At 39.4% G+C, this 144,179-nt stretch overlaps 5 protein-coding genes across 6 annotated transcripts; 2 read left to right on the top strand and 3 right to left on the bottom strand.

Annotated features, from left to right (window-relative positions):
* Positions 1 to 19,107: 19,107 nt before the first annotated feature.
* Positions 19,108 to 25,166, bottom strand: opn8c (opsin 8, group member c). The gene is made up of 4 exons (XM_062437710.1): positions 25,064 to 25,166; positions 22,139 to 22,432; positions 21,180 to 21,511; positions 19,108 to 19,608 (listed from the first exon to the last, which is right to left on the bottom strand). The coding sequence occupies exons 1-4, from the start codon at positions 25,164 to 25,166 to the stop codon at positions 19,108 to 19,110; spliced, it is 1,230 nt and encodes a 409-aa protein (XP_062293694.1).
* A 3,703-nt stretch (positions 25,167 to 28,869) lies between these two features.
* On the bottom strand, positions 28,870 to 72,911 carry ppp2r5a (protein phosphatase 2, regulatory subunit B', alpha isoform). The gene is made up of 13 exons (XM_062436903.1): positions 71,841 to 72,911; positions 52,935 to 53,131; positions 44,035 to 44,136; positions 43,838 to 43,930; positions 38,355 to 38,485; positions 36,816 to 36,875; positions 36,212 to 36,320; positions 35,736 to 35,789; positions 35,510 to 35,560; positions 35,302 to 35,421; positions 34,492 to 34,619; positions 33,025 to 33,126; positions 28,870 to 31,550 (listed from the first exon to the last, which is right to left on the bottom strand). Exons 1-13 carry the CDS (start codon positions 71,986 to 71,988, stop codon positions 31,298 to 31,300), a joined length of 1,548 nt encoding a protein of 515 aa, XP_062292887.1. The 5' UTR covers positions 71,989 to 72,911; the 3' UTR covers positions 28,870 to 31,297.
* A 1,821-nt stretch (positions 72,912 to 74,732) lies between these two features.
* dtl (denticleless E3 ubiquitin protein ligase homolog (Drosophila)) lies at positions 74,733 to 80,585 on the bottom strand. Its single transcript, XM_062437709.1, has 15 exons — positions 80,458 to 80,585; positions 78,968 to 79,105; positions 78,783 to 78,875; positions 78,630 to 78,691; positions 78,341 to 78,461; positions 78,027 to 78,092; positions 77,772 to 77,887; positions 77,582 to 77,655; positions 77,367 to 77,470; positions 77,146 to 77,250; positions 76,666 to 76,778; positions 76,469 to 76,558; positions 76,109 to 76,232; positions 75,259 to 75,908; positions 74,733 to 74,798 (listed from the first exon to the last, which is right to left on the bottom strand). The coding sequence occupies exons 1-15, from the start codon at positions 80,507 to 80,509 to the stop codon at positions 74,733 to 74,735; spliced, it is 1,974 nt and encodes a 657-aa protein (XP_062293693.1). The 5' UTR covers positions 80,510 to 80,585.
* Positions 80,586 to 82,637: 2,052 nt separating this feature from the next.
* ints7 (integrator complex subunit 7) lies at positions 82,638 to 91,488 on the top strand. The gene is made up of 20 exons (XM_062437057.1): positions 82,638 to 82,812; positions 82,974 to 83,103; positions 83,489 to 83,635; positions 83,790 to 83,927; positions 84,045 to 84,091; positions 84,191 to 84,390; positions 84,520 to 84,642; positions 84,734 to 84,851; positions 84,972 to 85,106; positions 85,250 to 85,347; positions 85,925 to 86,164; positions 86,393 to 86,530; positions 86,883 to 87,089; positions 87,351 to 87,545; positions 87,825 to 87,928; positions 88,034 to 88,102; positions 88,552 to 88,684; positions 89,059 to 89,157; positions 89,605 to 89,790; positions 91,079 to 91,488. Exons 1-20 carry the CDS (start codon positions 82,719 to 82,721, stop codon positions 91,358 to 91,360), a joined length of 2,883 nt encoding a protein of 960 aa, XP_062293041.1. The 5' UTR covers positions 82,638 to 82,718; the 3' UTR covers positions 91,361 to 91,488.
* Positions 91,489 to 93,628: 2,140 nt separating this feature from the next.
* On the top strand, positions 93,629 to 137,824 carry lpgat1 (lysophosphatidylglycerol acyltransferase 1). 2 transcript variants are annotated; one of them, XM_062437059.1, is made up of 8 exons: positions 93,629 to 94,206; positions 95,665 to 95,917; positions 109,089 to 109,207; positions 110,808 to 110,903; positions 114,420 to 114,699; positions 121,235 to 121,361; positions 132,963 to 133,069; positions 134,881 to 137,824. In XM_062437059.1, exons 2-8 carry the CDS (start codon positions 95,680 to 95,682, stop codon positions 135,030 to 135,032), a joined length of 1,119 nt encoding a protein of 372 aa, XP_062293043.1. In that variant the 5' UTR covers positions 93,629 to 94,206; positions 95,665 to 95,679; the 3' UTR covers positions 135,033 to 137,824. The 2 variants fall into 2 exon arrangements, with proteins under 2 accessions (XP_062293043.1, XP_062293042.1); XM_062437058.1 differs by lacking the exon at positions 93,629 to 94,206 and having other exon boundaries at positions 95,583 to 95,917.
* The last annotated feature ends 6,355 nt before the right edge of the window (positions 137,825 to 144,179 follow it).

The raw sequence follows: 144,179 nt of genomic DNA, 5'->3' as shown, positions 1-144,179 counted from the left end.
TAAAGCAATGTCCTGGATTGCAACCCCTCATTACAGCTGTCAGAAAATGTATGATTTGCAGGTGTTTACCTCTAAAACTTCCAAGATTGTATCATTTGAATATATAGTCAAGACCTAAAGAGGTAGAAGAAGCTGCTATATCACAAAAGAAGCAGAGGTTGGGAATAAAAATTCAGAATAAATTCAAAATACTTTTATTTAGTTGTATTTAGTGACCATTAGAAGTGTCCCTGTACACTAATGTATCAACTAACAGTACAATAATATCTGCACTTAGCTTTGAATTGTCCAGTTTCTTTCATTTCCTCCATGTGTCATATTGGAAAGTACCGAACATCAACTACATCACACACACAATAATGGGCAACAACTCAAAAGGCAAGTAAGGTGATACTGCTGTTGTGTTTTTGTGGTTGAATTCAGGTTCTAGTGACCTGAAAAAACCAAGCAGCTGCTTTGTAAAATAAACGCATTCACTAGCTTTAATCAATAGCCTCCAACACAGTGATCCATCACCAAATATCACGGAGAGCGTGGAATAATGTTTGGATTTGCAGAAAAATGTGAGTGAAGTCATCACCTACCTCACCAGATCAATATCGTATTGATATATCATGTCTGCTTTCATTACTGGGAGGAAACAGGGTCTTCTTGGATCTAAGTTTGCTTTAATGTCTATTTTTGTATTCTTTCTTATTCCTGTGACATCTTTGACTTCCATATTTCCACACAACCCAAAAGTCAAACAAGATTATCTTGAATAAGAAAACAGCAGCTTTATTGAAAGGATTACCTCTGATCTCACATGATATTTCACAAGACTTAACAGACTAAATGAGTCTCATAATAATAAAATAATCTGTATTTCTTTAGAAAATGATTCAAACTGTTAATGTCGCTGCTACCTCGCCGGGTCTCCACAAAAATCTACCACATAACTCAACATGCAGACAAGAAGTAAGAGTTGTTTGTTCTAAATGGTTATGAAACCAGTTTTTGGTCACTTCTCTTCCCACTGACTCTATACTCAGGGCAGAAATTTAAATTGTACAAGCAGAGGTAATTTCCCTGTTGACTAAAGGTGACACATATAATACCGGCAATAAATCAGTGGGGAAGCAAAGTGGTGAGGTTCAAAAAGTTTTTAAACAAACATCAGAAATCAACCAAAATATGTAATTGGAGGACTTATGAGAGCTTTCAAATCACTATTAAACTGGACATTTTTGACTAAAAGAAGTTGAGAAATACATTTGAAATACAAAACAATTCATGCTGAGAGTTAAATGATTTTAAACGTTATATACCAATTAAACAAACATGATTTAACGTGGCTTATTAAGGAATTGTATTGTGTTGTTGTTCTGGCAGGTGGATTTGTATACCTTTAGATTGAGCCAGACTTGTGTTTTCCAGTCTTTATGCTAAGCCAAGCTAACTGGTTGTAGCTTCATATTTAGCATACAGAGATGTTGTGATCTAACTCATGGGAAGAAAATGGATATGTCAAAATGTTAAACTATTCCTTTAAAAATGGAATTAGTAGTCTGATTCTATTATGGTTGTAAACAATAATTTTCTTTGTTGTTGTTGATATGAATAATCTAAATGTTATATAGCGATCATTTTACTATCTTCAACCAACTATGCCCTTTTATTATCGAAATGTATTTTTTATGGTGACCCATTTTACGTCAGTGACTTATAGTCCCACTACAATGAAACTTGCACTCAGGAAGTTTCCCCCACAAGGAAATTCTGTGTTTGTGTGCGTGCATGTGTGTGTGTGTGTGTGTGTGTGTGTGTGTGTGTGTGTGTGTGTGTGTGTGTGTGTGTGTGTGTGTGTGTGTGTGTGTGTGTGTGTGTGTGTGTGTGTTTGAGCTCTGAATGGGTGGAGGTGTGAGAGTAGGATGTGTCTGACATTTGTCGTTTAGCTTTGATAGACTCGCCCACTTAGTGCTCTGGTGGTCTTAAGTCAGACTAGTGTGACAGCACTTCTAAAAGTTAAAGAGTTACTGTCAGACATATTGGAGGAGGTGTTGGTCAACCTACACATTAAGACATATAACACACTGTAGGTGTGTTATGACGTGACAGAGCCAAACACAAAGTAAAAAATTGACTGTTGGCAACTGCCTGGCAATGAACTTTGTTTTCCTGTCCAGCAACATTGTTTTTGAGAATTAGCTCTTGCCAGAATTAGGTCTGTAAAGAGTGATTAGTTTCATTATCCTTTAATCTGCTGATTATTTTCTCGATTACTTAACCGTTTTGACTGTAAAATGTCAGAAAACTGTGAAAAAGTCCCCTTAACATGTCTTAAAGAGCAAGGTGATGTCTTTAAATGTCTTGTTTTGTTTCATCAACAGTCCATAATCCACAAATATTCAGATAACTATCTATGATACAGACAATCCTCACATTTACAAAGCAATTATTTGGAATATTATAATTTCAAGCAAGTGTTGGTGCCATAGCCAGAGTTATTACTGAATCTTATTACTCAAAGAAGTTAAATTTAAACATTTGAATTAAAAAAAAATCAGCAAAAGTGTTTTAAATGAATTCAAATGTGTACAATTTATAACCCTCAGGTTTCTAAATTCCCAGAGGACCTCATAGCATCAAAGTTCTTTCAGTATGAACTAATATTGTTGAGTAGTATGATACAAAAGGGTTATTTTAAGATTTGTATAAATATTTTGAGACTTATGTGACTCAGTAGCTTCAGTAAATGGCTCAGATTATTATTTTTTTTTTTTTTAAAGATTTTTTTAATGCGTAGACACCTTTATTTGATAGTTGCCAGACAGGAAACATGGGGGGAGACAGAGGGTGTGACATGCAGTAGAGGTCTGCCGGCCGGGGTCCACTGCTCTCTAACCACTCGACCACTTTCTGTAAGGTATAACCACCTACCTCACAATATAATAAACTAAAATGGTACAATTGTAACTCTGATGATTGTTTATGTGTTAAGTTTTTGTTACTGAATGTTGACATGGGTTTAAATGTGGTTCTTTGTGCTGTGCTCTTTATTCCTGTCATCATTATAATACTGAGGGAGCTGTTAGTGGGTGTCTGTATAAAAGACCAACAAGAAAACCAGCAATATTTTTTAAACAGCCAATTAAAGTCAGTCTGAGTCTGAAAAGGTCACATTCGACATTCTCAGGGCAGAGGACTGAACATGATAACCAGTTCCAATGCTAACAATTTGAAATGGAGGACAGATCAATATCACTTAAACAGCGTGGCCCTCAGAGCTGCCATGGTTGTAAGCGCGGTTTAAGAGTTTGTGTAACGTACAGGTTGCAAAACATCACCCCGTAAATTCCCCTCAGGGACATCTGTGTTTGTGGCCTGAGCAAAGTGGGCTATGTTGCTTGTGAGCCACCAAGCCCACATGGAGGTGATATCGAGGTGACATCATGACGTTCATGACGTCAAATACGTGGGGGGATCAGGGGGGGATGCAGTATGCACATTCTCTTCTATGATGACAACAGACAATGTGAAATTGTATTCCTATGTATGCTGCCACCTGAAGGCTGGAGGCTGCAGTGAAGAGAAATGTGTGACTTTATAAACAAACAACCTGAATTCTTGATGAACAGTATCCTACAGTCCCATTGGGCCATAGTTAGAATTTTAATGAGGGCTGCAACTAAAAATTATTTTTATTGTCAATTATTTTGGGAAATTCTTTCTTGATAAATTGTTTGATGATTAAAATGGCAGTAAATTGTGAAAAGTGCCCATTACAAAGTCCTTGTACTCAAAAATATGTATTTCTTCTTTTTACTTGAGTTGGATGTTTGCAGTGCCGGTCCTGGCCTCCCTGGGGCCCTAAGCAAAATTCTGCTAAGGGGCCCTGACCCATGAGCCAGCTGCCATGTAAACCATTTATTCTCCGGAGCACAGATGTTGCTTGATGCAGCCTGAGTTTTACTTCTATTCAAGGTGCAAGCGTGCTGGTGGATGCACACAAATGCACCTTTCTTTCCAAGCTGCAATTCAGGAACAAACACAGTTGCTTGTTCACGTTCATCAAATACATACAGTGTATCCCCAAGCAGTTTTGGCCATTTTTTGCTCTCCTCACATTTGTACTCACTGTGGGTTCATTTTTCACTGCACATGCGTGTCCTGCACCTCTACATGTAACTCAGGTGCGGACTTGGCGGTGGGTGGGGCCTTTCGGACGCGCGGGGCCCTACGCAGCCTGTGTAGTCTGCGTATAGGCAGGACTGGCTCTGGATGTTTGAGCTTCACTGTGCAGAAGGATTTATGTAAAGAATTTGACACTCAAATACTGTTTTCACTTTAAAGGGTCATTTCGCCGCTGTAAATATGATGATTTCTTGAAACTACGTCACGTGTTTTGCATCACCTGGCGGTCTATAACAGCTGGATTAGGAGGGACGTTTTATTACAGGGAAGAATGACTGAAGTTTAAAGTCATTCGTATATAATTCTACCCACATTTAAACCATAGGAATCGACTTGAAGATTAGTGAAGTCGTCCTTTAATCTGCTGAAAGTGGAGAGTTTCTCTGTACTCACCTTAAAACATGAACCTGAAAACATGATTTGTGACATCAGAACTTTTGGAAACAATCATGGTCTACTATACAACCTACAAAAGTGTGATGTGGAAACTAGAAGCCTCCAGTGCGCAACCACTGAGAATGAACTTTTCAGGAAAGTAAGAGACATCTTTTGTCCAGAAGTTAAACTTTTGAAATGAAAATATTCCATATGGATTGTGGATTTTCTAAAAAAGGGAGAAGATGTAAGTTTAAGAGTATTGTGTATGTCTTATACATGTATGGAGGGGATCTTTAAGCAAATTCAATTTACTGTCACATAAGAGACAGGAAACACAGAAAGGCCACAGATACTCACAATTTAAAAGTTATTTTTGTTTTTAAAAATGTTTAAAATGATTATCAAATTGTTGATTATACATCTTCTGCTTCTGATTTAGTGGCTTATTATGAGTTGTCCTGCTTTGAATTATCTTCTGAAATGACTGCCAGCTGTGTCACTTAAGACTCTTGACTTTACTCTTGTTACATCTTTTACCATAACACTTACAAAGTTCCTTCATAAAAACAACAGGAAGGAACTATAATTATAGTAATAGATATATTATTAATTAATCATACATTACATAACTATTGAAACAATGACAGTCAAATATAACTCTATAACAATCATCCCAAAAAATCATAATAAAACTTCAGGTTACACATGAAAATAACAACATGTAGTTTACATTGGGCCAGACATCCACATTTGGAGGAACTGACAAGGGTTTCCGTTCTTTTCATCTGAGCCAAGCTGTTATTCAACTAACAGACATCCAGTAAGTGTACTATAAGGGAGTTTATTTTACAGAAAATATACGTTTTATGAAAAAAAAAAACCTTATCAAAGGAAATACCTCATCAAATAAAACATAAATAAGCACATCGGTCTGTTAGTTTGAATATCCAGGCCTTTTCTTCAGCCATCTAAACACAGGGTTTTGCAAGATTTAAATAATGCAAACATTATTTCATATGATTTATTTTAAAAAGTATGTAAGTTTTAATGGTGAACGAATCTGAGCTGCTCTCTGTTAGGGTTAGGGTTACCACCTCCAAAAAAAATGTAACACTGACCAATTATATCCCCCAAAACACGTTACTACAGAGACGTGTGAACACCTGCTTTGTGTCTGAAGACCCACATTCACTATCTGAGTCAACACCCGCTGCAGCTTAAAAGTGTGGGTACAAGTGCAAACAGAAGGTGAAACAATCAGCAACAGTGGAGGACATTTGTTGTTTATGTTGTGAAACTTCTTCCTTATCTGTGTGTGTATGACTTAGGTTTGACCTTTTTGACAATTTCCCGGCAAATCAAATGTATTTTCAGCTTCAAAATGGACTTGACTGAAAAATGTGGCATTTTCAAAATGAAATGTTATAACTTGCCTGTTTGCTACCTTCTCTTTAACTCATCCCTGATTGATTGTGCTAATTTTAACTCTGCTTTCCCTGAAAATTGGATCTTGTCTTTCAACACGATCATAACGATTAATTTACAGTTGAATAAAGTAACGAGAAGCATTGCCTTTAAATCAGGTTTCAAAGATTCATCAGCATCCATGTGCTCAAATCACTGAGAACAATACACAGCTTATTGAGGCAGATGCCAATTACACTATATCACTCTGAATCTCAGGACCGGTTGAGAAAATATGATGTAAACCCCCCCCCCAAAAAAACCCTCCCCCCCGATGAGATGCACAATGGCTCCCGCTTAACTGCTCAGTGACCAAAGGCAAAACATTGTGATTATGCTTCCAGCTCTCCATTGGGAGTGTATGAATAAGGGAAGAAAATGATCTACACACCTGATTGGAGACCATGGCATCCCCAATGCCTTCCCAAACACTAGGGATGGAGCAGAACGCCGTCTCTGAGCCAAGTGTCTGAGGTGCTGCAAGAAAGTGAAACATTATGTAATCATGTTAATTAATAATGACAGGGTATTCATTTTTATGTGATGATAATGGGTTAATGGGCTTTTCATTTCAATCACACAGTACATTACCGTACTTACACCACCGACAGTACGTGACCTACTACACCCACACTTTCACACTTGCTGCAAATCAGCAGCTGTGAGGTGTTAGTCAACACTTTTGCATCTCAATAACATAAGTGAAACATTCAAACACTCACAGATGAGAGTGGAAGTTAAGGACAGAATAGTAAACGGGAAAAGAAAAAGTAAATGGAAAAGAATAGTATCATGCTTTATAAACCTCACACAGCCAGACCACAAGCTACAGGCTCCGTTTTCACGGTGAGATTTAAATCTGAAGACAATATCAGCTGGGTCAGATACATACGTCACTGCTGAATGAATAACATAACTCATCCACCCTCTGCAGTCCAAAATATATAATTGAACAACTATTGATGACTGATTACACTTGGTGTTGTAGTACAGTCTCTCTAAATCTTGTCACACTTTTAAACTAAATCTTAATGCACCTTGTTTTAACACTTCTTTCTCCAAATCCTATTGATCCTTGTTTTATCATAAATGTTATGATTCTTTATTTTCATGTTAAGCACTTTGTGTTGCATTTTGCTATGGAAATAAAGTTTAATTCTTATTATTACAGTATAAAATGGTACATGACACTGCACATGACTGACCTGCAGCTGAACTTATTTCCAAAACCACATTTGGTGGATAGTTTTGGAGCAACTGTCATTTTTAATATTCAGAATGAAAAGAACAGGAAAAAAAACAGACTGGGAGATGGCTTTGAACACTGTCAATCATCTACTTTAAACAACATCTGCACTATCATTTCAAGGTTGTATTAATTAATTGCAACATTTTTTAGCAGTCAAGCATGATTCATGTTCACAGGCAGATCTGGAAGAAATCTTAGCTTTAAGTTTGACTCAGACTGTCGCTGAATTACTTGATGAACATGTAGGAACTGGTAATAATGGACTAACTATGGAGCACCATATGTTGGGTTGTTGTCTTGCTGCAAAGCAGCTATTCATGTAAAAGTAGAAGGAATGCATTTGGTTATTAATAATGACTAATAATTATCATAAATAATCATTAATGATTATCAATAAATGAAAGAATAATCAATTCTAATGATTAATTCGGGGCGCCACCAGGCAAACCGGAAATAATCAAACTATCTGACTCCGAGCACTGACTACTTTGATCAGCCACTTATCACAATAACATGTGCGCAATGATCACAAAAATGCTTCTCTTTAAAACTAAAATTATTTATCAACAAAGTATTAACAAGTTAATAAATTAATAGTTGTAAATTGTTAGCCTGGGTATACCCATGCTCTCATACCAGCGATATTCTACTTGCTTGCTTTGAATGTGAGCATGGCCACCAAGACAAAATCTTCGCCTGAGATAGGGAACCAATCACAGAACGGGGAGGCGGGCTCAAGACAATGACGACCGTAGAGCGACTCTGTTTACATCCAGCATGGCGGCCACGGAGGTGCCGCAACCGTTCGAAGCAGCAGTAGATTGTGTGCTTAAAAAATTGGAAGGCAAGTTCACTTTGAAAATAGAACAAAAACTTAAAAAAGCGCTACATGATTTCCTTCATAAAAAAGATGTGTTCGCGCTGCTCCGTACCGGCTTTGGCAAAAGCGTTATATACCAGTTATATAAGCTCTGAATACATCATTGTGTATTGTTGATATGATTGGCTGTAAGTTTTTACCAGTAGCGTACAGAATCATTTGATCGACATTCGTTGATCCCACCTCAAATACGAGGAAATGAACGGCTCCTCCGCAGACCCAACTCAATCTCACATTTGATTGAGACGCGGTCTGGCGTTAGCCAGGCTAGTAAATTATACTACCACTATAACTAATAGACAAACAACAGATGTGTATGACTGTACAAATAGACAGGTGTGTCTGTGTAGGAGAGAAGAGGGGTGTGTGTCTATGTGTGTGTGGGCACAGGGAGAGAAAGGGTGCATGTGTGCGTGTGAGTGGGGTGTTAAGGAGCGTGGGGGTTCAATGTGACAGACTCACGTCTCGTCACAAAAGAACAGGATGCGGACATGGGCCGTTTCAGCTGGGTAAAATGGCGCCAACTCGTGGTCAAAGCTCCAAAACACACCGGCTCAGCAGCAACACGTGGCAGATGAATGAGGCTAGGATGTAGCTTAGCTTGTATCTAGGGATGCCCAATATTTACTTAAAAATTTAATATCGGGAACGGGAACAGGAAGTATCCGTATCGGGTTTTTATAACCGATGTTTGTTCTGTAGGCTTCAGCATTTCCGAGCCTGCATGAACGCAGCATGGGACGTTTACCGACGCGCGCTTGATGACGTATAACAACAACAACACACTGGACTCGTGGATCGCTAACCGTGGCTAAAAAGTTCATAGCGTCCACCGCCATGTAAACGAACACACAAACCAGAAACAAGGTTTACCTCCTCGTTGTCATTTTCTCTATTATGCTTTCAGCGAGTCGCCTCTGTGACGTCACCGTCTGCATACTTGCCTACTACACGTACTAACTCTGACGTCATTTGAAGTATGTAGTGTGTTTCAAATGCGTAGTATGCGATTTAGAGTATGCGAGAAGTTCCCAGATGGTATACTGGATTCGCCAGAAATGCAGAGTATGCATCAAGACCTGACTACTCACACTCAAATTACCCAGGATGCAACGTAAATTCTGAAAAAAAAAAACAAAATACAAACGTCACAGATCACCACCTCAGTGGTTTCAAGTTAGCTACAGCGAGGGTATGTTCGCTTCCTCTTTTCAAAAATCTTAATAATAAAAGGCAACGGGTGTTGACTGGAAGTGCGTTACTCGCTACGGCTAACTTGAGTGGCTCTTAATTCGCAGGAACAAAACTTTAAACAGGTGTTATTTGGAAAAATTAGCGTCACTCTAAAGGGCTACTTTCTCGCCTAAAAAGGTTAGAAATGTCGATAAAGTGGTATATTTACAAAGTTAGAGCTAAAATGAAATCAGCTTCAGCCAGCTGATTTCAGCTCGGGTAGGAACGAAATGCATAGTGGATTATCGTGTAGTTTACTACAGTGTAAACGGTCTGCTTACTCTCTGGTCGTTTAGTGTGTAGTGTGTAGGATGGAAGTATGTAGTATAGAAGTATATGGGCCTGATTTACTAAAGGTCTGCGTGTTTAAAAACTTGTGCAAACTTGACATAACCCGCAAAAAATGTGCAAGCTGATCTACTAACGCAGTGCACTGAGGTTTGCGTCTTACAACTGTGCAAGATAATACGTGCTGTCCATTTAGTACGTTTGCCATAATGAATATGTAATATGCAGCGTTTTAACCCCAGTGCGCAAAATACAGGGAGGAGAAAATGCAAATATGTTATTAAGCATGCGGCAGCATTAATGTTTCCAGTAAGCCGCTGTTCATTGTGGTCTGAGGTAGCGGAATGTGTTACCTGCAGTACACCACTGCAGAGCATGAAAAGCAATACCTTGCCCTCCTTATGCGGAAGCTCCTGATCCCAAATGGAAAAGATGGCAGCAAGCAAAATTTGCACTTCTGGTCCTCAAACCGAGCCAATGGCAAACCAATGGGTGATGTGACACCCTGCTACATCCACCTTAGAGCTTAGCATTGTTGCATGCAGATGGATGAAGAAGGACAAAAACATATATAATCTTGAACAATCAGAGCTGAAGGCTTTGCTGATTTGGTTCCCCAGTCCTTGCAATCCCGATTTAACAGTACTGGCATTACAATTGTATGAGAGCCAGCATTCATTGATTTATTCATTGTTTTTATCATTGTGTGAAGTCGATGACAGGGCCTCTTCATCCCCCACACTATAATGGGGTGTGCATGTTTTTCCTCTTCAATGGACAAATTATGCATCCATACATACTGTATACAGGATTTTCTTTGTTTTACTTTTCTGACTGATGTGGGCAGCAAAACAAGAAGGAACAACAATCATCAGAGGTATTACCATGATGAAGCCACATCTGTTTGGATTAATTTGCAGGTTTGATGAGGCCAATAAAAGCTAAATCTCCTGTCAAACTGCCACCACATCAACACCACTAACACCAGAGTGGCTTCAGATGAGATTCAATGAAATTACTTGAAGAAAGCCACTCTGACAGTTTAAATCAAACCAACCTCAGCTTGAGTAAATCTGGAGAGGAACAAGTTCAACAACACTCTTCCTTTTTTAACTGTCTAAGATACATGTTTGTATTGCACTTCTTTAATGAATGTCAGCAGACACACAGATGACTCTTGTGAAAAAATGGCCTCCCTGTTCACATTTGTTTCTTTTATGTTGTGTGTATGTGTCTTAAAACATATTTTCACTTCAAAAACATCAAGGAGGCACAATGAGAATCCAGCTGTAGTTTAGTGCACTGGAAACTAAAGGCAATGTGAATGGTGGACAAACAACCATAATTGCACATAGTGAAGTTTTATGACTCATAAAAAGAGATCCGAGCCCCAGCTCACTTCATCCATCAAAACAGATTGGTTCAGAAATGGTTCCTGTTCTGACAGATGAAGATGTTTGTATCTTACCAATAGCCACGAGTAGCCATCCATCCATGAGAATGAGCTATGGAGTCCTGGCAGCATATCATTTTCATTGCTCATACTGTTGTTGATGCTTTATGTATTACCTCCCCACCACACGTGATTAACTGCTGATAACGTGTTGCCAAGCAACAGCAAGGTGCTTCACATTGCAAAAAAGTGTTGGATTAATTAGAGCAGAGCTTTGAGTCTAGTCATATATCAAATTGTAAATAAAACAATAAAAAACATGAAACAAAGGCTTCTATCAACTTAAACATTTACTTTATTGCCATCTGAAATTATTAGTATGTAAAATATGTCTTATAGAGGTTATATCATTTGAAACAGATCAGTGTATCTGTGTTTAAAAAAAAAGAAGTTCGAATTAACTCAACTCTTAATGTGCATTTAATCCTTTTAATGCTATTCATCAGATTTTTATTTTAAAATAATTATTTATTTATTCATTTATTAAAATGATAATAAGTTCTTTCTTACCATGTAAAGAAATAAATAAGAAGTAAACATAAAATATCTTATAAACATTTCCTAATTATGACTTCTTATTGTCTAAGTTTCAACGTAGTAAAAGTTACAAGATAGTAAATAAAGTATTATTATTTTGAGATCCCAGCTTATAATTGTGACTTAATGTGTCATAATAATGAAATGAGTGTTAGACTGTGTATGTGTAATAATAACTATGATACATTTTGGCTGTAATTATTTCTAATCTTTAATTTCACTATTTATTTTCCCACCAGGAAAGGAGGCCATCCAACACTCTTTTGCTAGTTTAGGTGAAAGAAAACAAACAGATTTTATATCTTGTTGTGGCTGCTCTTTTGCACTAATTTCTAGACAAACTGAGATAAATTGGGTTAAGTGGAATTGCAGACAAAGAGAAAAAAAATGGCAAAGCAAAACAAACAAAGGCAGGAACGTTTGACAAAGATAATATCTCTGGCCTCTGTCTCAGCGGCTAGAGCCAGGTTGGCACACAAAGTCCACTGACTTGTGATGGACCAGCATCAGGACCTATACAGCCGCTACAATGCAAGGTACATGAGTAGGTTGCAGTTATCCTAAAGAAGCATTTATATGTACATTTTTTGGAAATGACTCAGCTGTAGATGAGATATTGAGATTGTAGGTTCTTTAGGACCCAAACACTTCTTTGTTTTGTGTTGCATCTTAATGTATTAGGATGTGCAGTCAGAACTTGATTACCCACAATAAACATGATTCAGATTCAAAATCCCTATAACTCAACAAGTTAGACCCATTAATATGCCAAAATGAAAAAAATAGGTTGCTGTGTTACAAAATGATGAATATGAGAATCTTTTGATCTGGCGCCCCCACTGGCAGCACATAACATTCGTCAGTGCCTTTCAAAATCCATATGACCAAACTAATCTGTCAATAATAATTTAACATCTGTGCATGTTCAAGTCCCGAATCCAATCCAAAATATACAATTGGACAATGTGAACAACCTATGGAACAACCTTTGTAGTAATCTTATCTGACGTCATCACTGGCCCTTTTTGCAGCCCATCAGTTCAGCTTCTGTCTCTAAACAGGTCGTCTTTGCTCCTGTCTCTTTAAGGCCCCTCTGTTCTGATAGGCCATCTTTATAGAGGCTGCTGGGGGGGGGGGGGGGGGGGGGGGGGCAGCACATATTAGAGCCGTGTTAAGTTAACGCTGATGCACACAACCAGAAACAGCAACAGTGATGATGATGTTTGATTCAGAGTTGCAGACAACCAGCACACCTCCACATACATATGTTTACCTCATTATTTGACACCTGGGCCACTTTTAACATGAACATCCGACACTGTTAGATTATATAAATAACTGAAAAACATATTAGGTTCCCGAAGAGAGAAGACCGTTATCATTGGCACGACACAGCAACACAGAGAGGTCACTTCTCAGGTGTTTGAAATAACGAAAAGTGGTGTTGCTTTTCTGGTGATTACATTCTACAATTAGCCACCAGAAAATAGATACAATAGATACAGACCACTGACACTCAACTGAGTTTTACCAAATGTTTCTACTGCTATTTTATAATTATACTTTATAAAGTGCATGGAATATAACTTAACTTATTTGGTGTTAATATACAGTACATAACTTATGTATATTACATTTTGTTAATAATCATTTTGACAGGTCACACATTTGTTGCAGATACTTAAAAGGACCTCTACTCAAGAGTCTAATTGCTATCTAACCATTGACCTTTAGTTTTCTTTTCATTTTTATTTGGAGTAACTGAACTGAAAGTGGTCAGACCCCAACCGTACTTCCTTCACCTATAATAAACATGAGGGAGTGGTTTCCATTATCAATTTTCTAATTCTGACTTGAATGTCCTTTCCTCACACTTCTTATGTAACACATCTCTCCCATATATGTATATATAGAAACAGATGAATATAATGCTCCAATATGTTGACATAGGTGTCACATTCAATTACAAAACAGAATATCACACTGGGTCACACTCAGTGGTCATTACCAACAGGATCTTTTTAACCTTTGCCAGTGTATGGCAGATCAATACTCACAGGACGCAGGGGAGCCGCAGCAGCATCATCATAGCTTCCTCTCCTCATCACTGCAATTCCATACTCTGGAGTGTCCATGCTGGTGTCTCCAAGTGAGCCCTCAACCCCCCTGCTCTCTTGTGCTGTACTGTGCTGGATTTTAGTTAAGGCAGTTTTAGTTCTGCAAGTACAGGAAAGGCAGTATGAGGACCCTGCTGCAGACTAGCCAGGAAGCGGGTGCAGAATGACGCCTTCTGTCCTGTAAAAAACGTTTCCTCTCACTAATGAGGATTAGAACAATGGAGGCCTGGCCGGCACACAAAAGAGGAGAGGGGGTTTTTTGTGCCTGACCTGGACCTACAATGCCGCTCCACCTCCCCAAAACCCTCTCCTCTCCTCTCTATCCATCCATCCCTCCATCCATCCCACCCTCCCTTCATCTCTCCATCCCAGCCTGTCCTGTTCCGCTCCAATGGGGCAGCTTCATCCCATAATGAGATCGCCGTGCGTCCCACCTCGTCCCCATTTTCAGGCTAACGAGGTTGCGATGCCGTGACAGCCAGTGCCAAACAGGGTCTCAGAGATTGTTCCCCCCTTATTTTCCCCATATACATCCTGTAGATACATGATTATATGCATACAACACATACTTTTGTGACCTTCCCTTTAATTACAAGACTAATATTTCAGAGCTTTGAGTGTTTGACAGTAACAAGCAGGAGTGAGTTTGAAATGCATTGTCCTGTGTTTAAATTCCTCTCTTAAAGGTCACCTCTGTGGTGCAATTGAAATCCAACTTCCTATTTTCATTTAGTAAGCATGTGTGTGTGTGTGTCTGTGTGTGTCTGTGTGTGTGTGTGTGTGTGTGTGTGTGTGTGTTTGTGTGTGTGTGTGTGTGTGTACCCAATCACAGCCGTCTTATAGACACACCCATTGCCCCTCTTCTAACAGTATGCACACAAGTAGACACAGCAGAGATAATCTGATACAGAGAATATTTGTAGTGGTAGTGTAATATTCTTAACGTATTCATAGATAAATCCACTCAGAATCACTCATTTCACTCATTTTACCAGTGGCCCAGAACATAACATGTATGCCATACATCTGTTTTTTAGCCTCACTCTGTATGTGCTGCGGACACCACATCCCTCCCCTTCTTGGTTGCTAAATAATATCAACACTTGATGTCATGGATATGTTATAGTAATACCAGTGTAACATTAATGTCTGTCACTACTAAAATATACTCTTTAAAAGCTTGTGTGAACCATTCTACTTTATCAGAAACTGATAAAATATCTAACAAAATTAAACTTATGCCTTTTACAGAGTCGACAGAGGCATCAGGAGTGATAGTGTAGCCACATATGTGTACTTTAATCTGATCGCTGATACTGAGCCTTTACATTTTTAATGTATTTTTGTAAAGGTATCAGAATAAGTACATATCTATTGCAAACATTTGTTGACCTCCCTCTGCACCTGCTGGATCCTTTAACCTGTATGTTTTCTGTTTTAAATTCTATTAATTCTATTGTCTTATTATTAGATATGTGCTGTTTTTTGTCTGTCATATTTTATATCTTTTAATTATCTTGTAGTGAATTTTCTGTTAAATGTTTTGTCTGATTGTGCTTGGATGTATTATCATCATTTAGGACCCCCTCGAAAACAAGATGGTCTCATCTCAAGAGGTAATTCCGAATATAGAATTTCCAATACAACACCTGGCTTAACTTGTTGACCTTTTTTCTTGCACCATCTTCACATATACAAAAAAGCTTTATCACTAGATCATCTCAGTGTAATCACTTTCATTTTCACATGATAAATCCTTTTGAAGTAGTTCATCTCTGTCACTGCTATATACTCTGTCTTGTTTTGCCATGCAGTCTTGTTGTTTTTCATTTGAATCTCACTTTTATTTTCTAATCATGATGAATTTGCTTCCCCCATCAATTACCCTTCAATTGGATTTGTATTAAATAACCAAACTCATTTATTTGAACATTTGAAGCTGCTCTCCTTACCCACAAATGCATAATAAACACAATGCAATACGCCCAGGCATTATTTCAAAAGCATACTGAAGCCTCTCATGTTTATATAGTGTCAAACATAGACTTTATATTCAAGCATATGAAGAATTCAGAGTTTTTGTTTCACCTACCCATTTTGGACCAAACATGATAACTTATCAGCGGGGGGGGGGGGGGGGGGGGGGTTTCAAATAAACAAACAGCGCTTTTGCCCTTTTGTTATCAGTGATTCAACTTGGCTCTGGTCCTGATGGACTCAATTTTGTCTTGTTTAGGAAACGTAATGGTTTATATCCAGTTGTCAAAAGCTCAGCATGAAGCCAATCCTGAGTAGGTCTCTGTATTGGTGACTGGTTTGGTGGAGTTTCAGTGGCGGGCTACAGTTATTGTTACACTGGAATTTATGTATTTATGTATTTCACAAATGTCGTTTTTGATAGACAGGTCTCCATTTTCTAGTGGTATCTGTTTGATTGACGGCTGCCTTTTATTTAAGCTTTCCCATGCAGAGACATACTGTTTTCATTACAGCATTGAATGTTTGAACACAGTAACCAGACTTCACGCTTCAATGGCTTTGTTGAGTGTATGTCAACATGGTAAAAATCCTGATCAGACCCTGTGACGAGTTCATACAGGGGAATGCAATTAAGTCTTGTGGCTGATTTGGAGCACGAAGGAGACTCTGTGTTGCTTTTCAGCTTTGCTCATCAATGCAGCCTATGTCTGTAGAGGTTACATAATCAGTAGCACATACACAAAAGCCTCTCACCACTCATCTGTTAAGACCTTTCACTGAAATAGTGTAACTCAGAATTTATAACCAAGACTTTGATCTGGTTCTTTGGTCTCCTGAAATTGAAATGTCACTCTCTTTGTGATATTTGCATCGATTCAGATCATTGCTTTTGCCTCTGCAGAAGAGTTTGTGCGACTTCCTCAGTTATGGATGATTTGTGGATGCAACTGTAATGCCTGGTAAATCCTCTGGAGGCCTGCACATGTCAGATGATACTCCTGGTGTATGGAAGCAAATTAAGGCCATAAGAAGTTTTACAAGCAACCAAAATCCTAATTGTGAAACCTAACCAAAACTGAATTCTTAATGTTAAGATTTAAATATCCTTAAATTCATGACATTTTACCATCTCTATTTATCTTTTTGAAATTTTCAAAGGGTTATCTGTGTGCAAAAAACTGAAATTTGAACCCTCCAAATACATTTTTTTTAAATGGCTAAAACCTCAAATGACCTTCTCAATTTCAAATATGGGAATTCAAACCAAATGAATTCAGATAAATGGTATACCATGACAGAAATTTAAACTTTAAGCATTCAGTAGTTTTAAAATTTCACAATTCTGCACTGATAAAAGTGTTATAATTACGGCCTTTCTTTGCTTCCATACACAGAAATCCTGATAAATGGGCTGAACTGAACATATTGATAATATGTGACCATCTTATCAAGAGTAGAGGTTAACACTACTCAGATAACACAGTCCTGTACTGACACAGCTGTAGACATTTTTCCCTCCATACTTAGAAACACTCTGTAAATTTCTGATTGACACAATGAGCACAAAGCGTTCCATGGTTAGGTGAAAGCTTTTCATTAACATGCATGAAGCTTTTAAAGCACTTCAAGAAATAAGATGAAGCTGATTCAGTGCTGTGTGAGAATTTTCTTTCTTTCCATTTATTCAGCTGTTGAAGCACCAGAGAATAAGACTGTACTGAATATATATGATAATATTTAAGCATAAAATGTTGAGAATGAATTATAATATATCAATTTAGCACTTTATTATTCTCATTTGAAATTGATGCATATGATTGCCCGGTTGCATTGTTAGAAAAATAGATATTTTCAGGCTGCTTCATTTGAACAGAGGACAGGAAATAAATCACTACAATGACAAATTCAGAATTAGTGGTTAAATAAATAAATGAATGTTAGAAAATGTATCAACCTGGACTGACAAGTATAATTGTCTTTGCACATAACATCACACAATTTCAAGTATGAAAGCATTAAACAGAATATTACTGTATATGTCTACATCAACAACATCAACAAGTAGAAATGGAGTAACAAAAGAACCGTAAAGTGTACAAAATATTATAAACATAATATAGTCAAGGAATTCAAGTGATGCAAACAGTTCACAAACATGTATAAATACCCACACTGAACCAGCGTAATTGCAGTGGAGTAAATGATATAATAGCTTTGAGCTGGGTTTGTCTAGAAAGGCGTATTGTAAATTGTAACAACAAAGAAGCAAAGAAACATAAATCCACGTATACATGATAATTACAGTGTTGTGCTACACGTGAGTCTGCCAGACTCTTTCAATGTTAGAGCTACTAGAGTGTATTAAAGCAAAAAGAAAAAAAACATTCCATCCTTCAAAAAACAGAAATGAATTTGTTAATAAAATAATTAATCTCAATAATCATACTGTGCCCTTGTTGATAACCAAAACATTTAATGACAGTAAATACTTGAAAAACTGCACAAATATTACACATTACACATTACCTGGCATTAATATTACAAAAGGCCTCTACCTAGGCAGACCTTTTGACTTCCACTGAGCTAAATGCTAACATTATTATGTAATGCTCCCAATGACAATGCTAAATGTTTATCAGGTGTAATGTTTATGAGTTTGTTAGTGTGTTAGCATGCTAATATTTGCTAAGCATACAGTACAGCTAAGTACAGCTGATGGGAGTTTTACTATGTGTTTTGTTATTTAAGTGGTACAGCTGAAAAATTGTGTCTAACCCCAACCCTAACCCTTCAGTTTTACTCTCCACTCCTTTCCAAACACGAGTTGAGTGCTTGTGCCCAAACACCTTACTAACTACGCTGCTAACATGATGCAAAATGTGCTCCTCATAGTAATTTACAACAAGCTTAGTAAATATCCGTCAAAGTCTCCACACAACAAACACACAACGTAACACCGAACATGTAACATGTAATTACAGTCAGCCCTCTTAGTTTTCATGTCAGCAGTGCGTAAAATGATGCACAACTGTATGTTTACAGTAACACTGACATTGAGTTTTGCAGTGTTATGACAACGAAGGACAGGCTTTGCTATTCAGCTACTACTCATAAAGACTATAAATAATCAAAGGATTTGACAGGATGCATGCTGAGAGCTGGAGTTTGTTGCTGCTTAATCTCTCAGAAATGCATCCAGATAGAAATTCATTCATTTACAAAATCAGCAACACAGACCCTGATTCATTTCTGAGCCACCAATGAAACAACACAAAAACATTATTTTTGGTTGATGGCTGTCCACAGTTTAGCTACACGACTTGCCTCTCCCTGCATGAACACTGTTTAGCTACGTTCATAATGAGACAGGCAGGGACTCTCTAGTTGGTTTACTGTCCAAGATGATGGGACTGTTCTTAGGTGAGGACGCCCAGCAGGTGTAAACCGGCTTACTGAAGCGGTTGCTGCTGCTGTGCATGCCTTTGCCTTTGCTCTTGCTCTTCTTGTCAATTCTTTCCTGAGACATACCAAATGGTTTTTGGACACAGCTTCTTTCTTGGAGCTGGATGTGGATGGGATATGGGGCTTGGTTGCCTGTGGCAGTGACGCCTACTCGATTCCCCCCCAGCTTTGGACAGAAGGAGAGAACAAGGCAGCCCAGCTCCCGCTGGAAAGTCTTGTTGAAGTAAAAGTAGATGAACGGATTGTAGATGTGGGAGCTTTTGGCAAAGAGGGCCGGGAAAACAAAACCCTCGGGAGCCATGTACCTGTTCTCCTTATGGAAAATGAACAGGAAGGACACAACAGCGTACGGGGCCCAAGCAATCACAAATCCCAGGCTGATGCAGAAGAACATCTAGAAGAGGAAGTTATAAAAAAAGACTACTTTTAAAAAAAAAAGACTAAAAAAAAAAAAAACTAAAAATTACTACACAGGAAATAATGCAGCCCTGTAAAAAGCATACGCTTGATGAGAGGAATGAATCATTTTGTCTTAGTAACAGAGGAATGCAGTTGCTAAAAGCATGTTTCCTGGGAGACTATCCTGTTCAGAAAAACAAAAGCAACAGTCATGCAGTCAAGCAGCCTCATAATAAAATCAGTGTTAACTGTTTTTTGGGAAAATAATCTCTGACAGTCATGTGAATAATGACAATCATTTCCAGACCAATGACAGCACTGATCACATGAAAGAGTTCAAATCATGTGTATGCTTATTTTCAGTAGCAGAGCACGAAGTATCGTGACTGCTGATACCTCTGACGCATTAACGTCTTAAGCAGAAACTCGAGTACAGTCATTGCTGTACAGAAGTCTGACCTTGACCCTGACATTTATTTTGTATTATGTTACTAGTGTAATCTTTATTTTTTTCACCCAGAGAATGAGTAGAATGGGTAGTTTAGAGAGAGAGACTAGAGAGAAAACGAGTCTGTCTTGTAGGAAAAAATAAAATGCCAGGATGATCATACTTGGGCATGAGACAGGAACAACCCATGTCAAATGTATAAGGAGAGAATCAGGTACTTTTCCACAAGAACCACAGACCTCAGCAGGTTTTTTTGGAGACCTCAGCAGTTTTTTGGGTATAAAAAGGAGAAACCTACTTTGTATGTTAGATCATTTTATCATAAACCTTGTTTGTGTGTGATCTCGAGTTTTGCTGCCAGCTATAAAACTCTACTGAGAATATTTTTCAAGACTGACCAATTTGACCCCACACTAGCTCTGATGGACACATTCAAATAACTACAAATATGTGCCTGAAAAGTATCTTACACAGTAAGTATGCACACATTGTCACATTGCTTTAAAGGACAGAGCATCTATTCAAAAATAACAGAGGGAAATTACCTTCTTGTTCTCGTTCGCATCAAAACGAAGAATGATTTAAAAATCTATTTTAGAGGACAAGGACATCTAAATAACTGGTATGGTAGCTTTTTCAAAGTTCTCAAATAAGAAATAGATGTTGAGAATGAAGCTGGAGACAACCATCAACTATCCTAAAAGGAAGTTACTTAAGAAGAAACCATATTGGAGTAAGGAGTTAAAAGAAGTCTCTGCATACATATGTTTCTCAGTTGTTCAAGTAATCATATGGAAAGGAAGAAATTCTTAGGCTTTGGGAAACAGTGATCAATATTTTCATCATTTTCTGACAGTTTATAGACCAAACAATGAATAGATTATTCAAAAAAAAAAAAGATTAATTGATAATGAAAATATTCGTCAATAAGAGTCCTGATCTGAATTTAAAAAATGAGATATTCACGTTTTTGTTTTCAGGTCTCAAGTCAAGTGTTTAGGGAGTGAAGTCTTGAGTCTTCAGTTTTGTGTACGAGTCTAAATCTCTGGCTGACATACTGTAACAGAAACAGGAAGGACACTACAGATATCTGACTTTTTTCTCATCATCAAGCTCACCATAGATAGTCGTTTCTCAGTGTTGCGCAGGTTGTTGCGGATGCCTCTTGCTGACAGCGAGTATGAGAAGCGGGACACCTTGTAGAGGATCTGACACTGGGACACCACGATGAACATGACAGGCACTAGGGTGAAGCAGGCGAAGGAGCAGATAACGTAGAAGGCGTCCTTCGCTGACGTATGATAACCCCTCCAGGCGATGGTGCAGGACAGTCCGTAGGGCTCAGGGACATACTCGCCCCAGCCGAACAGAGGGAAGCTGGACCACACAGCTGCCACGAGCCAGATGGCACAGCATGCTAAGTGGAGGTTGGCTCCTTCCAGCCACACAGCTGTAACAAGCAACAAAAACATGTTAGTGATCTGACACCTTTAGTCCTGAAATTCAGAAGAAGAATAGATGAATGGCTCGACATATTGGCAATTACACTGATTCACTTTTTTAAGGAGAGGTAGATGAGAAGATGGATAACTTATGTTTGTACAATAAATATGAAGCTCCAGTCAGCACTCGCATGTGGGAGCAGTATAGATCATTTCATCTAATTCTCACCAAGAAATCGAATAAGTGCAATTCCCACAATGTTGAACTATTTCTTTGAAAAGCTTTTTGAAACCAGTTGTTCTGCTTTCATCCTTGACTACTGTTCTTCCTAAACTATTACATAACTGTTTGTTGGTTTTAAAGTAAATCCCCACAGTGGAGAAAATAATTTCCCTATCTAACGATTATTTCCAACGGCCAACTAGCCTAGACTAGCCTCTGATCTACTCGTCAAACATGTTGTACCGGGCATTATTTAGAACCTTTAAGAAAAGCCTTCGATGAGGATTATTTGCTGTAAAACTAATAATAAAACTGGATTCAGCGGTCCTTGAGAACAAAAGCCTTTTATCTACCCTCTCTTTCTACCTCCGTCATTTCAAACAAAGTCCTTGAGCCAATAAACATATCCCACCATAAACCAAGCTGTAGCATGTCTTCAGGTAACGGATGATACTGATGGCGGTGATGGTGAACATGCCGCACAGGCCGAAGATGTAGCAGCCGAGGCCGTAGTAAACACATGTGATGTTTTCTCCCAGCCATGCATGGCGGAAGGACGACAAGATGGAGAGTGGGTAGAAGCAGATGCAGCACAGGAAGTCGACCACGGCCAGGTTGACGCACAGCAGCTCAGAGCCTACCATCTTCTTCCTCCTGCGGTAACAGATCACCAGAACCAGCCCATTGCCCAGAATAGAGAGCAGAACTAGACAGAAGACCGAAGAAAAACAACAACTCTTTTTTTCTCATTTACAGCTGCATACAATTGAAGTTGTGTTTCTGTTGACCTGATGAACACAAGTCCAATATTCCATTTTCTTTTCACTCTGTTTGGGTCTCCACCAACTCTTGGAAGAAATAACTAACTCTCTGGCTGCTCAGTGCCCTACTATGCTCACAGGTTGCTAACTTTGTTGATGAAAAAGTAGGAATGAACCAGAACAGTAAAGTTGTGAGTCTGAAAACCAAAATGACAAGTGGAAAGACATTAAAACTGAGAGTCTGCAGAGTCAGGTTATAATTCTCTGAGTTTGTCAATATGAGTGACCTTGTTCACATCAAACACAGTCATTTGATCCATTGTTACTATAAAACAATTGTGATAAAATATTCTGGTGTTGAACAAAATCCCCAATTCTAGTATTATTTGTATCCTAAGCTACATTTTACTTAAAGGAAACAAGCCTCCATATTTGACACACAATCAATGATGCATGATGGATGAAAGACTGTCTTTATCTTGGTAAAGAATGAGAATGCAAAATGAATAATATATCAATAAAGACTGCAGTGACAAATTTCTGATTCTTATTGGTGAGCAGGATAGGCTAATAAACTCCTGTAGACTTTCTCACCGCATGTAACAGAACCAGGGAACAGGGATGCAAGGAGAAAATGATCAAATTATCAGAGCTGATACAGCCACACATCACACGTGAAATAACTTGAATAATGAGACAAGAAAAAAAAAACAACAATTTAGGACATTCAGTCATGAAGAACAACACTGTGTCTAAGATTTTATGTATGAATTACACTTTTGTTATATTGAAGATGATTTTTCTGAGACAATTTAAAGTCTATTAATGTTTTTCATCTTTGGATGAAAGATGTCTGAATGAATTATGGGAATTCTGACATATTGTCTACTGGATGTTTTTTAATTAGGTTGTTGGCACAAAACAACTGTGCATATATATTTTTTGCAATAAAACTAAAGTCCCCTTCCAATCAAAAATCAGTCTTGCTTATTGCTACTTCACTTTGATTTTCACTGTGCAGTAGGATGTATGTGCAGAGTTTGACACTAGAAACCTGTTTTCACATTCATCTGTTTAAACAAAAAAAAAACCTTCTCTGGGATCACTGAAAGTCGGAGTTTAACATGTATATCTACAAGCATGATTTGTGACATCACAAGTTGTTTGGAGCCAATCATGGTCCAGTGTTCATCTTGTGGAAAATGGAAACTTGAAGCATCCAGTGTGCATTCATTGGAAATGAACAGCAATGATCAGCAGTTAAACTTGAAATAAAAAAACATTTGCATATTCATAGATTTTATATTTGGACATTCAGACATTTCTGGAGTGGATCTTTCTTAATTGAGATGTACTATATGTTGTTATGTTAGTGTATTAAATATGTTTTGCTTTGTTTTTATTAATATTGGGTGATGATACTTGCATTTTTCTCATGTCACAACAATTATAGTGTAGAAATAATAAGTAAGGACCAATAGAACTCGTTGCACCATCCCTGTCCTTCGTCTCTGTGTATGAAAGGACCACCTGATGTGGGGAGGCGATGACCAAGGACAACTGTTCAATGGACTGGATTATCTGCAATTATTGACTGTTCACAGAAAATCTCAGAACTACGGTCTGTGAATGTGATAATGTGATGATGGATTAGCACTGTGTCTTCAAGCAACCTGGGCTTATTTGTGTTATCCTTGTATGTGACCTGAGGTCCTTGCACTCAGTGTGCTAAATAAATTACACTAAACTAAACATGTGCCACTAACTTGAAGTTCCATGATAATACACAGCACTGCTGATGTTGATAATTCTGGTTTTCATGCAGTTTTGTCAGATGTTATTTTCAAGCCTTTTGTTCAGGGGCAAAATTTAATGTTTTGAAAAAAACGTAATTTCAATTTGATTATATTTAAATTACATCACATTTTCACACTTACATTTGCCCAATTATCACTGTAACAAATATGGTCAGATTATTTAGGGAAAGGCATTTTCCCTGAGCAGTGTGGTAGTTAATGGTGGAGGAATGAAAGGGAGAGTGAAAGGATAAGACTAGTGGTCTTTTACATTTTCCTCATGTCATCATATCTTTTGAGAATACCAGCCTTCACAGCCTGTCTGTATATCCCAGCTCCAAACAGGGGTCACAAATTAATACTGTCATTTAGGGCTGCAACTAACGACTTTTTTCTTTATCTGCTTTAATTTACAATTTTTTAATTCACTGATTTCTAGTCTAACCTGCATTGAGTCTAAATCCTTCTTTTCTTATTACAAAAAAAGTAGTAACATTTGCAAATAGGCTGATTTCCAGAAATTCCAAGGCAAATCTACTTGTTTAGGTATTGCAGTAAAAGTAAAAAAAAAGAAGTAATTTATCAAAAGAATAATTTTGGTTGCTTCAATATGTATTTTAAATAGTCTTTTACACCCAGAGGAAATGTATTTCTTAGTGAAGGAAAAAAAAAAAAAAACACACTTGTCAAGGACAGTCTTTAAATTCTGATTTCTTTTACACACACACACACACACACATACATACACACACGTTAGAGCAGATAAAGCCATGAACATACCGACAGAGAGGATGGCCAGTCCCACACATATGTCAGCAGCAGGGGTCAGTTTGGAGGTAAACACAGAGCCGGTCCGGTTGTCATTAGAGGAGTTCAGATGCATTGGTTGTTCCTGTTTCTGATGTTACTGCCGCCGGTTAAATCCGTACTGTGTTCTCACACTGTGGTAGATGTGTGCACGGTGGCTGACTTTTATGCTGGTGGGTGTATCACCATGGTAACTCAACACACTGGTAAGCCATAGAGTTATCTGAACCAGAAGGATTAACTCAGGTCTCAGGAGGAAGTGTTCAGAAGACACAGGAGGTATGGAGTCCCAGAGATGACAAGTCACTGAAGGGGCTGTGAGTGAAAAGATAACATTGAGTGCAAATATGCAAGTTAAACCATTAAAATCAATCATATGTAAATTAAAAAAAACAAAAACCCCAAACATTTTCAAAAACATATACAAATCCTCCACACCAGACTGTACAACTCAAAAAACATACATAAACATTCACTAATTACAACCAACAAATGCAGCAGCACAGGAATAAATCAATATTGCCTTTACCTTTGTGAATACAAAGTTTCAATTACAGTAGCTGAGAGAGAGTGGTGGAAAGCTTTCTCTGGAATAGAAAGCTAGTAAATGAGATGTCATTGTCAAAATCAATGGTCTGCAGTGTGTTTATGTGTATCAACTCAGTTAAAGGAATTTCTTTTTTTTTTTTTTAAATGGCGTGTTCATAAAAGAGAAAAGTAGACAGAACAGACTCCAAAGCTACTTCTCATGAGCAGCTCAAAACTAGCATGTCTCACTCAAAATGATCCGAGCGACTGAGAATAAACAATCTAAGAGCCCAATATGATCAATCCATTTTATTTTTACGATGAACATTTTTTCAAAAGCTCTCTGTATATCATAATATATGGTTTTATCTCCTCAAGACTGGACTACTAGAGAGCGCTCTTCACAGGGATCTGTGACAGGATTATCCAGAAACACTCGTAAATTGAGAACAGTGCTGCCAAGATACTGATTACAATTCGAAAACACTAACATATAAAAGCAGTTCTATATGCATACTGGCACCCTGTCTCCTGCATGATTCACTACAAAGTCCTGCTACTCGCATACATACAACAACAGTGAGTTGAGACAACATAAGCATAAAAACACAAAATATCTGTCTCAAAAATACATCACAATATCAAGGTGAAAACCATGAATGGAACAGCGTTGTCATAAAAAATATTGCATCCTGAAGACAATGTAAGATTCCTTAAAATAACCCAATATCTAGATACAATAGGGTGGGTGGAGTGTGTTGATTGGAGGAAAACACACTTTGCCGTTTGTCACTTTTGAGACTGTCATGCTGCTTCCCTTTCCTTATACGGACAATAAATAATTGATCACAAAAACAAAAGATTCTACTAATTAGTGTACTCAATATACTCAACAAATAGCCTACTTATGTTCGTTTCCCTCAGTAAGCTGTGCCATTATATTAATAGTCTGATTTAATACCTCACAACTGTGCCGTCAAATTACCCATAATGACACTCTGTCACAGGCTCAATGATGCCAAAAGAAATTCCAAAAAGAGGATTTCACAATAGGCCTTTTTCACAGAAAGCAATTAGACGTCATTATCACAGTAAGAAAAGCTCAGGTGGTTCAGTGTAATGACATCTGAGACATTTATTAACCTTTACTTGAAAGACCATTGAGGAGGAATCCTCATTTACAATGGTGTCAAGAAACATTAACAGCAACACAACAAAACAAAAGAAATAAAAGAACATATTAGGAAAAATAAAACAATGAATAAATACAGTTATGCAGTCAAGATACGGTGAAGTTAAAAACATTTACATGAAGATTAAACAAGGTCTGAGATAAGGCTTTTGAACAGCTGTATTGATGGTAAAAATTCTAATTTTAAGGCCTTTTGCAGATTGTTCCATGTGTAAGGTGCATTATAAGAGAAAGACATTTTCATACATTTGAATAAAAACAAGTCATTGTTAATTGTTAATTGTTAATTTGTCTTTTTTAAAGTATTGAAAGTAAGCAAAAGAAAAACCAAAAAAGGTGTGAATGTGGTCAGGTCGTTCATGTGAAAGAGAGACTGCCTCTCAGTAAAGCTTCTCTGAATAAAGGTATAAAAAAAAAAAAGGCTGTTAGGTTGTGTTAAAAGGTTTGTAAACCATGATGTTCTTGAGCCTATACTGATAACTAGAAACTATATGTTACATTCAGGTCAATATGTCCATTTTTTGTTTCATGTTGGGCTTGAGATTGTCATGTTATGCTTTCAGCATATATTTTAAGCATGCAGTACAGTATTTCATTGTTCTGGATTGTTTCAATAATAATAAACATATTGCATGAAGCAAGCATTTAGAACAAACAAAAAATGTGCGAAGCAGTAATGTGATGAAGCCTACATGATTAAAGAATAAAATGCTATTTTCCTGTTAAAATCTGTAATAAACTTGTTAAAGCTGCATGTCCTCCAGGGCTATTAAGCAGTGTATGTTGGTGCTTTTGTAATTAAATGAGCTGAAATGGCCATCCTAACTTTTAGATTATCTTCTATTTTAATAACAGCTCTTGGCTGCTTTTTCTAGTGAGCACTGATTCTATTCTTTTAGAAACGGTTGTTTCCAGACTGCAGGACACAAGAGTTCTGCATTGTGTCTAGAAAACAAATGCAGCTCTCTATGTGTGTCTGTTCTGTTAAAACCTTCATGATTTCTTGCCAAAAATGTGGAAATATAAGAAAAATCTGTGAAATATTTTTGTAGAGATTTTAGCATGCTTTCTTTGATCTAATGTTATAAAATGAATGAGAAAAGGAAAAATAGCAGCTAACGAAGGTTAAAAAAGTGAATTAAGCACATTACAAAAGGCTGGAACCTACCCAAGTTTGAGTCAAGCCAATCTTTTAAAGGGTGGTATGAGTAAACAGTATATGTTATACTTTATACAGTTTTTTTTGCTTACATATCTGTCACTAAGTTCAGCTGTTGTTTATTTGGAAAATACTAGGAGGATTTGGTGAAAGGGTGTTTTCATGTGGACATTTTAGATTTTAAGTGAAATCAAGTAAATTAATTTACCTGATGCCTCAGTCAAGCGGCTGTAGCTTATCGGTAGATTGTCTCTGAGAACAGCTAACCAGAGTCTTTAACCCTAAACTTTGGAATAATTAACCTCATGTCAGATGTGGAGCAAATGAGACCAGACTGTAGCCTTGGTAGTGGTCTAGCTAGGAGTCACCACATTACCTGGACCCTCCCTGATAACTTCTGGCCAGTTGAACCATTGTGGGCAGAAAGGGAGGAGTCAGAACATTATCAGATCATCCAGCTCAACTGAGACTTTAAAATAAACTTCTCAAAATCCATGCATATATATATATATTTTTTTTAAGTTTTGGTAATATTAGTTCAGTTTTACACATCTCTTTGTTACCATCATGTTTGTTTGATGCGATTTATGTGATGCACTTTGTAACTTCTGTTTTGAAAAGTGCTACAGTACATAAATAAATCTTTCTTTACATGAAACCAAATTCAGCATTGTTGATTTACATCTGCGCTACTGTAATCATTTTTAATATAAATAAATCGGTCATATAAAGTGATCAAAAGTGAAAACAATTCTTTACAGTGGCCATCAGCTCGATGCTGATGACAGATGAAAGATTAGAGATAACTTGCACCATCTGTTGACTTTCATGAAGTACTACAATTCAGCTCACTGGTGGGAGAGAAAAAAAGAGACTGCCTGTTACACCTTTGAGTAGAAAGATAGACTTTATTTGATGGTGAAACCTACATAAGATCTGCGATTACAAAACAGGTTCCCCACGCAGTTTTTAACGTCACAGAGATTGGAATGCTGTACTGACAGAAAAGGCATCAGATAGACTCAACCTAAAATATTAACATAAAAGTACACGGCAGACACTCGGGGTTCAGCGGGAACACCATTCAATTTAAAAACTCTCAGAAGTCGTTCCCATGATCTATGGCAGTCTAATGGAGTTCATGAACACAGGCTTATCAACTCTCAACATCACAAACTGGAAAACAAAAGCGCATATGAGGTTATCGAGTCTGGAGAAAGAGCGTGATCAGGCATGGATGGTAAAGTTTACTTGTAAAAACAATCTTGTGGGATCTTCTGGTGTGAAGCGTCCATTTTCTTGATATCACTACTTCATAATAAGCTTTGTTTGGATATAAAAACTCAATAAGGTTACGGATACACAAAATCAGCTGTGTGGAAAAGTCTTTTCAATTCATGTTCCTAAGCACTGACTGCACTTTCCTAGACCACAGAAATAATATACTGTACATAAAATCTTAAATTGAGTGGCATTTCCCTTTAAGTAGCCTCCAAACTATCATATACACATATATGCACTCAACAAATATACACTCAAGCGCATCCTGCATCCCATCAGATTCCATCAGCAAAATGAAACATTCAAAAATATTTTCCTCATCAATACTCTGGAAAAATATAGTACTGTAGGTCTCATGGTTTCACTTGTTTTAGCTACTACTTTAAAAAGGAACAGTTTAACATTTTGGAAAATATGCTTATTTGCAGAGAGTCAGAAGAGAAGATCAACACCATTCTCGTATCTGTACGGTCAACAGCCTACAACCAGCAGCTTAGCTTAGCATTAAGAGTCAAGCAGCCAGCCAGACAACAAAATCTGCCAACCTTCACCTTGAATTAACGCGTTATAGAGCTTTAGTTCATCTGTACAAAAAACTGTGTAAAAACAATGATGTTCTGTTAGGGGTGGGTAAACGGAGAAGGTACAGCTGAAATTACTGTAATCATTTATCATTTAGTTCATTGACAGAAAATCAGAAATTATCTTGATAATTAAATGAGCAAAAATGTCCAAAATTGCCATTTTCAGCTTCTCAAATGTGATTAAGTTTATTTTTCATGTGATGATAAATTGAACACAAAACAACTTCTGATTGGGAAATTACAACAGGAATTTCCACTGTTTTTCTGACATTTTATAGACAAAACAATTAATTAAAGGAGAAAATAATTGTCTGATTAATTGATAATCAAAATGATTGTTAATTGCAGGCCCAAAAACAAGATATAGAAGTGTTAATTAGTGAGCTTTAGAGGTGCTGGTAGGCCTTTGGGCAGAGCTATGCTAGCTGTGTGCTAAGTTAAGCTAAGCAGCTAATGGTGGTAGCTTCAAACTTTACATACAATTCTAAGAGTTGTATCAATCTTCTCATCTAACTCGGCAGGAAAACCGATAGACAAACAATATTTCCCAAAAATGCTCAACTATTCCTTTAATTCTAACATTTCATTCTTTGAAAGCCCCGTCTCAATACTTTAGTGTAAATAATCTTATAAAAGCAAGTGTTGTGTTACAAGTATTAGCTTTATGTTTTCACCCAGATAAAAAAATATTTACCAACACCTGAAACACAAAAATAATCTCACAAATATGACATTTACCATAATTGTGAACAAGTTTTAACTCCACAGTCCCAACTAGAGTCATTCATAGAGATATCAAACAATATCCAAGGTTATTACTCTATAGGATTTTTCTTTTGGCCGTGCACCTACCATTCATCTCTAACAGCAGGTGACCGTCTTTCACTGTCCTAGTAACAGCCCTTTTCTATACAAACATTTCTGGAAACTACATGTCTAAATTATGGGTCTGGTCCCGTCTGCCTCAATACTCCCAAAAGTCTGCAGTTCCCTTCTTCCTTAAGGTTTGCACCCAAGTGTTGGCAGCAACGAGAAAAAAGCACATTAAAAAATAGACATCTTTAAATAGCTATTCAGCTTGTCTAAGTGCAGCACAATCAGAAACATTGAATTCAAGTCATTATTATTTTCTCCCCTCCCGTGTATCATACAATGAATATAACAAAAAAAAAATCATTTTCAGTTAAGAAACTAAATGCGAAAGGATAAATCTTTGATCAGACAAATACACAATATACTGCAGCCACACTGTAACATCCAAAAATAGTCTTAAGTTGAAATATCTTTTTTTTTTTTTTTTTTTTTTTTGTGTTTGGACAAAGAAATGCTGGCATTCTAAGTCACTCTAAGATTTAATATACTGCTGAGGTGTAATTTGTGTTTTTCCATCTCCGTTAATCCCCCCCTGACAGTCCTGAACACGGTGTCAAACCGTTAGGGAATAAAAAATCTGACGTCCGCTGTCATTTGGCACATGGGGTGCTCTTACTGGCTGCCGCGGTGACGTCAGGATCTTTGTCGTCTGTGGTGGTGACGGCGGCTGTGTCAGTGGCCTTGTCCTGGTTGTCATTATTATTATTACTATTGTTGTTGTTGTTGTTGTTTTGGATACTCTGGAGCCCGTGGCTGTTGTTCTGTACTAGAGTGGCATTGCTCAGCCTCAGCTCGTCCAGCTTCTTCCACAGCTCGTCACGCTCCTGCTCCTTCTTCTTCTCTCTGGGAGGACAGAGCAGAATAGAACAAACTCAAATCGTAAAGCAAAGTTTTGCCACTTGAGTGTTTCTGGTAGAGAGGAGGCTGTGTGGCTCAGGTCCTACCTGTTTGAGAGGGACCTGGATACATATTCTTCATATTTAGTTGCAGTCTATTTACTATTTAATATTGTCATTCTGTTTCTCCAAAGTGTAATTTGACCAGTTACTTCTGTCCACTCTATACGTATAGCATTTACGGCATATCTATCTGTCTTGAAGGAGGGATCCCCCCTCTGTTGCTGTTTTTGAGATTTCTTCCTCTTTTGCTTTCTATTTTTTAAGGGATGTTTTTTGCAATTGTTTTCCTAATCTAAATGGAAGTGTCATAAATTGTACAGATTTTAAAGCTTCTGGAGGCAAATTTTGTGACTCACATGCCTCGACTTAAATAGTAGATCACACAAACTCTGTATGACACTCATCATGTTTCCCATCAGAGAGCCACAGCAGTATTTTGAGTATTAAAACTCCTCCTTGACATTTCTAAACCCCACCCCACTAATCTATCAACATCACACAGACTGTAAAACATAAAACCAGGCTGTGTGCATTCATAACCAACCACATGGCCAAATGTCATAAACACATAGTGAGGACATAAAATACTTAAAATAGAATATAGTCCTGTGTCTGAAAACTCAGGCAAAATTTAACTTACATTTTCAACAATAACACAGTAACAACATGAAAACATGAAGGTCATGTTACTTCAACTAAAGTCAAGATGACTTGTTTTGTTTAATATGTTTTGCCAATTGTTATTAACTGTTGAGTATTATATATCAGTTTACTTTGGGATGAGTGAGTCCTTTTGACCTCTAAAAGACAACAGCTTACTCCGATCCACCTCCAAAACAATCTGCCTGTTGCTCTCATTTAAAACAATATCTGGTATCAGCAGCAGTGTTTAAACTTTTTTTAATTTTTTTTTTTAATCACAGTTGATGATGAATATGACATCAACAGTTTGGATATTTATTTTTATATTAAGTCATGTGTATAGGTATAAAACTATAGGGATGCAAATTTGATTGAGATAACATGGCGTAAATGTTGTCATCCCCCCGTGTCTGCACACACCCTGTGGATGTCTGTGCATACCCCAAAACTGCAACTATAGGCAGCCACTGCCCACTTCACACAGCTCTTTTTTTTTTTTTACAACTCTGACAGGGCAACAAACACATCAGTGGTTTCAGCCCTGCTGTTTAAGAAACAGTTTGTATTTCATCTCCTCAGCATCAATGGGTAAAAAAATAGCTGCAATTCAAAACCATTAAATGAACGGAAAATGCTTCATGGTGATGGTTTTACACTTCTACATCACAAAATTGCAGCAACACTTTAAACCCTTTTTAGACTGGTTCAGCAGGTGAACGCCACTGTGAGTGTTCAATCTATTTCACTCCACAAATCTACAAATGTCTGGTACTCACCGTTGTCGGTCTGCTTTATAGGAGGCGGTCAACTCATCAAACAGCGTGCAGTTCATCTCCATCAATGTCTTCAGCACATTGTACACCAGAGCTACAATTGTCCTGCAACATAAGAGAGATGCACCTGCTCAGTAATACGACCGTGAAACATAAAACACAGACGCTGTTAACTGAGGACATCAAGGTTTGACTCACAGTTTAATTGGAGAATGTTTTATTGGTCAATTCACAAAACCAAAACTATTTCTGATGAATAGTTCCACTGAAAATAATCCAGAGCAACAGATACACTGATGCTGGGTGAAGAATTTTGCTTTTGAATTTTTAAAATATCAATTATAAAAGCAAGTGTAATTTCCTTTCACCTCCAAGGTATTACAGTGGCAAAAAACCTACCAAATAAATAAAATGCAAAACTATCTGCATGACTAGATACAATATAGATTAAGTGAGAAGCTGATTATGTCATTTGTTTGAATACATTCATAAAATACAATTTGTGCCACCACAGACAATGTGAACCTCTCTACTGGCCAAACGAATATCATAACATTTGAGCAACTGTAAGAGTTACCAGCAAATGTTTTTACATAACAATGCAGTACTCGTGTTCAAATGATACATTAAGAGACATTTATTATCTCCTCACAATAAATAAATATCAGGGTTGCTGCAAACTCTTTGAAGTCAAATTTATGCTCTTCGAGATCTTTTTAAGACCCTGACAGAGAACATATTATATCGTTTATGAAGCAAAATGAATGCACATAAAGGCCGAGCTTTATGTTTGAAATCAACTTTTTTTTATATCTCCATATAACAATCATGTAAAATCACATAGGAGTAACCAAATGAATGGCAAATGTAATGATTGTTGTCTCACTGTTATGCTTTATATTAGATTAAACTCTTCATGTTAAAAAAACAAAACACCCCCCCCCCAAACTTATTACCCATCATATTTCAAAATAAGACTTTTTACATTATGAAAATGTTATTTAGGACTTTTTAAGGGTTTGCAGGGAGTAATATTACTTTCATGACCGAGCACTGTGGCACATAATGTGTTAAACATCAAGCCATCAGGGTGGCGTCTATATGGCTGCCTGTAATGTGTACGTGTAAACACAATCTTTAGAAGCACATGACAGCAACTTAATACAGACACAGCAGGTTTCTCTACACGGACGTTTATTCTTGACCTTTGGAAAAAATTCTCTATTTGAGCAGAATCTAACATCAAAAGGTCCAGTGGCTAATGAGTAGGAGGTGCGGCTGAAAGCTCTGAATGATTAGTAAGTGGACCTTTGATCTCAGATTCTCTTTGTAAAACATGGATTTTTCTTTATACAGCAGAGGATCTAAATACCTCATGATGAGTTACTGGGATAATTTTAGTTTGGCATGTTTTACTGCATGTGAATGATGTTGAAGTCAGGCATACAGCTTTGGATTGAGAGTACGTACGGATTCCAGTGCTCTTTGGAGATTCTGTACAGGCTACCGAACATGATGGGGAGGACCTTGTCGATGTTCTCCTCTATGAGGCTGAGGATGTACTCATTATTCCAGTAGTACAGCGCTCGCTCTGCTACCTGTCAGCACAGAGAGAGGGGGGAGAGAGAGAGAGTGAAAAACTTACACTTTCCATCAGGCAGACTAAGTGAGACTCTACTGGTTAATGAGACAAGTCTGTTTGATTCATATCTTCTGTTCCCACATCAATCATGAAAGACGAGGTTATAGATTAAACAGAGATTTAAAAAATCCCCTTTCAGACACACACCAGTAGAAACTAGCTGAAATATCACGAAAATTTTAAAAAAAGTTTCTATGATTGGCTGAGAAGTTGGTGTATTAATAAAACAGAAACAGACTTAGCAGTTTCATCATAACGTACGTGACTGTTACGTTACTCAACTTACAACTTCCTCTCCACTGAAACAATGAAAGATAAAAAATGCCTCTCATATGAGTGCATTAACAAACAGTAATGCCATATTTCCATCATGTTTTCCGTCGTTTGAGGTTTGACTGGCATTCTTTAAGTTCCATCACCTCATTGCACCCTATAGTAAGAGAATGGAAATATGTATTCATTCATATGTTCTTATGCCCATTTTCTAGAGATGGAAACATCTGAATGACAACAAGCCATCACTTTAACAGCTTATTGGAATCAGCAAGATCACATTTCAATGTCTGAAAAAGGCTTTAGGTAAAGAAAAAAAAGACAGATTTTATGGAACAATTTTAAGCCTTGAAACAAAAACCAACCTGGAAGTGGGGATTGGCCACACATCTAGAAATCTGTTTGAAGAGTGGCTCCTGGATTTTTTTGAACTGTGTAGGCTCAATGACATCCAGAATCTCCTCGACTTCACCCAGGTACATGACCTAATTGGATGAGATGTGCAGAGCATGAAGTGACATAAAGAGCAGGTTGACAGCTGTCATAAATATACTGTATTTATAGAAATGATACCTCTTTCTGGCTGCAGGTTTTAGGCCAAAACTTCAGCATCCCGCGGATCACCTGGACACATAACAGAGAATTTCTTAAGAATTTCTCTCGGAAAAAAAACACATTCAACAGTCTGTTTGAGTGGGTGGTTAGCAGCACCTACTACAGATCTCTCTGCAGTGTAGACTAATTTTGTACTCTGGGCTTTTTTGTGCTTTGAGTGGGAGGAAAGATTTTTAAAAAGTACCGGTTCAGTGAGTGTAGGATCCTTCTCCAGGAACTGTACCACACAGTAGGCCAGCTGAGAGACACAAAATAAGTACAGTGAATTAAAATAAGCACAATCTGCACCCACAACTGCAGACAGACCACATAAACTCACATCAAAGATTTAGATGTTGTGTTTGGGGGTTCAAAATATGATTAATTTATTCTAATGAATTCCCACTATGGCAATGCTGAGAATTTAAAAATACTTTACAGCAACAGCAATAATCAACCAGGTCATTTTCATTTCAAAACCACTAGAAGGTGCTGTAGCGCAAGAATTAGATCATGACAAAGCTGAATCCTGCTGAGACAGCTTACCGACAGCTGTGTAGTTTAGTTACACTTTATTTCAAAACATTCGTGTGAAGTTTTGAATCATTTAAGTCATCTTCTTTTGGAAGGATGTGTAGCCAGACTAATTACAGACAGGATGGTTTGGAGGAGTTTTCCCACCTGTGCATGGAAAAGTGCCAGTCCTTTAGCTGTATGTAACGGGATGAGCACCTTCATCAGGAACTGTTTGTGCTCTGCCTTCAAAGGCAATGCAAAGCCATTGATGATGCTGTAGGCAGAGACACAACAGCACAGCGTTAGATTGATCACACAGACAGACAAAACTGAAGCATTAACCTATCACTGAAAGATCGAGGCATGGCAGAGTTGTGAATAATCTGTTCCTGAGGCAGAGGAGGAATAGGCAGAGAATTTGCTGCAATTATAGAACCCAAAATGACAGCAGATAGGAGGCCTGAGGGGCTTTTTAGTTGGGGAGAGAAAGTTAAAAAAAAAAAAGCACAAGTCCTCCACAGCATGAGATATGAGTACAACTCTGCACAAGCCTTAAACCTTTGAATCTCTGCAGCAAAGCTATGACAGAATGCCACATTTTCATTTCTCTAAGCCACTTTTTTTTGCTTAATATTTTAAAACTTCCTTAACCACAACTGAATCAACAATATTATGAATAAATCTTTTCTTGAAAAGTTTTGTTTACAAACACAAACAAATTAAATGTAATAAATGCGTGTCTTCATGTCACTTGTAAATCATCACTCACCTCCCCAGGATTTCTAGAAGCTCAGCAACTCCATTAAAGTGATCAGTTTCATAGATGAACCTACGACAGCAACAAACAAATTGATGACATAAATAATGAAACAATTTTTACCTAAACTAACTAACTCACAACTCTAAAAACAGATCACAGCAATTGATTCAGGCTGCCCCCAATACAGCTTAGGTTCCATTCTAATGCTGTCAGTCATGAAGTTGAGTCTTATATGTGAGTATTCATATTAATGTCCCACCACTCTGAATGGTCATGGTTTGTCTTGGGCCGAATAAGTGAAATCTGCAAATCATTTCAGCTCCGCTCGTGTAACATAATGACGCATACAGATATCATTCATCTTTTTGGTTTGATAACCCATTTCCATCTAGCTGTGCACCCGTGGTATGTACAGACAGTGCCTGACAACTGTGGCACTATTTTTAACCTTAGTGGCAGATGGTCAAAGTGGGTGCATGCATTTTGCCACCTTGCCTGTTGGAAACGACATCGAGTGTCCCATGTTTCAATCATCTAAATCCCATTGTCACTGAGCAACAGGAGCGCTAAAGAATCAACACGCTGTTGACAGGAATATCCGGTGCATCCATTTGCACTTTTCTCTTCTTCTTATCAGTCTTTGAGGGGTGAAGGACTCTGTTTAAACAATCTTAAAGTAAAGATTGGTTGAAACTAATTTTATTTTTTTATAAAGCTGAAACATCACATTAGAGCCCAACATTTGCATAATGGACTCAATGAAAAACCAATCCCAGAAACACACCACAGCTATCTGTTAATTGAGTTGATGGAACATATTTTTCAACTGGATCCATTATAGCAGAACTGTCTATTTGGGATGATGGCAATGAAGACCATTATGATCTGTTTAGGTCTTCAGTAATACCCCTTTACGACCAAATAGTTCCCATAACTATGTCACTATGGAAGCAAGAACCAAAAAGTCTGATGACAGATTTTAAGAGAAAGGCTGCAATTAAAACACAATCTTACATAATGAAACAATAACAGATATGTAGTTTGCCATTGTAAATTTCTTGAATTAATGTAAAGAAGATGAGCAGAGGTGGAAAAAGAAACTTAAAACGTCTGAATATTGGGCTAAGAATTAAATGATGGTTATTTCTGCTTCAGTACATAATAATAGATAATAGTTAATCGCAGTGCTCATAACGCAGGTAAAGCTCCTGCATTCCCCAAAAGGTTCTTGGTCCTCTGGCTAAGTTGTTGCTTGTTTTGTTCCTGTGTTCTTAAATGATTTATTTACAGACATGTTCATGCTTCAGTAAACTTGTGTGTTCTTGTAAACTGTTGGCTCCTCGCCTAAAAACTTGAATAACTTGAATTTCAGTCTCCCATTTGAACTGGTTGACGACTGAGCTGAGTTTGGGCGGGTAAAAAAAAGGAAGCAGGCAACTGAGTTTTGTCATAATTTTGACACCCATTGATTAATGATTAGTTTTGTACTGTCTGATGTTTGTGGCATTTCCTACTCCATTTTTGTCTCAACTATACATTTTCACTCACCGCAAGAAAATGTTGTTGATCTGCTTTCTGATGAAGGCCCGCAACCCCAGGAACTTTCCATAGATCCGGTGCAAGATGGTCTTGAGGAAGTCCCTCTCCCTCGGGTCCTCGCTGTCAAACAGCTCCAGGAGCTGCGAGGACAGACAGAGACAAAGACAAACATGAGCCACTTCAGTCCTGACTGATCTGAAAAGTGTTTTTAGTGAATCAATGATACATTATCGTCTTTTAATCATGTCTCTACAATGTATAGTTTGTTGCATTAACACTTGATCCTTATATTCTTAAATCATGACTTACTAGCTACAGATGTACAGTATGTGAGCCTGAGTACTGGGCATTGTAAATAGATTGGAAACCCTTGGCATATAAAAGCTATTTGCAGCAACATATGATGAGTCAGTATTACGATACTGTTGAGGGCAGCCAAAGCCGACCAGCCACAGAGTTCAAAAGGAATTTTTTCTGACTCAGATCAGCTTCGGAGTACAGTACTTATCTTCCCGTTAACGTGCCATCATCACCCCGGTGACGAGGCTGACTGTCTATTTTTAAAACCTGCGTGGATCCAGGAAAGGGTTTCATCACACACATGTTCTTCTTCAGCACAGGTCTAACTCACAATCACTCAGATACATATAGTAAAGCCCCCCGGGGGTTAAATGGTGCAACCAGTCTTACTGTGTTAAAAGAGCAGCTCAATGAGATGTCTCAAGGGCATCATGCTGACAGTTTAAAGGACGGGGAGATGCTGCTTCTTCCCATTTTCATAATTATTTTCACAGATCCTCTGAGAACCATAAGCCCTCTAGTTGAACTGTAACTCTCGCCATTACGTTAATAGATTATTGCCTGAACTAAAAATATAAATGTTGCATCCAAAACTGGAACACTTGTTGTTTCTAAGTATAAGTCCTGACTAAATGTGTCAGTGTTACCAATAAAAGCTGAAATGAACAGAAAACTAGTCTGCAACTATTTTGATAATCAATCACAGATTAAACATTTATCAAGAAAAAATGTCATTATCACTGGTTTAAGCTTCTCAAACTGTTTTCCCCTGTTTTATGTCATTATAAATGGAGTATCTTCAGATTTTTGACTGCAGTGTCAAAACTTTCCCTCTGACAAAAATTTTGATTGCCATTTTTCATTGTTTTCTAACATTTACAGACTTAACGATTAATCGGTTTATGAAGAGAACATCTGCAAATGAAACAATATTGAAACTAGAGACAATAAACGTATTGACTCATGATAAGAGAGCTGGAATCTGCAGCAGTGTGTTCCTAAGACTTTACCCACATCCTCAGTGACCTGCAGGAGAGGTGAGATCTTGATCTATGGATGGAGCTGAAGTTGATCAACGAGGACAGAATGGATACGGACATTGGAGCAGACTTTATCATGAAACAAAAGCTGCCAGAGTAATTGTGACTGGCAGCGTGTGCCTGAGGTAATGTCAATAATTCAATCACAATAGGTCACATTAGGATTTGAGTTCTCTCCTGATCCTGTGAGCTTCACCGATAACTCACACGGTAACCTCGACTCCTGAAAAAACAAATATTATTTCTAGGCCAAATGTATATATCAATTTGTATTTAGACATAAGGCTCAAGCATATAAGCATGTGCTAATAAATTGTCCAGAGCAGTATTCAAGAAAAAGACAATAACAAAACAACAAAAATCAGTACTGATCCTATTGGACATAACATGTCGATTTCTGTTAATTTAATAGTGATGACGAAATATGATCCATTTGGAAGAAGAAAAAAAAACGTCATTAAAGAAATTAAATCACTCATTTAATGATTAAAAGCCTGTTTTTCTAAATTTGGTACTTTAACTATGTGAGAACAACAAAAAAGCTTATAAGTGAGACTTCCTAACTATATAGTGTTTTTACACCTTTACAGTAGCAGGTTTCTATTTATAAAAGCTCCCACTGACACTGCCTGGACAATGTCATGTTGAACACTAGAGTTAATCTGTACTGCATCAAGCCTGTAACCAAGTCAACTGTAACAAGCACTTGTGCTAGCAGATGAAATTAAAATGTTGTGTGACTAATAAATTGAGAAACTGACCTTAATACGATTTCATTTTGTTTTTTGATTAAATTTCTCTACCAGTTGTGTGTGAGCATCAGCAGAGCTCTCAGGTGCCGCTGAAAGGCTGCCGAGCTCACACTTAGCACAAACGTGTGTGTCTTGGGTTATATGATCGTGAGTGGTGTGAAAGCAACTTAAAACACACGGAGGACACACAAGAATCAGCTTAAATATTCAGTGTAGTTGTGAAGCAAAGGTGTGTTGGCTTTGGAAAAACTAAATTATTTTCTTTTATCTCAAACCATTAACTGAGAAAAACCGATCCCTCAGGCCACCACACACTTTTTCACACACACACACACACACACACACACACACACACACACACACACACACACACACACACACACACACACACACACACACACACACACACACACACACACACACACACACACACACACACACACACACACACACACACACACACACACACACACACACACACACACACACACACAGCTCCTAGCTCCTAGCTCCACATATGGTTGTTTTCCCATGTTGAAGGCTGTTTTCTGAGCAGCTACAGCAGCTGTTGATCCAGAGTTGGTGATAGTTTTTAAGCTCAGTATTTAAGGATGGAAACACGCCATTAATTAAGTGTAAGGGTAGAAAAACAGAGGACACCTGAGTCACGAGGACTATTTAAATTTGTACACCCCAGAGAGTGTACTGTTTAATGGCTCTTACCATTTCAGGGTCATCATTGGACTCTTCACTAATACTAATTCTCCTTTGTTTAATTTATAATATCTTAGAATGACACCGCTGGATTATATCTGTAACACACGTAACAAGTACACAGTTTCACAAAATTCTGATTAAATCAATGTTGACATTGAAAACATTTTTTTTACACTGAGCTGCTCTGCTTCATTTTTCTATTACTCCACACCCATTTCTAAAAGGGACACCTGCAGGAGAATGATGCAATAACAGAAACACCTTCATACTGTACAGAGTACAAATGTGAAATAGCTAAAGAGTTAAAAAAAAGAAAAAACAACACAAAATAGTGTGAAAATGTATATAAGTAGCACGATAGATCAATAAATAAACTTCATTCATCCCTAAAGGCAAACCACAATAGTCACCACATGGCAACATATAAGACAAGAGAAAAAAAAAAAGATAAAACATTTACAATCAAAGCCAGGATACAACAATGAAAACAGTGTGAAAGTCAGCACCACACACATGGATAAGTGTGTAACAATAAACAAAAACCCTTTAAAATACCAACACAGAGCAAATGAGATTACAAAACCTAACAGCTAACAGTAACAAATAATCATGAATGCCACTTTATACTCTAGCACGGCATTGAAAAGCTTCACCGCTGCAGGCACAGAGGACTTTCTCAATCTTCCTGTTGAGCATCAGGACATGAGCAGCCGTGCACTAAAAGAGCTGTTCAATCCACCAAAGACACTATAGAGGGGGTTTTCTTCAGATTTTTATTTTTATGGCTTCATGCAGATGTACCAATTCTTAATGATGACGGCATTTCAAACATTTCAAAATGTCCTCAAACAAGCTGCTGGACCTCTACTATCTGTAAGGATGCTTCCTCTTGGCTGCCCTGGTGCTTTGACCTCTGCAGTGAATATGGATGTGAACATCTTAAAAGGGATATTTAAAGGCACGTTCATGATATGTGTATTATGATGGCTTACCCAAACATGGGCCTTTTTTCCCCCCTGCCTTAATTGCCACCCAAACCTCCACTTCTTTTCCTTTTTGCTCCAACCGCAGTCCTCTTCTCTCCTCCTGAAGAGTAAACAACGGGCGGCTATTTAAAGCTCCCCCACGACACACTCACATCATGGAAAGTCAGTCCAGGCACCTCGGATGTGGCCCAGCCAACATTCCAGGCCCTGTGGTCCTCGTTAGCTGCTGCTGCTGCTCTGTGGCTCCACAAAAGAAATGAAGCATTCCTGCAGTAGGTGGGGACTGAGCCAGGACAGATGTAGCCAAGCTACACTGTATTAATGGTTTGACTCATCAAACCAAGCATAACCAAAACATGTCACAATGTGTTGGGAATTATTGTTATATTCAACTCATCGTTTCAGCCCTGCAGTAACAAAAAGATTTAAATATCAACTAATTGAACTTCTATGTTGATTAACAACCTGTAACAACCAACAGGAGCCGTCACAACACCCCCGACACAACAGTCATTTACTAGTGTCCTCTACCACCGGGGTTCCCTACCTTTTTCCTTAAGACTACTAGACTCTATTAGACTAAAGAACCCCCCCCCCCCCTTTTTTTAATTTTAAAGGAAAAATAGGTAACATAACAAGCATTTAAAATGAGTATTACAGTACAAATTCAAATTATTGGAGAGAGTGGTCTCCCCCCGATCTCCTCCTCCCCAGACTCAAAACTCACACAGGTTTTTAGGTCGGGTTGAATCTATCCCAGTTGATCCAGTTTGTTTGTTTGCTTCCATGGCTGCAGCACACTGTGTCTGTGTGCTAATGTTTCATATCTGGCAAACTGGGGTGTCGAAATGGAATGTCAACATGATCTCACAGAAATACGTGAAATGACCATGACCTCTTAAAACTGCATTACATGGTGGTTGTGGCACGTAATGTGTTAAAATTATGTGGCAGCACCACGTTCAGGTTGAATGGGCAGTGGGCCAAATCACACAGGCCAAAAACAAAAAGAGACACTGCGCACCGAAATGGAAATTTCAAAGGAGAACATACCAACTACATTATTGTAGTCACATACGCCAGTATTTTAACTTAATCTCTGATAACATATCATGGTCGTTTTATGAGTTAGTTCAGAAAATCTATTGCATACTGGTCCTTTAACTATCATGCATAGTTCATAGGCTTCTATTAGACACATTCAGCATTCTCATCTCTCCGATGCCATTTTTCCCCTTTTTATTTATTTTATAATTAAATGAAGGTTTAAACTCTAAAAATATAAATTGAATATAGATGTTTTCTCCACAGAAATGTATTCAATGCTGAGGTATATAGGCAAAACATTTTTTTTTTTACACGGATTAAACTCAAAAAAGCCTTGCAACCTCCTGAGAAGCTCTGGTGACAGCATGGGAAACAGTTCTCTAACACACAATTAGCATACTAATTACCTAAATGACAAAACCAGTCTTTAGGTTACATATTATCTGTTTAAAAATGCATGTGGGTGAGGTCCAGTGTCTGCTGCTACTGTCTTCTTAAAGTTGCGAAAGAAGTAAAAAAAGTTTAAAAAAAATTGTCTACTAGGTGGAACATTTTATTGACACTTGGCCAGTTGTGCTGTTATACAAACTACTGGTGACTACATTATTATGACACACTTGACTCATGGTAAATGAGAAGAAGAAGCTTACCTGCAGAACAAACTTCTGATCGATGTAGCGCTTCGCAATGCTGGGCTGGAAGTCTGGATTCTCAAGAAAGCGCAGCAGAAACTCGTAGACAAGCTGGAGAAGAGAAATAAAAGGGAACAAAATGAAATAACACACAATGAGGAGACGTAAGAAGCAATATAGAGAAGCACAAAGAGAATCAAATGTCAGATTCATACTTGCATGTGAGGCCATGAAGCCTCTAGAGTGGGTTCATCCTCCTCTGGGTCAAAATCTGGGTTTTCACTTGGTGCAAGAGTCCGGAATATGTTGGTGCAGATCTGTGGAGAATGGGAGAACTGTTAATTACAGACAGACAAAGGGTTAACATCTCAGGAGAGCAGGGGAGGAGATACAGCAGGGAAATGAACTGTTACTTACAGATAATTAAATGAGCCTTTACTTAGACTGAGAGAGAGACAGACAGATGATAGAAGACTCAAACTCAAACCACAAACAATAATTACAATATATACAAATATCATTGGTGACTTGAGGTATTTGGTTTCCAGCACTCCACACCCAGCTCTAACAAAACAAGCTAATTGAATCATTCTCCTAAATTGCCAGGCACTGTTGACCGACACCCTCCTTTATTTATTCATCTTTTTACCACAAACAGCATGTAGTGCAGTATGAGTGAGTAAGAGAATGTGTTATACTGCAGGGTGACAAACACTGTGATGCATTTGGTTAGTTAATTTACCTACATGCCAAACAACTCAGACACACTTACATCACCTGAGGTACCAACTCAGTATCAAATAGCAGCTTCCCCAGCTGTTTAGAGAGCTTTTTGTTGGTAATAAGCAGGTGTTAATATTCACCAAGGAGTAAATAAAGAGGGACTGGAAAGCACAATTTAATTACAAACAGTTACAAGTAATGAAAATGAATTTTGAGACTTCATTAATTCAGTTTTCGGAATTCTCCAGAACTGGCAGTACAGCAAAGAAGAATCTAAGAATAAACATACAAGTGGAAAGAAATTTCTTTTTCTGAAGCAATTTTAACTTAAAATGATGTTTAATGACATCAACCAACAGAGTGGCTTACAGTAGATAAAACCATTACTGATTCTGCATGTGCCACAACCAACTATTTAAATGATGTACTGAAGACAATCACTGTAGCCACCCACCTCTCTCTCCCCCTTGTTATTTTTAGCGAGGGTAAACTTGTGTATGACACACACAACAGAGAGGAGCCAGAAAAGCTGGCATTATGTGATTGGATGGGCATACTCTCAAGCTGTAGTGGTAAAGACAAAATCATATTTTTTATTAGCAGCCGGAAAACCTAAATGACACTAATGGCAGCGAAGGAACACACACATAAACATAGTTAAAAAAAGGAACTAATAGAATATCAACTAAGAAATTAGTAAATGATGTCCTATTAAAACATACAGAGCAGTTTCACACCAAACACACAAGAGTTTGTTCAAAATTAGGAGTAAGTAGCACATAATCATTGAAAGCAGCCAACTAGAGAGCTGCGGTAAATAATCAAACACTAACTTTCTAGCCTGGTATCCTCATTCTTTTTGATATTTTCTGCCATTTTTTGAGACTTTTTTTACTGAGTCCCAGAGGGAGTGGTGAGTACAGTTACAGCTGGGGTTCCCAAACATTTTTTTCCCAGTGTGTGATCACTTTAACAAAGCTACATCTTCTTGAAATGTCTCCTCACAGGTTCCTTCTCAGATTGTTTTATCTGAATGCTTTAAGGAACCTGGAGGATTCAAATTACACAGTAATTCTAATAAATAATAGATGAGAAGAAAGTCTGGGAAAAATGTATTTTGTGGAGCAGAAAAGGATTTTCTCATGTTGGAAAACACGCAGCTACGGTGATTCTGGGAATCCAGAGATGCACAAAACGTTTCCGCTGTTCTGCTTTACAGTAAAAATATCTTTGTCATAACTCCCATCAATGTCAAATCCAATAGGACATGCATTGTGGAGGTCAGCCATTTGGGGTCAATGTTAAATTTAGTATAACTCTGGCTGTAAAACTTGCCCCAGAGAGTGCACCCGCTCTCCCTGGTGGAAAAAAAATGTAGCCTTGCTCTCTGCAATGTCAACCTTGCCCTTTTGTTGTGAGAAGTCCTGTAAGGAACCATTTCTGAATAACATCATAATGAATACATCTTATATGCACTCAGCGGGCACTTCATTAAGTAACACCTCACAGTTCCCTCTTTTGCTTTCCAAGTAGCCTGAATTGACCAAAGTCATTGTTGTGATCCCAGAACCACCCACAGATGACGAGAATAAAAAAAGAGGCAGTTCTTATTTTTGTTCGGCAACAATGCAATGATGCTGTGATATTCAGATGACCCAGTTTAAAATGTTCACATTTCCATTGCAGGCCTAATCTGCTTGTTATTAGCTGAAAGAGGAGTGGTACCCAGTGTGGTCTCATGCTGCTGTAGCCCCCTCCCCTTCAAGGTTGAATGAGCTGTGCGTTCACAGATGCCCTTCAGCTCACCACTGCTGTACTGAGCTGTTATTTGCCTGCTTGGGGCCTTCCTGTTCTTTTAGAGAAGTCTGACACTGTAGAGCAGCTAAAAATGCCATCTGGCGATCATAATTGTACTGTACAAAGTTCAAGGTCACTTAAACCATTCATCTCATCTATTCTTTAGCCATACAATAACAGGACCTGTTGACTGCCGGCACTGATTTAAAACCACACTAACCCAAAAAGTAGAGATAACTATACAATAAAGTTGCATATATGAGCTTTCACCACACGCACATAATCTGAAAGTTACCCCTCATATATCACTCAACTATTGCTCATTTACTCTGAAACAGTCATCAGGATTAAATACAGTGGAAGGTGTCGGTAAACAGCATCACATAAATACCAGGTGTGTCAGCTCTACTGTATCAACTGTGTGGTTGATGTCACAAGACTAATCAACCGTTAGATAATGGCAAACACTTCTTTTAGAGGAATCTGACATTATTGAATATAGCTCTTGAAAAGTGCTCAAAAGGTTTCTAAGGAACCAAAATTGCTTATTTAAAAGTTGAGAGCACTTAGTGTTGATGTTCAAGCAGTTTACGCCCGAGACATCCTTAACTTAATTGATGAAGCTGAGCAATAGTCCATTATGACATGTCACAGTGGGAAAAGCACAGGCATAAATGATAAAAAAAAATTACTGGATGAGTGATTTCCATTTAGCTGCTTCAGTTTCAGGGTCCTGGTGTTATGCATGCAGGCTGACTGTCATGGTATATTGGCACATTTGAACAGAACAAAGCCATTGTTAATGTTATTTAGCAACACCTGTGCTTTTTCTCTTATAAAAAGTCAAAGTGAGGAAAAAGGCCAATCAGCTGGCACACCTGGCATTTATTTATTAGCTCGTTTCCAGACACCTCTACATGCTCCTGATGATGTAAGTGTGAAACTGCAACCAAACTTTGATTCTTCTCATTGAGTCATTGTTGGTTTTGAAATAAAAGGAAAACAAGCAGGAAAAATGTTCATACAGTTCATATATATTACAATACAGATACACAGTATTACAGCAACAATTTTCACTTCATAAGCCTCCCAAACTACAGTAACGACATTACATCTGCATCTGTTAATAATGACGCAAACTCGGCCTCTGTGAGCTCTCTGTGGCGTATCACTTAGCTGTCCCCGGAGTGAGGGCACATCATAGGCTGAGCTGGAATCAGATGACTCAGATGACAGGGTGGGTTGCCAGGCGGTAAATTGTACCTCAGTGTGATGCCCATTTAGCCGGCGGAGTGCTCTGAGGCAGAGTGCTTACAAAGTCAAGATAATGAGCAGGGGTTGATGGTGCTGGGGGCACACGAACCGACATTAAAATAAAAAAAATGAAGCACTGAAGGTGCAGCTATTGTTTAACAAGGATCATAAGAATTGTAGTTTAACGTCACAGAAATGCCAAGGTGACTCGTCTACATTGAGGGTATTAATCATAACGCAACATAATGGGTTACGTAAGTCACCACACAAGCATCAGGCGAGCTTATATCAATTCCTCTATTCACTTCACAGCGTTTAAAAATAACTATGCTTGGACAAAACAAGAGAAAATATTGTGGGTGGAAAGTAAACAGGATAAAGCGTGTGAAAATTCTTATGGAGGATAAAAAGGAAGCGGTTATTTCTGTGTGTGTGTGAGTGAAAGTACGCTTCATAAAAGGTCTGTTTTCTAAGTGACAGCACTGGAAGTGAAACCAGTGTGTGTTAGTTGATAATGAGGGAGGCTGTGGCTCTGTGTGGGGTCAGTTTGTGGGAGACGCGAGTAGCAACCGACACCTAGCAACGCACAAGATAAGAGGAGGAGGAAGAGGCGGGGGGTAAGGGGGGTGAGATGAAGAGGACGTGCAAACATAGAGGGCAACGTTAGCAATACAGTGTGAAAAAAAGTGCGAATTAAAGCAAATAAAAAGGTAAATCGTAGCTCTTTTAAAACTAAACCCTTCTTCCTTACTTGGAAAGGGAAGAATTAAATCAAAACGGTTTAAGAGAAGTTGTTTTTATACTATACTAGTAACACTAATTATAGAGTGGGCACAAGAGCAAAAACCTCCTTTTACACAGATGAGAAACTGAGCTGTTTGTACTCCTAACAATCTCAGTGATCAAAGCAGTCCTCGCTGCAGCAGAATAATGGGCTTGCACTTTAAACGCTCACCTCTTCATTATCATGTGATGCCAAGCATGGAGTATCTGGGAGAGCTATTATCAAGCCAGCTTTCTGAAAGTGCAGCTGTTATTTGTCTAACCTCATTCTGAACCATGTCTGTAATATGGACACTTGGCCCTGAGATGGGCTCTTCTCTTGAGCTGGACCCGTGTCCCTCTGTTCTCCCACTGCATGGGTAAGTGAGATAATGAAGACGGACCCCTGACAATACCTGTGGACCAGCCGGAGTTATGTGTTCCCTCTGATCTACCCAACACGTTACTAATGAATTGCTCAAGAGCTCTGAGAGAATGATGTTGACAAGTCGAACCAAGTTATTGAATATTAGTCATTCAGTGTATGTATGACCTGCTGATTTATCACCGATAATAAGATTCAATAGCCTAATCTTCAATAATCTAGACCTGTAGCTGTGATGAAAAAGCTTTTCTTTTTTTTTTCCACTTATTCACATGCCCAAACAAAATTTACTTGCTTTAAATCAAAAGCTCACTATTTCACTCAAACACATAGTGAAAATAGCTTACTCGTGTTTTCATAACTAACAGCAAAATAACCTGCTGGAGGAGTCTAATCATTCGCATATGCTCACACTCTTTGACATGTGAACTGGAGGATCCGGGGATTGAACCGCCAATTTTCAGATTCCGCTTTACCTCCTGAGCCACAGCCCGCCGTATTAGCACGAGTATACTTTTATTGCTTTGGATTACTGACATAAGATGAATTGCCGCTATGTTTACTGCCCGTGTTCGAACATTAAACAATTCATCATTCAATGTAGCAGAGAAAGCACAAAATATCCATCTTGTATTTGCTATTATGAGGTTGATTACAACTGTCTTACAGTACAATGTATTTATTAAGGGGAAATCTTCTATGCTGCTTCACAGATGTGAAAATTATGACATTCTTAACACCTCAAATTGACATGATGGTAAAAAAAAGGGGGAAACTCAGACCAATCTGGTGTTTCTTTTGTTTATATATATATATTGGATAGTTTTAATTTCAGTGTGTCAAGATATCATACAGTTAAACTTAATCCATGTTGCCACTTGTGCTGTTTGCAGAGCTTTACAGCTTTACCAACCCTAACAAAGTGAAGGTGGAGAGATGGTATTTATTTAAAGTCTGGTGTCATTACGAGCTGTAACTGAAAGCCGTCATAACCTTCTTCACTGAAACTAAATGATGTCCTTGCTGAGTTTTTGGTTGCTTTAAGGGTGGGACTGTTACAATAACAGGGTACAGTACATTACTAATACATAATGTACTTTAAACACTGATGTTGGATCAGTTTAAACACTGACTAAGTGTAAGCTGGTTCACATTGTTGGCTGTCAACTCCTTATTTACTCTCCTATTCCTGTTTACACTGCCTTCCTGCTCATAGCTGCCAAACCATGGCAGGAGTACCGAGGACTAGCTTTCACTTTCACTGCCGGTCAAAACTTTAAACAGTTAACTTTTTTAAACACATAATTGTGATTGTTTTGTTACTTTTACATTTTTTTTAAATAAACTGTTGCTCTATTTGGAAATGAATTATTTTTTGATCACTGTAATTAGACACCTGTTGAAAATGCACTGCTATTAACACAACTGCACAAAAGTGCTGTTTGCTAAATGTAAACGTTACTTTTGACTGCAAATAACAATCTGCTGATTACATTCTCAATTAGTTGATCAATCTTTTAGTCTATGAAATGTTGAAAAATAATGAAAAATATGTAATTTACAAGTTCTCAAATGCTATGATGAAGACTTCAATTTGCTGGCTTTGTCAGATGAACAGTCAAGGAAAAAAACCTTCTCAATTTGAGAAGCTGGAACCATCAAATTTGGGCATTTTTGCTCAAATATTTCTTTTGATGGCTGACTAACGACTGTAGAATCACAGCTGCTTTCCTCATTAGAGACAAATCAATGAAAAAAGCTTTTGATTTTATGTTAATGTCCAAAACTTTCTATCCTCTTTCTGTTCATGTTTTTCATCCATCCATCTCAGTTTCCCATCAACTGCAGAACTATTACTTTAACAAAGTAATGTAAAACAGCTGAGTGATGGCAGTCTAAACTGAGTCCTAAATCAATGGCTGTAATGTATGACATGGATTACTGCCTGCAGTGCATCAGTAATTTTGAAGACTCGGTGGTAGATTTGTATCCATCATGATAATCTGCAGTGTGGAGTGAATCACTGCAGCATCGAATACAGTACAGACTGTTGTGTTCTAAATGTTGTACATGAGTCATTATTGTACTGTAGTAGGAAACTAGGCGGCTCAAGGCACCTGCTACATGAACACAGATCTACGACACGTCGGCCAAAGATACTCTGCAGGATGGATTGAGTGTTAAACAGACAAGTCTGGTAACAAGATTCCTCCAACAGCCAATCACTAGACACTGACCTTCACCTGAGCTCTGACCTCTTGGGTGAGTGTACTCATTGACGATCAGTGTATCTCCTGCTAATATGCTTATGAAATCATCAGCTTTGATGACTTCACTGTGCATAAGTATGAACTTCTTTGTCAGTTTTTCTTTGATCCTTCAACTGCTGACATTAATACTAACTTAAATGGACACACTGACTTTAAAATGTATTTTATCCTTGTTTGAAATAAATGACTGCATCAGAGTTATGACTGTGTAACTTTTCCATTCTTTCTTTGATGACTGCCTGCGAGGCAGTGCCTCACTAGAATAAGTGTGTTTTCGTCAGTTTTTCTTCTGTCAAAATGGACGAGCATAGAAAAATATTTCTGTGTGCTGGAGGGTATTATGTGACCTGAAGTTCAAACTGTGACTATTAGGACAAAATAGCACAACAGAACAGTGCATTGTCTGGGGATCTGACAAAAAACTAAAACAAGAGGGCAAATGTATAACATTTTCGGCAAAGACAAGTGTGCTTGGCTGTGGTAAAATAGCCACAAGAAGTTTTGAATAGGAGTGCAACAGAACACAAAACTCATGGTTTGGATTTTGAGTCATGGATCAGATAATTTTTTGGATCAGGGCAAGAGACATAGAACTTTATTTTCCATTTATTCTGTAAAACACCTAAGCAACTATTGTATATGGTCTTAAATGAAAACAAGACTCAAGATGTCCAATATTTAAATACAATCTTAAATTATATAAAATATTCGATACTCAATTGTTATATTAAAGTGCAATATGAGGTATGATACCTTCTTCCTTTAAACATGCTAGGGAAAAATCATCAAAACTTGATAACTTACAAACATGAACACACATCTTGTCCTGCGCCTTAGCTAGTTGAACGAGCCACGAGACAAACATACACTGGGGACAAGTGCAGTTAGCAGCTAGACAGCCAATTAGCTGTTCAGCTGCAGCACATTCAATAGAACGTCAACATTCCTACAGATGTCAAGAGCCCGTTAGACCCGTTAGATGCTGGCCTAGATCCTCCTTCACATTAAAAATCCCTGTTAGCGACACTGTCTATCCATGGCTCGTAGCTTCAGCTGTGTGTTTACTTTGCAATGAGACATCAAATTTTGCAATTAATCGGCGTGCATGCCATTGGGGGGCGATCTTTACACATCACGGATAAACTCCTGATACACCACTAGCCTTGAGTGCTAGTCACTGCCATTAGTGTAGGTTAGTCAGATGTTACCTGGGGTTAGAAATTGTTGTAAGTCTTAAATCTGTGGATTAGTTTCACACAGTGGGTTTGGTGATGAGTCTGAGTGGGGATTTTTGCCTCTCTGCCTTTATCTCCTCTACTCTCTGTGTAGGTGCAGCTGCCACTAACAGACAACATCAGAAAAGGTAAAAGATGGCACATATTACTCTAAAAATCTAGTTTTGGAGAGAACATTGAGAAAAATGCTAAAAAATAGTGATGGACAAACATTCAGTCTGTATAGTTTTAAATCTTAGATGACGTGTGTAATATGGAGACAACACAATAAAGTGATAGGAATGAGAGTATGAGAGAGGAGAGAAACAGACCAAATCAACTCAGCCTTCTGTATTTAAACTGTGGACTTGAAAGCTTGAATGGAACCAGTACAGTGAGGGGTTTTGGGTTAACAAGGTAACATGTGCCTCACGTGCTGCTGACATGACACACCCTGTCTAGACACACGATCAGCCTCCATTTTTAATCCTGCTCAAGTGCACAGGACATTACACAGAGCCTCAGAGAGGAGCGCTCACTGCTTTTTTGATAATTATGTTAAAAGAACAAAACTTTTGAAATAACAAAAAATGAAAATGAAATAACGGAACATTAATAGATAAAAAAAAGCTCAGGTTGAAAACTCTTGTTGATGTGGGCTTTTCACACAGATTCTTTTCTGAGTAAGCACTGCAAGGATGTATCCTCACCATGTTGGTGATCTCTGGGTACGCAGTTTCCACCAGCACCCCTCGATTGGTGGAGACATAGTCCACTAGCTCGTTAAGTGTGGCCCTCTTGATCTCCTTGCTCTTCAGGTCAATCACTGAGTCCAGGAAGTCAAAAAGCATGCAGCACTGCTGGAGTTTCTGGGTGAACAGTTCCTGCTGCTCTGTGGAGGGGGCATCTGAAATCACACAAAGCAAAGAAGGGAAGACATTGAGCCATTGCTGATCTATACCAGAGAGTATAATATAATTCTCTATGGAAACAGATTAGGAGGGACTTGTTGGTGCAGAAAAAAATAGTGTGGCATGCAAGTTGTTTTTTTTAATATGCATTGATTTTTGTTTTTTGACAGTCCCGGATATTGAAATCAATGACTAAAAAAACTCGAAACACCTAATTGATTGCATAATGTTACATTTCTAACTAAACTACTGTACAAACAGGCGGACAGACAATACATTGTTTCATTTTGCCACACAGAGGCAGCGCAGTCATACTCGGCTTTGATTGTAAAGCCTTTTATGGATTAGACGGTGAGTGCGTTCAGGGTTATTAGGGCTGTCAAACTTGACCCCAGCTAAGCTATAAACGGCATCTGGCAGCCGTCCAGATATGCAGTGACACACTGTACAGTGCTGTTCTGTTCCAGCACGGCAGCGGCTCATCGCTGTGGACACACGACTCTCTGTAATGGTAGCAGGAACACACGGCTAAGTGCACCAACACTGCAGGCCTGATTTACAACACCTCAAGAACCAGATACCCCAAAGGTTGTGGGGTTACGCAAATATAGACGCTATCCACACCACTTGTTGACAGTACAGTGATACTACAACTACAGTTACATGCAGTTACATCAAGTTTTTGCCCTTATTCTGAAAAAGACAATATTCCTACTAAGTTGTTTACGTGGCTAATATTCCACTGATATTCCCATTTACAGAGGGTTTTCAGGGTTTTCCTCTGCTCCAGTGTGAGCGGGAATCACAAAATCTCCACGGGAAGTGAAGTAAACCAGCGAGATGAAAAACATTAGTGAGCAGATGCCTGATATGTATTGATTATAAATTTATAGTTACAGGCACATCCAGTACCTAGGTTGTCCCATGATGTTTACTACACTGCTGAGTGTTCTCGGTGCATCACACTGAGTTGTCACCGTCAGTCCGTGGCTGCATGCCAGGATAATAACCAATCCCCTCCATCCTCGTCGTGGAGAAGGCACGCTCTGTTTTTCCAGCCCACCCTGAACAGCTCTCCGATCTCCTCTCATTCCTCTGTCTGCAGTCCTGCTCCAACATATGTCATTTTGCCTGTGCTTTACACAACCGGCCCGTCACGCATCTCCATCCCCAGCCCTGCAAAATGTTGGCTAGTTGGTTTGTTTACAACGCACAGAGCTGACCATAAACAGCCAGGACGCTGTGTGTCTCAAACTACGGTAAAAAGCCTAACTGGGATGAGTATTTCCCATCTTTACCCAAATCAGCTCTTAATATACTTATTATACTACAATATACATAGCTTGCAACACTCATACGTTTTAATTACTGCTCTAAAATACACACAAACACACCTGTGCAATCACACTCAAGTGCTATTGAGAGTTTGAAGTCAGAAGTTGAAGCTGAGCCAAACAGCAAGCTGAAGTGACGCCTGTTCAGTTGATACTATGCAACTGAACAGACATTACCTCAGAAAAACGGTGTGGCGCTGACAATGCACGGTCAGACACGGCCAAAAACCTCACAATACATTTCACACCTAGTGAAAATGTTCCGGTGGTGTTGACAGCTGACGTAGTACTTACGCAACTGAACACCGCAGGTCAGCTCACTGGCTGCTGCTATGAGTAAACTCAATATGTGAGTGTAACTACAGCAGGCTTACTTGTTGACCCACCGCTTCATCTTAATGCCAATTTTCCAACGTATCACGTCTCAAAAGGATTCCATATTGAAAGGGCAGACTGAATACCAAACTGGAACGAGAGAGAGAGGAAAAAAGGGGACCGTGATACCCCTGCGGCCTGTGCTGGTGTGAACATGACATACAAGTAGCTCACATTTCTCTCCTGTAAGCGTATAAATAGGCGTACAGTAGACTTGTTCAGGGCTGGGTATCAAGCACGCTGGATGGAGATCTTCAGTGTGTTTTCAATCCATATATGATGGATAAAAAAAGGAAGAGCATATCAGAGCAATATAGCACCATGCCTGCACCTTAAATCCAGGTTAAGCTTTCTCTGTTTGTAGATTTTACATATATTCTCCTCTCCAAAGAAAGCTGCGCAGTTAACTTAGCCTACTTTGCAGTTTCTTGGAATTAACACAGGCAACATTCAAGCTGGGATTAAACATATTCACAATGTGTTTCATGTGAGCTTCCTGAGTAACCAGGCACTATGTGAAGACAATTATTGGATTTCTTTACAGGGAATTGTCTTTAGTCTCCTGAGAGGAGAGATTGCTGTGCCTGACACAGCCTGACATGTTGATGCTCTTCCCAATGAGAAGCTATTTTTGCCTTGCAGATACAGATGCATTAGTGCACAAATTCCTCAGGGTGCTTAGAAAAGAAGGGAAATATTTCCATTGGAACTATGAAGCTATGTGCAAGAACAAAGAGAAGCAAGAGAGCATTTGAGAGAAGGGTTGGGTTGATTTCCGGTTTTGCCAGTCCGGTGTACAAGCTGAAACCAGTTTGATTTAACTGATAGGGTATTTGTCATCATGAGACATTTAGGTGTCTTACTTGGCTCCGACACTGACAGGGGCCGGCTGCTGCTTTGCACCCAGCGGGATGCCAAAGACAAGTTGGAAGAGGAAGGCTGACCTGTGCTAACGCCGCAGATCTCACTGATAACCCAGATAAACCTGGTTGGGCTGCTTACACCTTCCAGCAGTGTGAGAGCAGCTTGTGCTTCAAAAACAGCCTGCCAATACAAAGGATGGCTAGCATTGATAACATAGCCGTGCTCCGGCTGTTGAGCTTGAAACTTGGCGGCTAAACACAGCAAACCAGCAAAAGAAGAAAAGTTCAACTTAATGGTTGTTGTGAGAAATAAAAACTACGATGCGTCACTCAGTTGACTGTAGCGTTGCTACGCTCTAATTCAGCAGCTGAGTCATGTGCTGCACTTAATGGTAAAATCTGGTATAACTAAATTTGAACATTTGAGAAAACAGAATTAATCAAGCTGTTGCATCTTGGAATCAAAACTACGATGTAGCTAGCTTTAGTAGTAAGATGACACTCATTAACAGACGTAATCTCCTTGTACTGCATATTATGACTGGTGTTGCTTACACAAAGCTTTAGAAATCAGTAACACATAATCTAATTACTACACATGGACAAACAGATATCGTGGGGTGTACAGTTATTCCTTAATGTCCTTTTAAGTTGCTTTGTAAACCATTTAAAAGTTGTCTTCATTGTGTCTCTTGATGTCTGTCTTGTGGTTTTATAGCTTAGGTCTCATTTGGGAAGCAATCGCTGTGGCACTGTAAGTAAAAGAGTCCTGGATTTGAGCATTTACAACTGATGACTTTATAGCATGACTTCAAATGACAGACTTAAAGATCCAACATTTCTCCCAAACACAGCAATTAACAAATGCTGTTTTTAAAACTACTAATCAATGTAACAAAACTAAATTCATAGTATTTGTTACATATTTTACATTTCCATTGTCGAGTAAATTCCAACAAGAAACGACTGCAGTAAGTCCTGAAATACGCTGCAGCATGTTCTGTTGTAAAAGCCTGATACTAAAAAGGAAACACCGCAGCTCATCTGCTCTGTATTTAGCAACAGCACTTGAGATGCTGCCGGCCGCTGCCATATGCAAACCAAACGTTGCGAAAACTATTCAGTCGTCATGTTTTCTACGTTCCATTTCATGTTGGTCACAATGTTTCAGCCTGGTGTGAATGGGTGAATACCACACTGGTTTGTCATTATAAGACCGATACTATGCTGGGGTTTGTTAAGTACCACACTTACAGAGCAAAGCTAGTCGGGCAGGCTGCACAATGCTCTCACTATTTCCAAATCCTGTGACTGCATATCCAGAAGATTTGCTGAAATTAACTCAGGCTTGTTCATACACTGAAATTAATTTCTTCCATGACTAGGAAGGAATGTTTTTTGTTGCACAAGAAATATAACAAAACTCATCTGCAGTAAAATCTGTGCTTTAACATAGTTAAAGTTATTTTTACAAAACAATGCATCAATATGTAAATGACGTGTGTGGTTTCTTAGCAGCATATATAGTATGACAACATAAACCAGATTTGGTGACAAAAACAGGAAATATGATCTTAGCTCTAAAAACCACAGCACTGCAAATTTGAAGAAAATGTGATGTTAATCATTAAAATAGCAGCATACAGACATGTGACAAATCAAAGGGAAAAACAAAGAAATGAGTAGAAAAACAAAAATGCTTCTATACAGTGTATGAGGGGTAATAATATAGCTCAACATAACTGAACACCTATAGGACGGTTTTGAAAGTGACCACACTTCACCGCCATCAATAAACAAACAAAAAAATCAATGTAAAAGGAGCACTGAAGCTGTTCTGGAGGTTCATGGTGAACAAACACTTTACAGAGACACTTTGTTTGTTTTTTCATTGATTATTTTCAATAAACTTTCTTTAAAATCAACATTTTTACATCAAATCTTCACATAGTACCTCATAAAACACAAAGAAGCATGTTATTAATTTCTGCAAATGCATTAACGGTTTAATTTAGATATATCTCATGAACACACGGTATCATATTCAGTTTAAGTGTTTTACTTACTTACGTGTCATTTACTTTACTTACTTTACTACCAATCGTATTTGGAAACTCAGTATAACCATGCTGAGATGTGTGTGTGCAACCAGGCATAGAAAACAGATAACATTATTGCAGCCAGGTGTGGTGAAAGAAGTTAAAGAGGAAGTATTGTGCATTAGATTGCATAACGTGCGAGAGAGTGATGGCCTGAAAATGTTCAATATTCCATGAAGGGAAGATCCCTCCCAGCACATAGTACATAATTACATCCTGTGATTTACATTATTGCACATGGAGCTTATATATACCAGAATGCAAGGAACTAGTATCATACACAGATATTAATCAAGGTTGAGTGGACAGGTGCCCATGGGCCTCCAGCTGTATGACTTTCCAAGTCTGATGAAAACATGATGTTTGACTGCTGCTGAGAAACTTTTACACCAACATTAAAGTCATGGCTGGTGGAAATTATTCTTAACACTTAGCTACTCGTAATAGAGCAAGGTTTAGTATACACAGTGGCCAGACAGCACATGTGAGGCTAAGGACTGAAGCATTAATGCGATTACACCACAAACCGTAACATTTATACATAAGCTATTGTTGCACCAGTGTGATTGAGGCCCATTGTAGCATGCTCATATACATCAACAAACAACTGACATTTTTATGTGAGGAGTTTAGACAAAATGTTCTTTAGTGGACATGATTTAGAAAGGCCAAATATGTCTAAATAAGGTCCTACAGTTCGCAATTAATGCCAGAAAAAAACAAGGCCATTAAGTTAGAGGAACTCTCAGTAGACCTGAGAAAGTATGAAAAAAATAGGCCAAATTTCCCAAAATACATCAATTTAAAATGGAAGACATTCTAAACCAAGACCCTTCCTAGAACTGATCATCAGCCAAACTCTTTGCCAAGCAGACAAGCCTCTTTGCATGTTATAAGGGCATGAAAGTCAAATTCAAAAGTCAAAAGTGCAACATGCAGGGTGGCAGATTTATTTGAAAAACAACACTATTTTATTTGTTCAGAAATGTTAACACATTCAAAACAGTAGCTCAACTAAATGTTCAAATACCATCAATGTGTCCTCATTAGTGATGAAACATACGTGTCGACAGACTGCAATTGTGTATGTGAGGATGCTGTAGTCTGAAGATGACTGCAGTTATACAACCACTTTCCATTTTGACACCCTATGTTTCATTGTCCCAACGACTGGTGTGTTGTGCCCTGGATGAATAGTATGTGATATACTGCGGCAGAGGGCAATCATTTATAACAGAAATACAACACTCACATGGTGCATCTGTGACGATTACGCTGTTTTTCTAAACACCGTCAGCACAGTATCACAATTCATGTCTAATGACTAATTCACAATAATAAAATGCTTAACTTTTTCAATTTGTATTATAAGGAAGAAAAAAAGAGTTATAACAGCTTGATATTGTGCAGCTAGAGCAAAGTGTCTGACCTATATCTGCATTTTGATTACTGCTGTCCTTTAGCTACAGCACTTGACATCTCTTCTCAATCCAAAATGTGGTTATACAGAGAGAAACTACTGTCTCATTATATAATCCTCTTGGCAAACTGCGACACAAAGAATCATATCTTTACATAGGTTTATCCAACTGTCGGAGCCGTGCATCTCACTAATGCTTTGGCACAACTGCAGGGACAAGATTTGTAGTGTGAACATGGAAAAATAATCAACATGATGGTAGAAAGGGGTCTTGACCTATTCACAGTTAAATATACAACAAACCTATTTATATTATACCTAAGGAAGCCTACACTCACCATGTTAAAACTCCTTTGCACAAGTACCTGCCCTTTAGGTGCCCACCAACATTTCACAGAATTGTAGCCAAGCAGAAAGAGACCAAAACAAACTGAAGCAAATGATGCAGGTCAGGTGACCTCCGAACAGTGACTGTTTAGTCCTGCACAGTCTTTGTCACTGAGGACTCCACATGTAGGGGATTAGTTAGATTTGCTCCCAAATACCTGCCACAAATTTTCTTCATGCTGCTTTTTCAGCCTGCCCAGTGTGGCAACAAGAACACATTAATGTTTTTTAATCCACAAATAAGGACTCATGCTAAAATATATTTAATTATTAAAATCTAGTGCACTTCAGTTTGTGGGAAAAACAGCTAGAAGGGTTGTTTTTGAAACTGTGGCTGTTTAAATTGAGGACAAAAGGGATTTTTCAATGTTCACAACAGGCTCAACCAATCAAATGTTTAAGGTTATTGGTGGTTAAGGTGAAGGTAAGGACAATGGTTTAGGTTGAGGCCTCTAAAACCAGCAAGAGAGAAATTCCCACTGTAAGCAGCCTAAGAGCAAGATCTATATGGAGACTCAATCCAGGGAAAAATAAAGTGTGGTGCTACTACTACTACTACTAATAATAATAATGTTAATTTTTTACTGATGTATATTTGACTTTATTTGGGTGTTTATCTTTAATTTGAGACACTTCACAAACCTTTCTTCTTTGAAAAACACTTTGAGAAAAATAAACATAATATTTAATGTAAAAACTGCAAATACAGATAAGTGTTTTTGCAAAACTTTGTGATGTCACAGTGAAGTTGACCTTTGACCTTTTGGATATAAAATATCATCCCTTCCTCATTTTATCCTATTAGACATTTGTGTGCAAGTTCACCATAATTAGTGATAGAATGCATGGTCAAAACATCTTTTGTGAAATAAGCAGTGACCTTTGACCATCAAATGTTAATCAGTTCATCCTTGAGTACAAGTGGACGTTTGTGCCAAATTTGAAGGAATTCCCTCAAGGCGTTCCTGAGATATTGTGTTCATGAGAATGGAACAGACGTACACATGTACAGAAAATCCAATGACATATCAAAACAAAACTGGTTAAACTTAAATTGTCCCACGACTTCTGGAGAACCAATAATTCACAGTAGTAGATGAATTAAAGGCTGTGTATGCTTATAAAAAGGCCCTGATTAGGGTTGCATTTCCTGTCTCATACTTGGCCATACACTGATAGAAGAAAAGGAAGAACGAGTCATTGGAGAGATATCTTCCTGTTCTCACAGCCTTAAAGCACACAGAGCTGTTAGATGTTAAGTACTTGTAGAGAACATGTACAGAATATGACTGGTGATGTGTAAAAAAACAGAAGTGACAGTCAACCGTGCTAAATGTGACTATTAATGCATGACAGGAGTGATGCCATGAAGGTCATACTGCAGCTGCTGAACTGGTTTGATGAGATGGTACTGTATGGACAATTTAATTCAGAGATACATCTTCACATTTGTTTAGAGTGCCCATAAAAACAATGCTGGCACAATATTTCACAACAACATCCAATAAGCAGGTTAAAAAGTCACTAGACTCTTTGACTATATTAACTGTAAACTACAAACATGAAATGTGAGAGAAGGGTAAAGAAAATATAATGGCACAAGTACATTTACTGCTCATTGTATAATATGATCTCTGTGTAGAGACAATGCCCAGGTGATAAAGGACAGGTACAAAAAGGTATAAACCAAAATTAGCACTGCAAATAGACAGAAAAGATTTATTTTCTCATGCCAGCACGGTTGCATAAATTATCATCTTAACATAGTATTAAATACTAAATTTCAGCCTGAGGGTATGTCACCAAAAGTGTAGCAGTGTAAAAACGCAAAATCAAAGCAGCTTTTTCCTGCAGAATAAACACTTTGTTAGCTTTCTCTCTTAGGTTTGTGAGAAGGTGGTGTGTTTGAATGAGTCAATGTCTACAACAGAGTGTGTGATCAAAATGTGGTTTTAGTCTCTCCTAAAACTTTAAGTGGACATACATTAATCCTAAAAGAGTGTTGATCCAGAACAAAAAGGTCTGTGTGCACATAGTCTAACTGAGAGACTAATATTTATCTTTTTCAATAGAGCGAGTCAAAACAATTAATTTCATATAAAGAGAGTATTTTTCTAAAATGTATATGGCAAAACTCACATTATAACTAATCTAATTGATGTTTAATGTAACTTTTGTTCCACATAACCTCAGAACAAAACCTAAACTAGTGTCCAGTTACAAGATCATTCAACACAAAAACACAGTATCTAATGTTCATATAAAGATGAGTGCAAGAACAAAGAAGAAAGCTAGAGCTGTTTTCTTTAATGTTGTTTTCATATGTCACATAAATCAAAACACTTTAACTTTACACTGTTGTACTATGAACAGTGTCACAGAGAAACTAGTGCCGTTTTACTCACATTACCACTGTGGGTTTCACTGAAACGAGTTTCTGAGAAAGATATTATTAACTGACACATTGTAGTCTGTGTTGTACATTTACTGCCAGGCTGACAACTTACCGCTAACCTTTTTCCTTTGTTCACATTCATGTCACTTTTCTGCCACGGATTCTCTTGCATTCGCTTAACCACACACTCACCACACACACGCACATTACACACTACCCTATTCCTTTAAGGAGCTATGCTATTCTTATAAAACTACATTTCAAATAAATGTCCTCTGAAGGACAGGGATTTAATGCACTGGTTGATGACTCAAAACAATTACACGGTAATCCAGAGTGATGTACTCTCACCGTGTGTGAGTGAAAATCATTAGTAGCTCATTCATATTAATGATAATGTGACATTTTAGCAGTGAAAAACAAAGGGGAGACACTGAAATGTCTGAAAAATGACAGTAACTGTTTCGCAAAGGCCAAGGTGACATCCTCAAATGTCCTCATTGGTCCCAACCAACAGTCCAAAATTCAAAGATATTTAATTTACCATCACAGAAGACTAAAGAAACCACCAAATATTCACATTGGAAGAAGCAGAAATCAGATTTTCTCTTTAGAAAATGACTCAAAACAATTAACAGATAATCAAAATAGTTGATTAATCAACTGGCATTGAACTAATGCTGGGTGTCCTCTAAAGTTGAAGACAACACAAAAGGCCTGGGCTACTTCATACCAAGCCATGTTGTATGTAGCTATCAAAAGAACGACTGAAAGTTGGTAAATCTCACTCTAAAAGCTGGTAGTCGTCATTATGTGTTCATAAAGATTCAGTGTGGAGCAGACAAGCTCTGAGCTGTAAATGACTGTTATTTGCTGACAGTGACAGCTTCACGCTGATGGTATAATCAGTATAACTGGCACTCTGTTAGCGGTATATGAACCTTGCTATACTGTCTAATTTGGTAGAGCACTGACTTAAATATGTCATGTCAGTGAAAATGGAAAAATAATCTGTGCAATTTACTGCATGTTACCCAGGGAGTGCACGCTTCCTTTTTAAGCTAAAATATATGAACATATTTCCATAATATGCTAATAAGATTGGTAAAGAGACGCAGTAAGGCAGAGCTACAGAGGACCAACGAGGAAACATTTCTGCAAGCATAAAGCATGTCTGAGAATGAGCTTCGCCTCTGACACCAGCAGCTTAAGCTGTGGCGGGGAAAGAAAAACCACAATGAAGACATTCTTGTCTAAGTCACTGATTAGTTATTATCCTCATGAGAAAAGCTGCTGGTTGAAGGATGTGTCACATGCTGTAACTGTTCATCTTTCTAAACACACAGCTACCATCAAATCTGTTGTGAGAGAAAAGCTTTATTTTCTGTATGTAATAAAGCTGCAAATATCACCTGACATAAAAATCCAGAAGTTCAGTTCAGAAAGTGTAGAAAACCGTGAGCAAACACACACAAACAAAGTAATCTATGCACTATGATAAGCTCCCAACTTCCACACAGTAACTGAGAATACTTTAACTTTCTCTCACCAAAGTAAAGACCTCCCAGATTTCTGTACAGCACTTAAAAAACACATTGAAATTATGAGGGGGAAATGATTCGTTGATATACAGCTTTACCATCCATTCCATGATATAAATGTATTATGTAAGGCTGCCCAGCCCTACTTGAAGCTGGTGTTTGTGGTAACACAGCTTCATCCAACCCATGTCTCCAGCCAGCAGACTACCAGCACTAAATAAAGTTGAGGCAGCAGTTTTGTACGTAAAAGGTGGAAGCAAACCCAAACCTGCCTCAGGACATAATTATGATATTGACAGCAACAAAAAAAACAAAAAAGACTATCGCAGTGCAACACTAAAGCTTTGTCCCTTTGTGTCCTAGAAAATTATTTATTGATTTGCCATTGGCTGGCAGACATGACGGAAACAGACCATGTGCCGCACACACTCGTCAATCAATAAGTCGATACGGTGAACATGTTTTTCATGAACAGACATTGATGGGCCATTGCGATGCCATGCTATTCAAATATCTAAACCTCTAAATGAATGCACAGACAACACTAAGACAAAACTGAAATCAACTGTACATTTATATATAGTACATTTCTAGGAGTTTCTTTCTACGCTTCTAAAAAACACACACACCATCAATTCCCAACTATAAAGCAGTATTCGTAAAAGCACAATAATCTAGTATGATAATGATGGTGATGAAAAATGAGGTAAGAAATTGTTTGTTTAGGTCGACACCCAACTTAATTGTGTGCTTTCTTTTTTCAATCTACATAGCGATCTGTGAAATGCCAACGGTGCATACTTTCATAACCGATTCATCTGCAGATTGTTTTGTGATGAATTAATGATTAGTGTGCTTTAAATAGCAAAAGCTGTGCGTAATTCTCACACATAATGACAGCTGCTGTGGGGAACCTCGCTGATGTGAGACCATCACTACGTCTTCCATCGACAGGTTTAACGAGTGGTGGGGCGGACAGAAGTATTGATGTGCTAACAGTGGATGATTGAGGGCGTGTCTATGTCAATTTACATCTAACTAGGAGTGGACATCAGGATAATGCATGTACGCCCAGTTTTAGTTGTAAGTCTGAACAGTTTTTCTTTCTCTCTGGTGATAGAAAATGTTGTGGTCTGATGTTGGCATTAATCATCAGTTGCTGCTAATTTTGTTATAAGAAGGACAGTAATGAGTGATTAACTCCCATATATGTAAGTGTGAATTTCCAGTAACTCACGAGTTACTTGATCCTTTTTACAAAAGTACAGGTGCAATTAAATTCTATTATGTAGAAGTAATCCCTGTGAGCAAAAGAAACAAAAGCCGCTCTGAATGCTCGGCTTCAAATGTTTTTTTCTACTTTCAGGCCGAGCCAACGTCAGCTTGAGAAGGATTTCTTTATATGGTCATCTACTTCACACACACGCACAGTGAGCAAGTTCACTGCTCCACTCCTCTAACATGATGTTTTTTTAAACGTTTTAAAAAAAATTTGGGAGTAGTCACACTGAGCAATGCCTCCATTACACAGCAGTGCAAAGTAAAACAAGTAGTTTACCTGTGGGAGGCGTGCTGGTATTCTTCATCAAACATCATCATTACTGTTGCTATTTCTGCTTTCGTACTATTCCTGCCTGCATCACTTCTAACTGATGCACTGAACAAACAGCTCCAAATATGTTGTTGTTTCAACCAAAAGAACATGTCACTTCCTCTGATTTCTTCACAATAAAAGTCTGCAATTATTTAGAAATTTAGAAGTTTTTAGGTTTGCATCAGTAGTAACTTAACACAACTCTAATATGGCTACCCCTTGGCAGGATTCCTAAAAGCTGGGAGGGGCGTCTTAAAGAGACAGGAGCTCAAACGGACCATTAAGACACAGAGGCTGAACTGAGGGGCTGCCTAAAGGGCCAGTATATCATACATAAAGTTTTTTGATCTGTGAATCATGCAGGGCTACTTTCGTGAAGTCCAAAAATAAAATGTTAGGGCTGTAAATGTGCACAATAGGTCGTGTTGAATAATATCAATCATGACTGAATCCCATTTAATCTTTTCACATTCAAGACCCTGGTGCAGTGCATTATGGTTAACTATTATGGTTTCCTTGGACACTTGAATGGAAGTGTTAACATTATCAGTTCCACCTGTGTTGCTCCTGCCAAGTGAACATGTTTAATGTGGTGAACCAGGGTTTCATATTTTAAACTGAATAGACATGAATAGATAGGAGCCAAGATGATGGCTTAGTGGGTGTAATAAATTAAGGTGTAGGAAATAGATATCCTCTTTGGCACAGGATAAGAGCAGAGCAAAACCAGAACTCACACAGCACAACAACAAAGCTTGTCTTTCTGTGAGGGAACAAGCCATGGAATTAAAATCAATTTACTTTTTGACTGATATGAACACTGTCTGCTTGACAACACCACCACACAGCCCAAACATTACTTTAGGTCTAGTTTGAAATCATGGCTAAAGCCCAAAATTTCACTTCAGTGACAGAAATATCAACCTAAATGAAGAAGTCTGTATTTGGAAAGTAAACCATTTCCCTGGCTTCCTTTCAAGGCTTCTGGCTGCCATGGCAACAATGTTGGTCTCTGAGTGACTCATCTTTTCAGTGTCTATCACACAACAGGAGCTAGAAGCACTCCAACCTCTCCACTGCAGGAAGAAAGATGCATCTTTGCAGTGTACTGTCTTTTATGACCTAAAAAATGCTGGTTACAGACATTTCCTTTCTTAGGTTAGTTACTCAAGTACAGAGGAATAGTGCTGGTGAATTTAGTATCTTTAGGGAGTGAAAATAATGTTTTAAGGTGTGACGCTGTGGTTAATGTCTAGTTTAGGCATAAAACCCACTTGATTAGAACTATGAAAAGATCATGGTTTGGGTTAAAATGATCACTGGAGACAAGTTTTCAAATTCCTTAAAGATATGCAACCTTTACTGTCATGGCAACAGTGAACACCACGATTGATTGACATGAGCAAGATTAAGTCGATTAGAATTTCTAAATGTCGGTTTGGATTATTTTTCGATTAAATGCCCAGCCCTACTGGGCAGGCACCCAAGTAGAACCCGAGTATATAAAACGCTGCTTGACCTACAATGTTTTAGTCAGTGTAGCTGCTGTAAAGCTGGCTAACACACGTAGAGAATATATTACATAAAATCACAAAATTTTGAATTGACAACAGTTTCCTTATTCGAGTATAACTACAACTCTACTTGTGTCTGATCGCTCAGCAGGTTATGTTCACCAAGGCTGCAAGAATCAACATTTTTTGCTATGTCTGGCAGACAGTAGGTGCAGTTTATAAAACACATAAACAGAGTACAATTTACACTGATCAGGACAACTGTACTCAGTCTTGAGATCCTCCTTTTGCTGATCATTTACAGCTGTGTTCCACCGCCTCTGGAGAAAAATAGCAATCCCATGTATCCATCTGTTGTGAGACACAAGACTCTACTCTAAAACTAATGATTTTTCATTTGAGCAGAGAAGGGTACATTTAGTCTTTAGTGTCAAAACTGCAGTCCAAACTATGCAGCAGTGAAGTAATCTGTCCATGTTCTTGAGTTTCTAGTTTTTAAAGTTGAACCTTGACATCCCATTAAACCAGTATCTGCATCAGGAGCTACTTTTGGTTCTTCGGTCTAGCACCTGGTCTACGTTTTTGTTCAAGATTTGTAGTCTACCAAACGACTTTTTCATAAATGAAGAACCAGAATCATGCAAATGGACTGAGTGTAGGGCTGGGCAATATATTGAAATTATATCGATACCGTGATATGAGAGTAGATATCGTCTTAGATTTTGGATATCGTAATATGTCATCAGAGTTGTCTTTTCCTGGTTTTAAAGCTGCATTACATTAAAATATATTATTTTCTGAACTTAACAGATTGTTCTAGCTGTTCTTTTATGTACCTTTTACCCACTTTATCATTATATCCACATTACTGATGATTATTTATCAAACATTTAATAGTGTAAATATTTTGTTAAAGCATCAACAGCCATCTTTATAATATCGATATTGAGGTATTTGGTCTAAAATATCGTTGTGATATTTTAATTTTGTCCATATCGCCCAGCCCTAACTGAGTGAATGAACTACTATATGCAGTGTTAGGTACAACAAGGTTAAACAGTTATTAACGTGATGTTAACATGCTCATTCATTCCTAAAATCTCCCAAACTTGTATCATTAATGGCATGGTATTATCATATTTCCATCTAATCACTGTGTGCTTCAGTCTGACGCTGAGACAAAATTTGTCTGATTTTTAGTGCTCAGGTGCCCTCTGCCACGATTTACTTCTATGTACATCACGTGGCGGTAGCTCCTTTACAGTAAAAGCTTTCCAGCTCTGGCAGTAATTTATTCTTTAATAATAACACGTATTCATTTATGACTGCAAGAGTCTTTAAAAGCTTTCTTTGTATTTGACATCAATATGTATAACATTCAGATTTTTTTCTTTCAAATTGAGCAGGAAAAGAAAACTGCTAAAAGAACAAAGAACTTGGAGATAAATTCATGCCAAGTAAATTAACGTGCCATTTTCAAGTTGGCTCTCTTTCCTTCTAACTTGCAAACCAATTAATTAGCAAACTGAATGACTTCACTGTCTGTCAATGGAAAGGTTGCCGTGAACCGTTTTATTTATATAACTCTACACCACAGACACTAAGGGATGTAACTCACACCACCTGACTGATGTATGATGAACTGATCATTTTCAAAACCAGTAAAGATGTTGCTATTATGATACCTATTCTAGTTATTCTAACACACAATATTAAATAAGTAAGAATAAGAATATAAATTTCCCTAATTCTACACCAGGAGAGGATCATGACAAGGCACAAATAACTGAGGTCCCTCTCAAGCTTTTAGTAGAAGAAAGGGGGATAATTTGGCTGTCACTTTCACACCTGTCAACAGGACAGCTGCTGCTCTGCTGCTCAGGTCACTTTTAGTTGCTGCTGTGGTGCGATGCTCTAGTTTGGTGTCGTGTTTCAAAGTCCTGCTTGAAAACTGTGTCTCTTGTTATTATTCTGCTCTCTGCGGGAACTTTCTGATACCAACCTAGTTTAAACACATTCAGTTTCCAGCATCACGAGAAGTTGCATCATGCCAAGAAGTTCCTACTACCTGATCAGACAAGTCCATTTTACTTCTGCTCTGCCCGTACCTCTGTAACATAAACACTGTTGGTAGGCTGTTGAGGCTTGCCTGCACAGAACATGTGAGCTAATTGTGAATTTGTCGTTAGATCTTATAATGCCATTTTGGATTTAAAGAGTCAATATTGTGTCTGTATTTGAGCTTATAGACACTATGTATCTATCAAAACAAAAAACATGGACTGAATAGATATTTTTTGTTTATTAGGGCTGTAGTGATTGATGTGCTGTTGTCCAACCAATTTGGTCAGACAATCACTGGGGGGTTGCACCCACACCCACCCTGGACGCCGTGTCAGGGGTTTCCAACCCCCAAAAGTTTAGCGAGAAGATAGTGCTGTGTTTGCTAGTGGAGGTAACTCGGGTTTACACTCCAAAATGGTAGGTGGTGAAAATGCTACCTGCTATAAAACAGAAATAAGAAGAAGATGGCGCTGCACATCCAGAGGAGACCGCTGCTAACCATGGTGAGTCTGACCAGCAAAATACACCGGTCATGAACACCACACAACACATCTGTTGTAGCGTGGCCACAGCACAGTACATCCATTATCCACATGTGTGTAACTCATGACTGTTTTTATGCAGCTCGTCTATTTTGTTTTCCTCTACACGCGACTACTCAGCCCTCCAACAAGTAAAAACTACACAGAACTGGGTAAAAAAAAACTCTTTAAAGATCATTTAAAAAAATAATTGATTGTTTCTCACTATGCAGTGACTAAGACGGGAGTTGGTGTAGCAGGTAGAAAAGCCTGCTCCGCCCCACCTATGTGACTTGTCGCGCTGTGTCTGGTGGATTTCTGCTGCAAGACGAAGGAGAGGAAGCCTGGAGGAAGAGAGACCTTGTCCAGGCTTGTCAGGCTCCAAGATAACGTTATCTTCTACCTTCTGCTACGATTTGGTGCATTTACAACATAATATAATACAGTCTTTGGCTTTTGTTTGATAGCTACTGTTGCCAAAAAGCGTTGCCAACACTACATATCACCTGCTAACACTAGTATACAAACTAAACTACTTTGTTAGCTTAGCAAGCACACATTAGCTTGGACGACTAACTTGGCCTGTTTAGTGTATTACATGAACGTTGCTCTTTTTTTTTTTTTTTACTCGATCGAGAATTCATTTGGTCGAAGTCTGGATACGATTTCAGGTAACTGTATGTAAATAATATGTTTAGTTGTATGCTAACTACAGTGAAATAACTTGTGAGAACATGTAAGCAGGCTCAGCTCTGTCAGGCTTACCACTGACTACAGGAGGACAACAGACGGGTATCTTGTCAGGTGCATGCTTAAATTTGGCATGTTACCACTCTTTTCGAAAGGAAAATGACTGAAATCTATATAAAATGTGAGATTGCTCTAAGTATGACATATTAAGGTGGTAGTTTGTACGTATGTTATACCAATTATTAAAGTACCAACTGCATGTTAATAAACGACAACCACGGGTGACTGTATGCTTGAAATGCAGCGTTGGGCCTCAAACTAGTTAAAGTGTGTCTGTGTTGAAATAAACTGCATGGGTACAGTTTGTTCAAACCTACAACACCGTAGCCATAGATATACAGAAAATTAAAATAACATTTGAATTTACACAAATATTGAAATGTTTACGTGTGTCATCTGCGCTTAACATCAGGAATCCAACACTATTGAACAAATGAATATACATCAGACCAGCAATACTTCAAAAAGTCTAACAACGTCGATGGCAAGTCATTTGTTTTCCTCCAAAAAGAGGCAGGGATGTGTTGCAAGCCAAATTTCCCAGATGTGCTGGTCTGATGTGTTAAGTTAGAGACTTCTCGTTTTTTGGGAAGAGCAATGGTACAGCTGTTCCCAAAAATCTGAATCAGTCCTCCACCCCACATACAAATCCCCCAACAACAACATGGAGTTCTGCATCAACTAAAAACAGACACTCCAAAGTTTGATACTGGCCGCCCATATTTTCCCAGTGTCTCACATTTCACTTAATGCTATTTTGCTGTCCTCTATTCTCTACTGCATGACCCTGAGGTAGTTTCTGCAGAGATGATTGCTAGTTGCCACTGACATACACTCATTACACAATGATAAGGACACTCACAACACTACAGGCTATGATCTCCTACACACTAACAAATCAAATGCAACAGGTAGTTGTCATTTTCTTAGCTGCAGCAGGAAGTTCAAATTCTCAAACTTGCTGGGATTATTTGGATAATGTATAAGAATAAATGGACATAGCTTAAACCAGATTGGTGCTTATGTATTGATGTGTTCCAGTGGACCACTTTTTTGTACAATTGTATGTCTTCAACTTAGATAGCTTTGCTAAATAACAAAACCTACAGGTGACATGCCTTTGAGAACAGGTGATTACTGAGCCTTTCTCCAACATTATCAATATTGACTTCACTATCAACAATCCTTAACACCATAAAGATAAGGGAGAAAAATCTGACCAATCAAAAGTGTCGTCTCGTGGTTTATTAATTTTATCTCCAAAGCTCAAATCTGTAGTTATTTTTTTGAGAAGGCCTATCAGCTCCAGAGACACCTCTGAATGATATGGCGCCTCCACAGCTCCTTGAAGTGGAAGCATAAATCCTACTTAACCCCTTCTTCAACACCACTCTCTGAATGTGCCTGTGCATGTCAATTGAAGCTAAACTGCTCCAGTGAGGTTACTCTTGAGTTTCTGGAAAACGCCTTGTAACTTGGAGGAAAGCACGAAGCAACAGTGATGCAAGAAAAAATGAACACTTGTTAACTAAACTTAGTATTTTGTAGTAAGAAACACAAACATGGTGTGATGCACTGCCCCCCACCCCCAAGTCAACTCTTCCGAGCTGCTTGTGTAGAAGCAACTAACCATATAATTTGGAAAGTACAGCTTGGAGAGGTGCCACTGTGATTCCCTATCCAGCAAGTTTAAACAAAGTGGGCCTGTACTGAATGTAAACTGGGGAGATGATTTGCACAAATTGTTTGATTCTGGTAAAGGACTGTACAGTACTGTGTTACTGCAGTGGACATAACACAGTAGTCATGAAGACTAGCCTAATAGCGGCAGACCCATCATCCTCTTACCTTTGAGCTGCGGCAGCGGTGAAAGCTCCACTGGAGCACTCTGTGTGCGGTACTGCGAAGAGCCTTGGGATTTTCTCTGTTTCTGGGCCTTCCTCACGGACTTTCTCGTAAACCCGTCCACTTTCTCGGATGCAGAGATGGCCGACATTTTGATGCATAAACTGACGAAGACTTCAGAAAAAGCGACTGTATCCCTAGGCCAAAATAAATGTTTCCTTGTGTGTTCCTACTGTTCGCATGAGAACAAAAATATGGAGCAAAACTGCGCTGCTTGAAGCTCGTCTCCTGTTCCTGTCCAACTCTGGTGTTATTCTGTATGATCCAACATGGTCGGTCGGTAGCAGGGGTTAGACGGTCTCCAAGCACTGCATCATTGGGGTGACTTTGTTTTTCGGAAAACACGGGAGCAATCTTCAAAACACGAGCCAAAAAGACAAACTACACCTCATGACATTGCCCGCAGTACAACCCTGAGTCACCAAAATTCAATAAATATCGGCGAAGTTTCTAAATTTCAGATGTTTTTTGCTGCGGCGTCGTGCTTGCAAAAGGTCTACCTGTTGCAAAACGTATGAACGACATTGTCATTTACAAAGTTGAATTAGATGTGAGGTCCTTCCCACGGTCAGTAGCACACTGCTGTAACTTACTGCTGGGCTGGCAGCTAAATGCTCCTAGCTAGCGTGCTAACATTAGCTAATGTATGCCACTACGACACAACCGTTTTTACCACCGTGGAGGAAAGAAAAGTTAGTTGGCTCATGCATCAGTATAGCTCTTTGTAAAAAACTCCATGTCCAAACACGGGGTTTAATCCTAGTTTGACTTCCGCTGAGTATTTTCTGACGAACTATCCGCGATCGATGAAGTTCAATTTTGCTCGACGACTGTTTAGCACTTAAAAGTTAGCCGAATGACTTTGTCTTAGCTACAGTCCTCGCTGAATGTGCAGCAGTGCGTTCGTTCTCCCGACCTCTAAAAACGCCCGGGTATTTTTACATACAACACGTCTCCAAACGTCGTGCTGAGTAGGCAGCTGTGCTATAAAACACTCCCAGTACCGCCGCTCAGTCCTCGTCTATCTCGCTTGACTGTTCAGGAGGCAGCGGAGCCTGACAGGTGTACGTCATTGACAGACATCGCTAACAGCCAATCACAAGCGGAGAGTTACAGAACTGAAAACTTTTTAAGCCAATCAAATCGCTCAGAGCGCGTTTCGCTGAGCATGTGACATGTGAAAACAAATACGTGACGTTGTACAGTTGAATGAGGAGTGGCAGCAGTGAAAGGTGTAGTTTATCATCAGAGAAAGTTGCAGCAGGTAAAGGGCAGGTTAACCATTTTATGTCTTAAAACAACACTCAGGCGTCCATATGAACACTAAAGGATGTTTCCCACAGTGTGTCACACAGTCATTTTGTGCAAAAATGCATTTAAAGTTGACCTGAAGCTTATATGAGGCCTCGGCAGTTTGAGTTAGTCATATCAAGTAGATATCTGCCATATTTAGTCTTTTTAGTATTAAATTGCTTGGACAGCGTTTTCCAGTTGCTGCAGTGGAAGTATAGTAATAAAAAGAGGACTCATGGTACTAAAAACACTAACATTGAAATATATGTTCTTGATTTGACTCATTTGGACAGCTGAGGTTTCATATTAGCTTCAGATCAACTTTTAAAACATTTGTGCACAGGAGGACTGTGGATTTTGTCTCCCATCACTTACTCCATAAGCACATTATGAAGGGATCTCTTATATATATATGAAGAGGAAAAATTATAACAGCAAGTAACAACATGTTTCAATATTAAATCAGGGTTAAAAAAAACAATTGTAAAAATTCAAATAAACAGTTGGCATCCAATTTCAACATCATCTGTGTTTTTTTATATTACACAGAATTTCCCGCAACTGTATATTTTGTCATTCCTTTAAATGATTGGATCATTTTAACCCCCAGGCCTCTAAAAGTGCTAAAATAACCAATCTTAAAAGGCATAAATATGTGCAACCTGTGGAAGAAGGGACACCAATAAACATTTGTTTTAAGGAGTCACAAGCCAAAAAAAGTTGAGAACCATTACTATACACAATTAAATTAATGACATTGCTTATGACACTGGATACGGAAAATAAAAGCAACCAAGAACATTGCACACATTTTGAAAACTAGTTTCAATTTAATAAATTCTAACCACAGAATATTTGTGTCAATTAAATACAAACACACCAAGCAACAATCATTTGTTATTTTGTACATATAAACAAGTTAAGCATTTGTTAAAGAAAAAAAAAAAAGACATTAGAAGCCCACAAAACACTTAAGACAGAAATGCTTTGCCTCTAAACTGTTACAGAGCTGATCTTTGACCAACTTTCATTATGAATTTGAGTGAAGTTCATAAAAGGGCTCGAAGATGTAGATGTTTTTAACAGATTTAAATATTTCCACACTTGTGAACAAAGATTCTTCTCTGCACTTGTAGATAAATATTTGGTTTATCTCCCTAACTTCATGTGGGCAAATATATTTAACACTAATGCATCTATTCGAGTGGTTTGGTCTGAGTAAAATGAAAGATTTACTCTGCAACACACAACTTGATTTCTCATCCAGAGATTGTGCACAGCACCAGAAAATTGTGTAGGAGGCCACAGCAAAACCTCTGACCCAAATAAAACCAAAAGGCAGCCTCTCATAATGTGAAAACTGAAGCATCAAATATTCTCAATTTTGTCATTCTGCACGCAGCCCAGGGTCATATAGTCATGTAATCTGGACACAGATCACTTTTCTTATCTAAATCTGTCAGATCCCATTAAAAATTGCCAATAAAATAAAAATACAGCATTTTAAACAGAAGCACAGATCATCTGATTGGCTCAAGCAGGTCACTCATTGGGCCTTCTCGTGAAATATGTGGAGATTTTCTTCATGTTTTGTGGAGAGCGGGTGTTCTGAAAAACAAGATTTAAAAAAAATAAATAAATAAAAGTTAAACTCCAATAATTATCTTGATTGTTAAAAGTTCCAAGCATGTGCAGATTAGCATTGATAAGGGGCATGCCTATCAAGTTATTTTCTTCCAGTGACTTTCAATGAAGATACAAGATGGTAAGAAGCTTTCATTTCTTAACTGAAATTCCAAGTCACTGAAGGTGAATGAAGCTGTTAATACAGAAGAAATGAGTTACACTACTGTAATATAAGTACTGTGGTCCACTCTGAAAACACTTCTACTAAAATAATTTCAATGTTTCTGTCTCATGATCTAAGAGTTACAGTATGTCAAAGACATTTTCATGCTGAGGAGAGAACAGCAGACTACTTGGATGTGATAGAACGATATTAAATACTGAGAAAAGGCAGAACAACAACAAACACTTTCACTTTTCAACCTGAGATTTCTGTGCTTACCGGTGAAGCAGGTATCTTGCCTTCAAGTTTCTTTGAGGCACTGGGGCTTCGGGGAGTACTGGGGCCTCCGTGACCTTTCTTCATCTTTTGGCCCATCGCTGACAACCAGTCCGTCGCTCTGGGAGAGCAGTTCTCCTTGCCAATCTGTCTTAACGAGACTTGTTTGTCCTCTGTGTGACTGTTTGCTTCTACCCGGCTCTCCTGAGCAGGGCAGCAGATGCCTGACAGGGCTCGGCTTCTCTTGGCCGCGGGGTAGAGTTCTGTAACGCAGTCGCACTGCTCTGCACCCTCGCAGCTGGCGGATGAACCGGCACCGGTCTCCAGCCTGCGTTTGGCCCTCCGTTCTGTGGGAGAGGTGCTGCTGCTCACTGGGCTCTGGGAACAAGGGCTTAGCACCCTACGGAGCTGCGGGCTGACCTGACTTGGAGATCCGTGACTGGGGGACAACCACTGTTTAATGGAGCACGGAGTTCTCTGGCGAACAGGAGTGGCTTTGGCGTCCTGAGAATGGACTGGTGAGGTGGTGCTGGAGGGTAGAGGCAAGGCGGCCCCACTGGGTGCACAGGCAGCTAGCTGGGGTGAAGCCAGTCCTCCAAGGCTCTCTGTCCTCTGGTTCTTGGCAGGGGTTGTCTCAGTTTGGCTTGAAGGCCCTTAAAAAAAACCAGCACAAGTCCTCTTTAATCCTCAGATATGACACCACAAAACCTATGACACATTTTGCAATCAAAGGCAGGACAGCAGTGATTTATAACATGCTAACATAGCATGTAGACAACAGAAAAGTGAGGTTTTTTTAGGTGGCAATAAACAATAACTGCTCATATGGTGCCATGATAGTTTACACACTTACTTGAGGGAGACTTAGGACGTGCCCAGCCTACAAGATTAGCCTCTCCCACTGAAGACTGGGCTCCGTCCATTTCCCGGTGAAGCCGCCAGATCCGCACAGTGTGGTCATCAGAACAGGAAGCAATCTGCCATGAGAGCAGTGGGGATTATACAAGGCCTAAATCCATCCTCTGGAGCTATTAAAACAGCTCAGTGTCACTCTACTGAAAAAACAAAAACCCTCTATACTAATTGTGGGTTTTGCACAAAAGGAAGCAGGAGACTGTGCTGCTACAATATCTGGTTTGTGAATGTTTAACGTATGTTCCTTAAAAAACACACACACCAAAACACACAACAAAAAGCAAGATCATCATCTCACCTTAGTGAAATCATTTGGGCACCAGGCAACCGATGTCACCTCCTCATTGTGACCTTGAAGCATCATTGGAGGATGTTTGGGATCAGAGATCTGAAATAGAGATATAAATGGAAGGTGAACATGCCATCTCGATCATCTAAAACACAAACAACACTACAATTCTCCCTCACGTTGCCTCAAAAGAGAGGAGAATGTACCTTCCAGATGTATGAGTGATTGTCACTTGAACCACTGGCCAAGAACTGGTCATCTGGGCTAATTGTGGACTTGATGTAAAAGGAGGAATTTTGGTGCCCACCGAAAACGGCCACTGTGGAGGAAAACAAACAGTCATATTAATGCATGCTTTTCAAAATGGCTGCCTTGCTTGCATATTAACCAGCTGATTCAGTGTTGGTTAAGCAGGCCAGTTAGGAGTCCACACCTCAGGACTTGAGCATATTCAAACTATGACTTAAGGTATTAAAATGGGTTCATACAAGCACACAAAGCTTTTGCCTCTTTACATTTTCCATGTTTCAAACAGTGCCCTCTTGCTTTCCTGTCTGCTCGGCATGATAGTGAAAGAACATCAGTTTGCAGCTCCATCTAGTGATATGCAATGGTAATGACTTCGCTGATATGCTGGAAAAAAACTATAACATACTGTATGTGGTCTGAGTGGAGCTGTTGTTTACCTGGGCTTGTTTTTATTCCACTGACGTTAAACATGTAAATGTTGTCGTCAGTGCAGTTGCACATGACATTAGATCTTGTGGAGTCCAGGACAAGACCGGAATAACCTGCAACACAAGCAGAATACAATTCAGCTTATTCATGGTCATTAGCTTAAGAAAAGACTGTACTGAACTGAATTTGCATGACTTCAACATGATGCTCACTGTTGCACAAAACTCACCTAATCGCATGCGCATAGAAGAACCCGGGTATGCATAGGTCTGCAGTGGGACCGGATCATAACGGTGCACATTCATCTTCCTCAGATCCCACACCTTGATTACTCTGGTTGGGAGAAAAAAAAAAACCAATAGAAAAATCAACATGACCATGCATGTTTGTGCTAATAGTCATTTCATATATCTGCATACTAAAAACAACAGTGTTGTTTCTTACCCATCCACAGCCCCAGAAGAGATGAGGGTGTGTTCATCCCGAAACAAAACCACTGTGACACTCTGCTGGGTGTCCTGCAAATAACAAAAGAGAAAGTGCTTGATGATCGGCCTTCTTTCTTGAACCGCCCCGGTCTTTCAGTTTCACTTTATTTCATTAAACAGGGGTTTCTGTGGTTCGGGAAACTCACCACGCTGGGAGCCATGCCACGCATGATGGGCCGCCTCTTCTTTGTTTTAGACAGAGAGTTTGTCTCTGCTTTGTTGTGAGCACCACTGATCCGTTTCACCTGTCTGTAGAATCCATCTGAGAGGAAGAGAAGTATGGAAAATAATCTGTCAAATATATGATTCATCTAGTTATTTCATTTTGATTTTATGAGTTATTTTTGGGTCTAAGAAAACTGACAAAAATGAAACCTGAACCTGAAATCTCTTATTGATACCTTTTTTGCTGCACCTGGTGTCCCAAACCATAATATTTCCATCTCTGGCTCCAGTGCAGAACACAGCTGTTAAATAGAGGACAAACATGACTCAGTTAAAATTATCCAAATTACATTTAAATGAAGGGTTTAACCTTGTAAGCCAGTTTCCCATGTCATGCATATACCTAATTTACAGTTAATACTAAAAAAAAGACAGTTTTACATCAAATCCAATAGCCTGCCCGGCTTGGCATGTGTTTAAGCTGTCATATAAGGAAAAAACTGTTGTAAAAATACCAAAAAATCATGTTGGTCAGTATACAGTACTATACCTTTCTCCTGTGGTGCACATGAAACAGACTTGAGGCTGCAGAGGTGACCCTTGAAGCTGCCCAACATCTCCCCTGCCTTCACATCCCACAACCTGGCCATCTGGTCACCTGCAGCAGTTACCTGAGGATAACACGTGACCAATAAAATGTATTAGAAAAAAATTAAAAGATTAAAAATATTGGTCAGATTGATGAAATTACACACAAATCAGCAGCCAAGTGTTTTAAAGGTGTTTAATGTGATTCACAGTGGACTAAAAATATGAAATCAGTTTGTTTTTCTACTTACCAGCTGAGCCTCCCCTGGTACCCACGCTATGTCAAAGACGGCATTCTCATGGGCCAGCCATTCTGAAAATGTTCATACACTGTTAACCAATGATATTTCAGGATGATGAAGAGGTGAGTTGCAGGGGGGGAAAAGAGGACTCTCCACACATACCTTTAAGTATCGGGTTTTCACGGCTCTCTGTGTTGTAGATCCTCACAATGCCTTCTTCATTAGCCGCTGCAAGGATATTCTGCAAATGCCCCGCTGAAGAAAGATGGAAGAAGAAGGATTAGTTCATTTAATGAGCCCCTTATCTCAGATGTGTATTTTCTGCTGAGGAATAGCAGACTGGTTACCAGAAGAGAAAGCCAGTCCAAACGGTGGCACGGATTCACCCAGATTGCCATAGGAGACGTGCTCATCATGGCGAACACACTGGTAGCCCGCTAGCAAAGAGCTCAGAGGGTATTTGGGCCAGGGATCTGCAGGAAGGGCTGTGGAGATAAATGTAGGTATATGTAGTCAGATACTGCACTTCATATCATAATATTAGTACCATCATGTCATGCTTTTACCAAACTCTATTATCCAAATGCATAATTTTAAATAAACTGTAACTAACAAATAAACTGAGTTACTGAATAGTTTGTTTGTCATGATGTAAGAGTTTTAGTCTGATATGATGCATAAAAGTAGGACACAGGACTTGTTTTGAGCCATATCACCCTAAATAATTCATTTAACTTAAGAGTGTTTTTAGGCATGTCACATAATTATTACTAAAGGTAGAGGATTCATATGTGGATTTAGATTGACCATTAACAACTAGTGGAAGAAGTACTCAGATTCTCTACTTAAGTAAAAGTACTTATACACAGCAATGTAAAACAACTTTATTTCAAGTAAAAGTCCTGCTTAAATAAAAGTACATAAGTATTTGCAGCAAAATGTAGTTAAAGTATTACAGTAAAAGTAGTGGTTTAGTCCCTCTGACTGATATATTATTATATGTGACATCATTCGATTATTAATACTTTAGTATCAGTGTTAGAGCAGCATGTTACTGTTGTAGCTGCTGGAGGTGGAGCTAGTTTCAACTACTTTATAAACAGTTAGCTAGTCCAGTGGTTCCCAACCTAGGGGTGGGGCCCCTCCAAAAGGTCACAAGAGAAATCGGAGATGATTTGAGGGAGAGAAAATAAAAAAAACAAGGTTCTGATACACACATCTGTATTAAGTTTTTTCTCTCATCTTTGACTTCTGGTGAAATATTGGATCATTTCAACTTTTATTTAAATGAAACCATGTGAGAAGTTTAGAGGGAAAAAAGTCTCTCATTGGTGGCGCTGTTAACAACTCACGGACAATGGGTTGTATTTTAAAACATGGCTATATTTTCCATTGTGTAAAATAAACGTAGTGAAGTAAGTATTACAGTGTTTCCCTCTGCAATGTAGTGAAGTGTGAGTGTAAAGTATCAAATGGAAGTACCTCCAAATTGTACCTGAATACAGTACTTGCGTAAATTTACGTGGCTCATTTCCACCGGTGCCATTAACCACCAACTTGGTACAACACAGCGCGTTATTTTAATGTAAAGTAAAGTGAATTTGTGCTCCTCCTGATCATTATAATCTATAACCGTAATAGCAACAGAAATGTCAAAGATCCAACATTAAACTGCAAACATAAAACATGCAGGTAAACTACCATCGCTGATGTTAAACTGGCCAAAGTTATCTTGTAAAATGGCAACATCGAAACTGTGTAGATAGCACAATAACCCTGAGGGAACTCTCAGTAACTAAAGATCCCCCAGATATTCAGAAAACATGAATTTTCTCACCGTTCTGCCTTCGTCTGCCGACTCGTCTGTCAACAACTGAGCGGAACAGCATCCCTACACTGCAGCAGAAGACGATCTGATATAAACTTTCTTTATAATACTCAGAAATTCGCTAGATCTTCAGCTTTTCCCCGTGTTGTCTTTCCCGCGAACAGATCTTGTTAACAGAGGACTGAATACCCCGCTAAACTGACGTCACACGCTCCCATTGGTTGAAACAGCCGCTTTCATATCCGGGTTCTTTGTCCCACCGCCGCCCTGTTCCGCTCTTTCAAAATAAAGTAATTTGAATTTGAATTGCTACTGATACCTGGATCCACATGAATTTACAAATATGAGGTGATGGAAGATGTATTCAAATCATTAAATGAAAGGAGTGATACCACACATTAAAACCACTTCATTACAAAGGAAATCACCCATTCCAAATGCACTAAAAGTTATAAAAATGTTAAGTATTAAATTATGCAGAATGGCCCCTGTCAGTGTTTTTTATTAGGGCCCAAGCACTACAGTGCGAAGGCCCTATTGTAATCGTAGAGATTATTATTATAGTTCTGCCGGAACAAACGCCTTTTTGACAGCCTAAACGTGCCCCAAAACTCACAAAAATTTGCGCGCACATCAGACCCGGCGAAAAATTTGATATTTTATGGTTCGCCAAAATGGACGTAGCAAAATGGCTCAATAGCGCCCCCTAACGAATATAAAAATGTGACAGATTGACGTACATGAACGAAATTTGGTACACATATGTATTATGTAAAGACGCACAAAAAAGTCTCTTGGACCCATAGCCTCACCCCAACAGGAAGTCGGCCATTTTGAAAAATATGTGCGATTTGGGCGATTTCCCCGCCTCGTATTTGAACGAACTCCTCCTAGAGATTTAATCTGACCGACTTCAAATTCACTCAGAAACATCTTCAGACATTGGAAATGAAAATTTATCAAAATCTTTTTGATTACTGGTTTGGTTGCTTCGTGGCGATGTGAGGAATTTTGCCGTTTCGCCATTTAACAGGAACCGCTGGCCAAATGGGGGTACTGCACCCCGTAGAAGATTAAGGAAATTGAGCCCCTCCCTCCAGAGTGACGTAGACAAACGAAATTCGGCACACATATGTATCGTCTAAAGACGCACAAAAAAGTCTCTTGGACCCATACCCTCACTCCAACAGGAAGTCGGCCATTTTGAATCGAATTTGCGATATTGGCGCTGTTTGTTTCCATTTGCCCTGGAAGATGCGTCGCGCCAAGTCTCGCTCATTAGTGGCGTGGCGAGGGAGCTTGGGCCCGGTCATCGCTGCTTGCAGCTTTAATTATTATTATTATTATTATTATTATTGGGCAATATTTGATCAATATTTTGATTTGACACTAGATATCGTCTTAGATTTTGAATATTGTATTATTGTGATATGTGATAAGTGTTGTCTTTTCCTGGTTTTAAAGTCTGCATAACAGTAAAACAATGTAATGTTTGAACTTAACAGACTGTTCAGTGAAAATGCATTGACTAAAAACAGTACACATCCACCAGTCAAACAATGTCAATGTATCATTGTTATATTATTGAAATATTATTACTGATGTTTTAAAAAGTAGGCAGTACTTGTATTATATATATATATATATATATATATATTATATTATATTTTTGGTGATTTGATTTGTAAATATACTTCATATATAAATGGATGTTTCATATACAAATCTAAAGTAGAATAAAATGGAAATACCTAAGTAATGTACAAGTACTCCACTTCAGTACAGTTCATTTTGTTGTTATTCTGCAAATACGTACACATCTAAATTGCAGTTTATCTAAATATTTACATAAAAAAGGGGTTTTCAGAAAGTAGTAAATTGGTCAATGACTCACATATTACAAGCACTTTATTATGAAAACTGAAACTGTATACCGTAAGTACTACTGCTATAACATCCGGATGTGCAAATGTTCTCGTCGTAGGATGGCGGCGGAATGACCCGCCGTACTTTGCCTCTGAATAGCTAGTACTCGTCAGTCGGGGTGGTAAAATGTACATATGAGGAATGTGATTGGTTAAAATTAGGGCAAGAATATCACAGCAAGCCAATCAGAGGTAGATTGGGGCAGGTCATGACTGCGGTGTCCTAGGAAAAAAATATCGTGTATAGTGTGTTGTGTTCGCCACCTGAACAGTGAAATGCTAACGGCTAATAGGTGCTGTCAAGACTGAAGTATTTAGTGGAACAAACTAACAAACTAAATAATAATGTCGCTTTCAACTGCACGGTCATTTCTATCAGAGGCTTGTTATGGAGAACAAGAACTGGACGCCAACTCCGCTCTCATGGAGCTGGACAAAGGTGCGTCAACTAGCTCGCTAACACGTTAGCATAGGGCTTTACCTCAGGTTGAAGCCTGATCTTATGTGTTGTGACTGATTCATGTGCCGGTTTTTCTAAGTGTAATGACCAAATGAGGAGTCCCTGATTTGTTGTGACTAGTGAAGTTGCTTTAATTGCAGGGTTGCGGTCGGGGAAGCTCGGAGAGCAATGTGAAGCTGTGGTGCTCTTCCCCAAACTCTTCCAGAAGTACCCTTTCCCTATCCTCATCAACTCTGCCTTTCTGAAACTCGCAGACATCTTCAGACTTGGGTATGAATGCTTTATTAGTCCCCGTGTTGTCCAAAATTGATTGAATTAGTCTGTTAATTAAGTATATATAGCTAAAACTTATGCAAACTTTTACAAGCTTGTAACAAAAGCCTCTCAGTAAGTCCCAGTCTGCAGCAAGTTAGACTAAATATTAGACAGACTTCTCAATATTATGGAATACAATTAAACAGCACCACTAACTACAGCCTTCAAAATCGTGATAAAGTTGAATCAACTTTATAACCTTCATAAGCGTAGCATTTATCTCAGGGCTGCATTGCACTACTTTTAGTTAGGTATACCCAATAAACTGACAACTGATTGCATACAGAGTAAACTATTTACAGACCACTTTGTTTATGAATGCGTGTTTCTCTGATTTCAGGAACAACTTCTTGCGCCTCTGCGTGCTGAAAGTGACCCAACAGAGTGAGAAACATCTGGAAAAGATTCTCAATGTGGATGAATTTGTGAAGAGGGTGTTCTCTGTCATCCATAGCAATGACCCTGTGGCCAGAGCTATCACTCTGAGGTAATAATATGTAAAAGAAAATGGAACCAAGTTTTACATTATGCTGATTGGATAAAGGCCATAACGCTGCACTGCTGTATAGTCTCAGAATAAATGAGTGATATATGATTGCCATTCTTCCCACTCAGTTTCTGTGTTGTTCCTTTTTGTTCAGGATGCTTGGTAGTTTGGCCTCCATCATCCCAGACAGGAAGAATGCCCACCACAGTATTCGCCAGAGTCTGGACTCTCATGACAACGTGGAAGTGGAAGCTGCAATATTTGCTGCTGCAAGTTTCTCTGCACAGTCAAAGTAAGGAAACACACAATGTTGCGTAAGATTAGCTGTAAGGTACATATAATCTGGCATGCTGTTGCACATTTTCTTTGGATGCAATAGTTTTTTTAAATTGCTGTTTCCCATTTTCAGAGACTTTGCAGCTGGAATTTGCAACAAAGTCAGTGAGATGATTCAAGGTAAAATTTGTGCACTGACAGAAGAAATTACAGCCATGATTTTAAGCACATTACAAACATTATAAACAACTGTTCAAATATTTGTCTTGCTCACTCCAGGTTTAGACACTCCAGTGGAGCTGAAGTTGAAGTTAATCCCCATGCTGCAGCACATGCACCACGACGCTAGCTTGGCATCCAGCAGCAGAGAGCTTCTACAGCACCTGGTCAACTCCTACCCCTCCACCCCGATGGTCATCGTCACCCTGCATACTTTCACCCAGCTGGCTGCCTCTTCCCTCATCGATATACCCAAACAGGTAGGACCATGCCAGTATCAGAGTGGTACCCCGCAAAGACCATGCACTGTTGCTATTATTAAGGTTTATTCTGTCTAATTTGAAAAGTCTAAATGAGTGATTTTTTTTAAAAATTCTTTATTCTTACAGCTACAGCTCCTCCTTCAGTACCTGAAAGATGACCCAAGAAAAGCCGTCAAGAGACTCGCAATTAATGACTTAAAGCTGCTGGCTAAAAAGGCTCCTCATCTGTGGATCAGAGAAAACACTCAGGTAGTGCTTCAGATACTGACCGTTGCAATGCAGGGTTTTCTTCATATCGATATGAAATCTGAAGTTAATATTATTGTGGTGTTACTTGCAGACCCTCTGTGAGTGTGCGTTAACCAGCCCCTACAGCAGTCTGAAGCTGGGGATGTTGGCTGTACTCTCCACCCTTTCTGGAACAATCGCAATCAAGCAGTATTTTCATAATATCACAGGTAGCACTCACTTCATGTCACACTGTGTATGTATTTGTATGGTATCATTTTATTTTACAGTCATGTTTGAACGCTGTTATTTGTCTCGTGAGTAACTCTGATCTCAAACCTCCCTCTCAGGTAGCTCTTCAGTTCCCCCCCGGCTGACTGACCTGGTTAAACTGGCACAAGAATGCTGTTACCACAGTAACCTGGCAGTGGCTGCACACGGGATCATAGTGCTTACCAACATTGCCATTTCCTATCCAGAAAAAGGTTAGTTCCTGTGTGTCATAGGCTGGTTTAAGTACTCTTCTAATGCCAGTTACTCTTCAGGACTTTGTTCTCAGATTCACCTCACTGATGTTTGCTGATGTGTGCCGAGTCTAAGTGCTTCTGTGTGTATTCCCCTTTCTCAGATATTGTACAGTTGGAGCAGGACACAGTTTTGGGGGTGGAGTCCCTTCTGATGCTTTGCAGTCAAGATAACAGCCCCACTGCCCAGGCCACGCTCAAAGTAAGACAAGATATGACCCTAAAAAAATAGGTTACATGTGGACATCAGGAATTGATTAGAATAGAATAGAATAGAATATACTTTATTGTCATTGCACAAGAAGTACAATGAAATATATAGAAACATGTCAAGTGCTGAATGCTGACATCAGATTTGCAATTTTGCTTGCTCTATGATCACATAGTTCATGATTTATTGAAAGACTAAGGGCATTTCTGACTGTACTTCACTTAAGCAAACTTCAGGCATGGATGCTCTGTTTGTTTTTTCAAATGATAAAAGTAAAAAGTGTTGTTTTGATATACAGTAGGTACCAAAAACTCAGATATCATATTGGCAAAAGGATCAACAAATGAAAACGATACCCAGGGAAAGCACCATGTTCAATGTAATGTAATATTATCTTGGAAATGAAAAATTCTGCTTAGTGTGACACACTTAAGATGCCTTACAGTGTTTTCCATCTTTGAGTTCTGTCAGACAAATGTCATATTGCAACTAAAAAGGGGTTATTGGGTTTTATTAATAACCAGCTCTCTATATTTTAATGTGTTCAATGTAACACTTTGCTTTCTAGACGGCCCTCACGTCATTGGTTAAGCTGCTGAAAATTCGCCAACATCTCAGCCAATCGGCTGTGGAATTCCTGCTGGGCCAGCTCCACTTATCCTGCGACTCCTCTCGTGTCCTCATGTGTCACGCTCTGGCAGCCATCGCCACCCACCTGCCGGTGTTGGGTGACGGCATGCTGGGAGATCTGGTGGACCTGTACAGAGTGGCTAGTCACTCTTCCACTGACAAGCAGCAAGAGCTTCTGGTGAGAGTTCATCAATTACTACACAGACAATGTTATAGTTAATGTTATTTTTAATGAACAGGCACATGAGACTCCAAACAGCTTTAAAATGAAACTAAAGTTAATAATCCTGTGAGATTCTAGTGAGAGTTCATCACAGATGTGCACAGACCTGTTTTCTGAAAATATTATTGTTGTGTCTTTGCACTCTCTGATTTCTCCACCCTCTACTGACTGTGATTCCTGCAGGTTTCCTTGGCAACAGTGATTTTTGTTGCCAGCCAGTCGTCTCTTTCAGCTGAAGTGAAGACTGTCATCAAACAGCAGCTGGAGAATGTTGCTAACGGCTGGACGGTGTACCGCATTGCACGGCAAGCTTCACGCATGGTAATCTCACTACCAGCACTACCTTAATCATCAGATATTGATCATATAGCAATTGCAGTATCTTATAATGTCTGTGTGAAGGATTAAAGTTGAATTTGAACACTTGACACACATTGGTCATCATCTTTTGATAGCCTGCTGATGAGTGTGTGCAGATATTAAGAATTATTCTTTATTTAAACTCTGACAATCTTTAATATCGTCATATAAACTTATGCTTTCAAATGACCTCAAGTCTGTTGTTAGAAGAAACACCAGTGCAGACACATTGCTTAATTTGAATCAAAAAGGGGTCATAAGCAGCCCTCCAGCACCTGAAACAGATCCTAAAATGTGTATCATTAATTCACAGGGGTGTCATGAGTTCTCCAGCGAGCTGTACCAGAGTCTGCGGACCCGCGTGGCCTCAGAGCACTTCTACTTCTGGCTGAACAGCCTGAAGGAATTCTCTCAGGCCGAGCAGTGTTTGAGTTACATAGAGGACGGAGACTACAGCGGAGCCATGAGTGCCATCGCCGAAGCCTTGCGCTCCTACCAAAAGGGCATCGCCTCCCTCACAGTCAGTTCACCGCCGGGCATCTTCTGCTTGTCAAAAAACATTAATAACAGTTCCTCCTCCTTCGCCAGTGACAGATGCTTAAAGCTGTTGATACTCAGTCTCGAGAGTCGTTTTTATCTGAGCTTATTCCACAGCGATCCAGACTGTTAATGGATTAACACACCTAATACCTGACTGTATCTTGTTAGTTCAACTCAACATAGACCAAACTATTTAACTGTAGTCTTAACATACTGTTATCTAATTAATCCCTCCCTCCAGGCTGCCAGCACTCCCCTGAGCCCTCTCACATTCCAGTGTGAGTTCATTAAGCTGCGGATCGACACCCTGCAAGCCCTGTCACAGCTCATTTGTACCTGCAACAGCCTGAAGACCAGCCCTCCTCCCGCCATTGCTACAAGCATCGCCCTCACCTCAGGCAACGAGCTGCAGCGCTGCGGACGCATCTCCATGCAGGTAAAACATCAGCTCAGGTGGAAGTTGAGGCCAGCCAGCAGGAAATGGGTTTGGTTTTCCCTGGATGTAATGTGCATATATGTAGATTAAATAGTCTTTCAGTAGTTATTGAAACCATATACCTATATTTTCAATCAGAACCCAAAATTTACATGGAGAAATTAGATAAAAAAACCTTTTACTTGCACTATGCAGCAATACTTGTGAATCCAGTCATAATAAATGTGCTCTTTATGTTGTAAATCCTGAACTGACTGCTGTAACGCTCTTAATTTTCAGATGAAGGTATGCATGGATGAGTTCAGAAGTCTGGCAGCTCGCTACGCCGATTTACACCAGTCATCATTTGACGCAGACTACGCCACCCTCCGTAATGTGGAGCTGTATCCTTTTAACACATCACAGTGACTTCACTTCACACTCGCAGCCTTTTTTGACAACTGTTGTTTTCTCTGCTGTGATGGATTTCTCTTTAACTGTCTGTTCAGACAACAACAGAGCTGTTTGCTTGTCTCTCATGTCATAGAGGCTCTGATACTGGACCCGCAGGCAGCAAGGTGAGAGCTGTTCTCATAGTGTAAAAAGGTGGAACAATGTGATTTGTTTTGTGTTTTTAGGAGAAATTAGTAAGTGAACAATGTGTTAGATTCTGTAGTGTTTCATTTACAACCTTCAGAGCAATTCGCTGTAGAGTAAAATAAACTCATTTTCTTGTGTTTTCACTGGTTTGGCATTTTAGAAAAAGGCAGATTATGTGTTAAACTGTTAGAAATATTTTGGAAAATGTCGCCTCAGTTTATTTGCATGTTGTTACCAGTTAGAAAACAATGTCTGCACGCTTAGATACACATGACACAGGAAAGGAGATAAATGCATTCTTGTTTAATATGATGAAAAGGTTGAGTTTTCTGTTGAGGCTGCTCTACTATAATCCACTTCCACTGAAGGCGTTCTCCTGGCAGACGTTTGACTCTTAACAGTTTGTCTCTCCGTCTCTGTTATCTAGTTTTCAGGAGTACGGCACCCTCGGTGTGGTTCAGACCGAGAGCGAATATGAGCGACGGATGATGTCAGTCTTTAACCGAGTGCTGGAAGAAGTGGAGGGCCTCGCCAAGAAACACCCCCCTGTTTCACACTTGGTATGATGAATACAATACAAATAGTTGTGGCAAATTCTCTGCTGGTATCTCATATACATACAGTATGTGGTGTATTTGTCATTTAAAGCTTATTCTACTGCTGTACTTATATTTGCTTTTAAATTGTTTTATACTTTATTTTAAATGGAAAATCACACTAACAAGGATATTTTCTATACTCTATAGAAGCATGTTTTACCTCAGCATGTTTATGTTGTTTGTATAAATTGTTGTTTGACAGGTTTCTTTTAATCTTAACAAGACTTTTCCTTGGTTAAATAAAGGAAAATTTAAGAAAAAATGGAAATGAACAGCAACTAATTGCTTATAATGTTAATAATGTGAATCTGTTGTTTGCTGTTCTTGTTCCTTAGCATACAGGTTGTCTGTGTGATGCTGTCATAGCTTTGCTGAAGGTGCCGCTGTCTTTCCAGAGGTACTTCTTCCAAAAGCTCCAGTCGACCAGCATTAAGGTAACTAATGTTTGTAATCACTTTAAATAGAGATGCATGTCCAGTTCTCAATCCCAGACACCAAATAGAATCTGAAACATGAAGAGTAAAAGAGAACTCGACCCTTCTCACTATTTGCTTTTAAATAATGTATGAGGGTTTGGTTTCGTGTTCATCAGATACTGTAAATACAAGTAGAACAGTTGAGATTACACCTGTGTATAGGTTTTCACAGATTTACATTCAGGTGAAATAAGAGTTCAACTACATGGATGAGTTGTTTTTATTTACACTGCAGCTCACATGAAGACAGTATGAAAAAAATATAGATAACATATACATGCACTCAAGTGTCAGTCTCACAGTTGCACCATACAGCTGCAAATAGGAAAGACTGTCTGTTAGAGGATATTCTGTCTTTAACTGGTAAGGCTGATTCAGGTATGTCTTGTTTTGGGTTTTTTTCAGCTTGCTCTTTCTCCATCACCACGAACACCAAGTGAACCAATCCCAGTGCAGAACACCCAGCAGCTGACTCTCAAGGTAGAAGGAGTGGTGCAGCACGGATCGAGCCCAGGGCTCTTCAGGAAGATCCAGTCTGTCTGTCTCAACGTCACCTCGGTTCTCCAGAGCAAGACAGGGCCTGACTACAAGGTATCTTCATCTGTGTTTCTCCTGAATTCTTAGTGTAGCTTGTCCTGAGTATATTACTGTTTGTTCCATCTATTGAAGCTCAAATCAGGTATTCTTAACATAATGTATAATGTTAGATACATGCCAATTTGCCCATAAGCATGAGCGCAGCACTTCAGATGCCATCTCAGCATTTTGCACTTAATCTCCTAAGCACCTTGAGAGCACAAAAGCCTACACTCTAATTTTATTTATTGATTTCAGTATTTAAGACTGTGCAACCCTACCTGCTGAAGGATGTGAGTGTTAGCACCCTGGTTTTATTATACGTTTAACTAATAGAACACACAGGACAGCTATAGTCTTTACATTGTACACTAATCACTGCTGGAAAGTACATCACAATAATTATAATATAATACGCTGACGATACAGTGATTTTGAGCCTTCTCCACAAGAACATGGACCCTTGTGTGTACCACGATGAGACCGAAAACCTCATAAAGTGATGTGACACACGACAATTTCATTCTAAATGTCACCAAAACACAGGAGATGATCTTTGTCCTGAGGCAAGTGACTGACCATGAGCCAGTGGTCATCAAAAAAAAACAACCATTCAGTCAGGTGTCCTCGAGTAAATACTCACCACACAGACAACCTTCTCTGCTGGAAAACACCCATTTTTAACCTGTGTAACTGACTACAGCAGAGACTTCGAGAGAGAGAGATCGAGGTTGTATGGATCCTAGAGAGCATCGTTAGATATGGAATTACAGTATGATTGAGCAGCATGAAAAGCAGGCATGCCAGCTCGCTCAAAACAGCCATTAAGGTGATTAGGGGAAAAAAGAATATGAGTCCATACAGAGGCTGTACAAGCAGACAGTTATGAAACCAGCAACAAAAATCACTGCAGACCCTCAACATCCCTCTCTTCTCTGAATACGAACCTCTTGCCATCAGGAAGAAGACTCTGCGTGCCAAAGTGCAAATCAAACCACTTGAAGATATTGTTCGTTCCAGCCTCCATCAAGCTGTCGAACTCTAATGCTAAATCTTAATTAAATAGGGCGATGTGCAGTAAATACACAAGCATTTAGCACTCCTGCACTTTAACTCTTAGCAGTCGTGTTAAGAGTAAGTAAAATGTCTTTTTTAATGTTTTTTAAGATGTATTTATGTGAAGCAGCTGTTTAGCATTGCACCAAATGATCCTTATGTTTTTGCGTTGTTTGTATGTGATGCAAAGGACTGTAGCACTGGACTGTAGAAACTTTCTTCTCTTCACATATTTTATACTTTTCAGATCCCGCTTGACACAAAAACTAACGAGATCGAGCAGCGGGTAGAACCCCACAACGACTACTTCAGCACCCAGTTCTTGCTGAATTTCTCCATCCTGGGCACTCACACCGTCACCGTGGAGGCCTCCGTGGTGGATGAGAGCGGCATTGAGTGGAAGACCGGGCCCAAGACGACGGTGTCAGTTAAGTCCCTGGAGGATCCGTACTCACAGCAGCTCCGCCACCAGCTGCAGCAAAGCGGAGCCCAGCCCGCTCCACAGAGGAGTGCGTACGCTCGTTTCTAGTAAATGTGCCCTTGACGCTTTATTTTTTATTTTTTTTATTAGCTTGTGTACTTAACCTGTTACGTCTTGTAGAAACTGTATTCAGTGTGTACATAATATCTTTTTCAATGATTAAAAGACAATATTTAATTTTAATTCTAAACACTCAGTGTAATCTATCTAAAATATTGTTTGATCAAGTGTAAATGGCCTGAATGTGTATTAAAGGAGAGGTTCATCATTTTTCAGTCAGGTCATTCAGTCAGTCATTCTGTGCAGAAGTACATTTAAAAGTTGATCTGAAACTTATATGAGGCTTTATCAGTCAGAGTTAGTCATATCAAGTGAATATCTGCCAAATTTATAGTCTTTTTAGCATAAAATTCCCTCTTTGTGTTTCCTTGTTGAGCTATGGTGGAAGTATAGTAACAAAAAGAGGGAATTTGGAACCAAAAAGTCTAATGCTGAAAGCTGTCTATTTCATTTTGAATCATTTGGAGGGCTGACACTTCATGGAGGCTTGTGGATTTCACATTATAGTTTAAGTGAATTATGAATTGATCTTCTAATGGTCAATATGAGCAGAGACGATTACATTCATTTTCAACCTGACTACTGTTTTAAGACAGACTCTACAAATTGTGAAGCCATCCTTCTAAGTCCCCACATTATTTGACTCACATATAACCCGGAGGCGAACATTTTCAGTGTAAAAATACCACCAGAAAATGCAGACTTGCTCGGTATTCCTTGACCATATTCTTAATCCACTAATATTTCGTGCAGAAATCTTCAGGGACGATTGAGTAGTAAATGCCCTTGGTTTGACTGTGGCATCTATTCTGCAGTAAGTGTAATAGCAAAGTCTGTAGTCTGCCACCAGGGGGCAGAATATAGTCATGCATTGAACGTTGTCTGAGCCGCACTAAAATCTCATAATATCGATTCTAGTTTCATGAGCATCACATCATTTAGTAGCCAGAATTTACACTTTTAGACTTTTTTATTTTGTGTTTATCCCAACAACTGTATATTACAATATATTACTGACCTGCAATCTTCTTCTCCAGTTATGTTAACCAAAATTTAAAACACCCCCACTCTAGTGTTCCATATTTTTTTTAACAGATTTGCAAAAACAGAGTTGCAACAAGTTGCGTCCTTGCGTCCTCCTCGTTTCTGATTTAAAAAAAAAAAGAAGAAGTAAAATCCATCTGATTTAACAGTGACCTCATGAATCCAGACTGATAACATCATCTCAAAATTATTCGTTGTCACTGCAGCTGGGATGAGTCGAGATGAAGTCACACGATTCGTTAACAAAACGAGAAAAACTGCTATTTCTTTCCTACAAATAATAAAACCTATCAGCGCTTGACAGCAGGGCGCCTGCGCACTGACGAGCGTCAAGTTAGAAACAATAAAAATTAGACTTCCGCTTCTGGTTTTCAAAATAAAAAGTAAAGCTGAGCGTACGTTGTGCAATTTTAATAGCAATTAATCTAAGAAATCGTTTAGATATCTTACTTAATATCAAATATTTCCTTAATGAACACATTTAGAGCACACATTTTTGGGTTTTTTTTAATTATATGAGATGTCTCCCTTTAGAAAATCAATATAGGAGACAAGTACAACATTGCTATTTATTTCAAAATATGATTGCAATGTTTATTTAGTTATTATTATTATTATTAGGTGTATTAAAGCCTACGTTTTCTATTTTATTTGAAATTATACTAACTGTACACACACATATACATTTGTACATTACATATGTTTTTTGTATTATTATCATTATTGTTTCACACTTGATTGGCAATGTAAAACCCATGCCAATAAAGCTCATTTGAATAGAATAGAATAGATTACATCCAGAGGGAGGTGGTAATGTAGTGCCAAGGATGATGCAAATTGTCGCAAAAACCGCACAGAAGCAGAGGTTGTCTCAACTGGGGTTTTTTATCTGGCCATTTATAGATGATAATCCTAAATTTGCGTCAGACTCGCGAGATTCGTGTGCATTGTTTCTTTATTTGGGGGTACTGTTGGTCATTGTACAAAATAATGACGTTTTATAATGTGATCCCGCTGTGGTTAAGGTCTTGTTAGATTTAAGCACAAAAAAACACTTCAGGGTCAGGGAAAGATTATGGTTTGTTGCCAGTGATCACTCTCGCGAGATCTTTCCGCAAATCTGGGGTTACCATCTAGACCTGATTGTTTGCATTAAGCTTTTATTTTGAAGGCGTGGCGCATCGTATCCGCTTAGGCTGTGTTGATCTTTTGTGTACATTGACGTGGTGTGACATGGGCTCCGGAGGCAGATAACGGGTCCTGTCTGCCTACAAAACAACAAATCGGCGTTTTTTCTCATTTTGATGCTCGTATACGGTTTTCAGTGTGTGTAGTGTTTGCTTCACCGGCAGGGCTGCGTTGATCCCTATCTGCTGAGCCCGACCCACCTCTCGTCCATCGTCGCTGATGGGAGCTCAGTAGCTAGCTAACTTGGCGATGAAGATGATGATGGTGGTGATGATGATGATGATGATGCATCGGAGGATTTATCCCGGTGTCTCTGGCTGAGATGGAGCCTAGCTAGCGAGCTAACGGAGCCCGCCGGGGATCCTGTTTGCCCGAGCAGCCGCGGATAACGTCAGCTAAATGGGCTCATCTGCGCTTTTATCGCGTTATTATCCCACGTTTCCACCTCTGTCCCCTGTTTGATTTGATAAGAGACACTGACCATGTTAACGATAGCTGCTAACTTAACCGTGTAGGTTAGCCACACGTGACTCCGTTTATATCGCTCCCACAATTAGCTTCATCTCTCCGGCCGTCCGCGGATGCTTCAGTGACATTAACGGGTGAGTAGCAGCGGCCACCGGGGTGAGACTCAATGTCAGGGTCGGACTATACTCTGGAGGGAGTACACGGATAATGCGCTTTGCACCAGCCTCGGAGTCAACATTCACTATTGTCTCAAATACAGGGTTTAAAGCTTATTAGTTGCTTGTATCAGACATGTCTGTGTGTTTCACCGTCTCCTCACACGTTTCTTTACATCTGCTCCCGTAATGCTAACTCAGCCCGCTGCTAGCTAGCATGTCATGGGAGTACTCGACCACGTCCCGTGCGACTGGTCCTTTTATGGTCCTCGTCTTTGCGTGTATTACTGTTACAGCTAGGCAGCTAGCGAGCAGCCAGTCACGACCAACAGACGGCTACTGTCCACAATAAATCCTCTCTAATAGTAATGAGAAGATAATGTACACTACGCCTGTGTTACAGTTAAATTCCATGTATTAGCCTCATCCCAGTTTCTCCACCCTGGATAATATAACACCAGTGGTAGAAACCACCAAATACATTTACAAAAGTACTGCACTTAAGTCCAGATTTGATAAACCTGCTACTATATACTCCACTACATTTCAGAGGGATATATTGTACTTTCTTGTCCACTACATTTATCTCACAGCTTTAGTTACTTTTCAGATGAAGATTTGACACAATGGATAATATAACAAGCTTTTAAAATATAACACTGAAGATAAAACCAGTGGTTTCTAACCTTTTGGGCATCTTACAAAAAGCGGTGTATTGTCAGGGTCACATTTCAGATGTCTTAGTTGTTAACAGCTCCACCAAATAGTGTTTTTTTCCCTCTAAATGTCTCACATGGTTTCATTTCAGTAAAAGTTCAAATGATTCAATATTTCACCAAAGATAAGAGAAAAAGTCCAAACACTGAAAAAAGATTTGTGTATCAGAACTTAGTTTTTTCCTCTTTCCTTTCCTAATAATCATCTCACGACCCCTCAGACTTATCTGGTGACCCTTTTAAGGGGCCTGACCCCTAGGTTGGAAATCATTGGACTGAAGTAGCTAACTGTATAAAGTAGTGTAAACTAGCTCCAGCTACAACAGTAACATGCTACTCTAACACTGATGCTTCAGTATTAATAATCTAATGATGTCATATATAATAATATATCAGTCAGAGGGACCAAACCACTACTCTACTACAATACTTTAACTACATTTTGATGCTAACACTTGTGTTCTTTTACTTAAGTAGGATTTTTCATGCAGGACATTTACTTGTTGCAGAGCATTTTTACATTGCTGTACTGCTATTTTTACTTGACTATAGGAACTGAATACTTCTTCCATCTCAGTGTAACATTTAGCTGATTTGTGTCTTGTTCACATAGCAACAGTTTGTTTACTGTAAGGATAACGTTGTGCACACACATGCCCTGTGTGCCCTCTGGTAAACCACAAAAGCTGGGATGCTACAGCTGCTGTGTCTTATGTTTCAGACGGTGTGTATCAGGATGGCACAGCTCTTGGACGGGGCCAGCAAACTGGGCTGGATTCTGCTCAAGTCTGTGACCCGTTTCGTGTTTATGTTCTTCAACAACTGTGTAGCCATCCCATCCTACTGCATGTACCTGATCCTGCTTCAACCGCTGAGAATATGGGACAGCTCCACTTTCTGGCACATTGAAGGAGTCATGTTTAAATGGTTGCTGGCCATGGTTTCATCATGGGGCTGGATCGCAGGTTATACAGGTAAGATGGTTTGATTCATTGTTGTCATTGACAATTTTCACATGCTGGACTTGCTGTTGGAGAAGCAGGCAGAATATCACTTGAAAACCTGTGAAGTTGCTCCTTTCACAGGATTTATGTATACTCAGCAATGTCCAAACACCCTAGGACATCATTTAACAACACTAAAAAAGAGTTTTGTGAAGTTTCATCTGTGTTTACTAAACAAACAAATATAAATATTGTAGCTAATAATGACATACCATTCATTCATAATGCATTCATATTTGTCTTGCCTGTGCAAAAAGAGCGAGGACACATGACATTTCTGGCTGCCTGGATCAGGATATTCAGTTGCAACTTAAGAAACGGGCGTAAAACCTCATTTGCCGTGCAGCAGGTAGAAGATTAGCCGCTGATAGGAAGCACTTAGGGTTTGGGTGATCAGAGAGCAGCAGGCGGTGTTGTTAGATGACCTTCTGGGGGGGGTTTTCAGATATCTCTGGGCGTGTGTTCGTCAGATGAACGAGTACTTACTGCTGACTCAAATGTAACAACCAGAGAGGCATAAACTGTGGCCCAGTTGAACAACAGTGTGTAGTGGCTACCCCACTGACCTCTATCACCAAGTGTTATCTCCACTTTTAACAGAGCATGAACATAAAATCACGATGACTTGATTCTATAACACAAGTGCTATAAATATAAACACTTCCCTATCTCGAAATGCTTCTCCTGCTCATATGCTCACTTTTGTACTTTGGCATATGTGGTGATACTTGAGCAATCACAGACAAAAAGCATGACTTGATTCACTAATTACAGTCAACGTATAGAGACGACTCCCGGTCTTAATTGCACACGTGATTTACATGAAGAACAGCAGGATATCAAAAGTGTGTGTGTGCGTTTTTGTTTTTTCTCAACCAACCAGTTGAATACCTCAAAGTGATTCAGGCAGTCAGCGGTGTTTGGTTGCACAAAGCTGGGAGCAAAATGCTTACAAATTGCTAAGTGGTGAACATGGGGAGCAACAAGGCGTGCTGATTAATAATGCAGAGCTTTCAGCCTATGGAACACCTGGTCCTGTGTCGAGCAATTTGTATTATAGACTTTTGATTGGCAGTGTTTTGAACAAAGATATCTTATCGCCACATCCTACAAATGGCGATTAATGCTGTCAGGAATTCAGATTATCGGATAAAATATACACTGTAATTTGCAACCTGATACTTCTCATATTACTTTGTATACAACTGGCTGTATTAGGCTACATTCAGGCCTAAAGTGTTTCTCTTTGTGTTATTGCAGTGTGAACAGAGAAAAGTTGATTCTGATGTGGCCCTAAACCTGACTGATTTGATGCAGAAAGGTGGACTGTGTGCACAACCATCTACAAAAAAAAACAGCATACAAATTAAAAGCAGAGATTGCCCACACATTGAAGATTTGCAGGCTCCTAAAGTTTTTATAAATGCAACCTTACGGCCTGATGAAAAAGACCTGTTTTAGAAATGTTGCATCAACCAAAAGTTATTTGGGTTTGCTTGCAGATTTTCAGCATGGAGACAAACCTTTCATTTTCCTGTTTCCACATGTCTGATTTGAGCCAGTGTGAGCTCACTCCAAACAGTCACTTCAGAATTGAGGCAACTTCGCTAATCCAGCGCAGCATTAGTCACATTTCTGTGCCGCCGCTCGAGGAACAGCTGCAGCGGAGGGACGGCGAAGCGGTAGACGACATAATAGGTTTGAATGTCACTTAAATGCAAGCGAAAACTCATGAGACATGTATTTAAAATGTTTTTTTTTTAAAACGCTGAGTAGGGAAACGGTATACGAGTGCATCAACACCAAGCTGACAGTCTTAAAATGATCGGTTCAAGAAGCAAAAAAACAAATGACAGCCGTGACTGTATTGAGCCATACCTTAATGTTTGAGATAAGTCCAGCTATGACGCAGTGTAGCTCCACGATGACAGCATACACTGTCACATTTTAGTCACACTTATACACAAGTCACTCCTTCTTTGGCACCAACTTGTTTAGGCTGTTGTCAGATATCGGGCACAGCAGCTGCAAATTGATGTAATAAATTGCATTAATTTCTTTGAAACACCAAAAAAAAGGACTTCCCTTTTTGCTGCTGCTTTGGCACGTTGTCAGGATGACTTCATGAAATACTAGATGTGTGTCAGGGAAACAAGGAGATTCATTCACAGCAGGAAACGCTGCAGTTCAGGAGGCTTTCGTTAACTATAATACACAAAGGATGTTGCATCACTGCCGCCAGAGAAGCCGAACAATGGCGCTTTTTGTAGATAATATCTGAACAGCACCTAATAGTGACGTATGCTGTATATTCTTTATCATGGCGGTTGGAAAAAGACACACCAGTTCATAAAACAATATGTCAAAAAATCTCTTTGGACTGACCCCCAAACTGAACTGTAAGTTAAATCTTGGGCTTCTCATAAGAGGCTTAGTTTAGTGGAGGGTGAAGGTGAGAGTATCTGTGATAGTGTGAGGTGAAAGCACTGTTATTCTCAAGTGTGTATCATAAAATGTTTGTTGAGCTTTTAACTCCAAACCCAAGCAGGAGCTGCAACTCTGTGCGCCAGCAGCTGGACTGATCACTGTTTTTTGCCTAATTAAACACACAAGGGTGAGCACGAGAGTATTTTTCACTTGGCACCAAGGATACAAGATGAGCCTCTCATGGTTCTTTAGGCTTCGATTTTTATTTTTTTTCCTGCTATATCAAAGAGAGGCTACAATAATTGATCAGAGGAAATATGTTAGAGCCACTCTGCAAACAGGTTAGTGTGAGACTCAGCTAATTATATTTATGAAGCTGCAGACAGACTTCTGATCTTCGATCAGCTGGGAAATTGCCACGACCGTCACAGTTTGAGGAGGTGTGATATCCGTCACGTGCTTGTAAAAGTGTAACGATGACTCGGCGGAGTTCATGTCTGCTTTCAGTGAGAGAGGTCAGCGCACCAACCAGCGACATGTAACTACAGCTGAGCGTCGTCTCGTATGTATTCTCGTTTTATTGAAGAACACGGCGACCCCGGCTAAGCAAATACTGCTTTACTGCTCCTGCTGCTAGCTCCGCCGCTTCATTTAGCGTTGGGTCGTAAACCCCTTCCCTGTTATATAAGCTAATTGCATTGTAGAGTCACCTGACATCAGATGCTCGCATGCAGGGTGGGAAATTAACACCAGCCACCAGCCAAATGCAGGTATAATATGAATGTGTCTGGCAGACACACAATAATGATTTACTATGGAGCGGCTGCTAGATGTTCAAATTTTTTTTAAACATGAATTTGGCTCCCTGCTTGCATGTTCTCCTCTACATTTCACTTTCAAAGTACCACTTTTGTGTTTTGCTGACACTCCTTTTTTTTTTTTTGTTACCAGCACATTTCGGCTTCATAGCTGCGCAAAAATATTTTTATGTCTATATTTTGTGTGTCCAGTCAGACTGTGACATTAGATGCACTGTGGCTGGTGCAGCAAATTAAGGTAATTATAATATAAAGTGTAACCCACTTTGCAGGATTAATCCCGATGACTTCAGAGAACGATCCTCTTCATGTGTCACGCATGAATCAGGCTGACGAAGCATGATGTTGATCTAAAAACAAAAAATAGCTGTGGGGTAGTTACACAATTTATCATAAAGTGTGGACGTCTTGTTCTGTGATTTGTGGCATTTGGTTTTTTTTGGGTTTTTTTTGTAGTTGTATTGTCATTCAGACATGACCCCATTTTCCACCCTGTCGTGTGACTGTATGAGGTCTCATCAGAATGTCACGCACACACACACACCGCCGGGCACAAACAGGTGCACTAGAGCCAGGAGGATTAAGTTTTCATTGCATGTTACATGAGTGGGTGGTCTGTACTTGATCAGACATCAGAGATTCTGACTGTAAGATTACATCTGTGAAGGTTCCCAGGTTATGTGTCAGTGATCATATTAGTAGAGCAATGTTTATTTAAAACCGAGTAACCTGGTCATGCGTGCCCTTATATACATGAATATAGCATTGTGTGTGTGTGTGTTTGCTCTACACACAAGCACACCTCTGACTCCTCAGTATCTCTGCAGGTCACACTGGGAGATGTATGTCTAAAATATAAAATCCCAGTTTACTCAAGCTTGACTTCTGTTGTGAAACATGATATTTTTTAGACAGTTCAGCATAATAATAAAGGATCCTGTACCACTTACAGTGCTGTCATAACATACAGCTTATCCAATAAAGCTGGAGTACCAAACGCTTCAACCAAGTAGAGCATCGACATCCAGTTTAATAATGGGATTCAGCACATGGAGAGCAGGAAGGTCCACTCACTATTGATCTGCTGCTGTTTGTGTTTCTTGACATCAGCCTGACATCTGCAGAGTCTGAACGCTTCTCTGACGTCTCTCAGCGCTTTGACTCGTAACCAAATACGAAACCTCGTCAACAAACACAAACTGAGAACACGGATCAGTGTGTGGTTGGCTTCAGTCCATCTCGTAGATATCTTCCACAACCTACTGAAAACTACTAAACATATATTCAATATATAAAAATACATTTGAACAAGATATTTAAGATCATATTGTTGTAGAGATGGTTAAGATGCAGGTTGTGTGGAGAGTGACCAATACTAAAATGATCATTCAGTGTGGTACTTTGAGAAATTAGATGTTTGATAGAAATCATTGACTTGTATTATCCTATAATGTATTTACAGGCACTTGAGTAACCAGGTTAAAGTCAGTTTTCTCCAGAAAGCTGATTTTTTTTTTTTTTTTTTTAACTGTCATGTAAACGAGAATCACGCTTTCTGTTTGAGATTAAAGAAACCTGGTTTCCACATGTGATTTGACTCCATGGAGAACACTTGATTTCTCTGCCATATATACATGTAACCAGGTTTCTAATCAGGATTTTATAAATAAGCATGTTCACAATAACAGACTGCAGACTAAGGAAGCACAGCAGAGCGGCTGGATAAAAGGAGAGATCATTACACGCAGCGAAGCATCTTTGTATATAAAATACCACCATCCAAAGTCTGACTCACAACACTGTTTAAAGGTCTGACCTGACCTAAAATAGTTAGTGTAGCAGCAATCATCTTGGTTACTTCTTGATTTAACTTATTCTATATGTTGTAAGAATTTAGATGTTTATGCTTTAGACATCACACAAGACCAAAAATGCAATAAAAAATAGTCAAATTAGTTTGATGTGTCACCCAGTTCCACCTGCATGCTTTACACTGATTTGATTTAACTCAACAGTTGACTGAGAATCCAATTAAGCTGATGACTTCTTTGCATTTTGACACCGTCTTTAGTATTTGGTTTCTCAATCTTAACGCCAGATGAGAACGACACACGACACTCAACCTTTTGTACCACTTCAATCTGTGTCCAGCTTTCACTTCTACAAACATGTAAACTTATACTACTGTTTAACATCAAGCACTATCATCGCTGAAGACACTTGTTTGTCGATAGCAGAGAGTTAGGATGTAGGTGTTTCAGCTTTCCCAAATCCAGGAGAAGACCACCTTTTTCTCTAAACACTTGAATGTGATGTTTCAATTCTAACTGGACTTCCAGTGTGCTCGATCAGGTTTCTGTCTGTGCTGTGCAGAGTAATCATCTCACTTTGAAGCTGCAACAGAAACCAGCTCCTCATTAGTTCCAGCCAGGCTACACCCACACAAGTGTTATCAGTTACTGATTAGACTTTTTTCTGTGGACAGTGTGTGGGCGTGTACAGATCACACTTGATTGACATCTCTCCCTGACTTTCCTGAATTATCTTTGTTGCACCTGTTAGGATGCAACAGTTTACAGCTCCATGCTTATTTTCAGAATATGGACTTCAGCTGAGCTCTGTTTCTCTTTAGAGTTGTTTATCTCCTATTTTGAAGTGAAATAATGGACATGAGCCTTTGTGATAGTGTAATGTAATCAATCAAAAGATGCCAAATGGAACCAGTGTTAGAAACCACAATGAAAAGCTGAACATACCTGCTCTAAAAGCTTCACTAGTGAGCACTTTTGGAAGCTTTTTTTTAAAAAGAAACTATACTCTTGGTGCCTTCAAACGGACTTTGGTGTAAAAGCATTTGGTTTAATGCGTCCAGTGCGTGAAAACATCCTGTAGGTTGAGATGGCCGTGCAGCGATGTCGTGTAACATTGACGGCACGCCAAGCGAAAGAGGCGAGACAGGCGGGGGTCAGCGGAGAAGGCGACAGCATGAATGGAGAATTAGCATCACTTTTGTTGTGAAGGCCTGAAACATGTTTGCATGAGCGGAGGCTGATGTTTCACTCCCTGGTGTGCAGAAGGACTGCAGGGTATTGATGTGGATGAGCAGCACATTATGTGGTAAATCCATATTTTAATGTTAATGTGTTGTGATTTAATGGATACAACACACTTTTAGGAGCAATGGATGGGGTCAAATTAGCTTTTAGCTCAAATTGAGGGCGAGAAATCAAAGGCAATTCATGATACTCATTTATCCCACTGAGCCATCGCAGAGACAGTTTAATAACTAAATCTAGACTTGTAGCTTATTCTGTTTGTTACAACTGTAGCTGTACAATCAGATACTGGCTGTTTAAGATATCTGTAGACATGCAGTGATTAATCAGTTAGTTAGACTATAAAGCTTTTTTTGTTTCCTCATTCGGATCCAAGGTCCAAGTATAGAGGATGTTTATATGCTGTATTATAAATCCCTGTGAGGTAAATTTTTGATATAAGGCTATATAAATAAAACTGACTTGACTGAAAATTAATCAGCAACCATTTTGACAATCAAATAATCGTATTTAAGCATAGATTAAGTAAATATTTTCATGGTTGGATGGTTGTAGCTTCTTAAATGTGAGAATTTGAATATTTTCTGTGTCTTCAAGGTTTGGACAGTCGTTCATACAAAACAAGATTTTTAACAATGTCTTTTCTTTTGTGCTCTGAAGAAATTATAACAGGCATTTTTCACTATTTTCTTACAGTTATAGACAAAATGATTAATGGAAATAATCCCTAGATTTATCAAAAATGATAATAATTGTTAGTTGCAGACGTAGGTCACTGGTATCACTCAACCTTTCGGATATTTCTCATTTTCAGATCCATCCTTTTGGAAATATGATTTTTAATCCTTAGATAGAAATTAGAAGGTAGAGTCTTTGGGCCTGATTTACTAAAGGTTTGCATGTGTAGAAACGTGTGCAAACCTGACATCACCCGCAAAAAATGTGCAAGCAATTTAGTAGCCTTTATCTGGGATCTTAGTAAATCAGGCCCTTAGTCTTGTTCATCAACACATAACATAAACTACTTCTCTTTTAAAAATAAGGATCCCTGAAATTAATTCAGTAACAAATTGTGATCTTTAGACATTTACTGATTAGGACAGTTGCAGTTGGAAAAGAAACTAGAGGTGAAACAAAGGCCTAAATTGAACATGTCGACAACTTGTCCCCCTCTATCCAATTTTTCTTTTTCTTCTAACCTGGCTTAGACCTCCTTATAAGGATGTCTCGCATACACCAAATTACATTTAATAATTTGAAATATCTATTCTGGTGGCAGTCTTAATTGTCTTACTGTAATATAATAAGCAGTAATAAGCAGCAAGGCATCTTTTGCATTAAATGTTTGCAATTATTGTTCATGCTTTGAGCCGTAGGATGCATTTTTCAATATCTACTAATGAACTGCAGCAACACACGACTAAGTCTCATTGTGAACATGCTGATTAGGTAGCAGCAGGTACAAGCGGGTGGAATTTCATGGCGGAACGAGAGCAGCTTGCAACCTTTTGTCATCTCAAAACTGTCGTGTCGCAAAAAACGACCCAGCCTTTTCACAGAGTCTCACAGAAACATTTAATCTCGACTGATTGCTTGAAAGGCCTTTTCTCTCAGGGTTATGACACCAGATCTTATACCCCCCGTTCAGCAGAGTCGACACTGGCATATAATAATTGCCCACTAAAAGGTCTGCCCACATGTTGAAGCAATGAGCAGATTTTAGCAGTCTATTCCAAGAAACCTTTTATTTTGTTTGCAGTAAATTGAGACTGCAGTTGTGGAACAATCAGAGTCTCGCTAGAAGGCACGGATCAGATGTCACATTTCCCCGCAACTGTCTCGGTTTCCTGATGTCAGGCAAACATATTTTGATGTCCTAGAATGTCCGTATCCAAAATCTGACTTTTTTTGTTTGTCTGTGTAATTCAGAGCAGTATTAGAGTAAGAAAGAGAGACCTTCATCTCTTATTTGGCTGCGTTACAGTCTGAGGCTGTTGTTACTCAATCTAACTTTAAATAGCACCTTTCATACAGGTGAGTGCCATTCATAGACGGTTCAGAGGGTTGACAAGCTCATAATAAGACAGATCAAATGTAAGTAGAAGAGAATTTGAGAATAAAGCACGGGATAAATACAAACATTTGGTGAGAACTTTCTATATCGGCTTCTGCCACGTTTACTCCTCTGCACTGACACCTGAGATTGACGTCATGATGTGTATTGTTGGCAAATCTTATGAAAATAAGAAAGATACTCAGGAAAACAACGTCTCAGAATTTAAGGTGAGGGTTTTCCTTGTAGTGAGACCGTTTGCTCCGTATGACAAATTGTCAATTTTTGGTCGTCGCTGCCGTCTCATCTCTCATCTCGTTTCATCATGCACCAAATATGTCAGTGCCACATCTTGTAGCTGTCTTGTTTTGCGTCGGTGTCATGTTCTGCCTTAATTAAATGTTAAACGCGGCGTATAAAAATGGTTCAGATGGGGTTTTTTCCTGCCAGCAATCCTGACATGAACCACCCTACGGCTTGGAAACGCTCACTCTCTCTGCTGCATGCTAAGGCCCGACTGACACAACATTTGCATTACACAAAACATGAGCCGGCCAGGCCCGCCCAGAACTATAGGGATTCTCATTAAATGATTGCAGGGCGACTGAATCTTTTCACCCTTTTTTGGCTCTAACGGACCTCCTCGGCTCCCTGTTAATATGCAGAGCCGCTGAAGTGCGTTTAAATTACAAAGGAAGCCCGTGTGTTCTCCAGGAGGGCTGTTGTTGTCACACCTCATCTAACATGAGCCATGTTTCCTTCTTTTGTTGCAGCTCTTGTGTGTATCCTGTCAACAATCAGATAGAGGTGATTGGCTGTATGCTCTGAATAGAGGACTTACAATGTAAATCAGGGGATGGGAGAGCTAGAGGGGGTCTCTGAAGATCCACTCCTTTAGGTGTTGATGGAGACACTTGTCATTGTCATGTTGAAAGCATTTGTTGTGTCAAGGAGGAACACTGTATCACTATGAATTATAATCAGCTTCATATACAGTTCACTGATTTTACTACATGCAAGAGTCCTATTTAACACAACTCCATTACCAAAGATTGTGGCGCTCAGTTTCATGTTTCAACAACTACTCACATGCATGTGTCTCTGTTGGCCAGATCACAGATTTGATGGCAGTCTGTCTTGGTTTTTCAGGCCTTCATGCAGATCAGGCTGAGCCCCGCTGTACCTCAGAGGAGGCTGGTGATAAACCCGTAGGTCTTAACTGCCAAATACCAGAAGAACCTCCACAGTTTAGTCATAGCAATTACAGTTTAAAGCAGCTGTAATCAGTATTTATGTTAACCATGTTAAAATGGCGTCATGTAATGTCAGAGGCGCCACTCGTAGCGATGAACTGACAGAGAATGATCATCCCACTCCACAGCTCCTCATTGTTTAGCTGCCTGGCTGCAACTTTGCTGCTTTAGTTCACTCTCAGCGCTCATTATTAGCAAGTAGCTGGTGGACATAGTGGAGCATTTAGCTGCTAAAGAGTCAGATATTTCCCTCAAGAGCTGATAGAGACCAAAAACAGAGCTGAAAGAGAGTGAGAATGTTGGACTTATATTCATCAGAATGGACAGAAACACTGCTGGATGTACAAATAAGTAGGGCTGGGCAATATATTGATATTATATCGATATTGTGATATGAGACAAGATATCATCTTAGATTTTGGATATCGTAATATCGCGATATGTCATCAGAGTTGTCTTTTCCTGGTTTTAAAGGCGACATTACAGTTAAGTATATAATCTTCTGAACTTACAAGACTGTTCTAGCTGTTCTGTTATGTACCTTTTACCCACTTTATCATTATATACACATTACTGATGATTATTTATCAAAAATTTCATAGCGTACAGTCTACAGTAATCTCTACAATATTGTTGCGATATCGATATCGAGGTATTTGGTCTAAAATATTGTGATATTTGATTTTGTCCATATTGCCCAGCCCTATAAATATGCAACTGTTTGCTAAAGAGCTCAACATTTAATCTTATAAGGTTATAATATGACAGTGTTGTGTTCGCAATTGGTCCCCGCTGCCCCTAAGTGAACAAAAAGTAATGCAAGTTTAAAAAGCTAGCTAAAGAGTATCCACATTGATGAATGACATTTATGGACTCTGAACAAGACAAAAGTTTTTCAGGTCCTCATTCACATCACTCCCTCAATATCAGAGGCTCTCTGGCCCAGGCAGTGATTCACTGATCAGATAAATGCTTCAACAGCTCGTCGCCCTCTGTATGACACTTTTTCCCTTTCTTCAATGAGACCAGGAGACTGACTGTTACCTTCAGTTTTCTTTATCACAGGAGAGAGATCCTCTGAGAAGTTATATCCACAGATTGCACGTCAGGGCTGGGCATTGTTTAAACAATGACCAGTACCAGTACCAATACCAGTATCCTTACAACAATAGAGTACTTCCTTCAATACCTTTTTTAATCTACTTCATTCGATACCTCATACCTCGTAGGAATGGAAGCATTCAGTTGTGTAAAATGCCACCACTCCTCCCCATCCATTAGATTTTTACACCAATAGATTTTGAAAGTGTTCTAATTATTGAACACATCACTGATGTAGTTACACATGGGAGGTGTGAACATTACATGTGTCTCTAAGAGATGGATGCATTTACACCTTCTGTACGTCTGGCTGGGATGCATCTTGATTTGTTTGATATCTGATATCTAAAACCATTATTTGAATCATTCTTCATCAATCTTTCAAGTGTCAGCATGGATACAGGATTTAAAGCTTTCACTGACATGAATGAACCATAACTGATTGATCTTTTGATTCGGTGTGTGCATCCCTAATTCAAGCAGACTTTAGTAATCCAGACTAGTTGGTCGTGACGTGTGAATGACGCCGGCTGTAAAAGCACAAAAAGAGAGACGAGCCTCCCCAACGTTTTGTCGGATGATGATCAGAACGATTCCGTGGGTAGACGAGACCTTGATGTACCTGTGTGCAGTCTACCTTGTTTGATGTGCCTGCACTTGGCCCAAAGAACTGCAGCTCGCAGCTATATTTTAGCTTTGTATTATTTTTATCACGTTGACAGCTAACAAAGCCCCGGTTCTGTTCTCAGCCTCACACTGGATGCCTTATGTGGTTTCACAGAAGAGGGAGCCATTATTTATGGATTGCAGACATGCAAATAAGCTGGATCTCCTGTCCGAGCAGGATGTAGACCTAACCTGCCGCTCACCCAAATGAAAGCATTTTTCTTTTGTTTTTTCAGTCAGGGAGCTCCAACACCAACAAGCCCAACAATAATTTAGTATGTGACACAAAGCCCGATGATTACGTCTTCGAACTGAGAACGTGCAGACAGTAATCTTTGTGAAGTACCTGCAGTGCTCTTTACTAAAAATAAATTAATGCTACCTAAAAAAAGAAATGGGTGTGCAGCTTCAGATACCAAGTAGAAATCATTATTTCCTGTTATTTCAAAGGATATTCCTGCTAATACTTTTAATCCTTTATTATGATACCTCAGTTGGATCAATGTAAGTGTGTAATAATATCAGTATAATCATGTGTTGTAATACTCAAGTAACTACATCTTTGTTATTCTTACAGTTGTTAGATATTCATCCAGTAGTCACCTTTACATCTTGAACACATTGTTGGTATAATTCAGCATAAAGAAGAAAGATGAAATAATCAAACAAGGATGTGAAACTCAGAGTAGTTTCATTTAAATTGCAGGCCTGTCTTTTTTCTCCGAGGCTGTGACCTCTTCTTTGCCCACAGTGTTCAATAGCGAAAGTTTCTGTGACACCTGAAACTTGCTTCTCCTATCTCGCTTCACACCGCACTGCCAACATTTTGTCGTTTTCGTTTCCACATCGGTTAATAAGTGTGCTGATGATGACTAATCCAGCTGAAATGCATCAAATCTAGCTGTAAATGTTCCCTTTTTACATGATGTAATCATTCAAATCTGGAGACGCTCAGAAACCCATTTGGCTAAAGTGTAACAGCAGAGTCCACTTTTAGAAGGTAAAAAGATAAAAAATTAACTTTTGGCTGTCAGATCCAGAGGGAGCTTGTGCAAATCAGATGTGTTTATTCAGCAATTGTCACATGATGTTTAAAGGATGTAATAATCACTTGCAAAGACAAACTGGAGTTCAGTGTGTATTTCAGAGAAGGATTACTTAAGTTATTTTTAATTGCATTGATGCCACACCTGTCTGACACTCCCATGACTCACAGCAAACCTGTTGCCTCATCTTCAATTGTTTTATATTCATAACTTTAAAACTCAGTTAACAGCTGTCAGTGAGCTCTGGAGGGAAGTTAGGCCATCGACCAAGAAACCAGTAATTGGTGCTTGATCCGACTCCAAGTGCAAATTAGGGATTTCTAAACACTGTAAGATAAGGTTATTGAACTTTGCTTGTTTCCTATGAACTGCTGCACTTACATGGATGAAAAACATCTGGCAGATGTTGTAATTGTCATGCAGTGCTGCCATAAATAGTCAGATAATAAAATTCTTTATAAACAGCAAATTAATCAGCAAGGGATCAGGATAAGTTTTAAGCTCCCTAACCCTAACCCTTTTTACCATTTTCTGAGATTTTATAGACCTAACAATTAATCAGAAATTAATCTTCCAGTTAATTGATATTGAAAATAATCATTACTGCCACTAATGTTACTGTCAAGTCTATTTTAAAGGAGATCCATAGCGACGCACAATGTCTGAGAGCTTTCTATCAGCCCGCTTATCTAAAAGGTTCATGTCCGTTTTTGTTTTGCAGTAACGGAGTGGGGTGACGACGTGCGGCCCTTCTCTGAAGACGAAGCCATGGTCATCGTCAACCATCAATCCACAGGAGACGTGTGTACCCTCATGATGTGCCTGCAAAACAAGGGCACGGTAAGAAGACGACAAATGCGTCACGTCATCGTATCCCATTTAGGAAATCCAGGAATGTAACGATGTTAAGGTTGACCAGGGCGACATCAGCGGTTTGACTCAGCAGGGCAGTCGGACTGTGCTCTGCTGAAAAGGTTCCTGTCTGGATTTCTGCAGATATGGACTTCCTGTAGAAATACGCAGAGCTCTAATGCCCATCTGAGCCTGTAAAAAGGTTCAGTTTGTTCATGAGTGGGTCCTCGTATTGTTTGCTTCTCGCGTGTGCCCTCACGTGACGCTCCAAACAACTCCGGCAATGATTTCACACTTTGCTAATGATGTGCAGGTGGTTGTCATGTGCCAGTGTACACAGTAAAAATAGGCAGGGAAGAAGATTGCAAGCTAGCAAATATGCATGTAAACAATGCAGGAGTACTTAAAACCTGCTTTGCAAATATTTTTTGGTGGAAGGACTCCAATTTTGGTGAGTAACACCCAATGTAAACATATTTTGTTTACAAAAAGATTCCACCAGGCTCCTTTTATAAGTTTGTGTGTTTAAGGATGTTTGTCAAAGGTTGGTTTATGTCTCAGTTGACAGTTTGTTTAACTGAATGGCTGAAAAAAAGTTAATGAGAACAAGGAATGCTGCTCAGATAAGGAAAAAATGTCTTTGAACTGTCTGTTACTGTTATTTATCACGTTCATTTTTTTCAATTTAAACAAGTTTTAAAAGAGTTTAGCAGTTTAAAGTTAGCGCTGCTTCATGTTGTGTTGAAATGACAAAATTCCTGAGTGAGCGGTCGGCAGTTTTGAGCAGTAGCTGCTTTGCATTCTTTGATACTGATCACCACCAACAGACAAAGAAGCAAAACATCTCCAAACATCAGTGTATACAAACACACTCACACAAACACACACACACACACACACACACACACACACACACACACACACACACACACCCGTCTTCATGTCTTCATAAGCGACATGAACGCGGTGATGGGGAAGTAAATGGACAGAATGGCCTTCAGACTGGAGTGTCAGTCACTTTGGAGCTGATCTGAATGACAATCTGTGTTTTCTTCTCAGTGTAATATCAGAGAAGAAAGAGTCACAAGAACCATCAAGCCTGAAAGTCACTTTTCACTCAAGGCATCAGTTATGTCGCTTTACCTCCAGAATGTGCATCCTGCTGTCCTGCCACCTTGTACAATATATCTTGGAGATTGCAGGGACAGCTGTGTTGTATAATTGCTGTTGTCTGGGGTTTTTGTTTTTCTTCTCATAATTTCATTGTGGTGTTGTTGTGGGTTTGTTTTTTTTTCTTTTTGGCTGTGGCTGTCACAGCAACGGAGCTGCCGAGCTGCATTGCACACACATGATGACATGATCTGCCTCAACAACTGCATCCCTGGCCCAATTTATCCTCTTAGCACTGAAAGGACAGTAAGCCAAAGCTGCATCGGTGCAGGTCAGAAGGGTGGCAGTGCTTAGGGGGCTCAATCAGTTTGGGCAGTTATGTGTCAAAGCACCAAAGTCGTGTGATATTGTTCATAGGAAAATTAAGGATCTAATGAGATTCTGTTGGGGTTGATTTTGTTTCTCCTCTCTTTTCCAGGTGGTACGAAAAATGATGTGGTTGATGGACCATGTGTTCAAATACACCAACTTTGGCCTAGTGTCCCTGATCCACGGGGACTTCTTCATCAGACAAGTAAGAGACCCACAGTTGTTAAAAAGAACATTTCACTCACATCTCCAGGTTTATGTTTATATTCTGGGGCTCCACTGGAATATCTTTGCATGATTCACACTCAAAAAAACTTGTTTATCTTGAATCGAACCTTTATGCAGCCCCTCGGTTCCGTCTCTATCTGAAACAGGCCGTTTTTAGCTCCTGTCTGTTTAACTGCTTCATTCCACCGAGCACGGTGGTGTCACGTACCGGCTGCAACGCTGCCACTGGAGCTGATCGCTGCCACTCTAGACGGAGCTTGTGATTCCACCAGATGCGCTGCAGCTCGTTTCAGAAGCGGCTCTCTGCTTCTCTCCACTAAAAATATGCACCGAGTCTATTTTTGACAGGAGCTGCTTTAAGCTTGCACAGAGCAGATTGAGCATCCGGTCATTTTTCAAAATACAACACCCCTGTGCACATTCCTGAGCGTTTAGTACAATAAACACAATTAAAACAGACAAATCTAACTATGTAGCCTACTCATGCATAGAACAAGCACAACATGTACCAAATCAACAAAATCTGAGCAAGCTAACAACAGTTTCAGAGGCTACATAAACAAACCATATTAGTAGGATTTCACTTTTCTCAAAATGGGAAAATTCTCAAATTGTTCCGTACATGTTCGAGCCTGATTCCAATCCCAAATATGTGAGTAGACAACGTGAACAACATATGGAAGTATAGAGATTGCAAAGGAAGCGTACACAGCAGGCTGAAGCCCTGGATTTTGACTTGCAGGGAGCATTTTACACGCATTCACCTCAAGTTTTGGAACTTTGACCATGTTATATACATAGACATCCGACATCATAACAGAAAATCCATAAAAACATGATATGTCTCTTTACATCCAGCTCCAAATAAGACCAACAATGAACTAAAGAAGGTGTGCCAACAAAACTGTATGAACAGTGTTGTGTGTTTCATATTTTTATTATCACAACTTTTTTTATCTACCCATAAAAAGTTGAACATTAACAAGCTCAGCTTTACAGTCCTAACACCACACATATCCAAAGCCATTGAGCCGCCCAACAGGTTGTTTAGTTGGTAAATTAGCCACAAGGCCACATCAACAGTTGTAGCTGGGAGATGAAAGATCTTTTTTTTTTTCTCTCTCTCTCTCTCTCTCTCTCTCTTTTTCTCACTTGTCAACATTATGTTTTTCCCAGAATGTCTGAGGATTAAAACTATACACCTCAAGGCCATAACCCAACTCTTTCAGCCTCCCGGCTACAGATGTCCTCTTTTTAGCTCGCTCTGCAAACATGGAGTGACTGCCCATCTGCTTGTCCCAGTTGGACAGCAGATACACGAGCAGGCTTCCTACAGCCAGGCCGTCCTCTAAGAAAGATAACGGCAGCGGACAGTAGCGTGGGAGTGCTGCTCGGCCCCGCCGGGTCACACTGACCCCTTTGTTGTCGGGGCAGCTGGAACGGAGCAGGCTGCTCTGACAGGGCACCTACTTGTCAGGGAATTCCCGGAATATCATCCGAGCTTTAGAGGTAAATTATTGGCAGATTTAGTCCATTCATTTGAATTGTCAGACGTTTATTTGAGGCCTCTACAAGAAAGGACTGATTTATATCTACTGTATGTCAGAATATATCAATGTTTTTACATACAGTATATCTTATATCTTTCCAGTGCCAGCTCCAACAATCCACATAAATAAAGAGCCCACACATTCCTCTTTATGTCTGAGCTGCAGAAACACCACGGCAGGAGGGAATTACATTTTTTGGGTCATGGAAGTACTCCGCCATGGAATTTCACATCCGGCATCGTGCCGAGGGTGAAACACCCTAAGCGTGCTAACAGCCAGACGGGCTGTAGCCGAGGGCCTGAGCATGCTCGGTCATTTCAGTGTTTCCCCCTCTGGCATTCCTCCGTGTGCATTCTTGACATCCTACCTTGCACGTCCACACAGCACAGCAAGCATCTGCCTCAGCCTCCCAAGCATCTGCTGTCCACTCAGCCCGGCAGACGTGTTCTCCACCATCATTATTCACAGCACAACGCAGCACACTTTGATGGCAGCAGCACATTTATTCGTAGTAGAAGGCTTCCATTTGACCTTATTACTTGGTATTAGTTCTCTATGTATGTAATGTGAGGCCATCAAATGTTGCAGTGCATATTCAGTCCAGCCACCAAGTTATAGAAAGTCAAGCTGGCAAGTGAGGTAACACTGCGTGTTGTGCACGTTTACACACATTAGATATCTAAAACTGTCAGATTACACACACATGAATAGGACCTTGTTTCTCCAGCAGCTAAAGCCATATAGGAGTCAAATTTAATTATACGGGCAACACGTGAAAAAAACACAAGTTCTTGTGAGAGGAAATTATAGGAACAGGAATTGAACACGAATAGTTTATCCAAGGAGAAGAGAGCGCTCATCCTTAAAGAATCTTTTCTTCTGAAATATTGTGAAATATCTTTTAAAGCAGAATGTACATCACATATTCTCATGGATCCTCACACTTTCCTGTCAGGTTTTTGGAAGTGTTGGAACTTTTTTTTTTACTTATTTTTTTTGGACTGTCTGTTCGAGCTCCTTATCATCTGTGATAGCATAATCTTGGCTGTCCGCAACCAGTTTCTACAGTTAAAATGTTGGAAGACACTTAGAACTCCCTTTCATTTGCCATTCATTTCTATCCTATGTGGCAGAACACATTACATGAGCTCTTAGGAACTTTAATAGACTCACTATAAACAGTTTTAAAGACACTCCCTAGCCTTGCAACATTAAGGCTGCAAAAAACCCATAATAATGCAACACACTCTGGTGTTACAACCTCATCTCCCAAAAAGAATCTCTGATCGTTGCGAAGGTGTTATTGTCTAGCCCTCAAATATTGAGACACACCTGCATTTTCAAATGTTGTTTTTTTAGAGTAAATCTTATTTTGGAGCCAGTAGGATTTGTCAGAGGATCTTCTCTGACATTCAGAAAGCCGGACGACTGCTCTCCTTCTCTTGCCACACAGCAGCATTACAGAGTGCGTGTTCTTCAGTTCACGTGGCTCTTGGAGCAAAATAAGCTTTGCGTCCTGAACATACACTGATTTATTCTGCACTGATTTTATTTTGCAGGAGGGAAACAATTAGATCATTTCAGCCGCGATTGTAGTGTAATAAGTAGTTTATAACGCATACAGCTGTATGGATGGACACACGTGAGCAAACATGACACACAGCCCGGCTATACTAATGCATTTAAAATGGTTTTTGACCAGGCCTCACTAAAAATCAATCGCGCTCCTCCTCGTCCAGTCACTGCTAATGCTCCTAATGTTGTCAAGGCCATCATGTTTTGCATCCGTTTTAGCCGCGCCATTACTGCCGCTCTCAGTGCTCCACAATGCTACCGCGACTCTGAACCGTTCTTTTTTAAGTTTGTCTTTAACAGCCGAAACTAGACCAGAAACATGTCTAAAAAGCGCCATGTATATTTCCATTTCCCTGTTATTCTCTCAGGGTAAAGCTCACAGGGACAAGCAGCTGTTCTACCTAAAAGATCACCTAGACAAATACTACCACAGCCGCGACAGGAAGTGGATAGTGCTGTTCCCCGAAGGCGGCTTCCTGCGCAAGCGGAGGGAAACCAGCCAAACGTTCGCCAAGAAGAATTCCCTCCCCCACCTGATCCACGTCACGTTGCCTCGTCTCGGGGCCACCCACGTCATCCTGAAAACCCTGTCAGCCCAGCAGGAGAACGGCAGCGTGGGCAGCGAGAGTGGGACCCAGAACCAGACAGGTAAATTAAAACACACACATACAGATACAACACAAAAACACTGTGACGCTGCTTCTTCTTCTCCAGGCAGGTTGGTATGAACTGAAATCAACAGTGTAATTTGAATATTCAGCAGTAACTGTGTATATGAAGGTATCTAAGAGAGAATGTGGGTTAAAAGCAGTACAAGACTGTGGGAGAGTAGTTGAGAGCTTTTCACGCTACACCGCTTGACGGCATGTGTGTGTTTGTGTGCGCCTTTTTCTCATGACAGCAGCTACACAACTTTGGGATATTGTTTCAGATTAATTGTTCAAGTGAATATCACATGATAAATGAGGAAGTTGATAGATTTCATTTTCCCCCCTTCCCACAAACTTTAATGTTACGTCTGATCTACAAGGAAAACCCCCATTTCTTCTTATCCAGGCCAGGCTCTAGTCTTACGTAGAAGTGTATGACATGGGGTGTGGAGGTCAGCTGCTCCGTGTGTGTGTGTGTGTGTGTGTGTGTGTGTGTGTGTGTGTGTGTGTGTGTGTGTGTGTGTGTGTGTGTGTGTGTGTGTGTGTGTGTGTGTGTGTGTGTGTGTGTGTGTGTGTGTGTGTGTGTGTGTGTGTGTGTGTGTGTGTGTGTGTGTGTGTGTGTGTGTGTGTGTGTGTGTGTGTGTGTGTGTGTGTTCGAAGGAATCAGAAAATGTCAAACAGAAGTCTTACAAAGACCAAACAGGTGTGGCCACATTAAGTGTACATCCAGCAACAGCTTGTGTGTATCCAGCTTCTTAAAGACTATAAATGAGTTCCATCATTTCCAAAAACATTTTATTTAACATTATTATTTTCAGTGTTTTATATTTTAAACACTGCACCTACAAATTGAGGTTCAGGTCAAAGAATAGCTATGTAAATGAGGTTCATGGTCAATCCAGAATACCTCATTTTTCTTAAGACAGCCCTCCTGAGTCACATGACATTTAAAATGAGGCAAAACTACATGCTGACACGCTTCAGAAGGACAGATGCTGCTTTTTTTGTATGTTTCACTGCTGTTACATGTGACTTTTTTATACAAACAGGAATCAGGAAAACGGGCTGATTCTTCCGATTGACTGCCATTGATTTTTAATGTTGTATTGATTTACTCAGACACAAATAGGGTTGGTATTGGATTTTGAGATGAGGACATATTTCTCGTGGAGGTTTCACAGGTTATTTCTGGGAAAATCTGGCAGAATTTCTCCTCTCTTCATTTCTTCACTTCACTCTCTCTGTGAACTCTCCCGCTGTGGGGTGCGCCGTAGTTCTTCATCGAAAAAGGGTCTTACGTTGGCAAAAGGCCAGGTATGGATCACGCTTCAAACACCAAAGCATTAAATCATCGCCTCCGTGTGTCACGCTGTCCTCTGGGAGTCCTGTTTTTTAAATGAAAGGCGGCTGCTGGTAAAGATTGCCAGCAGAGGAAAGGGCTGGCATGTTCAGAGGTGCCAGAAATTGCATCAAGGTCCCTGATACCCCAGTGGTGATCTTCAGGAGAGTAATTTTTTCTGTCAAGAGACGAGTCCTAAATATAGCCAACGAGCAGAAAGATAACTCTGCAATTAACCTTTCGAGAGTGAAAATTCTGTTCTTTCTTTTTTTTTGTACAGTTTTTATTCATAAGAATTTAAGAAAGAAAAAATGAACAAACATGGACAAAAGCATGATAACAAGTTTTACTGCGCTTGTGTCCATGTTGCTTTTTAGGTATATGTATATATTTAGGTTATATATATATACTCCAGTTTTGTTTGTCTTATTTTGCACATAGATGGTCCTGAAAATTATATCACGTTGTTCCAGTGATCAACAAGTGGCAGTAGTGAGTGAAGGTACAAAGCAGTGATGCAGGAAGAAGACTGCTAGCAAGCAAACATGACACTGTGAAAAATGATTTATGAGGAAGGAAATGTATTGAACACTTACTTTCACGTGTTGCTTCTTAATATTACTTCTCCACTCCAATATGCAATATCTGACTCTCTGTAACAATCGCATTACATTGCTCAAGATTTGATGCATAAATCCCAAATTAAATGCCCGAATTATTCATCTTAACACATGAACGCCAAAGTCGCTTGTTTTTCATGCTACGAGAGTGGATGAATGTTTTTTTGTTTTTTTAATCAGTTTTATTCAGCAAAGTTAACCAGATAACTCACTAAGTCTGCTTCATCCTCTACAGAAAGCTCTGCATTAAAACAGCCATAAACAAAGAAATGCAATGAGTCCCCAGTGCACAGTAAGTTTACCCAGTTGTCTCCCCCCTGGCTTTGCTTCCGAATCCATTTTAAGGGTGTGCTGTGTGATAGTAATTTGCTGAGACTTTGGGCCAGCATTATTGAGAATGTGGCTTAGGGACTTGAGCTTTCCACTAGTTTGCTAACACAGCTCTGCGTCCTACAGCCTCAGCACTAACAGCACAACGCTGTCTGTTTACTCCTCAGCAGGACCAGTCCAACAAACCCAAAGGAGAAATATGTCTTAATCAGCCTCATTTATGTGCTGCGTGTGCATGTTTTGGCTTTTCTGCTAATTTAGCATCATGTCCTCAACTATATCTGTCACACTGATGGCAGCAGAGTGTCTGTTCAAAATCTCTGGCAGGGATGGGATTTTTTTATTATTTGGTTATTGTGTTTATACTTGATTTGTATGCTGTAGTTCATGTTTGTATCCCAGATGTGTCGTTATCTCTGTGTGTGTCCTTTCCTCTGTTCCAGCAGCTCAGGAGGAGGGGAAGCTGGTTGCTGCAGTAGGGCGCGTCCTTCCACTTGAATGTCGCTAATGGCATTAAAACCTAGGGCAAGAAAAAAAAACACATACCCAGAAGAGAGCTGTGTCCCTCACTATCCTCTGTGTGTGTGTGTGTGTGTGTGTGTGCGCCAAGCTGATCAAAGACATGGCTCTGTCTCCCCATGACCCTCCCTGATGCTCTGCAGAGGTGCCCAGAACTTGCTGACTCACTCAGAGACAAATGGGCCACTTGGAGAAAATAGGATTCGATGTAAATGTGTGTTCTGCTGCGTATCAGCCATTGCAATGTCACGCGGGCTAAAACACACACACACACACACACACACACACACACACACACACACACACACACACACACACACACACACACACACACATACATACATACACACACACTCTGGTGCAGATACAAAGCACACGGGGGTCACCAGTCGCTGGTATCATTCACAGCCTGCGAGCACACCCGAGACTGATAGGGTTCATGTGTCGTAAAACAGTATTTACAGTTGGCAGGTAAGCAAAGTTCACGGCTGTGACTCATTTAAGGGCTGAGGTTCCTCATGACTTAAAGATAAGCGCGTTTCACAGCAGCGACCAATCAGAGGCGGGCTTCGGTCAGGAGGAGGGACAGGTGTGCGCTTCAAGTGTTGTGTTTGGCCAGGGGAGTGGCCTGACAGAGAGCCAGATACCTGCTGATGTATTTCCTTCCTCTAACTGTTTACAGAAGGACAAGGCCCCCGTGATGTCATTTAAAATGACCTCGGCTGCTGTTATTACAGTATTGTTTGTCACAGCGTATCGGTCGGTAGCGATATCTTGGCTCGGGGCCCCATCCTTTGGCAGGCCACTCCTGAGAGACGATGGCTGCACTTGGACAGAGATGTGGATCCAATTACCCACACAGGGATGGCTGTGGTGTTAGTCGCTCCCATCAATATCAAGGGTGCCTATCAAGTCACTGTGACGTTGGTATAAATGAGCCAGCGTGATTTGCTGTCTTCTTTTTTACACTGTTAGAGTAAACAGAGGTTAAAGGTCGTGTATCTTGTGTTTGACATTTGTATTTATAAACAGGATGTTGAGATGCATGATAGCATGAGAAGGGACTTTAACATTATAACATTAATCAGACTTGTGAATTCAATTTGACCCACTTGGACTCACTTGCGAAATTGAATCTATATTGATAACGAGACTGCTTGCTAAAACTATTATAGTACATTCCATAGTCTATGCATGTTATGTAACCACTGATAAACAATGAGACTGATACTTTGTATTGGGTTATGTGTCATTTTATATTCTGATATAAATAGATACAGTAGACAAGGCTGCAACGAAGGATTATTGTCATTATCACTTAATCTAGAGCTGCAATTATTCGTTTTTTTATGCAAAATTGCCAGAAAGTCTTTTGGTTCCAGCTTCTGCTTGTGAGATACATAATCAGCAATTATGTTGTGTAATTGATAATGAAAATAATTGCTAGTTGCAGCAGGCCTAGATTAATCTAGTTCTCTCGTTTTGTCTCTAAAATGTCAGAAAGTAGTTTTTCTTGGAGATCATAGTGATATATTTGATCAACAGTCTAAAGAAAAGCATCATATCACCACATTTTAAGGAGCAGCAACCAGCAATGTTTTCTTCCAAAAAAATTATTTGAACTGGACGTGATTTGATTATCAAAATAGATGTGAATTCATCTTGTGCTGATTAACTAATAGAGTTGTCCACAAGTAATTGATTGTAGAAATGAATAGTAGTAACAGTAATTAATTAGGAAACCGACCATGAATGTCAAATTAAATACCTGGCAATTGAAGGTAATTCAACACTTCAATTAGAAAATCATATATAAACCCAGTAATGTCATAAAGCGGTTCCTAATTAATGTTATTATGAGATATTAAATGTTTGCATATCATGGTGTAACCAGTATGGAAAAATCTATCAGGGTAGAGACATTTACTCATATTGTCTCTCTCAGTATGTCTATTTTCAGAGTGCACTAATTAGCTAACAGTCAACATGACTTAGGTTTAATTGGTTAGTGTGAGCAGCATTGTTTGTAGAGAGGACCGGGGCTGCTCAGGTGCTCTCATTAATCTTCACTAAGTACCTTGAATATGATGTATCTAAAAACAAAGGATCACAATGTTTGTGAACCATAACTGTCTCCCTGTTTCCACTCATTTGGTAACATCTCTGTCAAACTGCACCACAGCGAAGGTTGAAATCACGACTTGTTAGCGCCATTCTCCATTGTAACGCTGTCGACAGTATAATGTGACGTGGCCAATCAGCTGTAAGATGTAGCTTCACTCTGTCACACAGCCATGGCATGTTTATCTTGCATAAAGAGGCCATTGTGCAGAGAGAGAGGGAAGTATTTGTTGCACAGTAGAAGCAGACTTGGGTTTAACATTAGTCGAGCAGGCGAGTACGGATCACTGCTTAACACCCACCTCGTTTTAGATCGGTGTGTGCCGACTGAGGCATTCTGCTTTGCATGTGATACGCTTGTGGTAAATGTAACATTTAACATTTTGAGTATTTAGTTTAAAAGTGAACTTTGGCTTTTGAAGGTGGTGTGCTTGTTGTGCCTTCTCCCTCAGACAGAGGTTGTTATCAGTTTCCTGTGTGTCTGGGACGTGTTCAGACTAGCTTAGCTCAAACACTGGAAACAGGGACACAAGTAGGTTCAACAAAAAGCAAAGAAATACACCTTCCAACAGTGCTGTGTGGCAAATCACCTGTTGTATTTCTCAATACAGCTCGCTCCTCTTAAAAAAAACACAGACAAGACACCACACACAAACAAATGTCGTCCAAAGATGTTTTATTCTTGATTTCACTTGGCTTTGACAAACATCCGTTAGCACCGGCATCACCCTCCCTGCTTATTCTTTTCAAAGCCACAATAAACTTCACGCAGTCCAGTTATGTTTGAGTCAATTCAGTCCTGCTAGATGTTGACATAGCACCAGGCAGAAGGTTTAATGGAGAAAAAAATAAGTTTGAACTTTATCGTCCATATCCTACAGCTCTTTTCATTTCTTCCTGCTTGTGTGCAGGTGAGTGCAGAGCTGACCCTGCATTCCTCATGCTCACAAATACTTGCACACACGCACCCTTCCAAATTTGATCACGTGTCCAGCGGGTTCCCTCTCCCATCTGTCACCCTCCGCCTTCCTGTCACACTATTTTCTTCACAATTTTTTATCCTCTTGTCCACCTTTCCTTCTTCATGCCCTCTATTTCTTGCTCTAACATAAATAAGAGGTGATTAAAGCTCCACTCGGCTTTTATTGTGTATGAAAATACAATCGCTTTGATTCAATTTGATCATTATTTAGGTCATTTATTGATAAATTGATATGATGTGAAGGATTAGCTGTTGAGTTTGAAATGTTTCTGTTACTGTGAATCATAAATGTCGCTGCCAGACAAATTCTGTCAAGTTGGGACTATGGCTGGTAAAGCAGTCGCTTTGGCAGGTGACCAGCCGTCACTTGGCTGCACTGCTTCAATGTAAAAATCTCCCCGGATGCCTAGTAGTTACAGATACTGTCCTTAAATAAGAAAGACAAGGGTTCACCCTCTCTTATGGCAAGGATCTGATCTGCTGATGTGCTGCAAGGCTGTACACTGACTTTGTCCTCTGAGCCTTGTCGGTTACTGTGTGAAATTTGGATATCTGTGCCTTTCACGTGAGTCGTCTTGTCCTCCAAACTCACTTTCTGTATATGTGTTTGTTCTGTTTTTAGGTATCAAGCGTAGAGGCCTGCAGTGGGTAATAGATGTGACCATAGCTTACCCCAAAGCAAAGCCTATGGACATCCAGACGTGGATCTTTGGCTACAGGCCTCCCACAGTCACACATGTACACTACAGGTAAGAATGAAAATATGGGGCATTACATTTAAAGGGGACATCTCATGCTTTTTGGGATTTTATTGGAGAGTGGGCTCAGGAGGTAAAGACACATGACTTAAAACAGCCTGTTTCCAGCCAGACAGAGGCTGAACTGAGTACCAGTGTAATATAAACGAGGAGTTGTTTTAACTGTAAATCATGCAAAGATTTCCCAGTAGAGCCCCAGAATATAAATACAGACCTGAAAATGTGCATGATGCGTCCCCTTTAAGTTTCACTCTCCACATAAGGTTTGTTTTAGTCTAGCTTTCAAAACTGTCATTTGTCATTCACAGGAGGGGGGAACCATTATACTTTCCTATGCAAATGTATTATGCAGCCGACATGCAAAGAAACTGCAGCATATGAAAATGTACCGCATTACATCATAAAATAAGTGCAGCACAATGTTAGAAGTCTTTTATTAATCCATGTGAAACGCTTTAAGGCAGTTCCTTTAGGTCATTATTGCTGACATACCGTATCATTTCTGAGTTAAGACTTCTGTCACTCCTCTTCATGTCTATTTCTTTCTAACAAACCAGAGAAAAAAATATCTATTTCTTTCATGAGAGAAATCATATTACCATGCAGTCACATCACAGGTCTGTAATAGAATTACAAATCACTTTAGGTTTGGCTCACAGAGACTTTGAGACTGTGCTATTCATGTGACTCACTCACACAGTGTTCACTTGTATTGGGGAAGAATTTAAGGACCTTTTTTTTAAGTCCACCTACTGCTAACACAAGTTTACTGCAGAAAAATCCACCAACTAGTCTCAGGGGTGTTCTGCTGACCCACTAAGTATGAAGGTAAAAATTTTACAAGGTGCCTTCACAAGTTATTTCACATATGCAACACATTGAACTCCTTTTCCTCCGCGTTGATTGCAGTCAGAGGTGGCAAAAGCTTTTTGTAGTTAAAAAAACAAACAAAAAACATTAGGTTAAAATTAAAAGGTAGGAGTATTTGCTTTTTAGCCTTGGCTGCAGGTCGGCTTGTACATAAGGACATGCTTCAGCAATTGCAGAAAAGAAAAATAATTTTCAGTCACCACCACAATGCATAAAGGCCTTGGGAGCGACTCAGCATCCACACGTTTCTCTGTTATCTGTTTAGGAGCTGCTGAGATCGACACTAAAATGAGAATAGCTGGTCCACCTTAAATGAGCCGGGTCAGGTTAGACGAACCCATTGTCGATAACCACGGAGCTAACCCCTTTGTTATTTCCAGCACTTGGAAAACCAACTGACTGGACTATTCTCTGTGTTGAGAAGCCGCAGCAATTATAACTGACACATTGAAGTCTGTGCTGTACATTTACTGTCAGATTGACAACTTACTGCTGACCTTTTCCTCTGCTCCGCTCACATTCACGTCACTTTTTTGCAGCTCGCTCTCTCACACTCATCTAAGCACACACACATTACGCACCGCTCTATTCCTTAACGGAGTGACGCTACTCTTACAACAGGAAATTTCACGTAGATGTCCTTTATTGAATGAGGAGAGGGAGGACGACCCAAAATGATTTCACGATAACGTAGGGTGTCGTCGTGCTCACACAGTGTGGGAGTGAAAATCGTTAGTTGCTCACTGATATTAATGATCATTTGAAATTTTAGCAACGATGCTCAGTTGCAGAATGAATGAAGGGGAAACACTGACTGCTCTTCTGCATTTCTCCTGTTATGTAGTCCTTCCTCTTGGTGCCCTCCAGGTTCCCCTCTGTTGCTAATCCATCCACTTGAGGATATGATGAAGGTGGGCCAGGATTAGATTTTCTGCAGGACTTCATTTAAGATGAATATGGTCCCCTGTGCACTGTCATGACAGCATAGATCAGAGGGGATGTAGCCAGGCTCAAGCAGTAGTCATCATGTAGAAGTCATTTTGACCCTGAATGTTCCCCCTGCACCCTTGTGCAACCTCCTGACGCAGCGTGTGTGTGTGTGTAGGATAAGTCAAAGTAAAAGGTGATTTATGAACCTTGGCTTGCTGGCCATTCTCTGGAGGATTCTCTTCCCACATGGGCTAAAGCTAAGGACTCATTAAGTCTGTAATTAGAGGAGAAGAGGATGCTCTAGTCCCGCCCCACCCCAGGGACTCTAATCAGCCATCGACACAATCAGCTTCCCTCGCGCGGTCAGCACTTCTACAGCCCAGGGACGGATGAAGGGGCACCCAACCCAGCTGAAGGCACAGTTGGTCCTGTTTTTAAAAGTTTGCACGCTCAGTTCCAGCCGTGTCAACACCGCTGATCATAGAGGAGACCCACGCTACAGGTGCAGTGTCAACAAGAGGATTAATCTGCCTGCAGATCAGGGGAACACTGTGGGGGAGTGGTAATGCAGACAGGAGAGACAGCTAGAGCAGTGTGCCGCCCTGCAGCTGTGTTGTGCTCTGTCAGTTTAGTGCAGCCTTTGTTCACTGGCATTCCTACAAATAATGACATTTAAGAAGGATTTTTGAAGGACTTACTTCAAAGAAGTGATCTTACACTACACTGCTCTTCATTAGCTGAGCTTCATCAACAAACCAATAATCACACACAGGTCAGTGATCCCCACATTAGTCCAACTAACCGTTCACAATAGCAAACATCAATTATTGTTTGAAAAAAATTACCGTTTTGATAGTAAACATCAGGTTAGGTCAGTAGTCTCAGTGTTCCCTCTTTTTGTTGGAAAGTTTGACTTTTTTAGAACGGCAAAAGGACAAAGTGTTTTACTTCAGACGAAGAAGGTCAGGGATTCTGAGTTCTCCAGGGAAGTTTGTGAATTTTACAAATGGGTCACTTCACAGGAATATCTGGCCAAGTATTCTGCCAGGTTTGTTGTATTAGCTGAGTTGTATGTTTGGTCATTTGCCAATTGAGCAAAAAAATCCTGACAAAGAGCCAATTTGCAGTCAAAACTTTGTGCTTTTCCTTATGTAATAAAATAGACATTTTAACCGGAGAGTAACAGTGGTGGAAGTCCTTGGTAGGAATAAATCGAACTAATAAAAAAACAACCGGACTAAACCAGAAGGGAAAACACTTCCAGCATGAAATGTTGCATTATGAATGTGATGGGAACCATGTTTCATGTGGAGATGGTCATGACAGCAGCTAGAGATGATTTAATATTCATTTCCATGCTGACTTGAATGAACAGCAACTGAGTTTCCAATGATGTGTCTTGACACCAAGCTGAGTGTCAGCCGTCAGCCATCAGCCCTTAATGGTGATTCAGCATGCTGAATCTACAGCGGAGCTCGCTGCTGACTGTTCACCAAATCGGTGATTTCACCCACTTGGGCGTCATCGTATTTTGTCTTGCCTCTTTTCTCCCAAAAGCAGACGACCAGCTGACAGTGCTGACGCAAAGAAGAGCAAGAAGGTTTTAACACATTCATAACATTTTTCTTAGCTGGTTTCTTTTTTGGATTATAAATCAGACTACTGACTAGTTAGGTCCACTCTCCCAGGCCCTGAACATACATGCATGTCAGCCAGACGTCAGCTTTGCAGCATGTGCAGTTCCTACAGTTTAACAGCAGATACGAGGCAATGAGGTGCGTTTGATCAGGCGTCTTTGTACGTCGGGGCCCTAAATCCCACATCTTCAGCCTGACGTTTCCTTTGTGAAAGGACCTTGATAAAAGCCTGCCGTCTTCTTGTGAGATCGTTTTATGGGGCTGCTGTAGATTACTACAGCACCTGAGCCTCAGCTTCAAAACAGGCAGCTGAGAATTGAATAATATTCTAGATGGATCCACGCTGAGCGCTCTGCACTTTTTTTTTTTTTTTTTTAATCCCTCTACCTCCCTCTCTTTCTCTCTCTCTGCCTCCAGTCCTCACCCTTCAGCTCCACCCTCCCTCGCTGTACGTCTCTGTCTCTTGCCCTCTCCCCCATATAATCTCAGCCTCCCGGATTGCAGCATCATAAGCCCTCTGTGAATGGCAGATGGGAGAGTTAGGTGGGTGTACAGAGGCCGAGTGAGGGCAGTAGTGGGTGTTAAATACTTTGAAATGCTTTTTCTTTTATATGCACCCACTTCTCTCCTTTTTTTTTTTTTTGCTGCTGTGGGCTTTTCTGAAAGCTGCTGTTTGAAAATATCTGAAAGGTGACATGATTTATGGAGTCGGAGTCTGCCTGGTCATCACGTAGACGCTTTCGAGCCGCACACCTGGCTTCCTTGCAGAGACAAGACCCACACAGAGAGTTGTTGAGCTTGCAGCTGTACTGCTTCCTAATCTGAAGGCAGATTTTTTTTTTTCTCTCTAAACACATTGTAAAAAAAAAAAAAAAAAAAAAAAAGTCTGTCTTTCCTTGTTGTAACACAGACGCTACACTACCTACCTTTTTGTACTCATTTTGTGTTTGAGGTTCATTCCACACCTCACCCACAATCAATATATCCCCCTCTCGTGTCTCACCTGTGAGTATAATGAGCACTTTGGTAATTAGAGATGGTGTCTCGGGATAATGAATGAGTAGAGGGATTTTTTTTTTTTTTTTTTTTTTTCAAAGCTCGGGGTCTTCAGAGGACTTTTTTTCACCTTTGAAACCCATTAAAGGAACGCCCTACCACCACCACCCTGGATTCACTTCATTCCACAGAAAATCCTCCGAAAGAGATCAGGGGTGGAAGAAGTAAAAGTCCTACATTCACAGTCTTACTTTATTACAGTACATAAGTATTAACAACAAATTGTAAAGTAACACAAGTATATATTATAGGATTGTTATCACATTTTTGTAGCAGTTGAGCTCATTTTAACTACTTTATACAGTTTTGCACTGTCTAATCTGTAATTAGCTCAACGTTATTAATACGTTTTTATATTTTTTTGTCAGCAATTGAGTCCTAAAAACTTTATTTTACAGTGTAGTAAGAATGTATCAACGTATTCTGTTAAAATGAGCTAGAGTAAGACGTTGTCACTGCACTAGAATTATGAAATAATTTGATTTTAATTTGTGTGTTTAAAACCGGTTAAAATATTTCTACCATGCTGGCAGATTTGTTTTTTCTTTCTTCAGAAATTAACTTTTTTTCGGAAAGCCTTAAAACTATGCAAAGTAAGTTTATCTACTTTTCTAGATATTAAACTGTAAATAAAAGCATACAGATAAACAAATACTTGTAGACAGCATATCTGTTCTTCCCGTGGGAGTAGCCTCCTAAAGGCTGGTTCAACAGCAGGTCGTACTGACATCTCTGTGACTATAAAGTCAGTCAGTCCAACTGTGGCTGTGGTTTTATGGCACATTTCTTCTGAGCTCTGCTCTGATAAGAGGTTGATGCACCCATGCTAGACTGTCCGTAACCTCTATACTGCTCCTCCTGCACCCTCCATCTCGCTGCCATGTCCTCCAATAACAACAGCAGCACAGTGTCAGTGTCATATGGTCAGAGTGACCAGGTGGAAGCATGCCACGTAAACACAAAGATCAAAGTCAGAGTAAAAGGGGCAAAAAATAGATTTTCCAGAGGGCACGTGAGCCGAATATTCAACTTTCACATAGTGTCTGATGTTTGTTAGTTTGTTAGAGTTACAAAATATCTTTGAGCTGAAGCATCCGTGTTCATGCTCTTGATTTGGCAGTCTTCTGAACTGTTGTGCAAGTTTGTGAATCCCCACTAATGCTGAGGCATAGCTGATCCAGTGGAGACTAAGTATTTTCTTGCCATACTGTTTTAGCTATGACAACTTGTAATCCTTGGAATTTTCACTCCTGGTTGATTTGTTGACATCTGTGGTTACTATGGTAACAGTAAGTGTGGTTTAATAGTACAGGAAACACTCCTTGAGTAACTATTCATTCAGAAGAGCAACTGGTGTGTTTTGATATTTTTATAGCACAACTGTTTAAACTCGTTATAAATAATTGCAGCTACGATCTGATGTCATGAAGTACACGACGCCAGCAGGTTTCCACACAGCAGCAGGTCACAGTTACCGTGCTGAGAGGTTAGAGGTGTGTTGCTGAAAACTGTCTCATAGCTGCTTCTTTTTTTCTTTTGTGTCTCCCTCTTCCCTGTTTTGTCTGATCAATGGTCCAATTTACTATCATGTATGTCACAGAAAAGTCTCAAATCATCACGTTTGAGAAGCTGCAACCAGCAAATGTTTGTCACGTTTGCGCCAAAAAATAACTAAAATGATTATTTGAGTATTAGAATAGTTGAGTGACTAATCGTTGCAGCTCTAGCTTATGAAACAGTATTCTTCCTCATAAAAATGACTCAAAATCATTTACTTTGAGGATCCTGTATGATGATGAGGACATGGATCATAGAGAAATGATCCTAACAGTATCCAAGTTTCAGATCATGTGCTTGCAGATGCGTGTTTGATTTTGCAACATTTTGCATGTTTCTGTATCAACTGACTCACTTCAGCTGACTGACTGTTTAGTTTTAGGTGCCTAAAAATTAACAACATGCTTTATTCAGCTTTTCCATCTGATCACTGGTAGTGAAAAATAAGAGTGACGATACAGTTTGGTACAATTTAGACTTTGAGCCTTATCCGGGTTCTGAAGCCAAGATATGATGAGTCCAAAAACCTCATAACCATAATCACTATTTGTGGACCATAATAAAAATCCTGTGATCAGCCCACCGCGTACTGATAATACTGAGCAATAATGTGAATCATTACAAGAAGAGTGATAACTGGCACTGTAAAGTTCATATTTAAAACATAAACTGTGACTTTTTTACGTATCAATCTCTCATGCTAGAGACGTTATGTTAAATGATGCGTCCAGAAATGAGAACGTGTTCAAAGGAGCGTGCCTCAGTATCCTGTAAATGGTTTTATGTGAACAGAAAGTGTTATGCTTTAACATGTCGGCCGTTGTCTCAGCTCTGTCCCCCGTGGTCGAGCCCTTTTTTTTTTTTTTACATCTGCCGGAGGAGATTCTGTCATGTCCATTGTTTTGTAGCAAACCACTTCCTGGAACATGGACAGCCTTGAGCCAGAGAGGAAGCAGATTAAAGCCTAAATGGAGCAATTAACAAGTGGACTCCTACCATCCCTCAACTTCTCCCTGATTGTAGATAAAGCACTTCTTGGTATTCTGGGAGCGAGAGCCCTTAAGAGTCATGTTTAGTGTGTGCTTTACGTAAGGAATCCCCATCACCATTGATGCAGTCAAAAAGAAATCAAACGAACTAGTACATGTTATACATACTACAGACAGTGTTTCTCCAGCTGCTGCAAATCAACCACCACTCCACAGGAGGATCATGAGAAAGAACTCAGAAAGAGTTGTTTTGGATTAGATGAGGACCCCTACCTTAACTAGAAAAAGACAGGGAGCAGGACAGAAGTCTTCTGATCCCACAGCAGCCACACTAGCCTCTAATCTCAATATTCACCTTTTTGCAGCATTGTGCTCCCGGGCCTCGCAGGACACCTCTTTGTTTCTCACAATTTCACAGCCAGTGAGATTTAGGGGCCCATTTAGAATCCCCAAACAATGACTGGCTCCCCTCCAAAGAGGCTTGTTGAGTAGACAGACTTGTCCTGCCACAGTCCAAATTTAATTAGCTTCCTAGCTCGGGTAGAAAGGGAAACAATATCTTGAGAAAAAGAGCTGTGCAGAAGCTAAATGGTTCAAACAAGGCTGTAAAGATGGAGGATCAAAAGCATCTGATTTGCTACTAATATGTCTTTCTTCTGATAACTTAAAACAATGAATAAACACAAAACAGCTGCTGCCATTAAAACACGTCAACTATATTTATGAATTGTGATCTGCATTCAGCAAACTTTATACATTAACATTACGTTATCACCTGCGAGTTCGGGTGTACATCATCAGTCTGACGCAGCACGGGTCAACGCGTGGTAAAAGTCTGATGTTGGAGGTCATTGACAGGAGGAACTGTAGCTCTCCTCAGCTGTGTGTCTGTGATCCAGGGTGTCGGGTTAACAAGCAAGCCGCTGCCAAGTGGGTTAGGGTGGAAATGAGAACGCTGCCGTGGCCCCACGCCAGTTAACCACCACCACCACCACCACCAGTTCCTCACTGCCGCCGCCACGACTGTACGTTGTTACACATGCTGCTGCACCTCTCCGCACAACAAATACAAATACCGCCATACTCCTTGTTTCTTTTCACTCAGCACAATATTGACACTATGGTGCAATGTTTCCTTTTTTGCAGCACTGCAAACAGAACCGGGGCAGATCATTGTTTGCTGTTCGCCTCGTAACGTTCAGCCTCCAACAGAGATGTATACAGATAGATCAAAGTCTGTTTGTTTTCTATAAACTTAAATGAGACTGCTGAGGTTGGCTGCAGCTTCAACTCTTATACAACCTGTTACAGTACATATTAGCCAATTAAAATCCCTGGAATCTGCACCACCTCTCCAGGGTATCTGTACATTGTGTGTGTGTGTGTGTGTGTGTGTGTGTGTGTGTGTGTGTGTGTGTGTGTGTGTGTGTGTGTGTGTGTGTGTGTGTGTGTGTGTGTGTGTGTGTGTGTGTGTGTGTGTGTGTGTGTGTGTGTGTGTGTGTGTGTGTGTGTGTGTGTGTGTGTGTGTGTGTGTGTGTGTGTGCGTAGCTTAATTTTCAATTGGTCTTTGTATAATTAGTTTTGATGAAATTTTAGTGTCCTTTAACTTGTATGTTAATATACGGTGTTGTTGGATCATCTACAACTTCAGGTAAATCAACTTTAAGAAACGTTATTATCAGAGTGAGAGCTGTTCCCAGTCGCCGTCCAACTATCTGTATTCATCCACAGGTGTGAAGCCAGACAATGTGATGGATAAAGGTTTAAATATAGTCAAGTGTTTGTGAGTCAGGAAAATGAACTCTCCCCACTTCCATCCTGGTTCATTTTTTGCTGCAGGTGTTGAAGTGTGTCACCACTGTTACAGATGTAACTACAGTCCTTTTCCTGAAAACAAACCCGACTGATAAACCAATGAAAGCCGCAGATTGGCGAACATACTGCATGCTATCTAAGCAGCGCTGTGTTGATTTTTTTCTCTGGACCTGAATCAGCAGCGCTTGCTCCAACCTCAGCTGTCCACAGGCCTTGCAGCTGCTCTAGATACCAAAAGATCCTGATTTCTCCATGAATATTTCAGCTGCAGAAAAGCCTGTGGCAGCCACCTGCTACCCAAGGCCTTTAAATTCCCAAACCCTCCAATAAGTTGTCAAAGCCGGCTCCTATTTTCCCCTCGTCAGGATTACAGAGCTATCTGTTTACATTTCAGAGCAGAGAGCCCCTTTGGAAGCCATCCTACACGGTAGCAGGTGTGAAATGCTCACACACATTTAATCAGATCATACATTGAATCATTCATTCACTTATATTTAATGGCAACACCTTCACCAGTCATTGATGTACACAACAAAAAATCACCACCAAACACCATGACTAGAAAACACTGCTTTGGTTGCTTTTATTAATCTCTATAATTGCTGCTTTCTGTCCACATATTATATCCGTGTGCTTGTATTCTCACTTATTTCCTCCTTTCTTAGCAGTCACATTGAATGCACCACTGCTGGTGGTTAGTTCTTATGGCACATCAGTAACGTGGAAGATATCTGATATTTGCAGACGCCGTAGGAGAAGCTCAGCGTAGCATCTTTGCCCTGGCCTCTAATCACCCTATCAGGTGGCCACAGCAGCTCCACTCCAGTTTTGGGCAGTCAGAGCTCTTCGGGGGGGAAGGGGGAGGCATCGCCGCTGTCGGTCAAAATCCTTTTTATCTCCTAAAAGTCAACTTTTATCAGAAGCTTTTACAGATGATAGCCGTCAGTTTTATCTTGAATTTCACTTGCGGCTAGGGACATAAAAGTTGATCTACTTTAACAGGATCTCGTGAGCCTTCGGTGGCGAAGCGAGCCAGCTGTGTCCAGACTCGCCACGGAGAAATACCAACACAGTTACATTACAGGGTAATGAGTAGAAGAGTATGTAGAAACATTTAACATTGTTAAATAAATAGATGAACCAAATGGAAATGAGTGCTGAATCATCAGATCCTGCTCTTCTGGTGCGCGGGACAGTCAGGCCAAGCCTTTTCCTGATTTGGTCATACAGCTGCTTCAGTTCACAGCCGCTTATATCTCACAGTTCACTGCGTTTATAAGGAGCTTCTTAAACTTTGGTTGCAACTAATTGTTATTTTTATTATCTATTAATCAACAGGTTATTTTCTAAATTAATTGTTTAGTGTATACTGTCAACAAACTGTGGAAAACCAACTTTTTATCACAATTTCCTTATGTCTAACAAGATTTCTTCATATTGCTTGTTTTGTTCAACCAACAGCTGAAAAAAATGACTCAAAAGATTAATATTCGCCAATTAATTTTCTGTTAATAGATGAAATTATTGCAGCTCTACTCCAGATTACGCTGTTGTTTTTGTAATGATATTTTGGTGTAGGAGATCATGTAAGAAATTGTAGAATCTGCTTGTATTTTTCAACAAAGTGAGAGACACATCTTGAGCAGCGTTCAAAAGACTTGGCATCACCCAGACGGGAGGAACTGTTGCCCCTGAATAGATTGCTTTTTAATATACGTTGATCACTTAAGCGATCAATACTGTATCACTTATTACTTCCCTCTTAGAGCTTTTGCACACAGACACCGATGTACTTTAACAGTGGACATTATCTGGTGGGGAATATTGAACAAATGTTGAGTGCAGAGGAAATGCGTCTCTGCGAGAGGAGACTGTAACCTCTATTTGAAGGTGAACAGGAGCCGACAGTGTGGGAGTACAGCCTACTAGGGACCCCTTCTGGCTACAAATAACATTTCATTAGCTCTCTCATCAGGGCCTGTAAAGCCATGGACACCGGACACAGACACACATTCTAATTTCCTCTCATTAGTCGCTGTGGAAAATGAATCATTTTAGCCAACTAGCCTTTTTTGTTAATTAAAGAATAAACAAATACTCAATGTAATGTGCCTCTCAAAGTCTTTTATTATCTTAAAATCTAGATGTATTCCACTTTTTTTTTTTTTCAGACTAACCAGGACTGTTAGAAAATTAAAAAATTAAAAATGATGTGTTGATTTCTTTAATACTAGAGCTTTATACTAATATTTAGTCTTCCATATACTTGCTAGGATTTAATGATCCTCCTCTCTGAGCTCAGTGCCAGCTTGGAGACGTGATTTTTTTTCACTTTCTTGATGGCGAGACAGTTTCAGATAGATTTTTTTTTCTGTGTTTTTCTTCCCACTCATCCCTAACAGCCATTTTGTGAAGCTACATTACTTGACTGTCTCCTGTCAGGACTTCCCTCAACACTCCTGTCTGTCTGTGACACTCTGACGAGGCCGCCGGCTAATGAATTCCCAAAACAAGCTAAAGCTCCAGCAAACACACAGGCTGCTGTAACAGACTCCAGTTTGAAATAGACTGCTCAGGGACCACGGCTGACACCCTGAGTTTGGGGCTGCAGCTTCCACAATGGATCAATGCAGACCGTTACCGCTGAGCGAGACTTCAGTAATCTTCTTTTTTTTTTTTTGTTGTTGTCGTCGGTGTTTCATCTCTCCCTGTCTGCCTGTCTCTCCTGTTTCCTTCAGGATGTACCCTATAAAAGAGGTTCCTGTGGAGGCAGAGGTTCTGACTGACTGGCTGTATCAGAGGTTTGTGGAGAAAGAAGAGTTGCTGGCCCACTTCTACGACACAGGTGTGTTTCGCCATCTCGGCTCGTTCAAGTCAAACTGAAACGAGAAATATTTACTGTGAGCAAATATAAACTGTAATGATACTGCAGCCATTGTGAAAAATGTTTGTTTATTCAAAATATGATACAACAGTCTTTGGAATATTTATGCAAAAAGCTTGGAGCCTCAGGGTTGGCATTTCCCACGATACTGGTTGACCAACATCTGAGGGCTGTTGCTAAGAGACATGCTGTCAACTTTTGCGGCTCGCTACTGACGCCGTACTGTGTCCCCAATGACAATTAATATACAGCATTGTTTTTCCTTTCACAAGAACAAGGGTGTCAAACATACAGCTCATGGGCCAGAACCGGCCCTCCAAGTGGTCCAATCCGGCCCAATTTTTCACCGCAAATGACTATTTTTAGTTGTACTTTTGTATAGGTGCTACAAATTTTTGGCTTTTTGTCAAATTAATAGTTTTAATAAGATTATATTATAAATAGTTTTATAAGTAGTTATGAGGATTTCTTTTTATAGTTTCATTAAGTTCTGTATGTTATACTTTCATGTCTTAGGTAAAATATAACAAGATATTGTGCAAAAAAATCTGAAATACAGACATAATATTGTTGAAATTTTTCACAGTAAACAGATAGTTTATTATAGTAAAGATCCATATATATATATATATATATATATATATATATATATATATATATATATATATATATATATATATATATATATATATGGATATATATATATATATATGGATATATATATATATATATGGATATATATATATATATATGGATATATATATATATATATGGATATATATATATATATATGGATATATATATATATATATGGATATATATATATATATATATGGATATATATATATATATATGGATATATATATATATATATATGGATATATATATATATATATATGGATATATATATATATATGGATATATATATATATATATATATATATATATATATATATATGGATATATATATATATATATATATATATATATATATATATATATATATATATATATATATATATATATTATTTGTAGGTTATTATGTGATGGTTTTACTGGTTCGGCCCACTTGAGATCAAATTGGGCTGTACGTGGCCCTTGAAATAAAATGAGTTTGACCCCCATTTGTTTCCATTTCTCCACTCCTCATCTGTCAGACCAACAAGAAAAAGAAGAATTACAAATTTCAGGCAACTCAACCATGAAGCCTCATATTATTCAACTGATCCATACAACTCTTGTTACATTGGCAAACGTCAAGTCGATCCAACCCAGGAAATGATTTAGTCCGAAACACATTTCATCAATAAATACCCACAAACCACTCAATGTGCTTATCTTTCGCGCATTCTCTGTCATAACACGACTTAGCAGACTTAGCAGCAGCGGCTGCACTCTGACCTTTCCATTGACACCTCACTTGATCCAATAGGAGCGTCCATATCCTGTCCACAGCCTGCAATAGCCAACAAGACTCTTCTTTCATGTTAAGACCGATCCAATTGGAGCAGATTTGGTTGATGATTGGCGCTCTGAACAGCCAATGAAAATGACCGAAACAGAGAAAGGAATAAAACTTGAATTTCTTCTTTTAATTTCAATTTCAATCAATCAAAATAAAATAAATACTAAAAGTCAAAAATAACACCAAGTATTTACACTGTATATGCTGACAATTCTAAAAGATCAGCCTTCTGAGGTACCTAGGATTAACAAATCAAGACAGCTAAAGGGCAAAATTGTGATGTCTGTATTTCTGTCTTCCTCCACAGGAGCATTCCCTCCTCCAGAAGGACAGAAGGAAGAGGTTCCTCGACCGATGACCCTTGACCCCGTGTGGCTGTGCATGATCCAGTTGATTGCTTTCGTCTCCGGCTTCGTGTGGTTAATCGTCCTCCAGTACCTCTACTGCTGTTTATATTGAGTGCACTGATGAGGCGAGAGTCTTTTATCGGACCATCGGAAATGCCTCAGGATCAGTTGGTGTGTGGCCCAGCGTCATACTTGCCCCTCAACCTCCCCCCCAAGACCCTCCCCAACACCCCCCGATGGATGAATGTACATTTGCAAAAGTGGAGAGACTTAACAGGAAACAAAAAAAAAAACAAAAACAAAAAGACATGTACACGAACACACAAACTAAAAAACACTCATACAATACTAAAACTGGTCACACACATAGTAAACTTGCACACGACCCTAATGCCACACACTCGCTCCAAAAGACCTAGCAGATTAATCTCTCACACTTCGTCACGCCTCATATTTTGATGTTTACACGTCCTCATACACGCTCACACGTACATAACTTTTTATTCAAAGTTGACAAAAATGAGGCTCAGGACTCCTCCAGAGGACGCTCTGGACCGGACTATCTCTCTCTCTTTCTCTCTCTCTCTCTGTCCCCCCTCCTAGGCTTCAGCCGTAGTAGTTTTACAGAGTCTAACGAGTGTACGGACGTGTGTTTGAGTGAATACATGTGACTAGGAGCATAATGTCTGCCCTTATTCTTCTTCCTGTCGAGAGTTGATGATGCCCACTGGACCTCTTTCAGCCTGCTGATGAGCCGGCTGGCCACACCTTCCAGAGGGAGCGGGCGCATGAACGTTGTGGCGCCGCAGCCGGCCGCTCCTCTGGCCTTCATTGCACTAAGGATCCATACTGCCCTAACTGCCCCCTGCCCCAGGAAATATTCCTGAACGGTAGCTGTTAATGTTTTGATTTTTTTTTTGTTTTCTCCCCCTTGATCCCGCATATCTCCACAACAACGGCCATCGTATTTGTTGATGTCTTTTTGTTGTCGTTGGGACTTCTTTTTTTTTTCTCTTTTTTTTCTCCTGTGGCCGCCCGTCTGTCGAGACAGTATTCTGAGATATGGGGGGGGGGGAATCATGTTTACACTGGCGAACCTGCTGAAAGCCTAAAGGGATGGCGGATATGATGCAGCGCTTGATTATGGACCGTTACTGTGTCAGACGTAAACGGAGGAATAGGAAATAACGTTTTAAAAAGACAAAAACATTGGCAGCGAGAGTTACAGTCTGATCAACCTAAAAAAGTAACTCCTTCTATGTGGATTTTACCCTTTTTCACCCACTCCTCTCCAACATGCATATACACACACAAATACACATGGGCACACACATCCATGTGCAGCTACACACTGCAGAGAAAACGTCTGTCTCGAGGATCATCTCAGCAAGCCAGACTGAGAAGGCAGAGACTCTTGTTCCCCCCATTGGACTACATAGTTTTACAAATATTTAAGCCATATGCTTAGTGTTGTTGAGGTGGGAAAAAAACATGGAAAAAAATATGATTTTTTTTTTTTCTTTTTTATAGAAAGCTACCCTAATGTTCAGCATTCTAAAATAGAGATTTTGGCTTACAGAACTATAGGTATCATTACTGTAAATTTACAGCATAACCTGCCTAAGTGAGTGTTTGTGGTTGTCTTTCTCCCCCATTTTTGATAAATATGATTCATGTCGTGTTGCTCTGTGATGTCAGAGTGTGGAGGCAATTCACCACAGGTGGTCAAATTTTATTTCATTTTAAATTACTTAAAACTGTCGTCCTCATGTCATGGTATGTTTAATCTTGTACATAACGAAGCTGAGGAAGAGTTTTCATTGTTGGAAACGAAATGACTGCAGCGTCCTTTCTCTCTCTCTCTCTCTCACTCTCCCTCTCTTTCTCTCTCTCACTCTCCCTCTCTCTCTCTCTCTCGGTCCGTGATAATTTCAGAGAATTTTAGTTAAAATATCATGAATGGTTTTTTTAAAGAAGAAAAAGAAGAAGATGAAGAAGAAAGCACTTCTCAGTGTTACCCTGATTTTTATTTTTTTTTCTTTTGAATTCCTGAGCAGGAAGTGTGCTTTATAACATTAAACCTACATCCATGGTGCTGGCAGCCACATGGGCCCAGTTTCAAACTTGTACCATTAAGATCTGGTGGGGAAACCTCAAATGTCAGACCTTAGCTGATATCTTGTTAGACCACATGCCCTGATAGCGCTGTCCCTCTTAACAAACATGTAGCGTGTTTGTTGTAAGGTACAGTACGTAGACAGTTTCAAGACGTCAAGCTGAAATTGGGCCGGCGAAGGAAGGCATCACTTTTCACTAAGGAGGGAAAATCTGGTTGGGCCGTGCAATGACGCAGCTGTTCTCTCTCAAATGTTCTTGTGTTGTGGTTTTTGAGGTCAATTATATGTAATTTGCTTAGCCTGCTTTTAGGAAAATGATAGAGGTGCAGCAATTACCATTGTCATAAACTAATGCATAAAAAGGTGCATTTAAGTAGTTACTGCCCTCCCTCTGTGCCACTGTTGGTAGAAACTGTGTGTGAAATGCAGAAAAAAAGAAGGAAAAAAAGGGCTACCTGAGTGGGTAGGTAAAAACATTTTAAATCAGGCTATAAATTTGTTTCATCCAGAGGCCCTTTCAGATTCCCCTCCATCGTGAGAGTGACTTGAAATGAAACTTCATGTTTTTATTTGGGGTTTTTTTTGTGTTATTTTGACCATGTTTCCAAAGAAGGCAGGGAAATAATGTTTTCCTAGATGTGGTTTTAGGAAATAAACACAATAGGGATTTAAACAAAATTATACTAGAACTGTCTGTAATTTTCCATTTTGTACTTCTCCCTTAATTCCTAGCTACACAGCCATTTTACAACACAAAAAACTTGTGCTGGAATAAAACATCATAAAGATCCAAACAGTGTACTGCTTTTCCTTAATATAGTTTATTCCACTCAATGTAAAGTAAAAGTGGTCATGTCTAATAGTATTTGTATCTTTTAAATGATGATGAGAAAAGATTGATTCTTTTCTGCAAATGTCAACTTTTCCATTGACTGAAGTGCCATCAGAGTGTCTCCAGGTAACCAAAGCCTGCGTTTACTCAGTTCACTTTTGTTTAACTGTGGTGTCCATCACTGGCCGCTGAAAGTCACCGGTTTATATTACAGAGCTCTGATTTCAGCTGTGACGTCGGTTCTCTGTCAGCGAGCTAATGTCAGTGTGCACTCTCATCACAGGACTGCAGAGATCTACTTACTTTAGCAGCAGGTTGAAATCAAAGAAATATTCACATTCTAAAGTACTCAAGTACCAACACATGAATGCAAAGATACTCCATCACAAGTAAAAGTCAAAGTCCTTCAAAAGTATCATCAGCAAAATATACAAACTGGCTGTGCAGAGAAATGACCCCTGTGACTGAGATATCATTTATAGCACGCTGTTAGATGGTTAATACGGATGCATTTGTGTGTTTACAACTAATGATTATTTTCATAAGTGATACATCTGCTATTATTTTCTTTATTGTTTTGTCTATAAATGCTGTTTAATTCCATATAGTTCATGGTGACGTCATCAAATGTCTTGTTTTAATCCGATCAGCAGTCCAAAGGTTTTCTTTACAGTTTCCTGTCATGTATACATACATACATACATACATAGAAGCCTCAAATCGCCACATTTGAGAAGCTGTGTCCAGCAAATGTAAGAAATTTCTGCTTAAAAATTGAGAAATTATTCACCGGTTATCAAAGTAGTTGTAGGTTAATTATCTGTCGATCAGCTGATTGCAGCTCTAAATGTGTTACTGCTGTAGCTACTTTTAGCTGCTCTATTTACACTGAGGAATTTGGTGCATCACCTTTCCTAATTTGCCAATCTGCCTTAAAATTGTTGGATTCACAGGATAAATGGAAATTCAGACCCTTCTGGAGTGCCATCAATTACATTTCCTAAATGTGCTTTGGAAAAAATATACATGCAGCAACTGGAATGATCAGTTTTGGTGATATCGAGAATTTTTACTTCCTGTGAGAGATCATGATGGACTACCTTTGAGCCCAACTCAATAGGGATTGTTTGATAAAATCATCAGATTCTGCCGTAAATGCTACAATTGGAAAGTCTAAGGAGCTCAGCACGATCATTGACCTGAACAAGTCAGGAAAGTCACTTGGAGCCATTTTCAAAGCAGCTACAGGTCCCAAGATCAACTGTACCAACAATTGTTTGAAAGTATAAAGTTCATGGCACAGTTGTGTGATTGTCACAATGTACAAGAAAATGCAAGCTATCACCTGTTGCTGAGAGAAAATTGGTGTGGATGTCAAGAGTCAACTAAGAACCACCAAATAGCAGGTCTGTGATGAATTAGAAGCTGCTGAAACACAGGTGTCGGTGTCCACAGTCAAGCGTGTCTTACATTGCCACGAGCTGAGGCTGCTGTACAAGAAGGAAGCCTTTGCTCCAAAAGTGACAGCTTAAGGCTCCACTGAAGTTTTGCTGCTGATCATGTGGACAAAGAAAAGGACCTCTGGAGAAAAGTTCTGTGGTCAGCTGAAACAGAAATGAAGCTATTTGGCCACAATGACCATAAATATGAGAAGAACACCATAACTGCTGACTAGCACGGTGGTGGTAGTACTCTGCTCTGGGGATGTTTTGCTGCCAGTGGAGTAGCTGCTTTACAGGAAGTAAATGAAATAATAAAGACGGAGGATTACTTCCAAATTCTTCAGGAAGACCTAAAATCATCAGTTGTAAGGTTGGGACTTGGGTCAACCAAAAGAACCTGATTGAGGTGAAAATGGCAAAGGGACATCTAACCAAATATTGGCAGTGCTGTATGTATATTTTCATCCCAACAGACATTTTCAGAAGAACTATTATATAATTCATTCTACAATTCATAAAAAACCCAAATGCATTAATGTTTTTGGGATAAAGTCAGTCATTCCATCACAGAAAAAGACTTGTGAAGAACTTATCGGAAACTCAAGACTACCATGACATACATGTTCTTCACATGTGTATCTGAACTGAGAACCTCAGCTGTATGTAGAGGGTCAGATCTGCTGGAAAGCCAAACGCCTCAGGCAGCCAATGGGGAGCAAGGACGAAAACGCCAGGAAGTGCGCTGGAAAATGGGATTAAATATGCATGAGCGTACCAAAGGACTAACAGGAGCAGGTTGGCTACGATGAAATAGTATCCCCCTGCATGGAGATTCCTCCTCCTCAATCCTACTCAAAGTCTCCTCCAAAGGTTACCTACATTATAGACAAGTTAGTCTCCAGAGGAAGTTTTTTTTTTTCGTCCTCTGCTGCAGAGGCTCCAGTGCTAGGACACCTGCAATGAACTATTTCACAGGCACTGCTCCCCAAGGTCCTCAATGTCATGCTTTGATGGCTGCCGTCACGGCGATGGCAGCGTCCCTTGAGTCAGCAAACACTAAAACATCCAGCTGTGGATACGAGAGACGGGCTGAATGTCACTGCAGCAGCCGCAGGCATTGCAGTGTCTCCCTGGCCCCTCCTGTTGTCACAAGTGAGGCCCTCAGTGTTGTTAGGATGTCTCACACTTGTGTCAACACATCAGATTTTACAACGTGTGCCTGAGGAGCAAAAGTGATGAAACACATGATTTTGATGTGTAGTCATTTAAAAAAAACAATAAAAGAAAATTAAATTAAAGGGTCTGTTCATCCAAATTACAAACGATTGGTCACTTTACTCTCATGTGCTGATAGTCTTGGTTTTATGTATCAATATTTTGACATAAATAAAAGAAGCATTAAAAAGTTACATTTGAAAGATTTTGTAGCAACCTCAGTTACTCGATTACTACCTCACTGGAAGGCTTGATAAGAAAATATGTTGTTTTTTGTTATTTGAGTGTGCTGATCCTTGTATGCAGTAGGTTTCAACCTTTTTTCGCTTGTGACCCTTTTGAAGAAAGCTAAATCTACCTGGATACTGGAGAACAGCTTTACAATTTCTGTGTAGCTGAAATGTTTAATCTTTTCTCTTATCTTCTTAATCAATTTTGACCGTTCAGATTCGTTTGTGATCCCTTTGGTGGTATGATGATGATCTGTATTTTGCCCTTACTGTCAACAAATCCTATAAGAAGACCAAAACCAACAATGAATAGACACTTCTATTGAGTATTGGCTGTGTAGCCAAAGTCTGATAGACTTTAGCTTGTTCCTCCTGCTACAAACCTCCATTGTTGTCTAAAAACTATTAAAACATATTAATCAGCTGTGCACTGAGCAACATGTTCCTTCATTGCAATGAGCTTGGGCACTGTAATTTGTTTGTAATCAATCCCATTGCTCCATTCTGTTGCCATAAATACTCATTAAACCACCAAAAGTGTGTTCATTCACCACTGAAAATAGTCCCCAACAAATAAACTATTCTCTCCTCTTGGAGTAATCTTTGCTTAAAAACTACAGTGCTCAGCTGTTTTAAGAAATGATTCAGCCTTATGAGAAAATCAAAGTGTTTAATTGTGACCCATATTTATGTCTTCAGTAAGTAATGAACACGCTCAGGACTGAGAGTCATAGACAGATTTGGGAAGTTGGAAAAACATGTTGAGAGACAGACACATTATCAATTCTTCATCTTGATGGCTGTTTTTAATAAGCTGTCAGCTGATTGAAATCGTACAGATTCACAAATCCCACTTTTTTAAAGGATTTCATTGAAGTCCTTTTAAGGGTTTCCAGACCTTAAAGGGCAGGTTCACAATTTGTCAAGTCTGTCTTAAAACAACAGTCAGATGCCTTAAATTAACATTGACGTGATGTTCTTGCTGTAATCATTCCTCCCATTCATATTGACAATTAAGAGATCCCTCCGTAATGCAACTTCAATGTGTGACAGATGAGAGAATTTTTTCCAATAGACTATAACTATGGAAGAAATCCACTTTATTCTAATACCTCAGATGACTGAAGCCTCATATTATCTTCTCTTCTCTTATATTATATTATCCTATCTCAGAACCAGGACTGTGGATTTCTCCCCCATCACTTACATAGTAAATGCATGTGAAGGCATCTTCTAATGGTCAGTATATGATTATAGCAAGAAAATCCTGTTGGTTTTGGTGCCTGTCTATTGTTTTAAGACAGACGTTTTTAAATTCTGAACTTCTCATAAAATATCTCTATTATCAGCTTTACATCACTGTTTTTATTCAGTGCAGCCACAGAGGAGAGCACCCAGCTGTGTGTATTATTATTATTATTGTGAGATCTTTGGCTGAGCTGCACCCCCCAAAAAAAATGGAGTTAGAGGTGACATAAGTACTATAACCCTCCTGTAGCCCCCATTACTACATTACTAGACCACAGTCATGCCAGCAGAGGTGAGGAGGTTATTATGGGATGTAGCTGTCTGTCGTCCCTGTCACTCCCTCTCAACTCCTGGCCTTTAACAGGGGCAGCTGACGTCAGAGCGGCCTCGGGCACCCGACTGTCTTTGTTGTTTTTAGCTGTCAGTTTTCCGCTCAACCCACCCCCATCTCCACCAACCCCCTCCCCCCTCCCACCCCCAACTGTTCCTGGCTGATTTCCAAACTCCTCCAGCTCTTTGTAGGAGTGACCTTTGAAGAGGCAGACTGGCAGACCGGCTCGGGTGCTCACTCACTCTTGGTGGCGTGAGTGGTGTCAGTGTGTGGTTCTGGCAGACTGGCAGGAGAGAGCGGGTAGGGATGAAAGGATAATTTGAACAGAGATAAAGACTGCATTTATCTCAGGCAGGGATCCCATATCAAAGTTGCCTGTCTAATGTGAAAAATGATCTTTTATCTGTCACATGAAGGATTTACTCGTCATGCTTTGATTGTGCAAAAGCTAAATTAATACCAATACTGCTATGCTCTTTTTAAATATGATGATGATGATGATGATGATGATGATGATGATGATGATGATGATGATGATGATGATGATGATGTGCACTTTACTGTCAATAACCAGATTTAATCATTTTTTATTCAGTATGTTTAACTATAAGATTCTTCTGTAGATGCAACACATATCATGGATTACATGTGATATTTAGTTTGTAAAATGCAAAACAACAAACAAACAAAAAAGTAAAAGAATTGCCCCTTTTCAAATTACTTTTTTTCTCCAACCAACCGTCCAGATACCAAAGATGTTCACTTGACAGTAATATAACACATAGAAAAGCAGCACATTTGCACATCTGAGAATCAAGAAGCAACAAATGTTTGACATTCCTGCTTTGATAATATAATTGAACAATGAATAAATTATCATAATTCTTGGTGGTTCATTTTTCATTCCATCATTTAAGCATTAGTCCTTTTTTCCAAATAGATGACCTCAGTCAGTAACACACATTGCAGATTTTTTTGTAAGAAAAACCAATTCTTTGATGGCAGACTGTTTATATTAATGACTTGAGTGGATGAGGACTAGAAATATGACCAGTCAGCGGTCGCTGTGTGTTCCTGCTCTCAGATGGCGACTCTTCAGGTGGTCCTGCTGGTCAAACCAAATGACCACTGACAATAAGACGCCCATCAGCCTCCCCCGAGTCTTACATATGCAGCCATGGAAACTGCTCGGATGACAGCCAGCGACTTTTTCGTGTATTCAGGAATAACAGGGGGATTACACACTGAGACAAACAAAGCCCTGCAGCTCATGTCAGTCAGAGAGACAGCAAATGGTAAAATAATGCTGTTTGTTTTACTTTTAAGTCTGTTCATTTAGGCTGAGGAGATTTTCGAATATATACATAATAACTTTTTTTCTGATTTATGCTCAAACATTTCTTGTCCTTGGATATTTCCGGGTGAGCTATTCTTACCTTTGCTCAATTAATTTTCAAGGCAGTTACTCTTACTCCAGGTTGAGAAAAAACGCCCCCAATACTTCTGCTGGAAGAAAAATGTTCCAGTGCCTATGATACACCTTTGCACATAACCCAGACAATTAAATGGATTTCAAGCATGAAAGGAAAATAAAGATTTGTCTGAAGAGCCAGAGCCCAAAGCCATTTGTGAATGTGGGTCACATTTAAGACATCATGCTCATGTTTTCTCAATTTTTGTTTGAAGTACGCAAAGGAGACTTCTGAGTTATTAGCTTGATAACAACAAACCCCTCCCATATTGCAATGCAGTATAGTATACGGTATAATATAGTATAATATGTAATATAATGAACAATGTTTACACTTAAAAGTGTCAGTGTCATCATTACACCCAACCCAATA

The sequence above is a fragment of the Scomber scombrus genome, chromosome 17 (assembly GCF_963691925.1).
Source record: "Scomber scombrus chromosome 17, fScoSco1.1, whole genome shotgun sequence".
Classification (NCBI taxonomy): Eukaryota; Metazoa; Chordata; class Actinopteri; order Scombriformes; family Scombridae; genus Scomber; species Scomber scombrus.
The sequence above is the reverse complement of the archived record's forward strand: the minus strand, read 5'-3'. Positions and strand labels throughout refer to the sequence as shown.

Bases quoted from the DNA above. Each gene is read 5' to 3' on its own strand.
- ppp2r5a (XM_062436903.1), bottom strand. From the start codon at position 71,988: ATGTCGGCCATCTCTGCATCCGAGAAAGTGGACGGGTTTACGAGAAAG. The intron at 53,132-71,840 runs GTAAGAGGATGA...GTGTGATTTCAG, and splicing joins ACCGCTGCCGCAGCTCAAAG to ATGCCCCCTCCACAGAGCAG. The intron at 35,561-35,735 runs GTACTTTTTAAA...TTATGTGTCCAG, and splicing joins ATCCTACACTCACTGAACCG to GTGATCCGCGGGATGCTGAA.
- lpgat1 (XM_062437058.1), top strand. From the start codon at position 95,635: ATGCTACAGCTGCTGTGTCTTATGTTTCAGACGGTGTGTATCAGGATG. The intron at 114,700-121,234 runs GTAAATTAAAAC...TTCTGTTTTTAG, and splicing joins TGGGACCCAGAACCAGACAG to GTATCAAGCGTAGAGGCCTG. The intron at 121,362-132,962 runs GTAAGAATGAAA...TGTTTCCTTCAG, and splicing joins GTCACACATGTACACTACAG to GATGTACCCTATAAAAGAGG.
- dtl (XM_062437709.1), bottom strand. From the start codon at position 80,509: ATGCTGTTCCGCTCAGTTGTTGACAGACGAGTCGGCAGACGAAGGCAG. The intron at 78,093-78,340 runs GTATAGTACTGT...TCTATTTAACAG, and splicing joins ATGTGCACCACAGGAGAAAG to CTGTGTTCTGCACTGGAGCC. The intron at 76,559-76,665 runs GTACATTCTCCT...TCTCTATTTCAG, and splicing joins ATCACTCATACATCTGGAAG to ATCTCTGATCCCAAACATCC.
- opn8c (XM_062437710.1), bottom strand. From the start codon at position 25,166: ATGCATCTGAACTCCTCTAATGACAACCGGACCGGCTCTGTGTTTACC. The intron at 21,512-22,138 runs GTGGGATATGTT...TGCTTGTTACAG, and splicing joins ATGCTACAGCTTGGTTTATG to CTGTGTGGCTGGAAGGAGCC. The intron at 19,609-21,179 runs GTGAGCTTGATG...TTCCTCTTCTAG, and splicing joins CTGAGAAACGACTATCTATG to ATGTTCTTCTGCATCAGCCT.
- ints7 (XM_062437057.1), top strand. From the start codon at position 82,719: ATGTCGCTTTCAACTGCACGGTCATTTCTATCAGAGGCTTGTTATGGA. The intron at 83,928-84,044 runs GTAAGGAAACAC...TCCCATTTTCAG, and splicing joins AGTTTCTCTGCACAGTCAAA to AGACTTTGCAGCTGGAATTT. The intron at 88,103-88,551 runs GTGAGAGCTGTT...TCTGTTATCTAG, and splicing joins CTGGACCCGCAGGCAGCAAG to TTTTCAGGAGTACGGCACCC.